The 141,978-nt window shown below is 41.2% G+C and overlaps 10 protein-coding genes and 1 long non-coding RNA gene across 19 annotated transcripts in view; 5 read left to right on the top strand and 6 right to left on the bottom strand.

Moving 5' to 3' along the window:
* Positions 1-7,784, bottom strand: part of mrpl23 (mitochondrial ribosomal protein L23) — a 33,855-nt gene extending 26,071 nt beyond the window's left edge. For both annotated transcript variants that reach the window (XM_056388303.1, XM_056388304.1), the window contains exons 1-2: positions 7,646-7,784; positions 6,208-6,330 (exon numbers count right to left, since the gene is read on the bottom strand). In XM_056388303.1, the coding sequence (XP_056244278.1) occupies positions 6,208-6,330; positions 7,646-7,665 (143 nt within the window). In that variant the 5' untranslated portion in view covers positions 7,666-7,784. The remainder of the gene's footprint in view (positions 1-6,207; positions 6,331-7,645) is intronic.
* Positions 7,785-15,347: 7,563 nt separating this feature from the next.
* si:ch211-236l14.4 (SITS-binding protein) lies at positions 15,348-39,305 on the top strand. Of its 2 annotated transcripts, XM_056388145.1 has the most exons (11): positions 15,348-15,726; positions 16,020-16,470; positions 18,061-18,232; positions 28,416-28,623; positions 28,851-29,001; positions 31,717-31,914; positions 32,708-32,976; positions 33,117-33,253; positions 34,196-34,317; positions 36,227-36,406; positions 36,610-39,305. In XM_056388145.1, exons 1-11 carry the CDS (start codon positions 15,722-15,724, stop codon positions 36,781-36,783), a joined length of 2,067 nt encoding a protein of 688 aa, XP_056244120.1. In that variant the 5' UTR covers positions 15,348-15,721; the 3' UTR covers positions 36,784-39,305. The 2 variants fall into 2 exon arrangements, with proteins under 2 accessions (XP_056244120.1, XP_056244119.1); XM_056388144.1 differs by having other exon boundaries at positions 15,348-16,470.
* Positions 39,306-42,691: 3,386 nt separating this feature from the next.
* cpt1ab (carnitine palmitoyltransferase 1Ab (liver)) lies at positions 42,692-65,175 on the bottom strand. 4 transcript variants are annotated; one of them, XM_056387417.1, is made up of 19 exons: positions 65,090-65,175; positions 57,493-57,657; positions 56,788-56,930; positions 55,320-55,491; positions 54,745-54,846; positions 53,924-54,061; positions 53,684-53,761; positions 52,236-52,343; positions 51,456-51,543; positions 49,024-49,219; positions 48,088-48,276; positions 47,876-47,981; positions 47,035-47,151; positions 46,535-46,699; positions 45,878-46,009; positions 45,630-45,782; positions 45,106-45,219; positions 44,763-44,855; positions 42,692-44,663 (listed from the first exon to the last, which is right to left on the bottom strand). In XM_056387417.1, exons 2-19 carry the CDS (start codon positions 57,631-57,633, stop codon positions 44,580-44,582), a joined length of 2,319 nt encoding a protein of 772 aa, XP_056243392.1. In that variant the 5' UTR covers positions 57,634-57,657; positions 65,090-65,175; the 3' UTR covers positions 42,692-44,579. The 4 variants fall into 4 exon arrangements, with proteins under 4 accessions (XP_056243392.1, XP_056243391.1, XP_056243390.1 ...); XM_056387416.1 differs by lacking the exon at positions 65,090-65,175 and adding an exon at positions 61,317-61,451; XM_056387415.1 differs by lacking the exon at positions 65,090-65,175 and adding an exon at positions 59,910-60,063.
* An 85-nt stretch (positions 65,176-65,260) lies between these two features.
* si:dkeyp-19e1.3 (USP6 N-terminal-like protein) lies at positions 65,261-87,194 on the top strand. The gene is made up of 14 exons (XM_056387413.1): positions 65,261-65,435; positions 76,787-76,860; positions 77,469-77,554; positions 77,744-77,783; positions 77,897-77,977; positions 78,355-78,462; positions 78,553-78,662; positions 80,421-80,469; positions 82,159-82,279; positions 82,485-82,579; positions 82,835-82,900; positions 83,137-83,236; positions 83,696-83,848; positions 83,976-87,194. Exons 2-14 carry the CDS (start codon positions 76,795-76,797, stop codon positions 85,367-85,369), a joined length of 2,469 nt encoding a protein of 822 aa, XP_056243388.1. The 5' UTR covers positions 65,261-65,435; positions 76,787-76,794; the 3' UTR covers positions 85,370-87,194.
* Positions 87,195-87,235: 41 nt separating this feature from the next.
* uevld (UEV and lactate/malate dehyrogenase domains) lies at positions 87,236-91,750 on the bottom strand. 2 transcript variants are annotated; one of them, XM_056387421.1, is made up of 12 exons: positions 91,539-91,750; positions 90,868-90,981; positions 90,695-90,760; positions 90,427-90,590; positions 90,183-90,324; positions 90,000-90,094; positions 89,769-89,874; positions 89,313-89,483; positions 89,052-89,216; positions 88,726-88,813; positions 88,330-88,453; positions 87,236-88,226 (listed from the first exon to the last, which is right to left on the bottom strand). In XM_056387421.1, the coding sequence occupies exons 2-12, from the start codon at positions 90,890-90,892 to the stop codon at positions 88,062-88,064; spliced, it is 1,311 nt and encodes a 436-aa protein (XP_056243396.1). In that variant the 5' UTR covers positions 90,893-90,981; positions 91,539-91,750; the 3' UTR covers positions 87,236-88,061. The 2 variants fall into 2 exon arrangements, with proteins under 2 accessions (XP_056243396.1, XP_056243395.1); XM_056387420.1 differs by having other exon boundaries at positions 90,868-90,952.
* Positions 91,751-92,241: 491 nt separating this feature from the next.
* spty2d1 (SPT2 chromatin protein domain containing 1) lies at positions 92,242-96,802 on the bottom strand. The gene is made up of 6 exons (XM_056387419.1): positions 96,265-96,802; positions 95,798-95,912; positions 94,064-95,689; positions 93,069-93,228; positions 92,889-92,966; positions 92,242-92,767 (listed from the first exon to the last, which is right to left on the bottom strand). Exons 1-6 carry the CDS (start codon positions 96,325-96,327, stop codon positions 92,677-92,679), a joined length of 2,133 nt encoding a protein of 710 aa, XP_056243394.1. The 5' UTR covers positions 96,328-96,802; the 3' UTR covers positions 92,242-92,676.
* A 2,170-nt stretch (positions 96,803-98,972) lies between these two features.
* On the bottom strand, positions 98,973-102,368 carry LOC130176213 (golgin subfamily A member 6-like protein 22). Its single transcript, XM_056387163.1, has 3 exons — positions 102,339-102,368; positions 100,841-101,851; positions 98,973-99,318 (listed from the first exon to the last, which is right to left on the bottom strand). The coding sequence occupies exons 1-3, from the start codon at positions 102,366-102,368 to the stop codon at positions 99,187-99,189; spliced, it is 1,173 nt and encodes a 390-aa protein (XP_056243138.1). The 3' UTR covers positions 98,973-99,186.
* A 2,026-nt stretch (positions 102,369-104,394) lies between these two features.
* tmem86a (transmembrane protein 86A) lies at positions 104,395-116,592 on the top strand. Its single transcript, XM_056387992.1, has 3 exons — positions 104,395-104,535; positions 110,448-110,712; positions 111,391-116,592. The coding sequence occupies exons 1-3, from the start codon at positions 104,515-104,517 to the stop codon at positions 111,816-111,818; spliced, it is 714 nt and encodes a 237-aa protein (XP_056243967.1). The 5' UTR covers positions 104,395-104,514; the 3' UTR covers positions 111,819-116,592.
* Positions 116,593-118,643: 2,051 nt separating this feature from the next.
* Positions 118,644-131,465, bottom strand: LOC130176462 (immunoglobulin superfamily member 22-like). The gene is made up of 26 exons (XM_056387576.1): positions 131,019-131,465; positions 129,517-129,745; positions 129,013-129,147; positions 128,237-128,373; positions 127,090-127,189; positions 126,933-126,969; positions 126,437-126,608; positions 126,040-126,153; positions 125,755-125,917; positions 125,114-125,226; positions 124,685-124,847; positions 123,624-123,908; positions 123,399-123,523; positions 123,027-123,168; positions 122,483-122,690; positions 122,315-122,403; positions 121,929-122,231; positions 121,500-121,673; positions 121,189-121,317; positions 120,787-121,083; positions 120,614-120,702; positions 120,304-120,496; positions 119,788-120,090; positions 119,526-119,674; positions 119,225-119,405; positions 118,644-119,119 (listed from the first exon to the last, which is right to left on the bottom strand). The coding sequence occupies exons 2-26, from the start codon at positions 129,698-129,700 to the stop codon at positions 119,052-119,054; spliced, it is 4,053 nt and encodes a 1,350-aa protein (XP_056243551.1). The 5' UTR covers positions 129,701-129,745; positions 131,019-131,465; the 3' UTR covers positions 118,644-119,051.
* A 323-nt stretch (positions 131,466-131,788) lies between these two features.
* Positions 131,789-136,975, top strand: LOC130176481 (uncharacterized). 2 transcript variants are annotated; one of them, XR_008828875.1, is made up of 4 exons: positions 131,789-132,406; positions 132,520-132,580; positions 132,977-133,152; positions 134,253-136,975. It is a non-coding gene; the product is annotated as an uncharacterized LOC130176481 (long non-coding RNA). The 2 variants fall into 2 exon arrangements; XR_008828874.1 differs by having other exon boundaries at positions 131,789-132,580.
* Positions 136,976-138,432: 1,457 nt separating this feature from the next.
* The window catches only part of b4galnt4a (beta-1,4-N-acetyl-galactosaminyl transferase 4a), a 127,950-nt gene continuing 124,404 nt past the window's right edge, over positions 138,433-141,978 (top strand). The window contains exon 1 of one of the 2 annotated variants that reach the window (XM_056387066.1): positions 138,433-140,095. In XM_056387066.1, coding sequence (XP_056243041.1) covers positions 139,954-140,095 — 142 coding nt within the window. In that variant the 5' untranslated portion in view covers positions 138,433-139,953. The remainder of the gene's footprint in view (positions 140,096-141,978) is intronic. The other variant, XM_056387067.1, reaches the window with a different exon arrangement.

Genomic DNA, 141,978 nt, shown 5'->3' with positions numbered 1-141,978 from the left:
AGCAAATTCGTCAATCAGTGGATTTAACCGCACAACTCTGTCAGTTGTTTTCAAATGCAAGACCTCCTCTGCAATGGACCTACATGCTCCTGAATATGCACTATTCTCAAATGTGGGCTAACACGCACTGAGCCAAGAAGATTGTGAGTATCAGTTCCAGTAGTTTAAGGCGGTCCATTTACACCTGTGCTCCAAAAGGATATGAGAGAAGTAGGTGAAAGGGCACAGTTGGAAAAGTGAAAGACAGGACAGAGGCAGCTTTGACAGTGTTTGATAATAAGGACAGTGAATGAATTCTGAGAGCTCAGACACTACTGCAAGCCACTATTAATGTGCTGGTGCTAAAAGAACCTCTGCCAGGGGAATGGGTAGTGCTGCTGCTGTATATAAAGGATGCCATTGCCACCCACTCAATGATTTTCAGAGACAAATAATACACAACAAATATTGACTGAGACACTAAGCGGATATGGATTTTTTGCAGAATAATGTTTGCAGATGCCAAAAACTCTCTTTATAACTAATGCTGATGAAAAAAATAAATTGACATCCTAGTTGTCTAAGACACGTACTACAGCTGAGGACCTTTTTTGCATTTCATCACCCTCTTTCTCCATGTTTCCTGTCCATCTCAAAAAACAAAAAAAATATACTTAAGAAAAAAAAAGCAATCAGGACTCTTGCAGTATTAGAAAGCCGTCAACAGAATTTGCACCATAAAATGCCGGATTCATTAACTATCACATGCACTGGGAAGTCAATGGAGAGTTGTGAATACCGCTCTTATAAAAAGGACACTTTTTATTTATTTTTTATACATATAATAGTCATATAAAATATTCATTCTTATTTATTCATTTTACATTTCTAGATGTATTTATGTATTAATTTCTACATTTATTTACTTATACATTTAATTATATTTCTACATTCATTTATTCATTTCTGTGGCTGTATGTAAATTAGGTAGGTGGTCCTACCTCAGTCTAAAAACTGTATTGGGTATAGCGATAGTGATCGATTGGATAGATCTATTACTACTGCCTTGACTTGACTGGTACACCGACAGGAGCTTAGCCTTTCCAGTGTTGCCAACCTAGACACTTTGAAACCAGATTTAGTGACCTTTCAGACCTCTTTAGCAACCTGTTTTATTTCCCAAAAAGCACCTGGCAACAAATCTAACTTTTGGGACAAACCTTAGCTACTTTCCTTAGACGTATATCACCATCCTATATTGCATATCACACCGATATAACTGATCCAGCTTTAGACGAAGTGACAGATAAGATTGTCTCTGGTCCCATGCAGGACATCTAATAATGAGATGTACCCCACACAGGTATCTCTGATATGAAATATGGAGTACCCCAGGGTTCAGTTTTTGGCCCTCTGCTTCTCTCTCAGTCTCTGTCCCTCTCAGATTAGCGGTCATCACGGTGAGTCATGTTGAAATAATAGCGTTTGTGCTCCTTTGTGCTCCTTTGTATAAACTGAATGCTGTGCCACAGTCGTAAATTTGTAATCGCTACAACAAGATTTGATCCAAAGAACAAGGGTGCTCCTGCTGCCATATCCCTCTTTTATTTTTATTTTTTTTAAATGAACATTACTTTGTATGTGAAAGATTCAGACCCTAATGCTTCTTGTGGCTACCATGAATCCTCTTTGGAAAGGTTGCTTGTTTTAGCAACTTGACTTGGCAAACCACTGGAAGGCTTTTAATGTTGCTCCCTGTTTGATAGAAACTGGGCTGCATGTACATTTGGGCTTTTTATGGTGCCTTTTTGGTTGGCAGATCAACTTTAAGTATTACAAGACAGGAGAGGAAGAGGATGCAGTCAAACAGAGGGGTGGTGCAGAGTTGCAGACGACAGGCACTTACTGCACTTTGGAGGAACATCATCAAAAAATATCTGGACTCTTTTTCATGGATGAATGTTGCTTTATGTTGCCCTGAAAACTCATTAAAAAATTGTTGACTGCCAAAACCCTATTAAAGCTGACACAGATGTTAATTTGTTTTTTTATTACAGAATTCGCTGTCTGAATTGCATCAGCTAATACTGCCAAATTATATAATGGTACAAGTAGACATACACGCCAAACACAGGAAAAATGAATTAGAGGAACAGGGTACTTTTTTGATTAGTGACTGAAAGACAGGACAAATTTACTTGGACTCAAAGAGAGCAATCCACAGTAACAGGCAGCTGAATTGTCCCTCTAAAATGTAATACTGTGTGTTCGAATAAGCCTCTCAGACTTCATCTTATGTGCAACCTTTATTAACACACTGTAGGGTAAACATCCAAGGTACACCAAAAAGTCCATACACACACACATGCATACACACAACATCAAAGTACATTGTGTCAGAGCGGCTTAGTGGTGAGAACGAAACAGGAGAGTTGTTTTCTGCGCAGATGAAAGGCAAAAGAAAGCCGCTCCTCATTGTCAGGCTGCCCCATTGTCAGGTTTGGGTTGAGATACGTACACTCACTTCTTTAACCCTCCCATCTACACAGACAATACATGCACAGAAGTTGCTCAACACTAAGTATCAAGATCATAATAGCAGACTTTGTTTAGAGGCAAAGCCATTGAGGAACCTGAGACTTCAGGAGAGAAGAGACAGTTGAGAAGTTGAGAGTATAAGAGCAGCGTGTGAAGGATTAGATTTATTGTCCGGGTTTGGGTCTGACAATAGAACAGAAATAGATCAAAGACCAGGTCACCAGGAGTCACCAAACTCCTTACAGAGAGACAGGTCAGTAAAGACTCGACAGTTCGTTATACTCCTCTACTGGCTCACTAAATTACTTCCTATGACATAAACTGAAGTTAATTAGCGTGAAAAATTACCCGCTTTCCAACTTGAGCCATCTGTTTATGAAGTGGAACAGAAACAGAGTGACTGCCCTGGCACTCATGGCATTGTTTGATCCAACAGGTAATGTACAGTTGTAAAAGTGAACACAATGTGAGCTTACAGTGAAAAACCACAGCATGGTCTGGTTTCATAGTTATTAGACAGGAGAGTCGCATGAGATGTGACAGAGTAGTAAAGTGAACACAACGTTCAGTGTTGTGTTCTTTTCTTTGTGTGTATATGTGTGTGTCAGTGCTGGCCTTTAGCCATGCCAGGTGGGGTACAGGAGGCGTGTGTGTGTGTGTGTGTGTGTGTGTGTGTGTGTGTGTGTGTGTGTAAACCAAGAAATTTGATGATGTTCCTTCTAGAGCAGAGAGGAAATACTAACATAGTACAAAAGGTTTGAGAACAATCAAAAAGACAAACAAATACTTCCTTCCAGCAGGTAGAAAGAGAATTATGAGAGAAAACAGCACAGGTGTGTCAAACAGCAAGTGCCAAAAAGGGATTGGTTTTGGATGCATTGAAAAGTGTTTACAAAAAGCACAAGAAACAGTGGAACCCAGGGTGGAACAAAGGGAGAGGACAGAGAAAAACGTGTGCAGGTGATAGCAAATGACTGATAAAGCAAACGAGCAACAAAACTAGACAAAAGCAAAAGAGAACCAGACAACCATGGATATCTACTCCCAGGTGTCACTGAGATAAAGGCCACGTTGTGTTATTGCCCTGAAAACGCCAACATTACCACTTCTTATTAACAGCTGCTCGAAACTACAACTTACCCACGCTAACACCGCCTACCCTCGAGAGTCATAACTACAACAGCTTTCACTGCCGTAATGACTCAGACTCATCAATAAGCTGGGAGTGGGAGTGATATTTAGTGTGTGTCACTGTCTCTCCACGTGTGTCCATTTACTAAATTGTGTGTATGAAAAGTAAAACATAACAGTGTTTCAAGCGCACACTGAGGCCCCAGCAGTATATCAGTCAGCCATGCACCTCTCCCAGGCATCAAAGACTGCAAGAAAAAAAAAACCTTACACACCCTTATAAACACACACGCACCCTGCACTTACCCACTTTTGTGCATATATACACAAAGACACACACCATTCTCACAAACTGACTCACACACACACACACACACACACACACACACACACACACACACACACACCACACACACACACACACACACACACACCACACACACACACACACACACACACACACACACACACACACACACACACACACACACACACACACACACACACACACACACACACACACACACACACACACACACACACACACACACACACACACACACACACACACACACACACACACACACACACACACACACACACACACACACACACACACACACAATTACATAAGCACCCTAGGAGTTTGGCAGAGAAGAGGCAAGAATCAGAGTGGGAGGCCAGGCACCTGGATGAACCGATTATGGTCTAAACCCCACCAGAGACACACAGATGATCTGCCTCAAACTTCAATTTTTCTACCCAGTGTGGGCTCTGGGCCTCTCATCGCCTGAGGAACACTGCTAACCTCAGTGACCTTGGCTTGTGGAGGTAGTCAAAGTCAGCTCATCACTAGTAAGTGCTGACTGGATAGGACCTCCTGTTGAGTTTTATGACAGAATACATACCATCCAAATTAATTAGTCATATATGTATGTTTATACATATATATGTATGAGTGTTCATGTACAAAATTAGGAGTCAGTAAAGTGGTATTATATATAACCTACTCCATTGAACATGAGTTTTGCAGAATGATCAAAAACATTTTGCGTCTAGATGTTAATACTGGCCCCTCTAGGTGAATAATGTTTGATGTCTCTCTGTCTACAACAGAGCCCGAACCTCCACTGCAGCGCCACACAAAAGCACTTTGATCTTACCTCCCACCCCGCTGCCCATGTCGGCCATTTACAAGTCATCATTACAAATGAACTAATTAAAGACAGCCATTAGATGGTAAGAACAGACTATATTATTGAGGACTGACAGCCTCATATTTCTGTTCTTGAGGCTGTAACACCATCTGGTGGCCATGATGCTCAGCTCCAGCTGCTCATTACTGATCCAGCAAGACTGCTTCATTGCCAATAAAAACTAATTATTGCACCCTAAAACATGAAACATATGTTCACTGTATAATAGATCTGATTGATACTAAACGACTATGGTAGTCTCACAAAAATAACCGACTGTAAATTTGATGCCAGATATAGTAACCGATTTCGTAGTCTCATAATAGTCAAATTTACACCCTATACAGGGCATGAGCTTGCTATATTTTCATTCTTAAAAAAAACAATATAAGTTCTACTGAAAGAATTGGTATAGTCACCAGGATGCTATTCTTCATTCACAAGGTCTGGTTTCAGGCCTGTGTGAAAATTAACATACAACCTGCTGAAACTACAAGTGTTTACAAACTTGAGACTGGAGAGCGATATTGTGACAAACGGTAAATACAATCGTCCATCAACAGAAAATTTCTTAAGAGCATATGCATCAGATCAGATTTCACATTAGTAATGGGTAATAATTAACAGCGTAGTATGTTGGTATGTCAGAACTCTGAAAATTAATGGCAGAGGTTATTAGAAGCCGATAGTAGGCTTTGCAAGTATATTTCTATGGCAAAGTAAGAAGACATTTAAATAAAGCGGAATTAGGCATTAATCAAATGATGAGATGACATTATTTACTTGCTCTTCTGTACATGTACATCAACACATAAATCTTATGTGTGCCATGTATTTCCATTTCATTAAACTTGTAGTGGGGTAATAAAATATGTAACAAACAAGCAACACACTAGTGAATGACTAATATGATCTAAAAAATTATTTGATTAACGTTTGTGAAAGAAGTTGTTGAACAGTACAGAGGTGTCAAAAGTAGGCATTAGTGTCCACTTTTTCACCTTTTACTTAAAAAAAAGAAAACTTGCGGATATTTAGGTGACAGTTCGATTCAGCAGACACTCATTAACCGCCTTCACATAGTACAGTGGTAGGTCTTTGGTGGCATCACAACATGTAGTACAATGCACCTACCTGAAGATGGTGTAATAATCTAAGGAAATGGATGTTTGAACATACATATTGTCTACATCACATAGAATTTGACTTCCAAAAGCTATTATACATCAAATAGGGTTGGAATGACTGTGAGCCTGAAATATATGATGAACAGTATAACAGAAATTAACTACCCAATAACCAATAACTTAATTGACTGAGTAGTCGATCAACTGAAAATTAAGATGTGTAAGAAAAAACTTACTCCATTGGGATGCGAAACTGGGCAGTGTCGGGAGGCTGCTCTTTTCCCGGCCTCACCAGGGTCAGGAACCAGTTGGGTCTGAAGATCCTCAGCTGGGGGTTGCCAAGCTGGTAGAGCGGGTATCTGATAGGACAAGCACACTCTTATTATCTACTGTTTCATTCCCAGATATCCTGTAGTAAATCCTACAAAGACACTAACAACTGGTAAGACTTGAGAGCTATAATCACATAGAATTGTAAGTAATTGTGTAGAACTGTGTAGTGCAATTTTAGTTTGCCAACGACGATTGTTGTCAAGAGTTTATAAAAGCAGAGATTTAAAAAAAGATCTGTGTGATGAAAACCCACAGGATGTGGTCACACAAACTACACTCTGTGTCTTGATGTAACCTCTGCTGTTCCAGCTGTATGGAAATATCTAACTCTTTTGCTACATGTTCACCAGCTTGCAGACAAACTGTGCCTGTCTGTGTTTGGTGCTGGGCAGGAAGTGTACAGTGAGTTTATCTGCGCTTTTTCACTGAAAGCTGCTGGATAAACCTGCCTGCACAAACCTGCCTGCACATTAGCAACATTACAGCTGCACCTACTTTCAATTTTACCTCCAAATAAAGTGATTGAACTGCTTTTGGTTTTTTTTCTTCACTGTAGAGATGCTGCAATGTTCCCAGATACAAGGAATTCATTTGTTGAGTATAATATTATCACAGCCAAAAGAAATCATGGCCATAACCACAAAAAGTCACAAGACATTGGAATTACCCTTCACCCCGGTGTTGCCCCTGACAACCAGTAAAAGAGAATTAGCCCTTGACATAGAGGAAATATTGACATACATACGTAGACACATGATCAAACCAGACATTTATTTTCAACATATGAAACATGTAAATCCCAATATCAAGCATTGCTGAATTTTCTGTGGACTCAGGCAATCAGATGAAATGTATTTATACAAATTAGCCTGATAATGGCTTCATTGCAACATGCGAGTAACTAATGAGTACAACTAGACACAGGTGAGACAGACTTCATTACGAACTGAGTGTAATGGAAATTAATCTAGTTACTGTAAACCGATTCGAGCAATATATCACTGTATATCAACGGCAGGTTGTTTTTAGCATAGCCTGCCAACGTTGGCTAGATTCCTGCCGCGTAACGTCGGTTATGTTTCACACTAAGCACATAAGTCACTGCTCAACACGCACCGACCGTGTGTGATATAACTGAAAACAACATGTGCTACAATAACTGCTACAGTCAGACACATAGGAGAGATGGAAGGACTGAGACTGGGAGATGCTAACGCTAGCTGAGTTTTGCTAGCTAACCAAACTACCAGAAAAGGTGACCAGCAAAGACTTAATCTGTAGCTGACGTGTTCTTATGCGTATTCAAAACTACACATGAGGAGACAAAACAGTGGTACTTACAGCAGTCTTGTTACTGGCATCGCGGGAACGGTCTGTTGTCAGACATAAGCTAACAGCTAAATATCTGTTTTGTAGTCTTTTCAAGGTTGTCAAATGCTACACGTGTATGGATGTACTTCCGGGACAATCTCTGGTGCGCATGCGCTCTAGTTTTTACTCCGTGCCCTTGAAGTAAAGTTCATAGTAGTCTGTAGCTCAGAACTGAAGTCTCCAGGTGCTCTCTAGGTACTTATAAGAGACTATCTCTTATAAATACTCTCTATCTCTTCAAAAAAATTTGATGAGATTTATCTATTGCAAGATGGCAAAGGTGTTTTTAAAATCGGACAACATTTAACTATAAAGGCTTATAGGTTACTAGTTATAAATGGAGTAATATTGAGCATTAAATCAAAACATGGTGGATTTGTGGTCTTTTCTCATTACTTATTCACATGATCGATTCAAACCCACCACTATACACACAAAAAGCAGTTAGTGGTAATAATACCCCAATGAGAAGGTGTTTTGTTATTAATTGAAAATGTTTACAATGCTGTGCTGATGAGTTCATCCAATACCAATCAACTAAATCTGCTGAATGTTCTCCAAAACTATTAATTCCTCCACTATTCATTTTTCAAAATTGGTCAAGGTAGTTTGTGTTGCATGTTTGGTGGACCCCTAGATGAATTCTCACATGTTATGGGTTAGGGTTAGATATTTTATGAATACTGTATTAATCTGCAATTTGACATGAGCACAAGTGCAAAATGTGTTTTATGCATATGTTTATACACAATATATTAAAACAACATCTAAATTTGCACATGCATGCTTACTGCATTTATTACATGTGGACAGATGGAGAGGAAGATATCCATAAATAGACATTTAGATAGGCTAGTGATAATGAAATTATATCAGTGCTTCATTATGCAACTGACACTTGTAAGTTATGGATCAGAAAATCATTAAAATCCCTTCTAATTTTTCTATAAATAAATGTTTTGAAGCAGCTGCTTTAATATTATTCTTGGATAACAGCAGAGCTCGTATTCGTTTTAAGAATGGGTTTCCATTTTGGAAATGTCATTGCTGTGAGTATTTTCTCAGGGCATACATGATGAGGCAGCAGCAGAGGGAGACCTCGTTCCATCGCTCTCTCAGACCCTGTGCCCCAGCGTCTGACCTCACACCCAGCTGGGGGGGGGGCAAGAATGATTGAAGGCCCCTAGAGTGGAACATAAGTCCCTGGCTCAGCTGGTTCAGACCTGGCAGGAAATGGACCACACTGACAGCCTACACTATGCCTGGGAGGGAAGTTTCCATCAGTTAAGATGCCATGGAGAGCGTGCGCGCGCGTGCGTGCGTGTGTGTGTGTGTGTGTGTGTGTGTGTGTGTGTGTGTGTGTGTGTGTGTGGAGGGTGCTGGAGGGCAGTTAGGCATTTGATTATTATGCAGTTGTTGTAATGTTCGCCAGTTGGCACAGGTATTTGTCACACTATATCAGAATGTCCTGCCATCTCTGCAGTTTTCCAATTGAGTTTTTTGCCTTAAGAAAAAGAAATGTTTGCTGCTGTGAGTTCATTGGTTGTTTACTTGTTTATTGCTTTGGAACTGCTTGATCTGACAGCTGATATGAGAGAGTACTGGAGATTCATAAAGGTGGTGAGGCAGGGGTTGGAAGGTTACTTTCAAAACATATACTGTACTGGCTGCTGCATATTACAAATTAAAACATTAGACTTGTCAATAAATTAATTATTAAGTTAAATTGAATTCCCTGCTCTAAATTCTATGAGTTAATATATATAGAGTGCTTATTAGAGTACAGACCATGTTGTGCAAGTTGTCCACGCTGCAGCTGCTGCACATTTGTGCATTTGTACCCAAGATGGTGTGATGGTGTGAATTTGCGACATAGCTGGATTATCAACCGGATAAATCATGGTGCTGACTAAGCACCAATAAGTATATGGTAATTTGAATTATATAAATAATATGTAATGAAAATGGCTTTGATGCACTCCAACAAGCAATAAGCCTGACTGGGTTTTGATCAGTGATGTTGTGGTTCATTGTGGATGTTTTAAACCCCTAGGCTACTGGTGCATGCCAACTCCTGCATTTTTACCTACTCCTTAGATCCTGGCTAGTAGAAGTGCCCTTTGTGTAAATGTAGTTTCATTAACTTTAATATTCTAGTTGATATTATGCTCACGTGGTGAACAATCTTAAATAAATTAGCATTTGATAAACTTTAATGCTGCAATGATTAATCGATTAAGCGATCAGTCAATCAACAGGAACATAATTGGCAACTATTTTGATAAGTGATTAATTGTTTGGCATTTTTCAAACTTAAATGCCAACACATTGCTGTTATCAACCTCTCAAATATAAAGATTTCCTGCTTGTCTCTGTTTCATATGGTTGTTGTTGAGATAGAATCTCGGCCTCCGTCATCACATCATGCCATAGCCGTCCCTTCACCCGCCCCTAATTTTGAAATAAGGTTGCACTGTGCAAAGAAAGAGGAACTTCACAGATGTTCCTCTCTCTAATCTCAAACAGATTTGAAAAAAATGGTACATCACACACCACAGGGTATTATTAAAATCACTGGAGGTGAGATCAGTTTTACTCTCTGTAACAGACATAATAATAATCGTAATCCTCTCAATTGTAAGTCTTAAATATGAAATATGTTGTAAACTGGATCTGTGAACCCCTCACATCACCAGATAATCTGGACCGAACATTGGTACCAACCAAGCCCCAACACTCTTTTAGTCCGTTCGTGGCTTTAGGCTCTGAGAAACTGGGAAGGACATTTGTCACAATTTTTTGGTATTTTATAGACTAACTGATTAATTGATTAATTGAGAAAATCACCAGATTAATCGAATTAAAATAATTGTTAGTTGCAGTCCTAATTAACTTAAAAACAGACTAAGCTGGGGGAATTAGGGGACTCAATAGGGGCCCACAGCTCACATTTTTGCCCTGGGGCCCGCTCACTTGTTCATCCGGCTCTGACTTTGTACATGTCTGTAAATGTGTAATGTGTAATGCGTAAGGTTGATTTCCGCATTCTTATGGCCCTTCTTTCTCCCTTGGCCTAGCACCTGGAGTTAGCCGTGGGTGCAGCAGCAGTAGCTGCACTCATTACCTCAGTCAGGGTGCCAATGTTTAGCAATGCTCCAGCCAGTGCAGACCAAGCCAGGTCTAGGGGGAGCGGAGGGGGCCAGCAACATGAACCGATGCAACCTTCAGCCAAAGGTCCGGTCTCACACTGTTGTCCAACTCTGCCATTTATAGATGTGATTCAAGCCTGTTTTTTAATGCACACAGTTGGGCTCTTTGATGGAAAATAAAAGTCAACTATATTGTCTAATTTCACTGGTTGCCATAAGAATATAAACTTGATTAATGAGGTTTTGTTGCTTTTCAAACTTTTTAAATTTGCTCTTTGTGGAAATGAAAGTTTCAGTTCTGCAGAAGTCATATTCTGGTTAATGGCTCAGCCACTTAGCTGCTTAGTCTTTATTGCTGCAGTACTTAGCGTGTGACATACACTCCATCAGTAATCAGTTATTATTAATCATTTTAATTCAGACAATCAGTAATGCCCACAGTATATTTACAACTTAATGAGATTGAACTTGCACCGCTTTTGTGTGTGTGTGTGTGTGTGTGTGTGTGAGAGAGAGAAAGAGAGAGCGAGAGAGAGTTAGAGAGAACTGGAATGAAGGTTCAGGTCTGGGGCAGTGGAAAGTGGCTGTTTGTGTGACAGTACAAAAAGGAAGAAAGTATGGGAGGAGGAGGGAATGCTCTAACAGCAGAGGTGCATAGACGGAAACAGTTCAGTCTACAGCGGGATTGTCCCGCCAAGAGCGAGTACTGGGGCTGCATGGAAACTTTCCCCCTCTGACTCTCAGGCAGTCGGAGGAGAAGTTGTCGGTATTGAATATCCTGGAGAATAAAAAAAAGGAAACAGTAAATTGAAGATCCAGACATGAAGATGGAAAAGTTTGTCAGTTGAAGTGAATAGTTTTGCATATAAAGGGACCCGCTGTTTCAGTGCTTCTCTCTGAAGCCACTTCAGTCTTCCATGAAGAATGGCCCATCTTGATGCCTTGAATCATCTCCCCAAAGACTTGCTTCCCTAAAATATGTAATAATGACTTGAGTTATATACAATTATACAATATGTGCAAAACACCTAATCTAGAAACTGTATGACCAGCAGCACTAGCACCTTACCTTATTGCACACACTAGTGGATGGAAAGCAGGTACAAGGATATGATGGAAGACAGAGAGAGCAATAAATGAGAAACCTTTATATCCAGATTGGATTCAGCGGTGGCTTGTTAACTTCTGCTGCCACAGGCGAGGCTTCTACAGTAGGACAGTAGGATAGGACTACAGCATGTTATGTGTGTACTGTACCACAGTCAGGGATGAGGAAGAACTGTGTCCGGGGAGCCAATTATCATTTTTGGCAGCAGTTTTTAAAAAATTCTCATCCCCCGCTGACAATCTGTAGCAGATGGTTGATAGATACATGACTGTGGGCTTCAGTTGCTTATAATCTATCAGAGTTGATCTATACTCACGTTTTTAGCCTCAATGGTGGCATGGCTCTGTGCAATGTCGCTCGGTCTGTTTGTTGGTCGGTCCAGATTGAAATATGTCAGCAACTATTGGTTTAATTGCTATGAGATTTGCTACAGACAGAGTTTACAGGTCCCAGAGGCCTTGTTGACAGCCTGACTTTTCATCTAGAGCCACCAACTGTGACGTTTTCACTTTTCTGGTGTAATACAGTACCTCAACATCTACTAGATGGATTGATACAAAATGACATTCTTGGTTCCCAGGCGAGGAATCTTACTGTCTTTGGTGATGCCTGACTCCTGAAAATTTTACCGTTTTACCATTTACTAAATGTTAGCATGCTAATACGCTAAACTAAGATGGCTGTCACGGTAAAGCATCAGCATGTTAAGCATCGTCATTACAAGAATGTTAGCATGGTGACTTTAGTATCCAGCCTAAAACTCCACTGTGCTCAAGTACAGCATCGCAGAGCTGCTAGCATGACTGCAGACTCTTAGCCTTGTCAGAAAATTTGACAGGTGGTGCCAAATTAATTATGAGAAGTTTTCAATAATTGCAACTGTGATTCTTCTCCAGCTTGAATGCAGTAGTAAGTCCACTTGACACACAAAACATAAACCATTAGCCCCTCCTCCCCACACCTAATTAAACCTCTGCCACTTTGCCATCAACACTAAATGAGTGGTCAGAGCTAGTGGCCAGTTCAGGTCAGATTCCTCTGTTTTTTCATGTCCCATGTTCACACTCTCGGAGGGAGCGGGTGCATGCCACCCAGCACTCCTCTGGATATTAATAGCTGCAAGGGATGCAGTCAGGGGCAATCTGGATGGTGTGTAAATTTAGACCCTCCCCCCTAGATGTTCCGTTGATGTCATAAGCGTGACCTCTGACCCAGGAACCCGGCTGCCACAAGGCCCATGTTGAACTTGAATTTCAGGGTTCCAAATGCAAGCGTGCACACACAAACATGCATACACTTATCCATGCACACACATGCTCTTACAAAATGCAGGATTTGAAACCTTTTGAGGCGAAAGGCTGTGTAAATATGTCACCACAGATTCTGAGAACCCATGCACATTTCTTACTGTGCAAAGCCTAGACCAACACATGACAACAACTGACACACTGACTGCGGAGCTTCATTGTCTTTCACACTCAGCCTAGCTGGTGTGTGAATAGAAGCTCATGTTGTTTGCTGCTAGAAACAAAGTAAGAACATCTCTCTCATTCTAATGCGCTGATTTACAGAGATTTTGAAATCGACTGCAGTTGGAGTGGGGTGATTAGGTAGAGTGCTCACACAGGTTCCCACAGCCTTATCCAGTGTCTCTGCCCCTGCCAGAGCTATGTGATGGATCGGGGGAGGGCTGACATGCATAAACAGGGACGGGGGGCAACTGATCTTCAAGGTATGTCAGCCGAAAGTCTTGGGATATCTTGTGCACAGCACAGCGGAAGACCTTAACCTACAAACATAACAACATTGTTCATGCTATGATTCCTCTTGTCTTATTTTTGGGTCCGATAAAGTTGTTGTTGGATACCAATAGAGCCATGACCATGTTACAGTAAGAACTGTGTTGAAATGAATGGATAGTGACACTAAATAAAAATGAGTCAAGACGATCAGTGCACAGTTTAGGTTTCAGAAAGTTATGACAAAGGATATGCTTCTGTGAGAGCAAGGAGTTGAGCACTGGTTTTGCATTGTACAGCCATGTGCATGTATATTGACTCAGCATGCACATTCACTGTCAAAGAGTGCGAGTCAAACAGTAGCCCAGCTATAATATGTTGACATTACGACTCAGACAATGGTTGTTGACAGTCCAAATGCCAACGAATGCCACCTTCAACCAATCACAACACCACCCGCTAGCCTTGAAGCACTCATAAACAACATTCCTGCCCTCAAATGTCTTCTGCACACCACATGAGCCACACAGCACATTCGATTTCACGCAACCTATAGTACAAGGTATTTTGATATATCACGACACATACTAAATTCATCGCACATTATTTTATAGCTTCACATTTAGTTTTTTGTTGTATGTGATTCTCCTCAAGCACAAGCAATTACATGCCCAAAATGTGTCAATAAAACTAATAATAAACTGTACAAGCATCACACAAGCCAAGGAAAAATCTCTGTCAGTCATAAATATTTGGACACTGTATGCAGGTTAGCCATTTGGCTAAACTAGTGCTGCATATCAAGGCCAGTCTGTCTCTTATGCAGTGTTTTATTCAAGCCTAAAAACAAACCATAGTTTCACTGCATAATGGAAGCTCCTAAAATTGTGATTACACTGCAATAAATATTTATCCTGACAACAAAGACAGAACCATCGTTGCTGCTATATTAGTAAAAGGTGGATAACAAAACAGGCTGCAAGAAAGTGACACGGATAGAGGTCCAAGGAAAGGACACAGAAGAAAACATGAATAAGAAACTATTTTTGGAGCGTACTGACTGATCAAGTTTTGTGTTATGTGTCATTCACTCCATTCACATGCTGTTGTCTTATAACTTGTAAAACCTCTTTAACGAACTAAGATTTGGTTTGGTTTGACATGTAGATTTAATGTTCTAATCAAGGATTCTCAACAGAACTTAAAATGAGTTTGCAAGATAGAATACATTGTCAATTTGAGGTGTTAATGGACAAAAAGTAATTTAGTAATTAATCAATTAAAAGGTGATTAATTTAATGACAAAAAAGTTTTTTTTTGCTGAAGGACAGAATGATCGACTCATTTTGTAAGCTGAGCAAGACTCTCAAAACAAACCGTTTTAACCTTTATGTAATACAAAGTCCCTAAATCCAGACTAAATCTTCAAACCCAACTAATTTATTCTCATTCAAAGGACAAATAGAATAATTATGACTTACTGAAAATGTATTGTTAACCTCTTGGTCAGTTTGATTAATGAGCCTATCAGTCAACTAAACTAAGTCTGAGACACTCCACTGCTAACGCCTTCGGATTTGTTGTTTTGAGATCAGTTTAAGACATCACTCGTTGCTCTCTATTAAGACGTTGAGCACCAGAAGATCACATGTGGATGAGGCATGGCAAGTCTCCCGACCCTGCCATGCTCAATTGACGCCCCTCGCCGTCTACCAAACCACCGGATGACAAGTCTCCACACTCTTTACGCACGGAGAGCGCACGGAGAGTTTGCTAGCACGCATGGGGGGGTCCCTCCCTTTCAGGCTGTCCGTGGCCTCCTCGCCCCGGCGGGCAGCTCCAAGACTCTGCCAAACCTTCCTGATCCCCCATTTCCCTCTCTCTACCTTTCCTCTGAAGAAACAGCGTTACGTCAGAAAGTGCAGGGCAAGCAAGACAGCGTCTTAGGAGCTATTCGTAGGCATTGCTGCCAAACCCGGCTTGGGGCTGCTCACGAGCTCACTGCAATCAATGCAATTTACAATTCCAACTCTTTTAAAACAGCAGCAGTATGTGGTAAGTCAATTATTCATTCATACTGTTTTATTTTCCCGCTGGGATTTTTTTTTTCCTCAAAGCTTTCTTCACATGACAGGTCTCTGTTGCTGGCACAGTTGCGCAAAAAAAAACCCAGCAGTGTAAACGGTGTAAAGATAAAAAACAGTAGGCTGGTTTACCCTGTAGCCTCACTGAAAACACCATGACATGATGAAGCAACAGAGATTTTTGACGCACAGAGATTTCTGCAGCAGTTTTTGTGTTTGATTCTTTGCTGATCTCAAAAACAACATGCCCCACGCTCGAAATAGGAACCCTAGCCCCATCCCAGAGGTAACATGGGACACGGGATTGAAGGAGATGAACGAGACCTGGAAAGGAGCTATCGCCTGTCTCGGGGTGGCCGTCTTCTTCGTAATGACCATCGGGATCATATACTGGCAAGTGGTGGACCAGCCCAACAAGAACTGGATCCTCAGGGGGACTTTTAGCGGACTGATATGGGAGAGAAGAACCCACTCGCTGGTGATACAGACCCTGACGGAGGACAAGACCTATGTGGAGATAGATGTCGGGAACGTGGGGAACCCCGACATCGAGGTTCCCTTCGTGAGGAACCTGTGCTGGCTGAATAAGACAGAGTTCTGCTATACGTGGGACTCGGTGGCCGAGGTGAAGATCTCGCTGGAGGTGAATGAGGAGACGGAGACGGAGTGCTACAGTATGACTTGGGCGCCGGTGCACTGTCATGTGGAGCTGAAGGTAGGTTCTCTCCCAGTGTGCACTCAAGAGCCAGTCCGCACCTCACTAGAACACAGCCAGGATCATTTTTACGCAAAATGCAACGTGCAAACACAAAACACCATTTCACATATTTCCATATTCAGTTTACTGGGAGTTTATATGCGTGTGATTGTGCATATTGCTGCATAATATTAAACATATATTTTGACAAAAGGTTTCATTCTGCAGACCCCTGTTCACTTTTTAAAATTGCAAACACAATATCTCATCTCATAGATCAAACGTTTGTTTTATTTTGGTGATATACCTCAATTTACTGGATTTCAACGACCACCCGTTTATGAAAATGTTAAGGCACAAGATACTGCATTAAAAACGTCTCAATTGGAAATTAAATATGTGATTCTGATTTTTTTTTTTTTTTTTTTAAATATACAGATTTTTATATTTTATTTTGGTGATTGTATTTTGTTGGATTTGTTGTTTTGAAATTCAGTTTCTTCAACTATAGCCACCCATTAAATTGTATGAAACAATACACAATAATAACGTCTAAATGACTCGTGCACTGAATTAACTTTGCCTTTTTAGTCCTTGATTTTACTGCACTAGGCGGAATACATTTAGTGTTAAATCTGCTTCGTCACAGTTGTTGTGCATTTTTACATGCACAGTACTTACTGTACCCCCCCCCCCCCCCCCTCCAGCTTAATTATCAAAGGCATTTAACTATTGGGACGTTTGGGGAGGTTAATCTGTCCCCACTGGAACATTCCTCGCCATAACTCCCTGTCATGTGGCGCGACTTCTCACAGAAAATCTTTCCAAACTGAAGTCGCCTTTATTTTTTTTTTCTGATTTCCAAAACCCTGCCTCTCAGGTGACCCATTGGCACCTGTTTTGAAACTCTTTAACAGAGGCTGATTTGCTGACATGCATTTAATGAGCCCTCCCGTTTGTGCCTAAAGACGCTATGAGGACAAGCTTTCTCTTAGAAAACACTCTTGTCACTCAATCCCCTCTGCGTGCGATGCTGTCAGAGAGTCTCATGTACCAGCCATCACACAGCTTAACAACCCTGTGCCCTGGATTTCTGCACTAAAGCAACAGCAACTCAGTCTGAATGTCAAAGATTAGACTCATCCATACTCCAGGACATCAACTGCATGATGTGGCAGCATTGGAAGCATTTAAATTAAAGTCAAATACACCTTATACCCACTCACAAATAAAGTTTACATTTCTTATAAACTGTTTCAAATATTCACTCAAACGTTGGCGGTGGTTTAGATGTGTGTTTGAGGGTGTCGAAAATGAACATACAAACCAAATGAAACTTGCATTCTCTGCTGTCTAATGTGGCTCTATTAATTCTCAATTCTACCACTCTTTTTTTTCATTTACTATTTTTTGTATATTTCCTTTTTCCAGTGACGTCTCCTCAGCATCATTCATTTGCTGTTCCAGTCTTCTTCATGAATGTCAACCTTTTTCTACCTCTGTCCTTTCCTTATGTGTATTTCTCATGCATGCTGTTTATGTTTTTGTGTGTGATTGCACATGTATGTGATTGCACATGTATGTGTGTGTGTGTGTGTGTGTGTGTAGGACTGCTTCTCCATGACCAATGTGTCCTGGTACGGCGGAGCCAGTGTCCAGGGTCAGACATGGCCGATCAACGATCAAAATGCCACCATGCAGCCCTTCATCGTCAGTGATCTGAAGGACAATCCCTCCGGCTTCGGCTCTGCCCTGGAACGCTACTTCCTGGGCTCGTCAGGTCAGAGGTCATGGCTGGGGTTAATCATTTGTATCAGCTGAGGGTTTACTTTTAGTAAAGGAAAGAAGTGGAGCCACAGCTCTCCCTCACATGTAGGTCTGCTACAATGAGAGAGACCTTTTCAAGTCTTTGAGATGACACAGGGTCAAGAGTTTTTCCACACTTGCCACCGGTTCGGGGGTTAGCACAAGGGCTTTGCGAAATCTGACCCCACATCAGCGGGTATACGATGTGTGGCGTGAATCCCAGAGCATGAGGGAACCCCTGTGGATGTTGTTGTGTTTTCTTACCCCCCACTCCCCTTCCACATGCCCACGCTACCCATCACTCATTGAAATGTTTGTTTGTGTTTGAGCTGAGAAAAATGGTCCGACCACCTCCAGAACTGGCATCTCCAAAACACAAACCACGGACTGGATGGGACGGCTGGCCCACAAATAGAGTGTAACACAATACTGTCTGCGGCATCTCAGTTTATTAATTCAGAGATTAGACTACAAAGGGCCGCAAACCACCTTTAGCATCTTAAATTAACTCTTAGGGATACCGGGGTAATTGCCTTTTGTTTCTATTAAAAGGGCAGGTTGGATCAGGGCCCTGCTGACTCTTATAACGCACCGGGTTATTTTGGGGGTGTTAGATTTTATCCTGGGGGCAAAGGGGGGAGGCAGGGACCACTGGCGGATGTGAATGGTTAATGTGACTGATGAGGAACGTTTGTGGTGTGTGTGTGTGTGTTTGTGTGGTAGCTGGTATAGCATTAACCTCAGGGACTCTGGCCTCTCGAGCCGGCTTTGTGCGGAGCTTGCTCAGTGAGCTGCTGCTCAAACTAACCAATCTGTTCTTGAAAGATTTTGATGTGAATATAATGTTGTTGTTATAATCAGACAAACAACACAAGCAGAACTGCAAGAAGTTGCAAAATAGACATATACTGAAGGTGTTTGTCAGTGAGTTGAGGAATCATGTGTGTGTGAGTATTTATGTGTGAGTAGCTGCAACATTAAAGTGCTAACAGGTCGCAGTGGAGGACATGACATCAACCAATGAGGTGACACAAACAATCATCTAATTTGACCTCAGTGATTGTTAGCAGTAGCCTAACACACATTCATACACACACTGACAGAAACAAACACACGCATGCATGCCCACACACACACACACACACACACACACACACACACACACACACACACACACACACACACACACACACACACACACACACACACACACACACACACACACACACACACACACACACACATTCACATACACATTTTGTGATCTTATGTAACACAGTGGCAGACTTAACAAGAGTCACATGACTGAAATCCCTTTTCCACCTTGTGAGAGGACAATTATCAGGACCCTGTAACCCTTTGTTTCTTTGTTAAGCTTTGCACAGAGAAATACACACACATATACACACACACACACACACACACACACACACACACACACACACACACACACACACACACACACACACACACACTCTCTCTCACAGACTCACAGATGAGATGAGATCCCAATGAGAACAACTGTTTGAATGTTGCCAAGTAACCACTCGCAGACACATACTGTACATAGCCCCAAACATAGCAAACTGATGCTCAGCAATGACAATGATGCCTATTGGAGCATTAAAGGTATATTTAACATGATATCTTGCTTTAAAGTTCAAGGATGTTTTTGTTTGGCTCTAACGTTTGCCCTCGGAGAGAATCATTTTCCACAACTGAAGATTAGTTGAAAATTGTACTAGGCTTCTTTCCTATTGAGGGTGAGGGTTAGGATCAGGAGGATCAGTGGAAATTATTATTGAAAAATGATTTAGATGGAGTTGGACAGGGTAGATCTGCATTGCCCCCCCCTTCCCTTCCTTCATGCAAATGGCTTGTGACTTAAGATGCAGATCTGAGAACAATGCTAACTAACAATGCTCAAGCAGCCAGTCCAATAAAATTTGAGAAACATGTCAGGAGTACTATGTTTATCATATCATCAGATCACTATGTGCTCAAGTCTTCTGTCCCACAGAGCACAACCAGAAGCAAATGCTCGCGCGTTTGACCATTCTCTCTGTGTCTGTGTAGCGAGACTCCCCATACTAACATATATATCACCTGCTATGCTTAAGTAGGTCTTGACATGTCAGACCACTGACAGAGAGCTTAGCAAACACATCTGGACTTGAATACAGTTGGAACCTAATTATAGCAATAATGCCAGTATGGCAGTGTAACAATTTCTCTTTGGTTCTTACTGGCATGGACAACATTTTGCTGTATGAGGACCTTCCCCTCAGTTGACTGATCCCATCAGAGCAGGAGTAGGTCTACGTTCCATCTGCAGTCTCTTCTTTGCATAATGCACATTGCAATTACGCTCATCAGGTCCACTGAATAAATCATTGAGGAAATCTTGTACAAGCAGCACCAGGCTCCTGCAAAATAACAAAACAAGCATCTGTGTTCATGTTGCACATCAGACTGGTCGGTTATAGTTTATTATTATGCTTATGCCGCTGCGTTTGCCATCTTCTTCTTTCCAACGGCTCTGACAAAAGTGGTACCTGAAAAATCATATTTAAATTGATATGACTGCATCTGAGATGAACAGTGTGATGTGGTTGACGTATAATTGTGTTACCGTTGTGGTTGATAATGTTGGGACAGGAAACAATTACGGCAGCTTTTATGAAGAAAAAAAAACTCTACAGTTATGTGTGGATAGTAAACAAGACCATTATGGGAAATTGTGAGTTTATGCAGCCATGTGAAGGCTTAATCAGATTATTGATTTGTTCCTAGTTTTGGCAGCGAAGTGTTATTATTTTTGAATGGAAACCGAGCAAATCTAATTGAATGCAGCTCCGAAAAATCACATACAGAATGTAAAATAAAGGCAACATACGATACATTAGTTTTACTAATGTAGACTCAGTATACTTTAGACCACATTTTTGTATTAATTGTTATGTTCTAAGTAAAATTACCCAGAAAAGATATCAACTGGGTGTTCAATATATCAACTAAAGTCAATTCTACCTATACAATATGGGACATGTATTGTATGGGACCTTGTATACAATATGGGACTTTTAAAGGTGCCATATTCTATAAAATGAGACTTCCATGTCTTTTTTTTATTATAAAGCATGTCTAAGTTCTATATCAATACTGTGAAAGTATCAAAGTGCTCAGTCCACAGGGAAATGCACACAGCCTGTATTCTGAAACTTTGCCTTACAATGAGCTGTCTGGACTTCTGTAAATTTGTGATGTCACAACAAAGCAGTCACCACAACAGGACCCACCCGTCCAGCCTTGCAGGATTTGGTTTCTCTGAATGTTTGCCTGAAATCTGCTATAACCTGTTGTTACTAGAGCTCCAGGGAGAAGCCTGAGAGAGGAGATGTAAAACTACACTGAGATGGTTTTTGGTACTTAAAACCACAAATATATCCTCTTATGAATAACAAAACTTTAAATAAAACAACGGACAAAAAAAAAAGTATAAAATATCGGACCTTTAAGATATTCACTGTAAATTAGCATGTGCCGCTCTATACCGCTCAGTCAATATCAGTTTCCTGTTAAGAAAAGCTGCTTGAGCACATTGCAGTGACTGTGCTTTGCACTAATGGGGACATTTTTGCGACACTCCCAGTAAACTCACAGTTTTACTCTCATGAGTCATGAGTTCATAAGAGAAAGCTGATGCACTTCTCTTGGGTGAAAAAAGAACTACGACATTATTTGTTTTCCCCAAAACAGATTGAGGGAAAGCACCACTTCAGTGGTAATAAAAAAGTAAAAGAGTCACCACATGTCTTGATCATTTTGGTGAATTTTAGTTATAATTAATGGACTGACAAATCTGCTATCTGACATAAAGTCTTCACCAGAGCCCTTTTCCCTGAATCTGCTTATGGGGAAACAAACATATTTCAGTTTTAATGTAATATTAGGTTTCACAGCTTTGCAAACCCCATGATCGTCAGTGATATTTTCTCTTATACATGTGAGGCGTGGTGTGTGCATGGGACCTGTCTTCACTGACTCTAGTTAGTCATAGGGGCATATTATAAATGTGGTGGGGAATATGGAGCTGTGACTGATGTTACTAACCTAAGAGGACTCCTGGGGACGGTCAAAGAGCAAGACAGACGGACTGAAACATAAAGCAACAGAGCAAACAAAAGATTACATACTATACAGTAACAGCTGATATTAAACATAATCAAGAAAGAAATCACAAAGAGTGGCAAAGTGAAGGAGAGGTGGAGAAGTAAAGCAGAGAGACAGGAGAGAGGATATATGTAACCATGCAGTAGAGTGACATTTGAGAGTGTTGCCAACTGGAGGAACTTGTCATAGCCCCACCTGTCTTTATCCATACAAAAACAACTGGGCTACTCAGGACAGATTATATATCACTGAAGCCACATCCTGCATTAAGAATATAAGAAGGGACTCTGTCCCAAAGCTTTAAGGGCTTATTCCTACATTTACTGAACCTCAGATCCCGAGGATAGAATTTTACATGGTGTTGTATTCAGCAAATGTGAGCAGAAATAGTGTTGGATAAACTGTCGACATGTAGATACCTATAATTTGGAAAAGAATTACTACATGTGGTGAAATCACATGACAGGAATCATGTGCTGTCTTGAGAAAATACTGCAGGGACATAGTGTAACTGACAGGGATTGTCTCTGTACCCTGTCCTAAAACCATAAATGAAATGAACTAACAATGGACCAATGGTTAACTTGGTTAATTCACATAAATGCCATCATTATTGCTCTAAGGTTTCTACTTTTCTACTGTTACTACTCATTACACTGTTTGCAAATCACAGCTGCAAAGGATTTTATTTATTTATTATTCATCCATTTAGATTCACAATTTATGAGACTAAACTACAAAAAAGAAAAAGAAGACCTTGTTTTTTAGTAGCCTTATAATGACATTTTTTTATCAAGCTTTAGGCATTGATTTTTATAGCTATAGTACCAAAGCTTAAATCCTTGAATGGATACAATTTGGCTCAGGCAAAGTATTTTATTTTTCACTAAAGTATTTGTAATACAGCTGTGCTAAAGTTTATGTGCTATTTCAAAGTTATTTTTCACATTCAAAACCTTCATTAATTGATGGTTAATGAAATGTCATACCACGCCATACTAATATTTAGCTATATCTTTGTCGTCATGACAGCACGTGGAAAATAATATGTAATAATGATAATAATGGATAATAATAACAAATTGTCAGTATGGGAATCAGAACATTGTTGCCTTTACTGAATAGAAATGTGAGCAGGCACATGAGATTTGTCAATGAAAAAAAAATTTTTTTTTTTTCAATTAGATAAAACTAGATAATCAAAATGATTAATTAAATAATACAATGAGTTTACTGAGAAGAACATAGAATTTGATTGTATACATTTAATTTATCCACCCAACTTAATGAGGGGCATATTTACCAGCTTTTTTTTTTTTTGTTACCCTTAAATATCGTTTTCTCCATTCGCTTTTTCATTGTACTATTTTTTTTAATATGCACATTAGTCATGTTCCATCTGTCATCGTCTACGTGCAGATACTGTGCGCCTACATCAGACAGATAACTCTCACCAAAGCTTCCCCAACTCGTCACATTACAAATAAGGGTTTGGAGAGATCCTGTTTGTTTTCAGTGAGTGTGATAGCAATAACTTTGACATCACCTCACTCTCTTGCAGTCTGGATCCAATAAAAGAAATTTATCTACTGTCTCTTCATATCTGCCCCCCCCCCCCCCCCCCCCCGCTGGCCCTTGGAAAGTGAGTATGAAAGATTAGAATCAGATATAATTCTCTGCAAGACTCACAGGATCTTAAGTTATTAGACCACCTCCTATACACACATGCACAGATAATCTATATATGTGTCCATATGTGTTTATTGCTTCATTTTCTCTCTCTTCAGTTCCATTGTCTCTCCACTGTTCATTTGAGCATAATTTTTTCTCTCCTTCCCCTCCCTATCATCCACTCCTTTTTCTTTATTTCTATCTCTGACTCAATCTTTCCGTGTGGGATCCAAAGAAATGATACTTCACTGCTCCTGCCCATTTGTTGTTGGTCTCTTGGAGCGAACTGGCCAAGCACAACACACAGATAGGGATAAAAGTTATGTAACTGTCATGACTTTGGATTTTTTTTTTTTTTTTCTGACAGATAACGATACTTAATCAGCTTTATTTGACACAACAGAGCTTTATGATGACAAGAATGAGAATATTCTAAAAACACATTTTCTTCGTTGCATACATTGCTTCATCGTGATCAACAGAGGAAAAGCAAGATAAACACAAAAGAAAAAAATAATAGTCAAAATTAGATTGTTACACAACAATCTGTGTGGAAAACATTCACAGAAAAGAAGCTGTTTTAGCTTTTACTTACAGTAACAGACAATAGCTAGTTGTTCTTTTAATGTTGTAGCTTCTGGTTGTTCATTTCTTACACATTCTATTTCTTAACTCATACATACAGAGAAATAAATACTCCAAATATTCAGCTTGTGTTTAGAAAGAAAACAAGCTGCCCCCCCAAAAAAAAAAACACTCTTATGCATTACCCAGTGGGTGACCAGGAGGTCCTTGGGCACCTGCCCCGAAACCTCGACTCTCCCGGACAACTAAGAGGTAAAACACTTTCAGAATGACTCACTTAGCCAGCTGAAGCTTTGTTAAAAGCAGGCTGTCATCTCCTGTATGACAGGGCTACTGTATGTAACATCATCTGACAAAATTTTCTGCAGTCAATCTCCTACCTAATACTTTCCACTGAGGACATCAAGCACGAGACAGTAGAGAGAGTCTATTTAAATGAAGGACTCATACAACAGCTTCTGTCCACTAATGTAATTACAGTATGTACAGTATCAGCGTGTTCACAACCTTGTCTGTAAACACAAGACGTAATCAGTCTGTGCTTGTTAGGTCGTGTTTTTTCTTTTTCTTTCTTGAATACTGAACTACCTTTTGAAATTAACATGAATTAAACATAAATCAGCGCTGAACTACTTTAACAGTTAACAGCTAACAGCTAACTTCACCAGCTGAGACAGAAAAATCAAGAGAAAAGGATCAAGCAAAAGACAAAATAAATATTTCTCCTCTGATCTGATAGTCAGAAAGACACATTTTTACTTGTGATATTTGTAAAGAACGCAGCGTCTCACACTTGAAACAATAAAACTGACTGATGATAGGAGCACAGCAGAGAAAGTCTCTTTAGTGTTTCATTATTTTTTCAATAAGTGGGATTGGAAATTTACTACCATGGCAAGATCCCAGTTTTGTGGCCATCAATTTCTTGAGGTTGGGCACAGAAACTAAGTTTCCATTGTTAAGGAAATACATGCCTGAACACATACACACACACACACACACACACACACACGCACAATTGCACGAACACATGCACACACACAGTTAACGTTTCATTGCACATTTTTATAACCCCCATCAGGTCTGTAAGCGTGTGCAGGTGTCATAAAAAACAGTATAAATATGACAGGTAAAAGAGTGCAGCCCGTCTGGTCCGCAGCAGCAGGGAGTCAGGCGGCAGCGTTTTCCTCCAGACCAGCTGCTATCTGAGGGCTGAGACGCCACGTAAAAACCCTCCTGACCCTTCAGAAAGGTGCACGGGGGTCACCTCCGCTATACCACCTCCAAACATTCAGCTCAGACTGAGCAAGAGGAAGTGCCCGAGCTTTATGGTCCTATAAGTCCAGCTCTGTTTTTCTTGGAAGTCCACAGTTTCCCATTAAAGAAAAAGAGTGTGTGAACATGTGTGAGAACATGTGTGTGAAGAGGCGATCCGATGGTTGGCTGATTTGTGTGTTCCTGCAACAGCTGTAAAACTGAAGCATGTGTGTGTCTAATCATTCAAATCTGCCCAGTAAACTTTCATTCATTTTTTTTTTTACCTTTGCATATCTGCTGCTTTTTGAAGGTGAGCGGATGCGGTCGGTCAGGCATATAATTTCACTTTTGAGAGCTAGTGGAAAATATTTCGGGGGAAGCTTGGAGTGTTTAAGGAATTGTTCTAAAAATAGGGTCCCCCCTCACTTCCCCTTTAACTCCTGGGCTCCCCACCTTGGCTGTAACTCAAACCTGCCTCACTTTCTTTAAATAACACTTATTGATTCCTGCTCCTGTCTGGTATACAGTATGCATCCAGAGATACTTTTCAGTCAAAGATACGTGTCTCTGTCGTAAAAGCAATGCACTTATATAACCAGGGTTAGAAGTTCAGTTTTGATCAGGAGTTCCCTCGTTCTGAAACCTACAGTGGTACATGCAAAGTACACTTTGAGTAGAGCTGCAAATTACAAACACCTAAGACAGGATTTAGTATATTTAACTTTCACATCTACATGTTTAGTCAAAGATGGAATAAAAGATATACAGCTGTTTTTGACCAGACTGTCCCATTTCCTCGGGGCCCTGCAGTGTCATTTCCCATAAAGATTAAATATCACTCAAGAAGGCACGCTCGCAAACTTAAACTCCACTTTCCACCCTGCGTGTACACTTTCATGAAACACACTGTTTGCAGGCTGCTGTATCTGCACATCATTCTACAAGGCTGCTCGGTGTCTGGTGTACTCTGGTCGCCTCTATTTCCACTGCCTGCATTCCACTTCCATCCTTCCATAAAGCTATAACATTTTCTCCACTGCTCCACTTTGTACTCCGCTGTATATGCACAGTATCGACATGCACAGTTTCATAATGCCTTTTGCTTATTAAAAATTATTTTGAACCACTTGCAGTTGAAACATACGACAGCGTTTTCTAGCAAATTACGAGACATTTATGAACCTGTAACAAGCAGTTGGATGTGACCTAATACCATGTGAGAGGCAGCTGAGGTGTTACCAGTATCTCTTTGACATTATCCGTTGCAAACACGTGAGAAATACCCTGAGGTTGAAGGCTCTTCACTAGGCTTTATGCAGTACTTGAATACTGATCTCTGAAACTATTAATCTGATTATAAACTGGTACATGAGTATCCTGCCTGCTCCTAGTCCCTGCCTGCATGAGAACAGTAAACCCATTGAAACTAGAGATGGTGACTGGAGTGAGCCAAGCTCTCAGCTCAGGGTTCTCAGACTGTCTGCTTGCTTTGGAAGCAGGTCTTGAACCCTACTCTGTTCATTGATCAGCTCCAAATCCCAAATCCCAGTTTGGCTGCTTTGAGCAGATTGTGCAAAAAACTCAAGCGAGGGGCCTCGGTTAGAGACAGGGCTGCAGGCTCAGATTGATCACTGGCTGGGTTCTGCTGATCTGAGATGGGACAAAGATGGGACCCACAACAGAGAGGAGAGGAGAGAAGAGGAGAGGTAGATAAAGTTGGGAGGGAGAAGACGGGAGTCAGGACGGGTGAGAAGCGGTGAGGGTAGGGGGGTTGGGGTAACATGAGAGGTAAGAGGCATTCCTTGCAGGGCAGCTACATCTGCGGACGCAATTATCTGCTTCCCATAATCTTATCATTTCACAGGGCCACTGAAAAGCGGTCAGTTTGCTGGAGGTTTCTCTAAAGTTATCTAGTGAAACTTAATTAATCACAAGTGTCTTCTTCTTGGTTTTGTTCCCTTGCCGGCCTGATCACAGAGTGAGAGGGAGACAGAATAGGACGGGCACATCAGAGGCGGGCTTTCTTTAATCTTCTGGAGCAAATCCAGAAAAAGAAAAAAATGAATGGACCAAATATTCATCTTCATAATCAAATGTAACTTCCACTGTATGTCCCAACTACTCAACCCTTCTCTCCTTGGTGTACAGTGTAAGCATACCTACTTGGAAATTGCCAACAGTCTCAGGGTAAACCCATCCAGCCGCATACTGCTATATCTCATTCTGAGTAGTGTTTTTCTCACATCCGAGTGGAGCGATATCAGCTGACACAGCCTTCGCTCTACCTCCCACAACACTCCATCTGTCACACTCATGCCAGTCTCAGTATCACTTGCGCACTGTCATATAAGAGGAATCTGCGATGGACCATCTCGCACTAGTTTCTCCTGCTTTACACCAAGGCCCAGCTTATATCTGTTTGCGCTGAACTCATCTGACGCGTCCTTTCCTGTCTTCTTCCTACCACGCAGGTGTTGCAGTTCTTGTATCTCCTGATATCCCCCTGCAGCTCGGCTTGGACAGCAGACAGCAGTTCTGCCTGCAGTCACTGCCCAGCATGGAGCGTGTCCCTCTACAGTACACTGTGTGTGTGGCCCACAACGTGAAAGCCGCTCACCAGGAAGCCATGCGACAACTCTCCCAGCCCAGCAGGCGGCTGCCCAACATGAAAGCGCTGTGGTTAGTTCAGTTTAGGTTAAGATAAGAGGGGATGTGAGTTATCTTGGCCACATTTCTTTGCCAGAAAAGGGGGATTCTGGGGTTGTCATAATACCAGCAAAGTCAAGTAGTGATACATCTGTGAGCACTGACTGAAAGTTTGTGGGTGTTTGGGGAGTCATAAACTAGAACCCATCCAGGTTCCTCAGTGCAGCCCGTCCTGTATGATTCCTCTGTGCGTTTTACAGGCTGCCGTTCTGGAAGCTGCTTACCAACGTGGATTCGGGCCCGAAGGTGGAGAGGGAGCTGAGGACCTTCTCTAATCGTCTGAGGAGACACCAGCTGGGGGAGGGAGTCATCAGCCTCAACGAACATTCCACCACCCTCCTCTCTGATATGGTACGTTTTCCTTTTTAAAGTCGAACCTACTCTTGGAAAATTTCAACCTGAACAAGCAGAGCTGAAGAGTCATAGTTTCAGTGACGAACATTAGAGTGAAGACCAGTGAAGACATTCAAGTAACTGAAAAAACTTCACTCCAGTTATAAGATTGTAGCTGTATCTGTTGATCTACCAAGATTAAAAAGAAAATAAAGAATGAAGGGACCCCACCACAGATTTTAGAACAATGTGTTTCCAGCTATCCAATCAAAACCAACTGTTGCGATACACTTTTCTTTGTTTTCCTCTTTAGGTTATACCCAACTCCAACTGCCTGTTTCAGTACCAGGAATTATTCTTTCTATATATTCAAAGTTCATAGTGCATAAAAATAATCAATTGTTGTCAAATTTTGATTCAAACGTTGCTGAACATTGCTGATCGCTGCACAGAGATTTACGACATCACCTGTTTTTCCAACTGAGCCCCACCGACTTCAAACCAACGAGAAAAGAAAGGACAAAAACTTAAATGCATACCTTTCTCATGCAAAATAACCAAAACGGTTCTTGCCTCTATAGGACTCCATTGCTCACAGTTAAAGGGTCATTGAGACGATAGGAAATTAAGACCAACGTTTTGTGTCTGCAGTTTGAATATTTGTTCTCTTGCACAGTGGTTCTGACTCATGTAGCCCATTGACGTTGTCTGTCCCCAAGAAATGCTTGCATAAGTTCACACTCTGCAAACTTACCACTGTTTCACTTTCTACCTCTGCATCCTAGTTGGTGCTGCTGATTGAACATTCACTTGCGGCACAGTAACCGTCTGTTACGTATGTTTGATTCGTTCACCCTCCCTACCTTTGGCCAGTTCTTGCACTGTGTCGCTGTAGACTCTTATAATCCTCCTTTTCAGCCCAGCTGGGATGTGAGGCTGGCGAGGGTTCATTCATAATTCACTGGTCAGGGAATGAGATGAAAGAGTTTTCTTAAGTGGATCTCCAGAGCGCTGGAGACAGGTGGGGAACGAAGGAGGGAAGACAGGTTCACTGAAATGTCACAAATGTAGAAAATGAAACATGGTTTAGGGTCTGTTAAGTGTAGACCACACTACCTGCAGGGACATTTTGAATGGTCTCTTGAAGCCTCTAAATGTGATATATCATGCTCATCTAATATGTTTTCAGGTATATTCTAAACCTGAGCCTATGATTTGGTCCACGCCTGGTGTGTTTAGTTTTCTGCAGGTGAGATTCTTCGATTCTCTGCCAGGCTGGATAGCTTTCTACCATTGCGTCACATTGGCCCAGTCACTTCCCTCTAATGTTATTGAAGACTGCCCGCAAAAACAAAATCAAAAGGACTGCAGTCAAGTGGATCTCAGTCAATACCTGGTGATATTCCATTACAAAACAAATATAGCTGAGAGAAGACAAACAGGGCCTCTCCTAACAGATCTCAGGTTTCTCTGAGTGTGGTAACTGTTGGATGGCGAAGAATTGAGTGTGTTGAGATTGAAAGGGATCTGAGCCAAGACTAACTCGAGCAGGTGATGCTGACACCGGCGTGATGCTGTGATCCGACCTGAACAAGAAGAGGAGGCAGAGGGGTTTCCCATGATCAGTCCATCGGAGAGGTCAAGCTCGGGCATCTCACTGTATACATTCACAGTGCTTACAGTATGTTCCCATTACCAGTTCAGTCGGTGTGAAAAGGACGGATGGACGGGGGGGCATTTGGTGAACAAGAGTTTCCCCTACTCACAATCTCAAGTTGTGTGGTGCATCAAAGACATTAAACAACAGTGTTGTTGGCTCTGTGTCGCCCAGCTCCCCTCAGTAACTTGCCATGAATAATCAGCCAAGTGTACAGTGCTGCGTGGAAACTTATGGAAGTTCAAGTTGTCCATTAAGTGTAAGGCTCTGCAGAAGTGTGACTGGCAACAATGATCCTCTATAAAAAAAAATTAAAAAAAACTCCACTCCACTCCAGTTTTTACAAGTATTCATAAATTATCAGTCACACTATGACCTTTCTTTCCAGTTTCCATATTAGTTTGGAATGACTTGCTTGCATTGGAAAATTTGGGGTTATTAATGAGTTTGCCATGTTTCTGAAGTTATGACTGAGACATGATAATGTAGGTAAAAAAAAGAAACACAAGACGCTGGGCCAAGTTTTTGTTTTCTTTGTGTCAGTTTATAGTTTTTTGACAATTATTTGGATGTCACATTCAAATTCAAGAAAAAAAAAACAGAACAAAATGAACAGTGAGAAGAAAAAAAACATGTTCTAAGAAATTACATAATATGTGTTAATCTACCCTTTCTTCCCACCGCAGCTTCAGGGGTCAACTTCTGTATTCTTAAGAGGTTTTGTTCCACAGTTATGTAATCTGAAATCTGTGTTTGACTTACACATGTAAATACCAAAGGATTATAATGGTTCTGACAGAGGTCATATTGTCAGAGCTACAATGTGCCCACATGAAGAAATCAACACAGTCGATATGGAGCTGCTGTACACCATTTTATAAACATTTGAATTCTTCCATTAGTGCATCATATTGTTAAATGTGAATTATTTAGATAATAATGTAGGCAGTTATTGATTTGATTATTGCTAAATGATGCTTCTATTAGGCTTCATCAGGCTGTACAGTGTTGACATTACCAGAGTATATAGCACATTAAGAGGTTTTATCAGAGTGTATCTCTGTGTCTTTCTGCAGGACCATGATTACCTCAACATCAGGAAAAGGGGGATGTCCAAGAGACTGACCAGGGACCTCCCACTTGTCAAGCTTCTTAACATTTCCATCACCCTATCCCCTTTCCTGGGCGTGGACACCACGCAGTTCCACACCTCCCTCATGGACGGCACCGAGGCCTACTGGCTCAGTCTCCCCTCAGCCCCCCAGGGACAGCTGGTGAGACTTGACTAGAGTGTATTCATCATCCTGTAAAACACTAAAGCTGCGTTCACCCCACTCAACATTTTTACTTTTCCCGAGGTTTCTTTGATTTCATTCTGGTTGTTGTTGTTGTTGTTGTTGTTGTTGTTGTTGTTGTTGTTGTTGTTGTTGTTGTTGTTGTTGTTGTTGTTGTTGTTGTGGTAAAGAGTCACCTTCCTGTAAAGTAAGAAACTCCACTTCCCTTACATTTGGATCGGTCCATTCACAGGAAACATATTCGATGTCTGAAACATTTTAACTTTCCAAAACCTATGAGAACACTGTATTATATAATATTTGTCTCTGTATAGATATGAAACCAGACACAGAGGGGACACTCTCTATCCTGCTTGTAGTTTTATAAAGGCAGAGCAGTGTGAAAGTGGCCTAATCCAGATGATCTATCACTGAACCGGAGAGGTGATGTCGTAAAGGACCATTTAACTTTGTTTTGTTTTACTGCAGTATTTGTTCTGCTGCTGCTGCTATGGCTGTTATAGATTTGATTTGTTTTGTTTTCTCTGTCAGTGCTGCATTAACAGAGTGCAGCCGAAGGTCAAGCCTATTAACAGTACCTTTGGCTGATATTGTTTGAGGGTTAGGGTTAGGATTGGTTTAATATTAGTATCATGTAACTTTTGTTTTGTCTGTTTGTATTTTGTGAGTTTATAAAATGACAAAAAAAAAAGAATCATTTAACTACCAACAAAGAAAATGATAGTAAGGTAAAACAAACTCCTATTAAAATCTAGTTACTTCCCTCCCTCAGGTCCCTGTGATGAGTCAGTGGCGAGGAAAGTTCTGTGTAAAGCTGAACATCACCAACCCAGGAGCAGTGAGCTGGTTCCTGGACAGAGTGGGATCCCTGCAGGCCCATTTGGGGATGGAGTACATCTTGCTGGAGGGGGGCGAGGGAAATGTGTTTGAGGAGCAGGCCCTGCGGCCACCACAGGCTCTGGGTGGAGACAAGTACATCAGCCTGCTGGCTGACCTGGCCACGAGGATAGGAGACTCTACCATCATGACAGCAGGGACGCGGTAATGCTCTCATGCATCTTTATCAACTGGCATTTCTCCCCAGTGGTAATCTGTGGAGACTGATTTTTTTTTTTTTTTACACCTTCAATCTGCTTTTCATTTTAAGGCTTATCCTTATTCTGGTTCTATTTGCATCTCAGGTCGAGCCACAAGCCACTGTTTGTGAGGATGACCCCCTTGCAGTCCGACTGGAGCCTGATGGGCCTGAAGGGCATCATTCCCTCCCTGCTGCACCATAGCCTGCTGGGATACAACTTCCTCATTCCTGATGCAGTAGGTAATACCACAGCTTATGGGTCACTTCTCTTATTTTAATATTTTTCTCTTATGTGAAAACTAAAACAAAAACAGACAAAGAACACATCTGATCTTCTATTTCTTGGCAAAAACATTGAAGTGTTTTCCTGTAATATTCCAAATTCCTGTGAAGGCGGACCTCAGCCAGACAGACAGCTGATGTCTGTGAGAGAACTATTTACTTTGAAGTGGGGAAAAGAGGGAGCTGTCAGTTTTATACACAGAATAGATGGCCTGGTATAATTGCACTCAGACTGACTTGAGACTGACTATTAGTTCTGTCCTCATATATCCATCACTGTTGGTAGGTGTGAGAATTGTACCAGGAGCATTCGCATTTTCTTAAATCACAATTTTCTTGAATCAGCGTATAAATGAATGGATTTATTGCATTTTTATTATTGCATCATGTAATTTCAGCCCACAAAAGATAACAACACACTATTAATTAATCAAAGCCAGATCCAGAATGCATTTACATTTTTTTAATACAACAAAGAAAAGAACAATAAAGAAAACCTGTTAGATAAAAACATCTACAAATCACTGACAAAATAAAGTATGTACTGTGCATTTTTAATGAAGGAATCAGAATGTATACTAATAATCTAGTTTGTCCTCTTTCCTAGGCCTTTGAGGCAAAGTTAAACACATTTTAAATAATATTTAAAGTTATTAAAGTGAAATAATATTTCTCTATTTTAATTAGCCATTTCATGTAAAATTATCACTCTAAAAACATCGTAGTAAGTACAGAGCAAAAGAAAATGGGACTCACTTTCCATCTCCCCGACTTCTCTCACAGCTCACACAACCTGTTTTCCTCCTGGACATTTTTTTTTTTTTTTTTTTTTACTAGCTAGAGCAAAAGCAACAGTCCAATGTATCATAATATTTTCTGCCCATCTGTCTCTCCCTACAGGTGGCTCTCTGTCTGGAGACCTGGTCACAGATGAGGAGTTGTTCATCCGTTGGTTGGAAATCGTAGCCTTTCTCCCTGTTATCAGCTTCCACACACCGCCCTGGGTCTGCGGAGAGGACCGGGTATACAACCTAAAACTAAAAACACATCACAAACCAGTCAGACAAGCTCATACAGCTACAAAAACAAACTTTAACCCCCCTTTTTTTTTAAACTCTTTTTTTAATCCACTTTAACACGCTTGAACCTGCACCACCAGGCTGAGGTGTTTGTCACGACATCTGCGCCATCCACATTAGATGTAATTACAATAGCGATAACATAGCAGGTTCACATTCTTCTCCAGACTTGATAATAAGATTTTCACTTGTGAAGCTTTACAGTGGAGAGATCAAGTGAAGTGATGTGTGAATGCTGCCAATTAGATGTTCTAAAAGGGAGCGGGAGATTATCCTTCCCTCTCGCACAGCAGTTAAGATTACTTATGAAAAAAGGCAGGAGAGAAAGAGTTTATTGACCCAGCGGCCTCTCCTCGGCTCTGCGGGTCAGTGCCGAGAAGTTCCCACCATGTCAGTGAGCCGAAGGAGCGTGAGGTCTGCAGAAACCTGGCCTGTCAAAACTCAGGCCCGGCTCTGCCCCCCAGCAGGAGAGGCAGGACTAAACCCTGTCCCTCACCGCTGGGGATCAGGAATGTATCGCTCATCGTGCGTGGCAGGAAAACAATGCCTACGGTCTCAGAGAGTCAGGTGACAGATACCGATACGTTTGACAGTGTGCTACCACAGCTCGGGTTCCTGCACAGCAAAGCACTTGATGCTTCTCGAGCCAGCGAGGGCTATTTTTCCCCTCCGCTGCCCTTCCCTTCCTCCCTCAATAGGAGCGATTGTTTGGCCCCCTCCCAACATCACCTGTGGTTAAGCGTCCATCTGTTCTGAATTACAATCCCTCCTCTAGATTTACGGCTCGCTCTCGAGAGCCACTTCAGCAGGAATGATAATGAATTTGAGGACAAGTCTTGGAAAAATACTTTATTGTGGCAATTAAGATTTCCATGAGTAATTGACAAGTGTGACAGAGTGGGAGTGATCAAATGCTTTTTTTTCCACTAGGAGAGGACTGAGGCAGCAAAATATATTGGTTGTGACTTGTGCTGCTGTGAGACAAAGATAAAAATAGGTCTTTTGGACAGCTAAACGTTTGACAGCAGCAATATTTTCCACTTTGGTCTCTTGCATGGCCTTCAACTTATAAACTCAGATGAAGTGAGACTGAGAGGACATTTTGGAGGAGAGTTGACGGCATGCGATAAATGACTATTGTTTTATGGGCGTTTCGCTTTAGTTTAAATGTACCACACCTCTATTTCCAGAATATGAGGCTTCAGTCAGTCATAGATAGGTCACGGCAGTGCGACTGCACTGGAATCAAACAGCAATAAAAACCTCAAACCCACACGCATGCCTGGCTTCTCAATTAGAGAATGATCCACTCAAAGCCAGCCTGTGACTTCAAGCTCATTCCTACAAATGTTCTCAATCCCAACCCATAAAAATACATTTTTTATAGATGCGGTCAAGTTTTGTTTTTGTCATGGGACACTGAAGAGGATGTGACCCTTCCAGGAATGCTGAAGTAGCGTGGCCAGAGGGAGACAGGACAAAGACTTGGACAGTGTTAAATTCACTTCAAGTCAACAATGAACTGCTCAGAAGCTCTGTCTGTGCGTCTGGGTGCAGAGATGGCACAAATGTCTTTTGCAGACCTCATTGTCAATATTTTTCTTGTCCTGAAATCCTTGTGGCAGCTGATTTAGTTAGGAAAGGGCTTTTTTTTCTCATTGGTTTCAGTTTCTATGTTGCTCTAAAATATACATGTCTGGATTTTAGTAAAAGCTCCAGCAGCTACAGCTCCTCAACAAAGCAGGGAATTAGCCTCCATAGACATGAACCAACCTTTGTTATACAAATGGATTAGTACCCTCCTAATTATTTCTTCTGTAATCCTCATTATGTTTATGTCTTATCTCTATAGGTGCTGAACCTAACTCAGACCTACATTGCAAAGCACCAGAGGGATGTGGTCCCGCTGATAGAGAAGTATGCGGAAGAGTGGCTGATGACGGGAAACCCCATCTACAGGCCGATGTGGTGGCTCAGTCCCAGTGACCCCATGACCTTCACCATCGATGACCAGTTCCTCATCGGAGACAAGGTGACTTAATGACGTCCTGGCGGGAGGGGATTGAGTTCCTTCTGTCAGCGTCCGATGTACTTGGCATATGACGGCGTATGATCCACCCCCCTCTTCCTGGCTGTAACCTGATGTCTTGCTAATTAAGTGTACAATCTCTCTGACATCTGAGTTTGTTTTACCAAACTGATATGTGTGTTGTTGTTGTTGTTGCCTGTTTCCAGGTCCTGGTGGCACCGGTGGTGGAGAAGGGGGCAGTGCAAAGGGATATTTATTTGCCTGACGGGGGCTTCCAGTGGCAGGACAGCCAGAACGCTCAGGTGTTCGATGGGGGGACGTTCCTACAGGACTACCCTGTGCCCTTGGAGGAGGTGGCCGTTTTCTTACAGAGAAGCTGAGTCATGTCGATGATCCACTGAGTCACCTGACTTATCTTGTTACTGTTCTGAATCAAATTCTTTTTTTTTCTTTTTTTTAAATACTTGTGCTGTTCTCAACTTGCACTTTTCCACTAAAGACCATTGACCCTGTCTCAAGACTCTGTCCTGAGATGATACGTAGAAAGATTTTTTTTTATACTTGCACTTTACAGTTCAAAATTATTTGTATTTTTTTTTCCTTTGTGACAATTTTTTCTTCCTTTTTTAAAGATGTTAATTGGTTTTACCTCTCGGCTGATTTGTTTCTGGACTTTTTTCTGCCTTTTTTTTGTGTGTGTGTGTGTTTGTATGTAACTTCCAGAGAAATCTGTGTGTTTACATACTGCATTTCTACAGTCTTTAAGTTTTTAGTTGCTGCTGGCTCTCTTGATAAGGAGGAACAAAGCAAGCGCCTTGTTTGCTTAAAAAGAATCTGAATCTCTCAAGAAGACCAAATGAAGATAAAGAAAGAAAAAGGACGATGTTTGAAAGGGCTTTTTCAAGGGGAAACGCTTATTGGGATGAAAGTAGCTCACAGAGACCTTGGTACAAAAACCGATGCACCGTGGTACCGTATGTCTTGCTCTCTCATCGGAAAGGCCTTTACTTGAACTTATCAGGCCGAAGGGCCGATGTTTTATGAATGTACCTCAAGTTACGGTTTTTCACTGCTTTGCAGAGTCATCGGACACAACAACCTTATCACCCCTTAGCACTTATACTTAGAATAGTTTAACTTCAATTAACAATCAACATACCACTCTGTCGGACACATCTGAATGTCCTTTAGTACTGTAGGCCGCATGAACTTGAGGCCAAGCCACTGTCATTGTAACTCTGACTATATTTGAATTTAGATCAGATTTAACCTACTTACTAACCTGCTGTAGGGCTTTTAAGTGAGCTGCTCATTTTTTTTTTTTTTAACTAACTCTGTCTGATGTTGTGTTGATATGCTCTTTAATGAGTGCCAAATGAAGTGCTAAAGAAAGCCTTGGTGACAACACCACAGAAGTGGAAAGGATATTGTAAATAAATAGTTCGACACTTTGGAAAATAGATTTATTCGCTGTCTTGCAGAGAGTAAGATGAGAAGAACGATAACACCTCCGTGTCTGTACAGTGAATACGAAGCTAGCTTAGCTTAATGTAAAGACTGGAAAAAGGGGAAACAGTCGGCCTGGTCCAAATCTAACAAAGTCAGACTAACAGCACCTCCGAGGCCCACTAACCTTATATCTGCTTTATTTAATCTGTACAAAAACCAAAGTTAAAAAAAAAAAAAAAAAAAATGGTGGTTTTATGTGCTAATTTATGCTAAGCTAAGACAGCTGTCGCCTGTCTGTAGACGTACTACTTAACAGGCATATATGACAGTGGTATCAAACTTCTCATCGAACTCTCTGCAAAAAAAGCGAATCAGCGTATTTCCAAAATGCTGAACTCTCCCTCTAGTAGGACAACATGGGGGAAAGACCCCAAAATACATCAATATGTAATGCTCTCATATGTAAGAAATGTCTATTGCAGCCATCTTTGATTTACCGTGAATTGTTGAAACCATTACCTGATGTTTAATGTCCCAGAGGTGCAGTGGCCACTTGACATAAACCTTCATGAGTACGGTAATTACATTGCTGCCCTCATATGAACCTTCATACTCTTTGTACTGTCCTTGCAATCACGTTCACTTCTATGGCTTGTTTTAGTTCAGTCGCATTATTTATGTAAGAGAACGTTTCACTTGGTGTGAACCCTAACTAAATGATCTAAGCAAGATGAAGAAGATGTAAATGAGATAACTGATTTTCTTTTGTGATTATATTCAGAATCGGCCCATGGAGAAATTGAACAACCTTTGCACCATGATACATTGCTCTGTGTACAGTTAGTTGACAGTGCTCTTTGGCAGTGCTTTTCTGTATTGATTTGTTCTTCACAAGACGATCTTAACTGGCCAGCAGTGATGATTCAGACTCTGGAACCTTATCATTTAGTGAATGCTTTATCACTAAACTGACTGTGTAACTTTGATCTAACAAGTTTACTGTATCAACTCCAACACTCAGGTCTACTGAAGCTTATCAAAATCACCAAATGTCTTAGTACAACGCAGTATGTTGTGAACACATCAACGTCTTAATCTCTCCTAGAGCTGAATGTACAATGGACAAACTGTGATTTCCCAACCGAGCCCTTTCATGTGAGGAGCTTTTCTAGTTCCCGTTCTAATGCTTTTATGGAATGCTGTGGTATGTTCTTGTATAAGTTGCAGGAAAAGCTTTGATGTGTTATTCCTTCCCTCTACAGACTGAGCGAACATGCTGCCATGTGCCTTAATTAATATGCCACTCTTAAATCTGGACAGCGCAAGTGTCTGGATTATTGCAGTATCAGCAATGTACATATTACGATGACTGTGCCATTACATTTTTTCTCTTCTGTAAATCAGAGAACTTAGAATGACAAAGTTGCAATAAAGTTTACATTTTCTTACTTCACTTCCTCAAGTCATTGAGTTCATGCTTATTTCATGAGGATTTTATTTTATATATTAGCAGCAGGAAGGCAGCAGGAAGGCAGCAGGGCGGAGACCACCCTTGTAGCGGAGAAGACAAGGTTTGAACCCTTCATGTCAAAAAACACCTGGACAGCTCTTTATGAGATATGCAAATATAGAAAATTATTAAATGAAGGAAGTCATTGGTAAATCAAATATTTAACTTCTGATATCTATTGCATCCATGTTCGTATCCACTTGCATATGCGTGCTCCTGTGTGTGTGTGGGGGGGGGCTCTTATCATTAACACTTCTCACTCTTCCTTCTCCTCATGTCAGAAAGTCTATGTCTATATATCTGTGGGCACATCTCCACTAATTCCACTTAAACCTAATAAAAGTTATTTATAGCTTTGGAGAGCACGCGGTGGAAGAGATTCTCAGGGGAATCACATTCAACCCCAACCGGCGCTGAGCTTCTCTTCTTTACCTTCCTCCCCTGCTGCCCCTTGGCTGAGCTCCACCTTGGGGCCCCCCACGCTGGCCCCCTACTCCTTTAGCGCAGTTAGACAGGTGCAGCTGGCCGCAGACATGCACGGTCCCTCCAGGCCAACCACCAAGCTCACCATCTCCGTTTACACCCTCGCCTTAATCACTTAGATTCATATGGCACTTTTTTTTTTCTTTTCTTTTTTTTAAGAATCTGGGCGCAGTTCTCAGTCAGATAATATTCACAACACATACTAGTGTGGCTCCATGGTTTGTGAGGTGATGAAGTTACAGTGCTGAAGAGGACAGCCGAGGTTAGAGAGCTAGAGTTGGAGAATTGTGTATGCAAAACCTTAAGTGACCTTCAACATTCGAAATGTTTCATTTTTTCAGTTAATAGAGGTTCACATAGTTTAATTCTACATGTAATATATATTTTCCCTAATCTGTGCACATAAATGAGCTTTATATATGTTTGATATTGATCCTTTATTCTGAACAGTGGATCTCCCCCTTTGAGGTCCACTTTAATGTGAAATCAAGGCATAATAACACAGTTCCTTCCAGAAAGCCTGCGGTTAAAAACATCAACCCTTAAATTAACATTTAGCAGCAGGACACAGCGGTCCAATTATTTTTTTCCTCATTCACTGAATCAACATATAACATTCAACCCAATTAGTTTGGGGCATAACAGAGCCTTACGTAAGTTGTCCAGCAGTGCAGGAAAAACAACCTGTCCTGCCAAAACCCAAATCAAGAATGACACGAATGATCTACATACAGTAGCTGCAATGAGAGCAATGTTATTCTCCACTGTTCACAGCTACCGGCGATTACCAGCGGACAAAATGGGAACATCCCTACTCCTAGCTGCGTGAATGAATAGCTTATAAAACAGGATAGGCAACATTGGCTCCCCTCTTTTCTTTGAGGGTGTTGTGGAGCAAGTGGCACATGAATTAAACTGGTGACAAGCGCAGGCCGCAGATCTCTCCCAAAGTCTACTTTTAGAAAGTGCAAGTCAAGGTTTTAGGTTTCAGCGTCTGCTCTTGAGTGAATGGGTTTTCCAGCTTGCCAATTAGGTGTACAATTTAAAGGCTTGTTGTCCAGAAGCCAGCCGGTTGAAGACTGTTGATTACGCTGTATGGATTTGTTATAGTATGCCTATCTTGCGTTTCGAAGAGAGAAGACACTGGCTTTCTCCTTTGTGTAAATACGAATGAAAATTTTCCTAATGCACAAGGCAAGACACACTTCATGCTTTTGATAAAGACATCAAAAGCAAATATATACAAAGGGCTGGCCATGAAAGTGATCCTTTTTCTGAAGCAGCCAAACTGCAGGTTCCCAGAGTAGATGTGGAGTAAGCAGACCTCAGGAATGCAGTCTGGAAATGTTAGCCTGCTATCGGAAGCCCAGGGCAGGGTGACATCGTGGGGCGGGTGTACCATTGTGGATGTGTGTGTATGTGTATGTGTGTGTGAGTGAGAGAGAGAGAAAATGGGATGGACAGGCGCTAGAGGGAAACTGTCACATGTAATCACTTCCTGCCTATGTCTTCCTTGGAAACCTGTCACCTTTCAGTGCCTTTAAACATCTTCTGTTTAATTTAAGTTAATAGCTGAATACGCCACGAGCAGAGGGACTTATTAATACCCTCAGAGACTGAGCTGGCTTCTCGGTGACGTCCACTTGAGCCCGACCACCTGGCGAGAGGGCCGGCTCCAGCTTCCCTTTGATTAAGTAAACACTGAGCTAAGTAAGGAAAGATCTAATTTTCACATCAGACCGGTTTCAGGAGGTTTACATATTGTCAGAACTAAAATAAAACCTGATAAACATAACTCTGCCAATAAGTCAGCCTTCAGATATGGATGAGGGTTGAACACCCAAATTAAATGCCAATAAGACACAGCATGATCTTTGTGCTTCACTGATGCCATTTCAAGTTTCTTATTCCTCATTGGTTTTCAGGGCATTAGATGGTGAGATTATCTGAGCTAACAGTAAAAGAACGTGTCACCAAGGTAAACACCTAAGAGTTTGGGCAGCAACTGACGCAGGTCTTGGGATGGCAATGTTTGTTAGTTGTTGGTCTACGACTTTGATATAGACTGAAATATCTCAACAATTATTAGATGGATTGGATGGAATTAGATGGAATTTACAAGACAGTCATGGACCAGAGTGCAATGTCACGTTGGTGATCACCTAACTTTTCCTCTAGCACCACGAAATTGACATTTTTGGTATTAAGTGAAATGCCTCATTAACTATAGGATGGATCAATGTGACATTTGTTAAGTCCCCCTCAGGATGAATTGTAATAATCTTGGTGATTTCTTAGCATTTCCTCTAGTGTAATTATCAGGTCATAATTTCAATTTGTCCAAAATTTTGGATAATAACCAGATACTTGAACTTTGTATTTAGTGCTAAGTAATGATAGATGGTGAACATGGTAACAATTATACCTGACGCTTTACGCTGACATTAGCATTTAGCTCAAAACACCGCAGTGCCTTATAAAGCACAGCTTCAGTCACTAGCATGGCTGTAGACCTTTGCATGTTTTCATTGTTGATTAATCCAGCAATTATTTTCTTTACCAATCACAATTTCCTAAATCTTCAGATTACTTATACTGTTCAACCAACACACTAAAAAGCTATTCTGAAAACCATCAAATCACATTTGAGGAGCTGAAACTGCAAAAATTGATCAATCAATTATCAAAACAGTTTTTTTTATTTAAATCATTAGTTCTGTAAGAAAACTAGTTTTTGTTATCTTGGTGTTTGTAGTCATCACTGTGTTTGGCATTGAGGGTGAATACAGGGATTTTAAATAACAAAAAAAAGATAAAGAGATGAAATACTCAGGAGAAGATACCGGTGTCTTGACATTCACTTTATTGTTAAAACTCGTTTTGGTATATCAGCTGCTTGTCTTTTGACATGTCTTTAAATTAAAGGCAAACATATACAGCTTCATCTTCAAAAACCATGCAGCAGTGTAAACATGAGGTCTACCAAGATAAAAAGTCATACAACTACATCATACTGGCAAAGTCTGTGATAACAAATTTGTCATGTCAAAAATAAGGAAGCATTCTGTCTGTTTCACTTCTTAATATCAGCAAAGCTTTAACTTAGTGCTTATCATTAGCCGCATTCAGCTGGTAAATACGCAAGTCTCAAACAGTTTTTTGCGTGAATAAAGAGGTTAAAACATGGGGGAAAAAAATAAATAATATGTTGAACTAACAACTTATACATAATAACAAAAATGCATTCCTACACACAACAGCCCCTTTGCCCTTCATAAGCATTAGTCCAAGAGAAACAAAGATTTCCTACTGTACTGGAGAGACACAATAACCCACTGAGCGAATCTGCACCACATCGCAACAAGGCAACAACAGCTGCAACACCACAACAACTTGACAGTTTGCTGATAAAAGTTTATAATTTGTCTTGATCTGACAAAAGGCTACCAAGGTTATTAGGAATTGGTTAGTTTGAACTAAAGGGCCAGTCATGGAGTGCACCACAGGGTTGAAGTACAGTTAACCCACTCTTTCAAAACACAGGAAACTGGAAAAAAAAATGTCACCCATCGGCTACACACTGGGTCACACTCACCCCAGACACACACCCTGTCCTGCCAATCGCTCACTTCAACAGCAAACTTAATGTTCTAGTACCCACCGACTCAGCAGTGTCACATGACATTGTACTGCATCTCAACTTCTACTGTTGCACATATACACGCACACATAAGCACTTGCAATGCTGCAGCCAGCAGCACAGAATACTAGGCCAAGTTAGTAAAACCTGAGTAAGAAAACAACAAACACGCACGCATAAACATGTTCTGCCTTTGTCGCTATGTCATAAAATCATAGCAGCTAAAAAGAACAAACACACTGGCTGTGCACTTGACTGAAAGGCAATGGAGATCCATTGGTTGGACAGCAGCAACAGTTCTCTGTTTTTGTATTGGTATCCAGAATCACAGATCCAGATCAACGGTGAATATTTATAATTCTTTTAATCATAGCTCAACAGATTTACTCCTACAAACTTCAGCAGGTATAATATTACTGGATACAAACTGTCCACCCTAAAGAATCAAGATTCAGTATTTAAACTAAGCCATATGAAATTAATGGACACAACACAACACACAATTTCTTATGATATTTTACATGAAGTGTGCTGATTGGACCGGTTACACCTGACTCAGGTGCTGCAACTGAGGAGACACTTGAAACAACAAAAACATATTATAGGATTTTTTCCTAAAATTGGGACGAAGGCTTGTAAAAAAAATATTACACCATCTGTTAACTTAAAATGTGATTCAAATATGCGATGATGCTACTGAACAATCCTTTAGCTGAAATGTCTCTTACTGTGGTAATACAGACTTGATCTTAGACTAGAGCGGCACTAATTTTCTCCTCCCTTTCTGCCCTTTTTACATTAGTGGGTCACTAAGGCACAGGTGTGTACAGTCCTGTAAATAAAAACTTTGATCTGCGCACTACCTGAACCCATTACCTCCACAACCTCACCCTGCCTATACATACAGTACACATAAATGCCTCACAAACATTGACAGTAATGTTTCCAAATACCTCTCAATCATCCTTACATCTGTAACATCAATTAACTTAAAACAACCCAAAATCCAACATTTGATTCTGTACAAGCTTCAGGAAGAATATATGCTTTGCTAAAAACAGCATCTTGTGTTTTTCCATCCACGCAGAGGGCAATCACTTGGCTTTCTTGTCAAGCTGGAAGAGATCCAGAATATCCAGCATGGCCTGTTTGATGTTGGCACCAAAACGGTGCGAGTCCTGATGGAGCAAAAAGAAGGAAACAAGATTTCAAAAACTGTCTTCGTGAAATAATGGACATAAAATAATGGAAATTTTGTGAAAAACTGGTGAACTTACAGTTTCTGGGCTTGAGTGTTTGCTGGAAATGTGGAAGTTGATGAGGTTCTCACCAACAATGATGTAAGAGACACCATAACCATCATCAGCCACCTTAGGACACAAGAGGACAATAAAAGAGCGATGAGTTGTTTGACAAGAACACATAACATGTACATTTGGATGTTTTATTTACTAAATCAAGATGTACATAAAACAGGTGGATGGATACATACTTATTGTAACATGCTAACCCTTAGTGACACATATTTATGATAGATGGACTGATCCATATGGGACATGACTGCACAAGTTTATGTTTTTCAGTCTTCACTCTGTGTTTAAAAGTTGATGGATAACTCACCGGACCAAATCCACCCCCAGAGGACACATACTCTGGGTATCTGACCAGGTCAAACAGCTCAACCTGCTGCAGAGGAGTCTGACTGGTGGACAGCCTCCATGGCTCGGACAGCACCTAAACGTAAAGGGAACATACATTTCATTCACTAGTCCAAGAAAGCCCATGTAAAATTTATTTTCTATCAATAAGACTCTTTAAAAATTTGCAGTAGTTATTTCTTCAATTATTGAGTCGTGCACAAGATTTATTTTAACCAGCTACCACTTCTTAACTCAGCCTGACTTGTTTTTAAAAAAAAGGGCCCCTTAAGTCTAGACCAAGGTTAGACACAAACCTTGAAACCATCCTTTGTACTGCAAACCTCTCAAATTTTCCTCACTGTATGAGGTAATGAGCTGATGCACTCGGACATAAGGCACTTATTGTAAAGAAATAAAAAGAAAGGCCCTGGATTCATATGGACAATATGACAAGCGTCAACTTGACGACTTTATTAGCAGAAATCTCCCAACAACAATTCATACCTCTTTGAGAAAAGCTGAGTCTTCTCCTAAATATTTGGAAACCACATAGAGACAGAAAAGGTGGCGATCAATGCCGTCTCCCGTCATAGCCAGGCGGTACATGTTTTGATGCTTCTCTGCTGCTAGTTTGAGCAACTTGAGGCGCTCTTCTCTCTGAGTGGACAGGAAAGAGACAAAAATGAAACATGGCAAACAATTGATAGGTACTAGTTGCATGATTAACAACAACTGCAACTGTTTAGCCTTACTGTCTCATCTCTGATCATGGAACGAACAAAGGTACATGTTTCCATCGTGCAGGAGCGCACAGTTTCTGTTCGGCCCTCACGGAACAAACGCGTCATGGAGGCTTCGTATGTCAGGCAGAACTTCCCTTTGTCCTGTTGACAGAGAGTTTGGGTCGGCAAGAAAAAAGAGACACCACAGGAAGTAAGTAAGTTTACATTAGATTATTGACTTTGATGATTGATAATTACAAAAAAAGTCAGTGACTTTTAGGAGGCTTACATTTACACTTACAATGGATTGACTAAATAACACAAGCACAATGAAATGCAGTATCTAATCTACAAATCCATAACCTAAACAGGACCAGGAAAATACAGCATCAAACCACTGCTTTCATTAAATCATTTATTGACAGTGTCTGACAGTCTTCTGGGGTATGTTATTCAGTCAAGTTGTGACTGCCCTCTGCTGGGATTTATGAGCAGTGTGCTTTATCGGTTTTCTCCATTTCTGCTCTCCCCAAAGCTTTGGCATAACATTTTATCCTCAATAATAATATTAATATTAATAATAAATATCTGCATAACAAACAAAAATAGTTAATGAAAACAGTAATCTTCTGCAATATAAGATGCTTAAATTTATAAATCACAAACAAGTGAGATGAGTGTACTAACCCTGTAATGGGCCAGCTGTAGAGCGATCTGGATGAAGGCATCGGGACTGGTGCGGCACTTCTTAATCAGACCCTTGCCAAAGTTAGTGAAGGGGAAAATGTGACAGTCCACATCATCTGCCAGATTCCTGGCTAATGTCAGAGAGCTCTGGATGGTTTCCTGGCACTAGAGAAAGGAACAGAGAGGTATGTTAGATAAAATGGATGTAGTATCGATGAAAACATATTCATTACTCTGCATCGGTGTTAAGAAAGCTATTAACTTATTATTTACTAACTACTACTAAGCTATAATTACTTAAACTGACATAACTTAATTCCACACGTTTCAAGTATACACTACCCTGCAGGCTTATTTTTCTATACATCTTAAAATTTAAGTAATAAAATATTAACACTGGTGCACATAGTTCAAGCTACCAGCAGAGGGAAGACAAGACTTGTGAATATCAAAATCTCAGGTGCAATCCTGTAGTATGAGAGATGTTGTAGCAGTCTGACCTCAGCAGTAAGATCCCACTGCAGCCTCTGAGGACCTGGCAGGTTGGGGTGGGGCTCCCCACAGCAGTGACCTTCCTCAGTATATCCCAGCTTAATAGGGTCCATGGAGAGCACATGCTGCAAAACAGTCAAGTTTTAACATGATGAGCTCAATTAAATGGTAGACAAGAAATTGATTGATTGCTCTTTAACTTTTCTTTCAAAAAGGTTTAAGTGCTTTAAGTATAAATATTGTGCCAATCAGAAAATAAAAGCTCTAGACAGCTCTAGATAGACAGGGTCTTTCCTGCAAAGAGAATTACGAGGCAGCTGCCTCCATCTCTCAACAAACTCTGATGGGTTATTTTATAAGTGTTGCACTCAGTGAGTGTCTGTAATTTGTAACTGCAATTGCGGCATTACACAAACCTGGTGGCGCTGTATCACAATCAGGTGATTTTAATGCTTAATACTTTTTATTCATCTTCCCCAAAGACATTTGGGGATAAAATTTTTCAATTGTTTAAATAAGTCTTTAAAATATCAACCAAATTGTAAAAAATGCACAAGGTGACAGTTTATTATTGTCCTTATGGAAAATACTCAGGATTCACTAAACTCTTCACTCTTGCTTGTAAAACGTGCTTGCTTGAGCCAGTTGAAATCCACGTGCCTGTGTGCACATGATCAGGATGGTACCACCTCGGCCTCATTTTGAGCCAGGAAAAAACCCCAATTTAGCTTGTGGAAGTAAAAGAAGGAAACCTGACTTTATGATAATGCCAAAAGAGAGGTCATTTATTCTAAAATAATTATGTGACAATGTGATAATTAGAAGCATGTTTAAACTAAACTGACGTACCTCCCACAAATGACCAATGATTGGAGCATCTGCCCAGGAATGCTCTGCGTTCAGCCCCATGGTGCCGTTCTTGAACACTATCAGGTTAAAGGATTTGTCAAACCACCTGAATAAAAACAAATAATTAACACCCTTAGTTTATTTATAAATTAACATGTGCCAGACACTCTTTGCTGATCAGCAACAAATTACATCAAGTTTATCTGTCCCACCTGTCATAGCACTTTCCATGGAGCAGGGACTTGGCATAACTGTCCAGAGACTTGACTGGATTGTCTTCCTCGTAGCGCTGCTCGGTGTCATCAAGGGTTACAAAGAAGGCCGCTTTCTCAATGGCGTCCAGAGATTGCTTGTTCTTACCACGGCCGAAGAAGGTTTCACGTGCCTTTGCCCATGGGGTCCTGCAGAATGTTAAAGAATAGGTAACAGGAAGCGTGTGAACCTTTTCTGCTACTTTACAGTCATTTCAGGCACACCTGAATCAGTGTATTACAAAAGTCAAACCTGTGTGTAAGTATCTCATCATCTGTATGAGAAAAGTGTGATGTGTGGGAGGGAGGTACAGTACTTTCATTGCATTTCTGTGGTCACTGCCACACCCTTTGCTAGTTTCAAAAACTAAAATCCCACATATCTGGACTGATATTATGGGAACTATATGAATTTAGCTTATTGCAGATGTCAGCATTATTGATACTGTATGTCTGAGGTCATTTAAAAACTGTATCATATAGTCTGTCCACTGTGTTTATTTTTTTAAATGAGCCGTACATATCTTGGGTACAATATATTATAATATAATAACATTTTAAAAACTGATTTCTGATCTGATCTTTAAAACATTGAAAAATACTGATGGATAACTCACCAGGTCAAATATTGATATCTGCCTAAAATTGCTGTTTTGTTTTAGTCTGTTCTAACTCTGCCATATTAATCTATTACTGTGTTATCTTGGGTAAATTAACACTGTAGAACTGCTTTCCAGAAAGCAAATCACTACCTAACTGAATAAACCTTGAAAGATCATTGCAATAAATTTCCATCTATGTATGTACAGTATTTCTTCACTGTCTGTTGTGTTACTATGCATTACACATGTAAATTCTGTCAATACCAGCTGCAGATTGCTCTGTTATACCACCTACCTGTCCCCTGCAGTAAGTGCAGCTAGTTTTTCCTCTGCTGGCAAGGGCTCCGACTTGTCTGACAAGATCCTCTCCATCTGCTGCTCTATCTCCCGTGGCAACAGCAGGCGCCCGTCATAAAACATCCACACCTTGTAGAAACGGCCCTTGTGGTACACAGCTATGTGTTTGCTCTCATTCATGTGCTGAAGTGTGTCTGGGAGAGAGGGGCCAATGGAAAGGAGGGATGAATGAGGAAAACAAAGAAACAAAGACAATTGGAGTTGTGTTGTTGGTGGTGTCAGGGAGAGTAGATTTAAGTGTTTGTACATGTGTCTCTGTGCATCTTATACTTTAAAATCTTATTGCTGCCAAGATCTGTGTGTAAAGGAAGACAGCAGTTCAAATAGAGTATGAATGTCACAGCATTTCATTTCTGGGAGTAATAAAAGTGTTAGTGACCAGTTCTTGGTCCCAGTGGTGAAATGATGGGTTATCCAAAATACCAGATTTGTGTTGTGAGAAAAATACTTATTTTAGGGTTTATTTTGAAGTTATATTCATTTGAAGGGCACAAAACAACTCAGTTCACAGTGATATTATATGATGGGGTGGGGGGGGGCTATCCAGATCAAAAACTAAAGCAGCTTGAAATGGGAAGTGCAGGAAGTGAGATGAAAAAGAAAAGTAATTTGGGAACAGGGCAGTGGTTTTGAATACAATGAATTGAGGCAATGTCTGTTTGAACAGCACTGTGCACAACCAAGAGGAGCCAATTCAAAAACATTGTCTGCATCTCGGATACAAATGTATAACATTGTTTTGTTGACGCTCATAATGTTCAAACAGGCAGTGCCCTTGTTACAGAAAGGACATAGTGGGGGATACTTACACTAGGAACAACCCCAAGAACAACCACCACCTCACATCCAGGTAATACTGAGTCTATTGTGCTTCCTCTAGCACATGAATACACCTCCAGCAATGTGAATATGAAAAGAAAAACTGCCACTTTTCCACTGGTGCTCTGTGTCTATATTACTAGGATCAGTAACTCCAATCTTTTTGTCTGCCAAAACCTACAAATACAAACTATTGAAACCAGTCAGATAACTTCAAACTCATATCACACCATTTGAATTATATTAAATTCTGTATCACTGTAACAACACAATTTAAAGTGATACTTGATTTTTCAAAGACACTATTCCTCACTACTTTTCTCATGCAATTCAATTTATTTAAAGTTAGAATTCACCTCTGTGCTCTACTGGTAGTATGTCAGTCTTAAAAACAGTCTGTCAGAGCCCAAGAGCCTAAAGTCTTAGTAATGTACACATTGTGTCAAACATTTATATGACATCACAGCCCCACGTCTTAGTCCTGAGGCATTTGGGCTTTCATCTCAAACAGGTCCTTGTCTTGGTTATAGGATATAATTTATGTTGTCACAAAATAGAAATTCTATCCACAGTTGTTCTTTGACTGAACAAGAGCTCCTAATTTCAACTTTCAACAAAGTTCTTTTTTGAGTCACTTTATATCATGAAATTTCTTCAGCAGTATAGCTGCCTGCCCTCTCAGAGTTGATTTATTATGAGCATCCCCCAGAAGTAAAAGTTATTATTGTATGTCAGTATCTAACTCCATGGAACACACATCAAACTATCAGGAAAGCCCAGCACTGTTGGACATTTCCAGGTCTTACCTTAACACCACTGCTGTCGCCTTCTCAAACTCAAATACTAGATTTCAGTCACATGCAAATTAGTCTTTGACATGTGCATTGACCATCACACATGCATTATTAAGTTTATATCATTTCCAATTACAAAACAGAAAGAAAAAATGTATCAAGGAGAAGTACAATAGGAGTAGTGTGAGGAGGAAGCACTGCTAAAGACTCTACCTGTGTCTACACCTGGGACACGACTGGTGTTGAACATACGTTCGTATTGGGATGAGCACATGGGAATAGTGTGTAGGAGCATGAGCTGAAAAGCAAAAGGGGAGAGTCAAACACAAAGATGACAAACTAATTCACTAAAATCCCAAGAGAGCAGCATCAGACACACACATACAGGGACAGGAGCATGGATGAAGTGGAGAGGGAGCGATGAGGATTGGTCTGATAAGCAGTCTTAAGGAGCAAGAGAGACCCCAGAAGGTTGCCAGAGAAGGAGACATGAGCAGGGTCCAGAAACCAGTGGTCTGCTAGCTCAATGCCACCAGCAAAACCCTGATGTAACAGTGGGATTTGAACTAAAATCTAACTATTTTCAGGATATTTCACTAAATTCACTATGAAAGCCAATGAAAGGTAGAATTCTTCAGGGTTGTGCTGTTGAGAATGAGTCTAGTAGTCAGGGTTTCCAATGGCTATTGCCAAAGAAGTGGCTAGGGTCACAAGGTAGGGGGTCAGAGGGCACGGCGGAGATGTGCCCTCCTCTTACCTGTCTCCAAACCAGGGATGCGGGTGGTGTTAAACATCCGCTCCCACTGAGCCGAACACAGAGGAACCTTGTTCGCCAGCAAGTAAAGCTAACGCAGCATCCGACATAGCGAAGGAACAAAACAGTAACAGAGACAACCGAATGTAAGTGTGCAATAGAGGGAGCTCATGCATTGGTGTTTGTATATATGTATACAGTCAGAGGTCAGTGTGTGTTTACACAACATGTTGTAGGGTGTGTACCAGTACTGTGCAAAGGTAAAAAAGTTTTAGATAATTTACACTTAAGCATCATGCAGACTGGTAAAGGAAAAGGACTGACAAGAGCTGCGGGGAAATCACGAGTATTCATTAAGCCTTATTCACTAAGCTTCACTCAGAAAATGCTTGTGAGCTCGTGATCACAGCTGTACTTTGATCAAAACAAGCAAGAAGCACAGTGCAGGGCTCATTCAAAAGTCAGAGTTAGACACATTGAGCTGTGGGCAACAACAATTGTCTGCCTCATCACAGCTGAGATTGTGGATGACAAACTTACTTTAAGCACACAAGAACAGGTTGTGAAAGATAAGCAGCTGTTAAAGTAAACTTAAAAGACAAACACACTGTGATAATAGCTAAAAATCAATAAATGATTAACGAGTTAAACATTTACATAGGATTGATATGATCAAACATGCACTAATGTATTTTTGTATCACAGTTTGAACAAAGATTATAGATTAACCTGGGTTTAACAAAACTATTTAACAGGTGAGGAAAAGAAGAGCTCTGTACTCACTGGTTTGATCTGGGCTCTGTCAAGTTTTCTCCTGTAGAGCATGATGGCATGGATGGCATTACCTGCCCTGGCAGCCTGGATGGAGGTGGGGAACACGTACAGGAAATCCTGGAGAAAAGGAGCTTATTATTAATAAATCATCAGTCACATTTCATCCCACATCTTACACTGTCCTTAAAAACACATCAGCATAAGTAATGACTTGTAAATGACAACAGAAGAACAGTGAGTACTGAGTGATCCATCCATAGAGTCTTTGTTATTTAGGTCAAGTGCTGTATGCAATTATACAGAAGCTACCATGACCTGCTATTTCAAACTTGCTGAGTGCTTTTCCACTGACCCCCATACCAAGTCTGCCTTCTTTGACAGATGTGTGACTGTGATATGAGATGTAGTTTTAATATGCTGCAAAACAGACATTTTGATAGTGGTGATTGCTCGATAAGCAATGATTCATATCTGCACTGCTGCAGTAACAGTCCAGTTTACAGTCTTTTGCCATTCAGGCAGAAACCTGTAGAGGGAGCTGTGGGTTTTCCTGTTACATGTACTGTTAAGTTCACTGGGTCCATAGATTTGGAGAAAGCTGTCTACTCAGTAAAGACACATTGTAATGCAGCTTTGTCAGCCAAGATGCTGAAAACTCTAAGACTATGGTTGTAAAGCTGCATAATGTCCCCTGAGACACTAGCATAGTGTATATTTCTACACACAGACACACAAGGTTTATGCCACTAAGAGTGCATCCTTACCTTACATAGAAAAACATTTACTATCCATGTGCGCACAGTTATCACATATGAGATAGTGGTACTCCATAAAACTTAAAATCCAAGGGCTTTTTCAACAAATTCTCTATATTACTAAATGAATGCAAGACAATGTATTCAGTCACATCAAAGATTACATTTTTCAGGTTTCAAGTTCAGGTAAAGGAAGAAGCTACAACTGTACTTCCAAGATACAGATACAGTTATTTTTCAATATTTACTCATACAATTTGTTGCTCTGTCTAAGTTTGGCGTTTGGTACAGCTGTCATTTAACTTAAAGCTGTACTTTAAGTGCTCATGTTACTCCACATCACCAACAGTGTGGTATGTCAAACAGATGCCAGTTTAAACATGGTGGTGCGTGGAGGTGACAGGTCACTCAGTTGTTCTAGTGAAAAATTAGTCCAAAATTAAAGATAAGCAGTTAATAATTAAAGGGGAAAATAGCCATTGTATATAACTCTCAATTAAAAGTTTTATATCACAGTGCTGAAAAAGGGTCACACTCACATAACTATATCAAAAGCATTTGGAACTTACTCTGGAAAAGAAAACACAAACACACACCTTCAGAGAATCGATCACAACCTACATGAAGAAGCTTATTGCTTCATCTTCAAACAAAAGGCTGTGCCATTGCCTGCAAACAGACACTCAGGTACGGATATCTTACCATGGCATAATAGTTGCTGTTGACCATGATGGGCCCACGGCCTCTGAGGTAAATATACTCTTCCCACCAGTCACTGACCTGTGCAATACAAAGAGAGGGAGGGGAGGAAGAAACAGAGGGTGACATTATTAGACACACTGCTTTTACTGACAGTTTGATGCATAATCAAGAGCAAGGACAGTGAAACTGTAACAAAAGAGTGGAGAAGAGGGAAAGGGAGTGGAATTCTTTTTGACTCACATAGTTTGAGGCCCACCACGACTTGAGTTTGAGGTACCACTGCAACCTGGGTCCCAGGTTCTTCTCAAAGTCTTTAGTCAAGCCCTTCATCCTTTCATACTGCTCATCATCCATCAGTGGGCGCACAGAATCCAGGTACTGTTAACACGGAGAGAAGAAAAGTAACAAAGAGTGAAGCCAAGGGTGATGAGTTTTAAACAAGGAGAGGCGAGATAGGCCAGAAAAACTAGTCATCTACTCTTTCTCCCCTGACAGATAATGACAGGCAGCCAGAGGTTTGTTTAGTGGTTCTGCCTTGGGGGACACAGTCAAAGGAAAACAAAAATGACCCAAAGAAAAGTGAACTGACACAAATCAAAACCTACACTGATTTTTGTTTGAACTGGTTATTCACATTGCCAGATTTGAAAATCTTCCAGGAGTCTTAGGAATCTACAGAGATGTGACTAGATATTTCATTGTTTCAAGTAAGTACTTCCTCACTGCTCAAAGAGAGCCCTTTGTTGCATGACAGAGATAAGCATTTACAAGCAGTTCAATAGTAAATGAAATGGACTGCACTTATACAGCGCTTTTCTAGTCTTAGCGACCACTCACAGCACTTTACAATACTTGCCACATTCACCCATACAATAATTGAACAGCCATCAGAGGCAATTTGGTATTAAATGGCTTTTTATTTCAATTGGTTATTAGAAAAAAAGAATAGAGAATGATAAGTCTTCTCAATTTTTTTTCAAAATGGAAAGTTTTGTTGTAGTTTGACAGCTAGGACCATTATGAACAATCAGACAGGAAGTGACATGACAGATGGAAATTACCCTTCTGCAGGTGTCCTTGACAGTGGGAACAGGAAGCCGCGGCAGGGAGTTCTGGAAACTGTAGAGCATTGGCTTCCTGCCAGAGAACACCTTCACTAATAACTGGACAAGAAGAACAGATAAGGGAGAGGAGAGAGGGCAAAGGAAGGTAAAGAAAGGTGTGTGTCTCTCTTGGAAACCTGCAGGGTATGAGCCAAAGGTCAAATACGTCGTAACCAGTGGGTTAAACTATAAGGACCAAAGTAGCAATCATGGCATGTCATACACCTTACATAAGAATTGCATTGTAACTGGGTATTGTTAACCTACATCAAGAGGAAATTAATATCTTGAAGCAATGCATGGTGGACATCACTCCAAATCATTTCACAAGTGAAACAAATGCACAAGTGTATAATAATATACAGAGTTTATACAAATGTAGTATAAATATTGTAGCCATGAGCTTAATAAATGTTCATCGTACATCTGGGTCTAACAAGTCATGACAATGTCTTCCATACGCAGGGACAGAGACAAAATTTAGTTAAATTTAATAAAGTAATTTGAACAGAGGAACGCATTCATTGGCTCACCATCCACAGACGAGTAGACCAGGACACAGAGCCATGGCGTGCATACATCCAGCCATGCCACGACAACAGGCACTTTAGGACATTCCTCATTATCATGATTATGGTGACCCACAGGCCCGTGCCCACCAACACTCCTCCAACTATCCTCTGGCTGTCTGTGGACATATATCGGCTGTGGACAGAGAAGGGGAAACAAAGAGGGTGAGACAATCTGTAGCAAATCAAGCGTTTCTTATTTAACTGCACAGTGGAACCATATAAAGTATGAGAGATTATTCTTTCCTGCTTAAGAATCACGCTGTTATAATGAGCGAGACTTAAAAGTGGGTCTGTAAAGAATTAATTACTATTGTAGCAAATTCATTTTCTATCTTAGATGGAAAGAACAATTAGATGATATGGTGGCTATATTAAAGGTAATAACACCGGCTATTTAACTTTCAAGTCTGACCTATTGAGCAATCCAAAAGACTGTGCGCTACAACAAAACAACAGCAACACTGGACAATAAATCTCATGTAGCAGTTGCCAGACATAGCTCAGTCCAAAGTCAACAAAGTCACATTAAACCATGACTGATAAACAATGCATATCATTTATCTTGATAGGACTAAAATACACACACACACACACACACACACACACACACACACACACACACACACACACACACACACAGACACACAATAATAATAATAATAATATAATAATAAATATATAATACTACACGTGTATTACTCAGTGTAGCCAGTGTCATTGATGATACATTTGAGAAAATGAAAAAAATAAGCTTTAATCTGTTATTTTAGTGTTTGAAACAATGTAACACCAACAGGTGCTCTCACTAAACACATGTACTTGTGAAAAATTTTAGATATTTCTGAGAATACCAACCTTAACAACACTGTTATAAATAACGTCCTTCATTTGAGGGTAAATCCCCAGCATTATTGATAAGAGAGGCATTAAAGTTTTATATGGACAGGAAATGTTTGCACAATAACTAAACAAGATCAATATTGTTAGCAAACATGAAGATGAGGTGTGGTGGACAGAACGAAGAACAAATTGTGATTTTGGAATGAGATCAACACTTTCACTTCACAGTCTATAACTAAACCAAGAGCTGCTACTGATGGAGGTGCTGGAGAAACACGCCTACACGTTTTCTCGTAAATACCTGAGGCATGTGCTTAATTGCATAGATGTAGTAAAAAGAAATTCCAGTGTCATTGCTTCTGAATATGTGGCACTTTCACGTTGGATCTTTTATCACAGTTTCTTCCATATCTATTATCTTTTCTAGCTAAATTCATACTACAGAACCTAGCAAATCAATATTTCATATTACTCCATATTGTAGCTCCAATATAGTTATTATATGCTCCATATTGCCAGTAATGGAAAAACACCTCAAAACAAACACCGTGTCATGCTAGGAAACACGTCAAGATACCGGTGGCCTTACCTAATAGGTATGTGTTGGCCCAGCTTGGCAATCAACCCCAGAGAAGGATCCAGTTGATTATATTTATTGTAGGACATGTAGGACACAACCACTACCATGAACCCACCAGGGCTGCCCGGGTACACACCAGTCATTACCCCATTCTGTGGAGAGTCAACCAAACGGAGGGTTACAAAGGTCATCAAGGTCAGAAAGAGCAAAGAATATATTTGCCTGTAATTTATAAAAATCACCCACTTCATAACATTTCATACTATAGTGTTCTCCTGTTAATAAATGTGATCTATCATTAATTACCGACATCTAAACAAAGAATGGAAGATGAATGTGTGAAAATGCTAGAAGGCTTTGGATTTGAATGACTCAATATGACTGTGTGTAAAGAGACATCTAGGCCAAAGGTTAGGACACAAAGAACAGACAGGAAGGTTACCGTCACTGCTGGCTGTTTGTGTGAGAGTGGGTGACCTTCTAGTGTGATTGAGTTAATGTAACCCAGCAAACAGACTTACAGCAGGATAGCAATCAGTAAATAAAAACATAGTGCTGCTGGGGCCCCTTATGATGCTGCTTATTAACTGAATATTTACTGAGAAGAGAAATAAACAGAAGCAGAGTCACAGCAACTCAGTCAAAGATAAACAAAATTTCCCCTTTACATAAACCCTCTGAACTTTGTTCTCCCATACTTCAAACACCTCTCACCTTGAAGCGAATGAACCTTTTCTTCCAGGAGTGGAGGCCAGAGAGGTAGATCTGGCGTAGAGCCTCATGGCACAGCTGTAGGTCGATGCCATCAGGGGTGACGGTGAACTGAAAGGCCACCGCCTGGTGAGCTTCTGCCATGGTGGCTACTACTGCACAGGGTCACTGAGTGAGAGGAAAGTGCAAGATAGTTAAGTTACTTAAATGTAAGATTGAAAAGAGTTTATATCAAAGATAAAAGGTGTATGTGAAAAACACATTTTAATAACTGTTCCTACAATCTTTTCTCACTTTATGTTCATGCCCATCATTTCCCTCTCGTACATTCATCACAAAGTTGTGGTCACATTGGTACTGACCTCAAGAATGATGAGCGCACCAGAAAAACAATGTACAATCAACACGTCCTGATACATGGATGAAGATGTAAATAATTGTTGTAAGGAAATGATCAGAACAATCTTTCACGCTGACCAGTTCCTGTCAGAGTTCCTTGTAATCAGTACTCCTTATTCCTCGACAACACTGCAGGTTACCTGATTTCCAAGATTTAATCAGTTTAAGCTCTTTGTAGGGTAACAGCCACTGAGTGGGAAAATTATTCTTACTTGGTTTGAAAGCAATACTGGGATAGAGTTAAAGCTGAGGATGGATAAGAACATGCTTACTCAAAAGCACAGTATATGAGTTCAGAGACACAATTACTACAGAACTAAAACTTGGAAAAATGATCTTTTGCTCTTTTGAGTTACTATGATCAACATTTCCCTTTTTAGAAGAGTCTCCTTTATTGGTTATTGTGGCTCAAAACAGGCCTAAACACTACATGTTTGATTTTCTGTATCATTGGACACATTTTCTGCTATTGGTCTTGTTTGCCACTTAACTCGGTGTTGATTCTGTGTAACACCTCAATTGTGTCGTCAGTGAAGAACAGTCAAGCGCATAACTGTAGCACAATGATTTCACTATGTCTCAGACAACTATCTGCTGTGTGTCCTTCTTAAAAAGCTATCATGTGAGATAGCATTGAAACTTATTTATAAAAAATAAGATCAGATACCTTAAGTACAAAAAATAACCAAAGCACCAAACTGACTACATTTCTGCTGTTTTCCTGTGTCAAGCAAGCTTAGTAATAGTGATAATTAACAGCCAACATTTAACGTTCACAAAAAGCTGCATGTCTTTTTTTTTTGGAAGGGGGGGGGGGGTAATATTGTGAATAAAGGCATATCCTGCATAATCCAGCTTTATGTGCATGTTTTGTATTCAGCTACTATATCAACTAAGCTGGTTCCTGCAAGCTGACACCAAAGGAGATGCACTGGGAGGTGACTGTTGTGCCACTGTTACCCATCTCTGAACTGGTTAGGCAGGTGTGGCATCTTATCTTTTACTACAAGGGAACTAACATTATGCAAACTATAACTAGAGGCTCTTTTTATCTTGAATTTGTAAACCTTAAGTGAGCTATTACATGTTTAAACAATGTCATGGTGACATTTTTTTAATTAATAATTTTCAATTTGATATTGGAAGGGACTTAAAAGAAAACAAGAGTGTGGAGATAAAGGAAAGCCCAGTGGGAACTGAGTTTAACCAAGCAGGGACAGCATGACCATGCTTATTCTTTATACTGATATCTTTCCCCCTCCTTCAGTAGTGGAACACTTCTTAATAAAAAGACTTCTCAATGGAGGGTGCTCAAAAGGGACTTAAGGATTTCGGTAAGTGGGTCTTGTCAGTGCTTACCTTAACCAGCATCTAAGACTGCAGATTTCTTGTCTGTCATATATTCAGTACGCAATAAATACGGTTAGTTAATATCAAGATATGATTGGTATTTCTTTTGTATTAACAGGTTGTGCAGAAGGGGCTCAGTAAAATTGCTTAGGTCTTGGCTATACATGTAAGACACTTAAGATTTAATTAGGCTATTTCTTATGCACCTATAAATTAAATCCATTAAATATACTGTGCCACTTTAGATGATATTATGGCAGATTGCAAACAACAATAATATTTCTATGCTGATCCTTTTTGATTTATTACAAACTGAAAGCTGTATGATGAAACTGTGGATGTGGCGTTGAGAGACAATACCGTTTTCCAGTTGCCTTCAATTGCTGTCGGAAATATAAATGCATATACAACATATTTTTTTTATAACATAAGAATAAACTGTCTAAAACGACAGGTAAAGTCTTACACTGACCGCTGATTATATGCGTTCTCAGGGTTACGTTAATGTATGGTACTTCATGCTAAGGCTTGGTGGTATTAGGTTTTCCTGGCTACAACGTTTACCTAATTTCTCCTGCAAACCTCTGCTACGTTTCTAGGAGGCAATGCTTTCTTTTCAGGGTTATTTCATTCATTTAAAACACTCTGAAAGCAGGACACGTCGTTTCTACCTTTTCAGTCCTCAGAAGGAGCAGCATCCACAGATCGGTGTTTCAGCAGCCAGTCCCTTCCCCCAGCTACTTTCCAACATCACATGATCTACCCTGTGCTGCAGAAACTAGGGGAAAGGTCGCAGCGCTCCGCCGCTTAGATACCGTGTAAAACTGGCAACGTAGTGTACTCACAAATCCTCCTATGCCAGAAACTATAACACATTGTGGTTACAACAAAGCCACGCAAAACACAGCTTTTGTCTTGGACATTGTATAATCGGCGTTTGTCCAATTTCTATATTTCAAAGCAGATGCAAAACGCTGTCTAGCGTTAATTAATAATCACGGCAACCCCCCTGTTGTGTATCTGCACTGACTCAGACCGTAAAGGCCATATCATCCATCTCATTAAACTTTCTAACAGTTGTCATTACTAAACACCTCAACATAATGCACAACATCACTACCAACAAATACCCCCGGCAAAAAGTAGGTTACATTTGTCTGCTACTATATCAAGTATCCCGCCCACGTGGTCTGTGTGAAATTATGTCAGTAGTGTGCACCCCCCACTGTTGTCAATAAACTATATTCTATTTATTTATCAAAATAACCAGGGTTCTCAGCCACATGTAATTAAACAGCGTGTTAATTCTACCTCTATAAAACCTCTTACAAAAAGGACACCATGACAGACCAGCTTTTACTGACCTTCACTGGCAGGTGACATTTGCAGACATATATACCTTTACTAAATTCCTCTTTTGCTACTATTACACATCACAGGCCACTGCCGGGCACAGACACACTATACTGTATTATTACTTACTAATAGAAGTGCCTGTGTATTACCAGGTGATTGTCAATGAATGACCTTTACTTGGACTTTTGCCTACATTCGTCTTATGAACATGAAGACCACCTGGGTCGTACAACATGCTATCTAAATACAAAACTGTTAAGTCATAATGAAATGTTTCACGCAGATATTCAGGGGGCCTCTTCAACATATATTTTCACAATTTGCTTTTAAAAATTAGGAGAACAGCTGTGAGTGCAATGGGCTAAGATTTAGGTCTCATTTTCACAAGTCAAAGATTTGTCTGTAAACTTGATTTCTGACTGTTACGAGCCAAATAAGCTCACAATCCGCCCAGTTGAGTCAAAGCGGAGCTAAGAAAATCTCCTGTACGTCATGTAAACACCCCACAGCTCTACGCACTGCGCCGACAAGGAAATGCAACATACTGACATTTACGTCAACTGCATAGAAATAACAAAAGCTTTCACAGGGCTCTGTTTAACTTGTCGATGTCTTTTTTTCCCCCAAAAGCCCTGCAGCCATATTTGCACGGCTACTTCGAAAACTGCAGAGAGCGTCAACACCGACTGGCACACAGTGAAAAGGGAGATTTTTTTACTCACCGGCCCTTTCTATTAGTCTGAGAGAGCAGAGCTTCGTGTTTTGACGTGGAAGTAGCACAGTTTAGCTGTGGGCGAGGACTGCTATATACTCTGCATGAATGGGAGCACAGACTTGTATACACCGCCACACCGCCCGCCCCTTTTGGTACGTCACAATTCTTTCCTCTCACTGACCTACAAAACACGTCATGGTAGAAACAGTGCCCCCCTGAGGTCTCTTATGCTACAGTGCATTCAGAGGTATATCACATGTTCTTAAATTGCAGCCTTATGCTAAATTAAAAATTACTTCCCTCATCGATCGACACTCAATGGCCCATATTGACAAAGTGAAAACAGAATTTTAGATTTTATCTTTTTTTTCTCAAATTTATTAAAAAGTAAAAACTGTAATATCACATTGATATAAGTATTCAGACACTATGCTATAACACTTGAAATTTAGCTCAGGTGCCTCCCACTCCTCTATTATCTTTGAGATGTTTCTACACCTTGATTGGAGCACACCTGTGGTAAATTCAGTTGATTGAAAATGATTGAGAAAGGCACACACCTGTTTATATATGGTCTCACAATGCATATCAGAGCAAAAACCAAGCCATGAAGTGGAAGGAGCTGCCTGCAGAGCTCAGAGAAAGGGTTGAGTTGAGGCAGAGATCTGGGAAAGGCTACAAAAAATCCTGCTGCATTGAATGTTCCCAAGAGCACAGTGGCCTCCATTATTCTTAAATGGAACAAGTTTGGAACAACCAGGACTCTTCTGGCTGCCTGGCCAAACTGAGTAATCAGGGGAGAAGGGCCTTGGTAAGAGAGGTGACCAAGAACCCCATGGTGACTCTGGCTGAGCTCCAGAGATCCTGTGTAGAAACTTCCTCAAGGAAGTTTTCAAGTGTCATCGTAAAGGATTTGAATACTTCTGTCAATGTGATATTACGGTTTTTACTTTATTTAAATCTGCAAAAACTTCTATAATTCAGCTTTCACTTTGTCATTATGAGGTACTGAGTGTAAATTGATCAGGCAAATTTTTTTTTATGTCAGCATACGATTGCAACATAACAAAATGTAAAAGAAATTAAGGGGTGTGAATATATTCCAACTGTATGTATAGTAAAGGTTATATGAGGACAGCAGATGAACCAATAGGAGGACATGATGCAGTAAATAGCATCATAGCATTTTTCAGGGACCAGTACACCATGTACTTAAGTTGTTCAGCTATACAGTGCATGTACACAATATTATGAACACCTGTACAATCAAATACAAACAAATAATTATGCAGTGAATGAAAACATCACAGCAGATTCAGTTGTGCAAAAGGTGAAATTCAGTTCCCACAGTCAGATACAGGTTGTGGATGCAATAAAAGCACATGCAATGCAATATAAAGGCCCTGGGACAAAACCACTTTTCTGGAGCTTAAATGTTAAACACTTTTAAAACACAGCAACAACATGTTTCACAAATTTGATATTTTTGCAGGATGTGTACTGTACTATAATATTATTGTACAGGTGTTCATATGTGTGGACACATTTAGCAACTGCCATAACAAACTGTCAATGTAAGAGCTTGGTCTAATTAGCCACAAGTGAAACTGGTGACCTTTTTATTTATCTCGTTTTTCTTTAATGTCCAATGGAGACCTGCAGTCTAAACTGCAGGTGTTGTGGCTTGTCATAAGCAGGAAAACCACAGGTGTTACTAATCAGATGAATGATTCTGTTCCTCTGATTCCATCAAGCCACGCAGCATGTACATTACCATGACAATTACTGTACCCCTTCCCCTGTAGGTGTGCCAAGTCCTACTAAGTCCTGACAGCAACGACCTTCACTGAGAGGGTTCTTGCTACCTCTAGGATCCCTCCTCTCTTTGGACAGGCCACTTAGAAGTTACTCATAGCAAGTCACTAGTACCAGTACTGCCAAAAAAGACATAGCAATGCACAGCCAAACTTCAGGTACTGCTAATGGGAACTGAACTGGGGTTCCTGCAGTAGTCAGCAAGAACTGTGGTTCCATGGGAATGACCTTGGCCTGTACTTCATAGACCTCTTTTTGATGTTTTTTTTGTCGTGCCTTTAAGATTGGGACAGCCAACACCCTAATGGAGTATAACGAGTTTTGTGACCTCAGCAATCCCCCAGACCTGCTCCACTCAACATCAACCTCCAATCAACACCAACAACTGGAAATACCTGTGTGGTTGAGCTCTGTCAGCTACTAGTCCCCAGTATTTTGAAATGGTGATGATGTTGACAAGTGATAGCAGGGATACCACAGGTGTAGTAATCAACATTAATATAGGCTGCATTCCTCTTAGGTGACCCAGTTTCTAGGTTTTGGTATTGCTCCTGCTCACTAGGTGGTCTGGCTACAAGAACACCCGAATGGAACGAAGCCATTGTTACTGTTGCTAGTTTCAACTAAGTTTTCCGCAATGATAAGTCAAATTATCTTTTGTGATAAAGGTCTATCTTTTTCACAGTAAACATTTGATTTGTCATGGACTTGTCATGGTAGGTAAAGCACAGATGTTACTAACACAATACTAAAAGTACATTCAGACGCAGGGGGCACTGCTGCACAATGCTGCAGATCATGGGTCATTCCCCAGTTTCACACAGGCAATGTTCCACTGACAAATTTGGATTCTGTATTAAAGTAAACTGTATTTTGTTGTGTGTGTTTTTTTAACAGCAATGGTACTTAACAGTATGGCAATAAACCAGGTGTGGATGTTCCTGCTTTATAATAAACAGATTCTGTCACTCTACTTATTGCATACTTTTTGTGTTACATTTTACAATAACTGCATGACTTGGGTTCAATGGGACTTAAGAGTGGAAACCACTATATCTTTAGTAGAAGACATCCACTGTTAAACTGCGCTGTGTGGGTTAAAGGATTATACTCTTTATTAAGAGTGACAGATAGCAGCAATGTGAGGTGTTGTCAACACACAACATTTGTGTGGTTTAACAGTACATTATTAAATACACCAAGCGGTCAGGAGTGCAACAATACATTTCTCCAGTTAGGATAAATTTTTCAACTGCCAATTGGCAAAAAAGCTGCGTTTCATTTTAAAAAAATTTGAAGTAGTCATTTGCAGTTAAGGGTAGATTTTCAAGTTGTACTTAAGATATCACAAAATTGTTTCCTATGATAATTGTTTAGAAATTCTGGATACTTTCAACTCTATGGTGGCTCCATATAGGACTAGAATAGCAGCTAAAGAGTTCGATGGTGCTAGTGTAGCGCTAGTGTTTTCGTGCCCCAAAAATCTTAACAATCTGAAAAGGAAAAATAAGACTCTGGGTTATGTGCTAATTGAGGCCATCGCCTGTGATGAAGGTCATAAGGAAACCTTGCTTTATTTTAAGAGCAATCCAAGCCAAACATTAGATATACAGCCTTTATACAGCCCAGTATCACATGTATGTCTAGAGTTTATCCAACAGGTGGCGCAAGATGACAATTTTTTTTGTCAAGGAGTTTATTAATTAATTAATTAATTTGTTTGAAACCATTTAAAGTTTAACACTCGTAAATACCCAAGTAACATGAATGTGTCAAGCTAACATTACATTAACCGCTGTTGCCAACCACAATTCAACTCAGGTTGAGTTGGGGAGATTTCTGTTATCAACTAGCTAAACCTCGTCTTAAATATCTGTACAAAATAAGGGGGTATAAGTTAAGCTCCTTCAGTATTTGAATATATGCTGCGTAACTGTAAACACACAGTTAATTATGATGGCTTACCGTCCTTTAGGTCGATTCTTCCCCATCAAATACGGAACCCCGCGTTCTGACTGTCTGTCTGCGAGGAGAGGCGTGCCTCCCACCGCTGCTCGTGCGCGTGCGTCGTACTGTCACTGGTGTTGCGCCTGTCAGACAGCTGCGACCAGCTCGCGGCATGTGGAGGTGGGCAGGGGGGGTGAGTCCGTTTGACCAGCATCGATTTCAACGGAGCTAGTCGACAGTCAGGGACAAGCCTTCAGCACAGTGACACCGGCTCCCCTGGACAGCGAGGGGGAGAATGAAAATAGTGGATTTTGTTTATACTTGTCGGTACAGCGCAGCAGTAGAAGGGAAGTCACTCCAAACGGTAAGCAGCGACGACGGTTTGCTATTGAACTGTTAGCGTCTGTACTTCGGAATACTGTTTAGTCTTCACTCTCTTCACAGTTATTAGCGCTGGAAACGGTAGTATGTGGGTGGCCACAAAAGACTTGTCGCCTGGGTCTTTATTATCTGGTCCTTTTATGTTTTTACAACTTGCCTAATTCTCTACAAACCACTAAAGGAAACAATCCCCACTCATTCTAACGGCTACTCGCTCGCGTGCAGCTGTGGGGTGCGTTAAATTTTGCTCCCATACACATGTGATTTGTAGAGATGAACATTTAGGCTGGTTCGTTTTCTGGGAACCGATACAATTTAGTGTAAAGAGTAAATGGCTTGCCTAACAACCCCTTTACGGTAAGAGCAGCGAATGACCGCTTCTCTTGGGGAATTTCTGATTTTGCATCACTCTTCACGGGCTTTCCAGCAGTTAAATGGCTTGTAAACCCATGGCAAGGATGGTTGAGAAATCTATCTATCTATCTATCTATGTCGCCTTAATTTTCTAGCTATCAATTCCAGCATACATAGTATTTGTTTACTGTTTGGTTTCTGTGTCTGCGTATGAAGCCAGATCTCAATTTGCTTCAGTCTAAGGTTCAGTTCAGGAACCATACTTTTGTACAAGATATATAATGATATCTCGTTTAAGAAGTAGACATAGTTCCTGTTATTGGAGAAAGCAGGATTTCACCCTACATAACTCACTACACAGACCACAGATGCTCCAGCATCCAGAAGTAGGCCAGTAACTGGCCTGTATGTCATGTCATGCCATGCGTGGTCCCCTTTGGTGGGTTAACTGGGCGTCTCACTGGTTCATCTTTGGAGTGGGGGAGGTTGCAGACAGTCTGAGTCAAAGATCTCCAGCAGGATCTAGCTCTCATCCTCTGCCAGATGTCTGGTACTCATTGTTTTACTGTCATTTACCCCCTCATTGTGTTTTTGTTTTCAGTCTAATGTTGCAGATGTGCATGCTGCTAATGGCGAGTCCATTACTCCACAATTTAAATATGCATGATGACCAACATTGTCTGTGAAGGAAGTGGAAGGAGAAAGATGTTTTTGTAAATGAGTTTGTGTGAGTTTTTTGTCCAGTTGTATAAAATCTTATCTGCTCAGTCCACAAACATATATAACATCGTTCATTTTGCTTAGCTGTACATGCACATGTTTGAGTGTCAAACCTGCTTGTGGTTTGAGGAGGAAGACCCACATCGGAAAGGTGACAGCTTTGTTCCTGTACTTTCCTGTGCCCCCCCCATCGTATCACACAGCATTTCTGTCTCTTTAATTGTGTCCATCTTTCTGCTATGTGTTCTTGTTGGTGTTAATTGGTTTAATTGCTGATATCTGTTCAAACCATGATATTTGTTCAGAGATCAAGGCAACCAATTGTAATTTTTAATGTCTGATATACAGGATTCGCCTCCCTTATGTGGATCAACGTATATATAATTGCACCTCTCTTAATGTAATTTTTTGTAAACACCAAGGAATTCTTAACTTTGTGCTTTGTAGGAGAAGTTTGATGTTTGAAAAGCTGAATCCAGCTGTGCAGTTCGAATTTAAGAAATACATGTGAACTGAGCTTTTATTTGCAGAAAGCTTTGAGGCTCTTCAATGTGCTCTTGAACAATGATCTGACTGCCCTCTCTGATGCCAACAGGATGTGAGCCACGTGTGAGACAGAGCATGTGAGCCCTTATTTTGTTTTTGTGCCTGTGAATGGGCCTCAGTCAGCAGCATCAGCCATTTTTAGTACAATCAGTGTTGGTGATTAAGTCTTTTTCATTTTTCTTTTGTAAGTCATCACTACCTCACTTTGAGGTATCAAAGGGCATTGATAAATTCCTTTCCTGGATGAAAGCATTGCACCAGAAATGCAAACAATAAGTTAAACTATACTTTGGTTAAGAAAACTCAACAGCATCTTTTTCAAATTCAATTAACAAAGTGTAGTTTTTTTATTACTAAATCCTAATGTTTTATACTGAGACCAAATTTAATGTCCATCTGTAGACCCGTCATAACACTCTTCAATCAGCAGCATTCATTGTATTCTGTTGTGATAATATTATTTCAGTGGAGAGGCATCAATAGCCTTTCTTGTCTTTCTGAATGGTAGCTTTATAATGGACGTCAAAGGCCTACAAACGCACCAGTGTCACAAAACACACCAGATAGTGAAGCTTTTTGCCAACCATAAAAAAGACAGAAAGGCTGTAGCCTTGCTGTGTGACTCGAGATATCTTAGAGTTTTTACACCCTGTGTCACCAAACACAGGCTGGGAGGTAAGGGTAACCCTGAACAGGTTGTCAGTCTATTACAAGACTTAAGTATAGAGACAACCACAGTGACTCTCACATTTTCAGCTATGTGCTACTATCAGTTTCACATTGACCAACACTGCATGCCTGAAATCTTTGTAGACCCAGAGAGAACAACCAAACTCATAGAAAAGGCCAATGCCGGCCAGTGGTTTCAATCCCAGGATTATAACAAACACCTAGACCTTGGAAATGACACGGTGATGATCATGACTTTTACGACCTTTTATAGGATATTCATATACTAAAGAATAATAAATGGGTTTGGACTGTTGGTCAGACAAAACAAGTATTTTTAAGATGCATGGAATCTGGAATTGTTTGTGTAGTCTATGTTTGTGTGTTTATGCCACTTTTTCCTACATCTCATTGACTAAATGATAAATTAATTAGTTGTAAAAAAGAAAAAAAGTTGGTCCACTACATTTTGGCTGTATGAGCCTCTGTCAGAAACCAGCGAGACATTTGCATGAGCCAGTTTGTCTAAATTACTCCAATCTATTCCCCACACTCTGTCCCCTTGGTTAAATTGAGGTCACATTACTGTTGAGATGGAAGATTGTCACTCAGGCTGAAAACCACCACACCACAGAGGAGATGAGTGATGGCTCCTTGGGATAATAACCCCAAATAGTTGTTTGTCTTTTGGCATGTATGGCTAAACCAGGCTATCTTGGAATTTCCCTTCTGTGATTGTCTCCAGTTTGTGTCTTTTTTTACATGCCACTTCAAGTTTGTTTTTGCTCCAAATTCTTTACCTCCTTTTGTTGTTAAATTATGGTGAAATTACACTTTCCCTCCAGCGTAAGACTGCTCCTCTCCCATGTACCTTAATCCTCTGTTTCTATGCTTGTAAACATGATTTCAACATGAAAACTATGATAACCAAATCACCAGTGGAGTGTGCATCAGTGAACCTAGCATAATTTCTGCTTAGCTTCTGACTCGAGACCAGCTAACTTTTCACCTGCTTGGGCCTTATTCATTGGGTAACATGCTCTGTATGTGTTCACCTTCTTGAATTATTTAATCTCTTTGGCGTTTTGTTGCGCTGTGCTGTGGTGTGGTGAGGGGATTGTAGTGGTATACAAACAGTGGAAGCGGTATTGGATCTCATGTGTTTGTGAGCTTATTGATGACCTGACTATGTGCATTTTGTTGCAGTCAAAGCAATTTGTGGGGCAAAATCTTTATAATCTTTATAATGTAATAGCACTAGTTACTCAAATTCTGGGTGAGAGCTTTCCCCTGGTTTCGCTGTTTGTATTATGACTCCATTTTTTGCTAGGAAGAGGATCCATTTATGAGAATGTGGCTTTCTCAGCAGGGTCCTGTGGTTTTGTGTTTATGAATACTGTTCCCTTGACATTCCTGTCCTCCTCATACCACCCCTTGAAAAAAAAGTGCTGCCACTCTGGGAAACAAGGCCTCTCTGGCTGGCCCGCTACTCCTGCATCTAAAACTTTGTGTGGTCATTTTTATATTTAGACACCCCCCTCCCCCCAGGTAACAGGGGAGGCAGCAGCAAGGAAGCAGAGACAGTTCTCAGGCTGGGTCAGATTCAGGGTGAGGTGATAGAGAGTCCCCCTTCCTTAGGCTCGAGCTTGTTATTTCCTTTATTAAGATGTGGAATAGATAGTTTGGGATGGTGTAGGTTAATCTATGTTCTGTGTGCTTAGCTTTGGAAAAACAATAAGGCAGAGCGACAGTGGTAATATTGAGTGGAGCAGGACAAAAAAACCCCTTGGGGACAACAATCTATTCTGAGCCTTGTGCTTTTCCCCAGTCCCTGTATTCTGGATGTTTCGCCCCTGGGTCACACAGTCTCTGTATCGCTGCTATTTTCTATGCATAAACACAAACACTACAGCTGTACAAAAGAAACAGAGGGAGATGGTAGAATGAGAGCCTAAGACAGCAAGATAGACAAGGAATCTCTTGTTGAGACTTTGTGGCTCGCTATTAAGGCTCCCAACTGTTAGATTTTCTGTCATTGGTCTAATTCAGTATCATTTTTGTTTCTGTTCTTAAGTTGATCCCCAGGTTTATATGTCATAGTGGTTGCTTCAACCCAGTCAAGAGTAGATGAAGTTACCGCACTGTTTGCCATGCTTTATTGTGAGTCAATAGCCATTTTGAACAACTCCTTAGAGGAACCACTCGGACTAGGGGTAAACAATTGTCCATTGTCCATGCACCATCACACCTGCAAAACACATGTTTCGTAGCACCGGGCATTTGCATCCTTGTTATGTCTACAGAAGGTACCGATTATTTACATACACATTATCATTGTAGCATATATGTAATGACTGGTCATTACTTGCAACATGCTTGAAGATGGTACAAGATAAAACCTAGACTATCGAGCCTACAGTTATTCAGTTTAAGCAGCATTTCTGTGTCTCTGAAGTTCCATCTGGAGTCCATACCTTCCTTTAAAGAAAGGGCCAGCATTGAACATCTTGTACTAGCCTGCTTAAATTTCCTGTGGGGTGAGTTACTGATTCCTAGTCTCTGAGGGACTTCCTTTTTATAACATGCATGTTTTATAATCGCCAGATCAACGTAATGTTGAGAAGAACTGAGCAAAAGATCTTAAGTTTTGGTGAGGGTGAACTTGATTGCCATCTGTGGCAACTTAAACATTTCTGATCTATTTTCACAGCTATCTTGCCCCTGCTAAAAACAGAACCTGTCGGTGATCCTAATCTTTCTCTCTGTCCAGCTCTCTCTTCTTTCCCCCCTTTCATTTTCTGCTTCTTCTATACACATGCATGCTTACATGCACACACTGTGTGTCTGACACCCATTAAAAACTAGAACTCTGAAGCCATCTGGGACTTAAGACTTCTTCATGTGGAAATTGGAGCCATGTGGTTGCTTGTTAGCCTCCTTCCTTTTCTGAACTAGAATGATGCTTGTTCTCCACAATCACCAAGAGCCTACAGCATTAGGCTAATGTAATGACAGAGATAATAACATACACTGCATTGCAGAACATTCTTTGAAATTTATTGTTGCAATTTGCATCCATAATGACTCTAGAAATTACTGCAATCATTAAGTCCTGAAGTCAAAAGCTGTGTAAATAGCAAAAGTTGTGACTTTAATGTGTGTTGCAATATCTTAAGGTATCACACAAACATGAATGTCATGGGATTAAGGAATACCAGAGACATACAGTGTAGGACTCTATCTAGGACTGTCTTGGCTGCCTGTTATATTTTATGTATCTCCTTGATGTAGGTGTCAGTTAATTAACATTTTTCATTTTAGACCTTTTCAAATGAAATGCAGAGGCAAAAGTTAAAAGTCCCTTCATTTAGGAATCATTAGAATACGCTGGTATTTTCTACTTGGCTGTGGTAATTGGTGTGTAGTACTTTCAGACCCCAAGGCAACATAATGCAGCACATGCAGGACAGTTGAGGGTTTATGATGCGGATTGATAATAAATCACATGTATATATGGCAGACTCAGCGCAGAATGCGAGTATGCTTTGTGAGGTTAACATGGTTGAATGAGTGCCTGGCCAAAGCTTGTCTTATCTCGGAGCCAGAGCATCTTTTGGCAGACCACACAGCATTGACTAATCATCCAGTGGTAAAGAACTAAACATCTGTCATCTGTCGCTTCATTTTGCCATCAGCAAATTGGGGCTAGGATTTTAAGTGCCAGCCACATAGCAGACATTCAGTGAAAATGAAAATGTGATCTGTAATCTGTCCCTTGGGATTTCAATGCAAAATCTGTGTAATGCTTCTAATGTAGTGTTTTCAGTGAGCAACCATTATGAACACAATTAGTTAAGATGAAACAAGCCCAGTGACTTCAGATGAAGCAACCTTCTGCTGTTCGTTCTGCTTGTATAAACATCCCACACCCTGATGTAGTTTCACTTGAGGGTTTCAGATGTCAGAGCACTGATAAACAAATACACACACACACCTTACGTAACCTAAACTATCAGTCCAGGGTATATCACAGCACTTTTCCAGGATCCCACAGTAAAATGACTACTACCAGACTCCTTCTAATCTCAGCCTTTCATTCTGACTGTGTACTTGTATAATCATCTGTTTTAAATCGGACTGCTACTCAGATTAAGATTGATTATAAACCAAAGGAGAGATGATCATGGATCAAGGAGAAATATATAAAAAGAGGACTTGTGCTTTATCATCCCATGTGAAACATGGGAAAGATTAAAAAATAAATAAACACATCAGAAAGTGTGTTAAATTTCAGTGCACTCATCTCTCTCTTTTAAATTTAATGTAATTGATTTATGTTTTTTTAAGAACAACTGCTAAATGTTGATCTAAGTCAAAAAATGTTTTTCTTATTTTTCAAATTTTGTAGCATTCTCAACTCATGCACTAGACTTTAAGACAGGAATAAATGGCCTTTTGGGATCCCATGCAGAGCCCGGCTTATACCTCTACTTTCTTGTCTGAAAAATGAACCCCTCACAAGTGTAGTAAAATTACTTATCCTAATAATTCTGCCTCATGAAAGCCAATTTATTTATGGCTTAAGAAATGACACCCTAGATCATGTAAGTCATGCCCAGGCTGAACGCAGCACAAAGAAGCAATACATTCAGAGATAAGAAATTTTGACTGCTGCATCGCTGTTTAAAACTATACAATTTGCTGGATGTGATTCAGAATGCTTTGCAAGCTGTTTGTGGTTACAACAGTGCATTGAGAGCTTATATACGCAAGCTAGATTTAGAGCTCTATGTCATAACAGGAAATGATGTCACCTAGGCCCCAGGCTCAAAGTCTTATATCCTGTAAGCAACCAGATCATCAAAATTTAGCCATACAGGAAAGTGGTTTTTCACTACATGTGCAGTGTCATTAGCTCTTTGCATTTCTGGCCCACTGGTCAACCCACCACTTTCTCACCACCGCTACATTCTGAGAGATATGTGACAAGATCTATATTTTAATTTTTTCTGTAAAAGGTGTCAATGCCTATTGTCACGCACTTAATTCCCAGCTTACATTTTCTGCTTGAAACCTACAGCCGTTTCTCTGTCTTAAAATCTATAAACAATTGAAACCTTAATTAATCTCTCTCTCTTTCTCTCATATACTCCTTTCTACAACACACTCCTACAAAAATGTACACTCCCCCATGTATGATGTTTAACTGCATGATCTGTCTCCCACTTAGTGACCTTCTCTGCTGCTTACTCACCTTTTCCTAAAGCTTCCATCCATCAGACACCTTGAGTTCCACCACAACTACCCACCTTTCTAATCACCACTTGAAAAGAGCTGTTCAAAGTAAATTTCTTTGAACCAACCACTGAGTGCCCATGAGGAGGGGCTCAGCTGTGTTGGTGTGTTAATGTGAACTGACCTCCGTGTGGTATCACTCACATCTTTTTTGCTGACTATTAAATGTCAGGTCCAGATAATTTGAGGGTTTTCTCAGTAAAAGCTTTTCTTGCTTAGGAGAAGACCCATTTTGTTGTCACTCTCTTTTTGTAGTTCTCATTGAACCTGTTGTTGAAGGAGTGGCGGCCACTGGTTTCCTTTTCTTCCTGAACCCAACACAATGCTATCAGCAGTTTGGAGACTCAACACAGGAAGTAAGCAGCTGGAACCTAAAGATGAAGCATAACAGACCTTTTACACAAATTTACTCAGTAGACAGTGATGTAGAAAAAAAGAAGCTCACAGTCACCGTGAGGAGCTGGAGTGAAAAACATCTCTGTTTTACTCCAGGATGGGCCTTGAAGTTTATCATGTTTTGCTTAAAATCATTCTCATTTGTCTGGTATCCATTTATAAACAAATGTATTTTTAATACTGTGTATTGCAGATGCCATTGCCAGCAATAACTCAGCAGGTGCAATGGGAAGTGTTGTTTGTATTTTTACACTTTGAATTCCATAATATACTGTAAGCCCACTTAGCTAGTTGGCATATTTTTCAAGTTTTGCTGATCCAAAGAAACAACATACACAAACAGGCTTCAACACAACTTTTCACATCAACTCTGATGTGAAATACCTGATGTAATTTTAATTGCTTCCATCTCTGGAGAGAATAACAATATAGAGAAAGCTATACATTAATTTCTTGTTCAAACCATATCACCCTAGATGTGTAAATGTAGCCTGCATATAGTAGGCAGACAGTATTCCCTGATTATATGATATAGACAAGGTCAGAGTCATGTCAATGGTATCCCCTCACAAACAGCTTACAACTGTTCAGAAAAATATGCTGATGCCTCGAAAAAAGCTAAAATACCCTGACCTGAGGTGGACAAGAAAAGGGAAATTGTAAAAAAGAAAAGCATAGAACAGCAGAGTGTTCACTGGTCTGGTTTCACTGACCACCTGTTAGACAAGAGACTCAGCTGTTGTTTTAATGGAGAAGACTGGATGCTGTGTTGTTAGACATGAGGTATATGGCTGATGGATCTGGCACCTGATGAAAAGGAAATGACACATCAATACTAACGTTTTTAATGATTCATTCTGATTGTAGGGGAGGCAGAAGCAAAATTCCTGTCCTGTGCCTGTGTGTAAAGATATGAAGACATATCACATCTGAGCCAAAAATATACATGACTTTTTAATAAATGTATACTCACAAACAAATTGCATCTTGAAATTCAATGGCTTGCAACCTATCTCCTTAATTTATCTTGTCATTGTGCCCACTGTTTTGGCATTGAGATGTAAGATGTTGGGGAAATTGTTCTAGACGAAGTCTCCTAGTTAGCACTAGCCATAAGGGTTTGTTGGAAAAAGCTATAGAGTATTTGTGAGAGGAGGCAGGTGCTCTCACACCTGTTGCTGAAAGGCATGCCAGACATACATACCACCTGAGGCCTCAGCTGGCTACACATGCCATCAGGCGTCAGTGAAAGTATTCCTCGGTGCACAGCATTTGTTGCAATGGGGTTGCCTCTGGAGTTTTCCTCTACAGTGTCACAGAAAGTCTCTGAGTGATCCCAAAGAAGTTTGGTTTTAAACCAACACAATTATGAAAGGTTAATTTTATATTTATATGCCTTAGTTTGACCTACGGAGCAATTTGAAAATGAAATTATTTTAGATTCATATTAAAGTAACACCAAAATAGCCTCCCCTGTCTATTGGAAGACTTTTACTTTGATTTAAATTTTTTCGTCTTGGTTATTTGTCTCATGACTGCATTTAAATGTGGAGCATAACAAAGGCTTACTTTTTTAACCTGTTTCTTAAAAGAAACTAGTGACTGCCTCTTAACACTGATGCTTCAACACCTACAGTACATTCAAAGGCTGCAAAGTTTTCTTATATCTATTTTCATCCACTATGCCTGCAGGGTGCACCTGACACATTCTTTGTATTCAAACATCACTATGAGATGCTGACCTGGCAAACAAGCGGTGAGGCTGTTCTCTCTGGGGTGTTTATTCAGCCCTGACAACTGCTAAACAGCCGAGCTGTGCTGGCCGGGCACATCAGCCCAGGGAAGGCTAGAGACAGGCTTAAAGGGACAGACTGGGGTCAGGTGGGGGTTATACTGTGAGAAAAAGGGAGGGGGAGAGGCAACAAGAGCATCTGAGTTCCGGTTTTACTACAGGCACTGGTTTCAGTTGGCCACATCTTTGTTTCTTTCCTCATGGGCTCAGGCAGTCTGTCGCTGTCATGCTTCTTGAGTACTGTGAGTTGGCATCAGCGAGGCTGTATGTGCACACAGGCATGAATAACTGTACACACATACAATAAAAAGAAAAGTGCCATGACTGTCGCTTTGTCATACTACACATTGTTATGCCTCATGACCCACTGGCCTTCTGTGAATGCAAAATACCCTGAAATGATGCATAGTTCAACATATAGTACGCCATGCTTTCTTTCTGTCTTTATGTACTTTTTCCAGCGGCTGTTTTACACAGTGTTTGCGCATCCAAAAATCACAGAAGGAAAATGGGGAAAAGCCTGCTTGAAAGCATTTCACTAGACAGATTATTTGGCATTGTGAGAGGTTCAGAGATTCAATCTAAACCATCTTGATCCACTCTCAGCCTGTCCTGCGCTGCCCTTATCATTCAAATTAATCGGATCTAAAACCTGAAATTTGGGCAAATTTGGAAGAATGTGAGAAACACTGTTTTTCATATCACACAAGTATTTAGTCATTTGAGGCTCTGGGCACATTAACTGGAAGTTGGTGATGGCCTTGTGGCTTGCCTCTTCACTCCCTGGCTCCTAATAGACTCCAGCTTTCAACAATATTTATTTTAAAGGAACAGTGTGATGTAGGCCTTGTGACCCCACACTATGGTACAGAGAATTAGTATAATCTGTGTGAAATGTGTATGAGTTGTCATATGTTGCTATTCCTTTTCTGTTTTGGTGATGAATAAGTAAGCAAGTCAGTAATGTTAAGTTGATTTGATGGTGAGATGTATGGAGAGAAGCTGTAGCATCACCACCTCAAATAGTGTCTTTTCTGTGACCTACAAATACTTCCTGCATTTTTGTTGTTGTTGATTTTTAGAAGGGCTTTTTTGTAGACGTAATGCACACTTCCCAAATAAATGTAGCCCATCAATAGGATGAAGCAGGCACACAACCATCCGTAGGTCCAAGCCCCTGAGTCAGAAGTTCTTCACCCTGCTCAAGTGTCCATGGGCAGCACACTGAAATACTTCCAGATTAGCACTATTCTGTAGTCGACCTAAACTCTGACCTAAACTTAAATAGATAATTCCTTGTCCTTATGTTACTAAACTCGTTAAGCAAACTTCAGAAAATACATCCAGACCATCCCTGTAAAGGCAATCAAGGCAGTCTAGTTAAAGTATGTGATGATCTCTCCATACCCTCTCCATATTGTAGACATCCACACCAAAAACCGTAGAGAGCAGTAAACCACCAAGCTACAATACCATATTTATATAAATATTCAGTTACATTGATGATTGGTTTATGTCAATTCTGATGATTATTAATGAGATTTTTTTCTGCTTCCTTTCAGATTTTGACATGAAGAAGGACATAGACACATTGATAGCAGAGGAACGTGCTGAAATCATTTCTAGATATGACAAGGTAAGAGTGTACAAAGGGAGAAATTGGAGCCACAGTTTGTGAAAGTCTTGATTTGTAACAATGATCAATCCTAAAAAAAATTAAAATCGTGATCATCTGGTATATAATTTGCCTTTTAAAGAGGGAAGCCAAGGTGTTTTACACCAAAACAGAGGAGTCGACAGTCTTTCTGGTAAAGAGAGGTCCTGAATGGTGCCTGCAATGTGTGAACTCAGAATTGATTTGTTACCAACAGGCAGTGGAAATGGGATTACTTGGAATGATCAATTGATGACACAGTGACCGTGAATGTTTGAATTTGTGTGGCACAAATTGGGGTAAAACCCTTTTGAGTGTTCATGTTTGGAAGAGGAAAACAAGAGAACTACATGTGAAAGAGAAGGCACAAATCATAGGAAGGTTTAGTCTGTTTAGTGTTGTTTTGATGGCTGTTGGAACAAACAAGTAAAGCTGGTGTACTATTGCTGGCACGGACAATTTATTCTACTTTATTTATCTGTATCACAGTTTGTTTGCAGCTACACAAGCATCAGCTGAAGTAACTTTTAACAGTTTATTTTGCATACAGTATTTTCTAATAAGGAGGTAATGGTATGTGAATGTTTCAGGGCAGGCAGGAGGGAGTCAAAATTGACCCATGGGAGGATGCTGACTACAGCATCTTTAAGGTCACTGACCGCTTCGGCTTCCTGCAGTAAGTTACCCGACTTAAAGTTCTGACAGTTTGTGGTTGTGGAGAACACCTTAATTTGTATCTCTGTCAAACTTTCTCTCTCATCTTTCTCACGTCACGATGCTGTCTTATATTAATGTTAAACTTTGATTATCATCTCAGTGCTCCTGTTTCTAACACATGTTGTGTATTTCTGCTTTTCTGCTCCAGTGAGGAAGAACTGCCAACACCCAGTGCACTTGAAGAGAAGGTATGAACTTCTATAGTCCAGATCTAGTCCAGATTTTGACCTTGCATGTGAAATATTTACACCCTTTCACATATGCAGTCGACCACATGTATATATGTCTTTCCTCTTCATAGCAAAAGCATCAGGAGGTTGAGAGAGTGGAGAAATGGCTGAAGATGGTGAAGAACTGGGACAAGTACAGGAACAGTGAAAAGGTGTGTAACTCAGTAGTGACGCACATCAAACACCAGTGAACTCAGGGATTCGCACACACAAACATACTGTCTCAATTTCCTTTTTTCAGCTAAAATATGTGATGTATTATTTCCATGTCTGTTAATAATCTGTTTTCCATTCCCCTTTTAACCAGAGCTTATTCCCTTATCCCTCCCTTCGCTCCAGTCTAGACAACTTAAGCAAGTGTATAAGTGCATGTGATGAGTCCTTGTCATTCAAGAGAGCTGACACGGGTACACCCCACAGAGCAGCATCCATATGTGACCCTCTTGCCTCTTGTGGTGAAGACCGTCTCTCTATGTTTAGAGAGTCCTCATTCACGTCTGCCCATATGTCTCTGTCACATGTGTTTCAGTTGGTGAAGCGAGTATATAAAGGCATCCCCCTGCAGCTGAGAGGCCAGGCGTGGGCCTTGCTTTTGGACATAGAGAAAGTCAAAGAAGATAACCAAGGGAAATATGAGGTATGAATCTTAAAACTGATTACAGTTCCTCTAAAATGTGGATACCTTAAAAGAGTAAATTCTAACAGTCCTCCTTATTCTGTCCTCCAGAAAATGAAGCAGCAGGCTCGCAACTTCTCCACAGAGATCAAGCAGATCGACTTGGACGTCAACAGAACCTTCAGGAACCACATTATGTTCATGGATCGCTTTGGAGTCAAGTGAGTTCTTAGCTTCACTCAGCAGAAAGCTGCGTGGAACTTTCAATTCATTTACAAACATTACTGATTTGGCATGAAAATTTCTTAATTTCCTCTTTTAAACTATTACATCACTGCCACCCAAAAGAGTCACATTGGAAACCTTGAGTAATTTTTACCTATCTTGAGCAAACACACTGCTTATATTGTTGTGGGTCATGTGAATTCTACTCTGACACAGTTTAGTTAGCTTTCATAACAAATATCCTCAACCTCTTTTGTCTCACATGGTGTCTCCAAAGTTCTTGTTTACGTTTTCTCTGTCACCTCACATGTTCCGGTTTGCCCTCTTGCAGGGTGTGACCTCTAGTTTAAACCTTGGAGCAGCCCCCTTCCCCCAACGTACACACACACACACACACACACACACACACACAAACTAACATACTCACATACTCACACACACACACACGCTCACATACTCACACAAAACCTAAGCGGTTGTTTCCTCTTCTCAGTGTTTTATTAGCCTTCCTGTCAGTGCACGAAGCCCCACAGGAAATGGCATTCATACAGAAATGTGCACTGATGAAAATGAAGTGTGCATGTGTGGAATAACACTGCCCACATTGTTATCTGGAGACAACACATACATGTAATGATAATAAAGAGAAAAATGTTTAAACACACATTAAAAAACTTTCAGAACACAAACACTCTGTTTTATAGCATTTGCTCTGTGGTTGTGGGACAGGTGTGAAAGCTACTGGTTTGTCTTTGTCAGTTTAACAGAGTATGTGACTGATTGCTCCATTCTCGCTCTTTGTAACGTCCTTCCCCTCCAATTCAAAGCTACTAAGTCCAAGCAGACCAAAACACCACTCCATCCTGTTTGGCTGCCTACTCCTTCCCTGCAAGTCAACAGCTGTCTTACTCACACCGAGACACTGACAGCTATTTAAAGCTCCTTTCCTGTCTCTGTCACTGTATTAAAGACATGTATTTACTATAAAGGCCTGGAGAGGAGACATCCTCTCTGTCTACATTATATTTCTTAATGCCCCCTCCCTGATCCACTCACATACACTTACACAATGACTGCCTTGTGTTCACCGTCTGAAACAGTTGAAACTCCAGATGTAATCAGCTACGCAGCACACAACCCTGCGGTCAGCAAAACTGGAGAGAAGCTCCATGCTGTGGAAGAAGTTATATGATGAAAACATGATATCTGCTGACATACGAGAAATCATGTTAAACAAAACCCACTAAGTGATCCCTAAAAACAGAAGCCATAAAAATGGGATCTTTTTTTTTTGTGATCGGTCTTTATTAAATTCTGAGTGTCAACACAGCACTAATAGATCACAGAAGTACTTTCGCACATACCCTTCAATAAAATAAAATGTTGGAATGGGGAATGCTGGGTAGCTCAGGCTTAAGACCATTGGATAGAAGGCACACAAACACATTCACTCACACACACACACACACACACACCCGCACACAGTTTTACACAAACACTACCAGGATGATATGCTGCAGCCTGGGTTTGTCAACCTCCCCAGAAATATTTGCAACTGTTTTGAATCTGTTTGTGCTGATTGATGGTGCTAATTTAGGCATGAGGATGTTAAGAGATTATTAGTCATGTGGCCTTGGGGAATTTTAATGTAATAAACTCTGCTATACTCCAATACAGTGTTTTCAGCTTGTTCAGTTTTTGCTAAGGAATCACATCCTTCTTTTTAACTGGTGGTTTCTGTGTTCCCTGTCTAGGCAGCAAGCGCTGTTTCATGTACTAGCAGCTTACTCTGTCTACAACACGGTAAGTGTGTTTGCATGTGTGTATATATGTGCCTACTTAAGTGTGTGTTACATAATATGGAGGAGTCTTGTATACACTGGCTGAACAGCAAAAGCTGCAAACCAGTGGCGCAACAGCTGCAAGTCCACCGAGTGCGTTAGTTTCCATACAACAAAGAACAGGCCAAGCAATCTAAACCCATCTGTTCTCGTTGTTCAGAGCCTTTGGTGAGATCTTTTATTTATGCGTCTGGCTCGGCCTTTAACATACAGGAACACAATCTAACAGCCAGACCACCAGTAAACCCACATCTATACTCAGCGCTCACATCGTTAGACCAAGTTCCCATTTGACTCTACATGTACTTGACTTGGCAAGGCAAAATACAAGAGATGAAACAAAATCAATTAATCATGGATTTGTCATTTTTCAAGCAGAAATGCAGAACCAATTCCAGTTTCTCTCAGTTGTGAGGATTTTTTCCTTGTCTTATGTGATTATAATCTGCATATCTTGAGGTTTTGGACTTTTCTGACAAAACAAGGAATTTGAGGCTTTGGGAAATTGTAATCTGTATTTTTCACAATCTCTTGGCATTTATTAGTTGATTAATTGAGAAAATAATCAGCAGAATAATTGATTAGGGGAAATAATTTTACATTGTAGCCCTACAAAATATGATATACAGTACTGTGATATACAGTAGCTAAACAAATTTCTCATGACACCCTAATCCCGTTTCATACATTTTATTGTTCATTTGTAATCTTAACAGTGTTTCCTGTACAGTAATGTCTTAGCAATGCATTTGCGGATGCTGAAGTCAGACATAACAAATCTGCCCTGAAGTCCCAATGTCCTTTCTCTATCATAAACCAGAGTATGTCTCAGTGGAGTGAAGTCTGGATTTTACAACTGCGCAGGAGTGATCTGTTCAGGACAGTACATCTCCCCCGTGCGCAAACACAGTCCATGTCTGTTTTTCTGATTTGGTTTTGTAGTCGGTTCCTGTGTGGTAGAGGTGTTTTATCCAGAGGAAATGGAAATGTGCTGTCCCCTTTTTCCCTTTTCCTCTCTTCTGACACGCTGCTCAGAAGAAACTGGGTCAGTAGGAGAGCGCGAGAGAGAAAGGAGGAGGGAGGGATAAGGGAGAAAAGTGTGTTTGTCCTTTTCGCCTATGTGATGGTAGAGAAGAATGTGGAGAATGTGTAGTTTAACCTCTGTGCAAACATCAATTATATCTACTGTATTTCCTTGAAAGGATACTTTGGAGTGTCCATCTCTAGCTGTGCAATAAATCGGCTTAATATGGACAAATACCAAGTGTGTGTCTGGTTTTGTGTATCTGCACTTGCCAAGGGCGATGTGTTTAGTGTAAATCATCGAATCATGGTGGAGTCAAATTGGCGGTAATTCAAGTTGAAGACATGACAATACTGAGAATGTATTGGACTGCAGTAAATATTTTTACAACCTTTGGTAAAAGTGTTTATAATATTGTAGCTGCATCTACAGTTGGTCTGAAGCTCCTGCTGTGCAATAAAACCACACACATCCACAGTCTGCCTTCAGACCACATCAGACATTCAGGTGCTCTCCTCCCTTGGTCTTTAGGCCTGTGTGTGGCTGTGCTCTATTAAATTATGAATAATTCCTCTCATTTGCTCACTCTGTTTAATTGAACCTGTCTCCTCTCTTGCGTTCCCTCAGGAGGTGAGCTACTGCCAGGGGATGAGTCAGATCGCTGCCATCTTGCTCATGTACCTGAATGAGGAAGATGCCTTCTGGGCTCTTTCCCAGCTCCTCACCAACAACAAGCATGCGATGCATGGTGAGACAGAGGAAGAAATGAAGATAGAAAGATAAAAAAAATTATACAGAAAAATGTTTGGACATATAAAAAACTGTTGAATGAGGCCACTACTAATTTGGTCTTTTAAGAGGGAAAATACTTTTTTCATCTCTAAATATTATGTCTCTGTGTCCCTCACCACACACCATTTATGGCCTGCTGATTTATTTTTTCTCTGTGCTAGGGTTCTTCATCCCGGGATTTCCCAAGCTGCACCGTTTCCAGGCCCACCATGAGTTGATCCTCTCCAAAATGCTGCCTAAGCTAAAGAAACACCTGGTAAGTTACAGTACATCTGTATGGCTCATGCTTTCTGGCCATGCAACAGACATGGAGCTACAATAATGGACTGCTTACAGGTCATGGGATGCAGTTGATTTAATCAGGACATTTCTCATTATGTGATTAATTTATGTTGCAAAAGGCCACATGTTCAGAGTCAGGACTGTTTGGATAGTAAGATTTATAACTGAGAACAGATTATAAGGAGTTACTTCCCAAAGAGACTATTTCTCAGTAACTCCTGCCCCACAGGACAAGGAGCAGATGACAACAGGGATTTACACCACCAAATGGTTTCTACAGTGCTTCATTGACAGAGTGAGTATTCTCTAACATTTGAATGAACAAAGAATATGAACTGCATGAATGTTCCATCTCCAAAGCTTCTCAGTTACTATCTAGTCCCAAATGTATTCTGCTCTTAAACATAGCCATAAATCATTATCTCACAGTGCATTCTCTTGCAGTCCTGTTGAACATTGCGCCACATTTGAGGTTGTTTTATTATTTTTTAATCAGAATGACTCTCTACCGCTCTGTGTCTTACATAACAGACCCCTTTCACCCTCACCCTGCGTTTGTGGGACATTTACATATTGGAGGGAGAGAAGATGCTAACTGCCATGGCATATACAACCCTGAAGTTACATAAGAGTGAGTATGAGACTGGTTATGTTATCTTCCCTGCCGTTCAAAATGAGTCAAAGCAGCTTCATGCCCTGACAGAGCCATGGCTGCTGTTGCTATACCAGTGGATGTTACTCTGTGGATTACATGGCACGCTGCCTCACGCTTGGCTGCCTCCTAACTGGATGGCTTACATAATGTAAGTGGTGAGTTGCTGTGGAGAAGAACTGAAAGCTGACTTTTCATTGGATGCTTTGCTGGAGCATTGCCACAGCACATTGGTCAATTTTTTGCAAAAGCACTTTCTTGACAGGACACTTCCTTAATTACCTTAAAGATAGGCCTGTGTTAGTGTAGTACTGTCTTTAATATTAAAATGTATATTTATATCAGAGGTTACCTGACATTTAACCTCATTGACAAGAGTCTCCCTTTCTGTAAGTTAATTGTCACTCTTTTGTGTCTGTGTTGTGTGTGTCTGATCAGAGCGTCTCCAGAAGTTTCAGTTAGAGGACCTGAGGGAATTTCTCCAAGAGCAGCTGGCTGTTTCTTTCTTCCTGCCTGATGATATGGTGGTTGAGCACTTACAGGCTGGTATGTCTGAGCTACGCGGTAAAAAGCTGGACCAATGTCCTCCAGGTACAGTTGTGTTCTTCGTATTTCTGTTATAGTATAAAGCTACAGTCACTTCTTCGTCTCATTTATCCCAAAGTATCATTTTTTTCTCCTTGTTGATGGCTTCCTTATCTTCCATTTCCTTATTTAGCCAAGTCAGAGGAGCTACCAAAGAAACCTCTAGGTCAAGAGAGACCAGTTCTCCTACTGCCGCTGCAGCCTGACACTCCTCTGGAGGTCAAAATAAATCTGCAGCCCAACAGCCAGCCTGATACAAAGACCCAGCAATCAGACAGCATCACCCTACATCAGACCCCTTCTCCTGCAGAGCCCCAGGACTCAAGCAACCTCTCCAGGGCAAACACACCCTCTTTGCCCTCACCAGATCCAGTTGTAGTCCACACACAAAGAACACCTTCTCCTCTAAGGCCTTGTAGAGCACCTCCATTACCTCCAAATGCAGACAAACCCTTTGCTGAGGGTGGGTTGGACATAAATGTGAAGGAGTCACTCCCAGAGTGTAGCCAGAATGAAGACAGGGTGGAACCAGAGAGCCAACGTGGAGACCCAGAGACCCAGGAAGAGCCTTTGGATTGGCCTCCACCCTACGTACCCCTTGCTTTGGACACTCTTGTCATGCAGACTGAGGAAGAGATTATGGATCTTCCAGATCTGCCACCTCCACCTTTCTTTTACCCCGCGCACAATGACCAAAGGCCTCACCGTGAATCACATTGTCTAGGGACTGGGACTGGTCCAGAGACCCAGCGCCGCTCTCCTTCTCCTCGCTCCACCCTGGTTCCTCAGATGAAGTTGTCTCCAAAACCATGCCCAAAACCACCCACTCCCCCCACAAAGCCTTCTCCTGCCCATGCTTTCTACTCCTCCCCTTCCTCCTCTCCCAAACTTCCTCCCCCCAAGCCAACCAAGTTCCCAGTATCTCTCTATGTCCCGGCGTCTGCGGGAGACAGGCGGCCCTCCAACACCTCCCAGTATGACAACCTGTCTGAGGTTGATGAGGATGATCGCTGCCTGGACAGGCTGCTGGCCTCCACTCCTGAGGAAATTCCCAGCATGCACAGCAATCCTCCACATGCCATTAAAAGAGACTATGACCCTGCTCTCTACCCTCTGCCTCCACCTCCTCTCTTCATCCCTCCTTCCCCTTCTCCTATACCTCCCTCGTTGTGTGCCCTCCCCAGTTTGCCACAGGAGCCTGAATATGAAGGAGGTAGCTGGGTGGAGGACTCCATCATCCCCCCTCCTCCAGCTAGTTTTGCTGACAGACTCACTCCCTTTCAGTGCAACACTGCCAGCAGTTCAGACACACACAGAGCCACCTCACCCAGTTACTCTAAGCCTTTCTCTAGGGGCCCCAGGGACCATTCTGCCTTCCCAGCACCACTGTTGTACACCGGGTCTCCCCCAGGCCACTCCAGGCCCTCAGGACAGTCAGCAGTAGGCGTGCCCTTGGTGCGATCCAGCCCAGACTTTTGCAGGATGCCTCCAGGTGGACAGCAGTTGCCCAAATCAGTGACCTTCTGATTTTTCAAGTATCATTCAAATGTTACTGATTATGCCAGTATGATTCGGACTCTCTTTTAATGCTTGATTTGTTTTCAAAGCCATATAAGAGGTGAAAGGCCAGTAGCTACCCAGTGTGTCAGAGGTTTATGTATTTGCATGTGTGCGTGCACGTGTGTGAAAGGACTTTTTTCATTGATATGTACAGATTTCTGGGACACTTGCACCTTTTTTGTAAGGGCAGTGTATTTAAAATTGCCATCTGTGTTAACCTTTTCTGCACAAAAAGTGAGTGTATTTTTCTTTTAGACCAGATTTGATTTCCAATTTTGATGGACGGTAATGAGAGATTTACACAGTATTAAGGTGATCTAATACCAGCTGCGTGTTTCGCCATTGCTTCTTCTTCAGATAGTTTCCTTTTCTTCCAACAAAGTGTCTTAACCTGATCACAGTGTACTGGGTAGCAACTCTAACGCAAGGGCTTTTGAGGCTGAAGCGTCTTTGCTAAAGCACCCAAAGCCTATACATTTATACTGCATTTATGGTCAACTGTGAGCAGGCTCACACATCTTAAATGTATGTTAAACTATAATGAGAAACTATTAATATAACACAGTTTCTTTACTGTATCTCTAGGTCAATACTTGATGACAAAGCACCACTTAACCAGGTTGCACCATAGCAGTTCGCATGCAGACCTTTTAAAGGTTGCAAAGTTGCGACCACCAGCAGCAGGGAAGACATGGTGCAATTTGTTACTGGTGTAAATACAGGCAGGAGGCAGTGGGTACCCTGTGGGTATTTTGCTGCTTTTTTTAACCTTTAAATTTTGTCAATTTCAAAGAAATAGTTTCATTGTTATATCTGTCTGACACTTGATTACACAGCAATAATGTAGTGATTCATGTATATATGCATGCACATATCAAGGTTAAATAAGATGGAAATATAAGACTAACATGAGGATTCCAGACTGATTTACAGTAATGAGACATATTCATGAAGAGTAGCTCCCTCTAGTGGTTGGAAGTGTTACATATTGGCAGTAACTCCAAAATGAAGTCTTCACATTTTAGAACACATCCAGAGACACGATGCCTTTCGGGAAACTAGTCCTAGCCAAGAAATAAATGCTACCTATAATGTTCGTTTATGAATGTGCACATAGTAAGCTAAATTTAAGAAAACAAGGACATACTCCTCATCATACTGTTCCAGATTGTCAGACCAGGGAGAGAAGTGAATGAATCAAAGCTAAATGTCTTTGGATGCACAGCCATAATTTAGAGCCAATGCAGTGAGTTTACTGTCAGTTTATTGTAATTGTACAGAGCAAAAGTTCTTGAGAAATGGAAGTTGAGCCATAATCTACTGTACAAGGACCTAATAGTAAAACATGTTTATATTGTTGTTTCATTCAGCTATTCTGTATATTACATTATATAGTGTCTCAACATCAGTTGTTTTTTGTTTTGTTTTTTTTTTTGCACTGGTTTTGTTATTACCGACAGGTTTTGCAATTCTCTGGAAGTATTCAGTTATTTTCTAATGGAGTTCAAGGTTACTGCTAAAGAAACCTTTTTCCTTTTAGCCAGATGTTAACAGATGTTTAATGGCTTGTTCATGAACTTTGGTCTGGCTGTTGTGATTCATACCAAAGAACTTGGATCCTGGCCTGCACTTGGCTTGCTGGAGTATTTTTAGTCATGTGACCTGACCACCAGTTGCACATCACTGCTCCTTTTATGGGTCTGGTTGACATCAGTGATGCTGAGGCTCAGACCAAAGCTTGTGTACATTTATGCATCTACTTATTTGAGTTTTTATAAAGAGATAAACCTTAGTATGTCTGTCTTCTTCTTTCCCACAAAGATGATGCAAATATGGTGTCAGATATTTATTGCACACCCACAAAATCATGTAGTTTTACTGTACCTGTACATATCTTAGGTTCTAGTAGTGCAATGTCTTTAAACAAAGTAAACAAAAGTAAGAGGAAAGGCTGTTTAAATATTAAGGCATTTTAAAAGCTTTGTCATTAAATATGGAAACAGCACTAAGGCTGAAAATAAGGCTATGAAAATATACAAGCTGTACTTCATCAGTGACATAATCTATTGTTTCACTCCCAGCACCATGTTCTGCATAAAATAGACATGCTTCATACTTTATCCACCTACACCCTGATTTTCTCCAAAGGCATTAGTAACCACTTAGTAGAAAAAAATAACGATAGTTACATTATCACGTACAACTTGAGCTGTTATTGACAAAAATATGGTTGTTGAAAACTACAGGCATTGTTATTCTTAAAATGCTTTGCATAGAATTTTATGGCTTTTAAAAAACTATAACCGGACATTCATGCAACATGTTCTAAAGTGCAAATTTTGTATGGGACAAAATGAGTAACTTCTCATTGTCCTGATGAATTTAAATACAAAAAATGCAATTTGTACATTCATATTTCAGATTTTTTTCACCCACATTTAATACACAGGACCATGGAGGAACAAATGTTATGATTAAATTGCACATATTTAAGGCAGAAATCCTGTCCATAACTTCAAAATCCCAGTGAAAAAGCATTCAACTTCATTGTAGGCACTGTCCGTGTGCTGAGGGTGTGCTGAGCAGAGACCTGACCTGTCAGGCGGCCGCAGCTACTCCCCGACCGAGCAGTAAAGCCACATGGTGCAATCGTATCCTTTTATACCCTGAGTTGACTGATGAGGTTGGAAAGCGACGTGACGCTGTCCCTCAGTTTGGAGTCTTCTTCCTGTGCCAGTGACACTCCGGCCAGGCGTGTGGAACCGTTCGATCCCAGAATGCACGGCAGGCTGAGGAACACCTCTGCACCTATACCACCCCAGCCCTTAAGCAAACAGAGAACACAGATGAACCTGTGACATCTTGTATAATTAAATATCTATGAAAATACATAGTATAATGAAAATAATTACACTTGGTTATGATACCTGAGCCAATGTAGAGACAGAGTGGGTCTTCATTTTATTTGTCAGGATACTGTTTGTGATGTCAGCAATGGACAGACCCACAGACCACGACCGCTGGCCTCGATTCTTCATAATCTCAAACGCTCTACAAATACAGAGTGTGCGTCAGAAAAAAAAAATTACTTTTAAACTTTAAATTTGAATGCAAAAGCCATCCTAAACTAAGCATCATCATGAAGAGGTACATCTTTTGATACATTTTCAAATCCCATCTAATTCACTAAACTCCTAAAACCTCCTTCAGCAGCACCTGGGTCTGCAGATTCACATCCAGTTGATTTAGCCACAATGTCTTAAATATATCAAATTACATCATCTAAATCCTTCACTCAAGGTTAAACTCATTCATACCAGTACCTGTCTAACAATGGTTTAGCGCTGCTGGATCCTGGGGTGATATCTGGCTGCACATCGGAGCTCAGCCCGGTGTTACTCATCACGGGAACTGCAAGACAAAAACAACGATGAGCTCATTCATGTGCGTCATTTACACGTCGCCTTTACAAGTCAGACGGAAGGAAAGAACATACACGCTGAACTGGTAGTGCAGCATTACTGGTTAGGCAAATACAATTCAACATTCAACATTGGTCTAGTGAATGTAAATATAAAGTTGGGTATTCACCATGACAATTGGCGCAACGATTGTCATGTAAATATTTAATTGATCCTTTGTGGCTCACCTTTGTTGTCTGAAAGTTCTCCTATGACCCAGGCTAGTTTGTGGGTGTTCAGGTTTATATCCAGAACGCGACTGAGTCGCTCTGAGTCCAGGTTACAACCGGCTCCAATCACCCGTGTCGGAGGTAAACAACTCTGCCTCCAAGCGACATGGGTCATGATGTCAACTGTAATTGGTGCAAAGAGGGAAATGAGTTGACGGTATAAAAGGTTAACAGAGTGGTCTGCTCTTCAATGGGAGGGTCTTTGGTGTTGTTACCGACCTGGTTGTGAGGCGATGAGCATCACAGCGTTAGGGCTGAGTCGTGCCAGATTTGGGATGATTCCCCTGTACAAGTCCACGTTAGTCTGAACCACACTGACATACGATTGTTCACTGCTCCATGCATTTGCAGTCACCACAACAACTCTGGAGCCTGCAGAGGCTGACAAATCTAACAGAGAAGAGTCATCAGTAATTAACTCCCCCACACGTGCAAGAGCAAATTACATTGATCGATTGTTTTTTCTTCTCAGTCTGAAAGGTCAAAGTTCAGAGTCAGCTACAGAAGAGCAGCTGTGTGGGACTCAGTTAAAGCTTGCTGTCACTGAGGTGATTCATCAAAGGTCTTCCTGAGCACGGTGCCATTCGGCTACCAGTGTCTGACATCTGACATCAGTGATGACTCAGCCAACAGGCACCTGTGGATGACTGTGTGACAGTGCAGAGAGTGACGTACCTCTGGACACCTCAACCTTCGGCAGACTGAAAATCTCCAGATCAGTACTGCCACCTTTGGTGGAACTCTCGGCAACATCAATGAAAACCAGTTTATCCACTTGACACTATATGAAAGATAGGAAAATGAACTGTCAGCGAGAGAATGCAAGAGTTTGAAGTTTTAATTCAAGCGGGGAAAATGGATAATATCAGTTCGAATACCTGAAAGATTATCTAAAAAGGTGTTTACCTTAGCCAAAATGCTCATCACAGAAGCCATTCCTAAATCCCCTCCCCCAATAACTGAGACTTTGTTGATAGTTTGATCATGGTGTCTGACTCCACCTGAAATAGACATGAGTTAAGCTAACAATAGCAAGAATTTATCTGATTATTGATCATCAAATACAAAGCTGCATATCAAGTGAAGCACCATCATTGATCTGGAGATTAGAGACAAATGCCAGAAGCGAGTGGGGATCTTTGTTTTCTCCTGTGGTCTTTGAGGACAGAGGGGGATCCTCCTCAAACTTGGCAATCATCTCAGTCAGAAGAACCACCACGGACGACTTGGGCTGTTACAGAGCAAAAGAAGCAGCACCAAAAACTGATGAGAACAACACACAACCATATGTGCACACAATTTAAAAATTCATCCAGAGGGTGTAAAACCTTACATAATCCCAGTTGTGTAGACCTGGCAGATAGATCCGCCCCCTGGGGTCAACATGCTTGCCCTCTCTGATGACCATGTTAGGGGTCGGCCTCAAGAGGCATATGGGGGGAGTGAAGGGGAATGAGTCCATCAGCCACAGCTGAATGGGGAAGTTGTAGGAGCGGCCTAAGGGATAAATAAGCACCATCAGTCCATATTGTTGACCTAACAGTGGCATATTCACAGTTTGATTTCTCTCAGATTCAGTCTCTACATTCAGATGTTCTTACCTTCATACTGGACAGGGATGTTGCCAACTAATTTCAGGAGATCTTTCTGTGTGCTGTCACTGAATGCTGAAAGTTACATGAGTAGTAAGCCCAAATATTAATGTGATGTACTATATACGAGACACGTGTTGAGGCCTGCAAAAGATGAAGTGTGTTTTCAAAGAGAAACTCACTGTATGTGCCTGTGGAAGGTTTCATCCCAGGGTAGATTCTGTGGATTTTCTGCAACTCCTCAACAGCAACATCATGGAATTTGTACTAATATCACGGACAGGAAAGACAAACATCTGTAGCTGCCATATGTAAGCTGCTATTTTCTGGTTTTATTTTGCACCAAAATCAAGATCCATCAGTCAATAAAGCCTCAGTAATATTACACAGGCATTTTCTTGAAGGTTTCATCAGATCATTCAGGATTTTATAGATCATAGATAAAAAAGATTGTGTGGACCCAACAGCTGCAATGGTAATACATGGTTTTTGAGCACAGCAGTAACTGAAGGATAAGACGACAGAGAGGCTATAAATAAGCTCGCAGTGAATACCTTGTAAATTGCTTTGGCGGCAGAGGTGGAAAACAGCTCAATGCAGTGATTTAGTTCTATCACTTCATTAAGTTTAAACGAATTTGTTTTGACTGAGAATCTGAAAACCGACTACTTATCACTTCGTTTTCATCTAGTGTCGATATATTTATATATTTCCGAATGATCCACATTTATCTGGGACAGTGTAGTGACAGAGCTGGTTCAGCCACTTAAAGAGAAGTTAGCTAACAGGCTGCTGTGCTGAAACCTTAACAGTTTTCATTTCAAACAGACTTGACATCTGATACATGACTAACCTTGGAGAGGATCCGCTGTACTTTCTCTGAACTGAGGTCCATCTATTTAAGTAAAGCGAAAAAACCACGGTTCTTTCAGGGTTTCTCCTTCTGATAGTTGGCTTCAACTTCAGCTGTAAAAACTTCCGCAAACTTTCAGTGTAGTCATGAGCGAAGCGGCAGAGCCCTCCCACTTGGTACGTCACGTACGGCAGGCCGAGAGGGACAAAAATGCAAGCAAATACAAGATACTTGATGCTAACGTTACTGCTGTTACATGGCGACGCAGTCTGCGTTGGCAACAAATATCACCAGTCATCAAGCTTCTTCCAATAAAATGAATAACTATAAAACAAACAAAAAACTGAACAATAATACACACAATTTATGGCAAGAAAATATTTCATTGCTTTCACTGAGAACTAAAAAAAACTAAAAACAATTTTCTAGTGACATTTGTTGTAGAATCCAACATCTTTATATATTACTAAGATTGTCATTTTCTGAGAAAACATTGACATAAAATGATGATATGATTAAATAAAACCCTTTATGCAACCATCTCTGTCAGATCCCTTTAAAGAGAAACACACAACACATCAAGTGGCAATGTTTTCTGCATATTCAGCTGACTTTATAATCAAAGTTTGTTTGGAAAAATATGCAACATCTTCTGCTCAAAAATAGCAAGTTATCAGCACATTGTATGTCTTTGTTAGTCTTAAAAAAAAAAAAAAAAAGAAAATCACACTTCGAGATTTATATTTTGTTTTGCAGGTCAGTTCCTGTTCGAACTTAAGACTGCTGTCAGTGTAAACCCTGCACTCAGTGGGGGAAATAAATAACAGGGAAATGTAAGAACTTTTCATGACATTGTATCGTCCTAATGCCTGAATGATTTGTGCATATTTTATGTTTGACCTTGTCTCTGACTACAATTCTTCCTCCCTTTCCCTCGAGTCAATGTCACGTGTCAATCCACTCAGTTTTTTTTCTGAACAGCGAGAAAATTGGAAAAAAAGCAACCATGCCAGGGTGTACAGTCACTGGGCTTTGTGTGTTGAAATGGCAGAACTATTGCTCCATATTTCTGGAGACACGGAGGGAGGGCTGTTCTTTCATTTATTCATTCATTCATTAATACATTCATTCAGGGGTTTCAGTTATTTTTTCTCCTCTTGCAATTCTTTTTCACCTCCTCTTCCTCTCTTCTCTCCTCCTCCAGGTCTTCTTGTACAGCCATTCTCAAGCTAAAGTAACAGAGCACAAGAATACAGTGAAAATAACATTATATAAAATGACCTAAATAGTGCAGCCTTCAGGACAAAAAGTACATGTGTAGAGTTAAAGACTGGGAGGTTTAAATCTTACCTCCTGGCCTCTTCTTTCTGCATATCTCTCCAGCTGCTCTCCATGAATTTAAGTGCATAGTCACTCTCATCCCTGTATCTGAGGAAGTTAAAAGCAAATACAGTTTTTTGATGTAGGATTTTAATTAGGCCAAAACTGGGTTATATATAATAAATTAGAATATGTCAGGACAACACTTACCTGTTTCGATCATAGCCAAAGATTTCCTTAATGTGCCTGGAAATTTCCTCTGGCTCATCACCTTCGTCATCAATAAAATCGTCCATTTCCGAGTCATAGTCATCTTCCTCATCTTCATATTTCCTCTTGTAGGCAGAAGTGATTGGGGGTAACATTGTACCTGGATAATAAATACAGGTATTCACTTTTAATATGCAGGATACTGGCTTTTGCTAGACATGAATATAAACATACTGTATGGTCTTGCTTGGGGAGTTAAGGAATGTCAAAACTACCAAGATAGTGATCCTTTGAGAATGACTGAGTTTACAAGAGTCGATTTCTTGCTAGAATAGTGACATTGAAATTATGTTTTGTTTATCTGTGCTAGAAAGGTTGCTGCTCTGTGACCCAGGAGTAATGGCAGAGGCTGCTGACACGCTTCATTCAGTTTGACAAACAAACTCTTTGCCCTGTAGTACTGACTTTTGTTTCAGACTGTTTGCAAAATGTCAGCAGCTGTTTGTTATATTATATTATTATCCAAATAATATCACCATAATAATTTTTTTTTTTTTTTTTTTTTTTTTTTAAAAACATGCATTGCATGTTTTATGATGTTCTTTGTATTGTGTTGGGTTATGGGCTATGTGTGTTAAGATCCAGAATTAAGTGCCTAATGTCCTCTTTGTGGTTTGTAGAATGCTATACTATGAAGTGATATGTTTGGTACATTGTACTATTTATGAGTTATGATAACATATGGAAATACTTCATACTGAAATTCTACTGAATTTCTACATCTTCAATACCTTGCCCTTGTTTTGTTTTGTGTAAACATTCATTAATTGCATCAATATGACACAATATTAATGCAGTCATAGAGTTCAAATTATTTTATTTCACATTAATACGAAGTGAACTTGGTAATGCTGTGTTGGAAAGTGCTGTAGAACTAAAGGTTACTACTCACGCAAGGTCCACAGTTGTCAAATCTTTTTGTCTCTGGTTCTTACCTGGTGGTCTGTTCATCAGAGGTCTGGGTGGCATTCCCGGTCTGGGTGGCATTCCCGGTCTCTGCGGCATGCCCGGTCTGGGTGGCATGCCCGGTCTCTGCGGCATGCCTGGTCTGGGTGGCATGCCCGGTCTCTGCGGCATGCCCGGTCTCTGCGGCATGCCTGGACGAGGAGGGACTCCAGGTCTGGGTCCACCAACATTCTTGGATGAGATAGTTTCTGACACCACAGTGCATTTGGGTCTTCCAGGTCCTGATCCAATGCCGCCAGTCGATCGTCCAGGTACTGGACCCCCACTACCAGGCCGACCAGGTCCCATCCCCGGAGGTCGGGATGCACTACTTCCAGGATGACCCTGTAGACCACTCCCACCAGGCCTGGCCTGTGCGACACCAGCAGCTTTTCCCTGGAGTGTGCTTCCCGGCCTTTGCAGAGGTTGGCTCCCTGCCTTAGGAGGGCCGCCTAATGAATTTCTCATCATTAAATTACCACTTGACTTTACTGCAGAGTTACTTCCAGGCCTTAGTGGTTCTCCTTTTCCAGACTTGTGACCTCCAACTGTAGGGCCCTGTTTCAAAGAGGTACCCTGACTGGGCTTGGTCTGTTGGGAGTTCCCATGTTGAGATTTTTGGCCTGTTACAGCTGTACTAGGAGGCCTGGTCCCAGGAATACCTGAAGCTCTTCCTTGAAGTGATGACGAGCTTTCTTTTTTGTAACTAAGGTCACTTGAGGTGCTGGATTTGTGGCTAGATGAGGGCTTGGCCCCCTGTTTGGCTGAAACCTGAGATGTGGCTTTCGAAGCAACTTTACTGCTTATGGCACCAGATGAAGTAGACAAACCACTTTTGGATCTGTCTCTATCACTTTGAGACATCTTGGGTCTCTCTCTTTCTCTGTCACTAACAGAGGGCTTGGAAGAAGGGTGGCCTCTATCGCTATGCGACTTCTTCCCTGACCCACTAGCCAGACTTTGTTTTTCTGAGGAGTTCTTTTGTGGCTTGCAGTTTTTCTGCTCCTTCTCTAAAGTGCTTTTTCTTATGGAACTAGTGTTAGATTGAGACTTGCCTTCTTTTTCTCTCTCTGCCTTTGAGTCTCTGTTTTTGTCCTGTCTCTTAGCCTTGCGCTCCATCTCTAGTTCTTTTATCTCGTCAGCTGTGCGGAGCCTTTCTTCCTTTCTTACTTGCTTGGGTTTTAGATCAACTGGCTCAAACTGCTTCTTCTCTGCCAATTTAAGTAAATCTGCAAAGTTCATGGGAGGTGGGGCAGGCTTGGGTGGCCCACTGGATTTTTTAGAGGAGGACTTGCTGCTACTACTACTACTTCCACTCACACCTGAGGTTTTCACTGGTCTCAGCGGCTCTGGCTCCTGCTCTGTCTCTGAATCAGTCTGTTCATACTCATAGTTATCTTCATCATCCTCTGGGTCATTTGAGTTATTACTAAATCCTTGTATATCATCCTGATCTTGAGTTGATCTCCTCTTCTTAGGAGCCTCTACCAGTGGGACGCCATTGTAACCTTTGAAATTGTCCTTAGTCCTGGAAGCCATGGCTCGTGCTTTACGATCAGACTTCAACTCAACCCTCTTGGCGTTAAGTTCCTCCTTCTTTTTTTTCATTTGCATCTCTGAAAAAAGTAAATGCATATCAAACAATCAATTAAGAATGATTTCTGCATAGTATGTACACGACTATCAAATTCCAATTATTTACATTAACTTAATTTTATGGTTACCTTTCTTTTTGGTCTCACAGTGTTGCTTCTTCAGAAGCGCCTGCACAGCAGCAGGATTTACGCCTTTCGACCTGGGGTCCTTTTTGGGTGGTCCAGCTTGTAAACTGTATCTTTTCTGCTCAAAAGGGGACAGATATGGTTTACTGAACATGAAGCAAGGAGACACATTTCTCTTTGCTATTCACAGTTGTCAATGCCTTAATTATAGAGGGATAAAACATTATTTATCAGGTATATTGATGTAAGGAACACCCCAAACATGGGTAAACTAAACGAGAAAGGTATACATTATAAACCAATTCATAGCCTAGCATGCAGGGTCAGGAGCGTGGAAGTTAGCAGCTAGCCACATTATCAGATCCTCACTGACAGATGAGCTGGCATTTGTGCTAACAAGGCTGTCCACAAATCTCCATTTTATTGTTTGGCCTGATTAACTTCTGTGCGAGATTTAGTCTCCAACATACCTGTACATTGCTGAGGCCCTGGTTTTGCGAGGCGATGTCCAATATGTTATCGAAGTCCATCATTTTGTCAGAAGATGATGATTGCTAGCTGTCTGAAGCAAATCAAGCGAAACTCAACCAGAAGTAGCAGGGCTTACAGTTAGCGTTTAGCCGACAAACTAGATAGGTTAGCGCACGGTTTAGCTTTATCGAACAGCACTTAGACTACTATAACAAAGCCACTTTATCAAACACAGCCCATGGAAAGATAAACTGCATACGGAACAGTTCACGCTACTTTACTTGACCAGCTTATGTTAGCACATGCTAGCGAAGTTAGCTAGCCTTACGTTTAGTAACGTTAGCCAACCAAGAAACCTTGCCCTTTGTACTGACACAACACACCGTACTAAGTCCAGGTCCATCAGAATAGCTGTATGATTAAAGCCTACTGAAAGAAAAATACTACAAACTCAGCCATAACAAGTGCCGGGTGTTGGTAGAGACTAACGGCAAGAAAGACCGAAAAATTAAAGGGTTCAGAGAGTACTGTAAGGAAGTGAGAAGACTCCCAGTCGCGAACTTCCGTCTTTGTGAGAGCTCAAACAGTCAGCAAATACAATTTTATTATTCTATAAGTAATAAACCACGTTATTAGAAATTTAATCAGGGGGAATATATTTTGTTTTAAAATTCTACTCGTTTAATGTCTGATAATTGAGGGGATGATGAGGTCAACGTTGAAACGAGGATTTTGGCATAAACGATACGATACTTAACCGGCTACAGTTTTTAAATGCTTTTAAAAGTTTACATATTTCTGTACATGTGCAAAATAACGACGGATTCACATAGCTGTGCTGTTATTATACTACAATGATGACACCTTTTATCCCATGTCAATTCATGCCTAGAGGCGGGTGGGGGGTGGTCTATCTTGATAGATAAATAAAGAATGAAGGGGTTGGAACGGTTCAACGAAATGGAATTTGACTGTAAAATTAATTTGATCTGCTTCGATATAAATGTTTAGCATGTGAAATATGACGTTGCATGTAACACGGCAAAAAAAAACAAAAGGGGCAATATTTAGAAAATTCAGATAAATATTTAACAATAGGTTGAAAATAATAAACCAGATTAGTGTTCGTCAGTGAATGTACATGTATGACACAGACGAGGACTAAAGCTAAGGTCTTTTTGTGACTTCATAATTATTCAGAGTCTAGTTTCACGTGAAACTATTCCGTTACTCGTAATGTATTCCAGGTTATATGGGTGACTAGAACTTCCGCTTTTCGCCCCATGGTTTCCTTACGCAATATCCGTCCAAAATAATTCTGACATTTGTAGACCACATGATGTCGCTGTCATTGTGGATATTGCATGTTGCACTTGTCTAGAATACTCTAGAAATGCGATGTATGGTGTCACCAAAGCTTTTTACTAGTGTAACTCTCGTCACGCCTTCCTCATTAAATCAATGTCTTTAAATGTTATTTCTTTTTGATAACACTGTATTTGAAACATTTCAACAGGTTATTGGTTGAGATTCAATAATTCAACTGTTTCTTGGTCATTAAATAGTTTATTAATTCTTGGCTAAGTATATATACAATGTTTAACATTAATTGAACATTAGAATGTTCAACAAAGATTTGTGAAATGTTACACATACTCTATAAACTCTCTGTAGACTACCCAAATAAAGTGTAAACTTTTTTCTTTATTTTTATTTTTATTTTTATATTTATTTCACTGAATATCTAAATTATAAGTCTGAATCAACTAACAACAGAGCTATACCAGAATTGTTATTGTATGGCAGTATTTACTGAACTTTTAACAGAAATAAAACTAGCTATACCATAAACAGTACTCCATTACAAGTAAAGATCCAGCATGGAAATTTTCACTTGAGTAACAGTTAAGAAGTATTATCAGCAAAATGAAGGCCTGCTTGTGCTCATTGTGCAGTATGTTCCTTTCATTGTCTATTATTATATGCATTACTATAGCACCCGTGCAATACAGCATTTTAATGCTGTTTGTTGAGGTGATACTAATTTTAAATACTCTATGTCTTGTTTCAGTACAACTGTTGTATCAAGACAATAAAATACATTTTGATAATTTTCTCTTTATAAATTCCTATTTAAAGTTACATCTGTGGTTTTATGGGTCAAATTTGACCCGATGGTAATTATGGGTTATTTTTGCAGATAAATACATATTTAATGTTGCCAAACCATCATGGAAGCAGGGAGAGAGGAGACGGGTAGAGAGAGAAGAGATGGGTAGAGAGAACAGAAAGGGGGGAGAGAGAAGACGGGTAGAAAGAAGAGAAAGGGGTAATAGAAGAGACGGTTAGAGAGGAGAGAAAGAGGGGAGAGAGGAGACGGGTAGAGAGAAGAGAAAGAGGGAGATAGGAGACGGGTAGAGAGGAGAGAAAGGGGGAGAGAGGAGACGGGTAGAGAGGAGAGAAAGAGGGGAGAGAGGAGACGGCTAGAGAGAAGAGAAAGAGGGAGCGAGGAGACGGGTGGAGAGAAGAGAAAGGGGGAAAGAGGAGATGGTAGAGAGAAGAGAAAGGGGGGAGAGAGGAGACTGGTAGAGAGAAGAAAAAGAGGGGAGAGAGGAGACTGGTAGAGAGAGAAGACACAAGTAGAGAGAAGAGAAAAGGGGGAGGTACAAGACGAGTAGAAAGAAGAAAAAGGGGGAGAGGCGAGACAGGTAGACGGGTAGAGGGGAGAGAAAGAGGGGAGAGATGAGACATGAGAGAGAAGAGAATGGGGGGAGAGAGGAGATGGTTTCAGTGGGAGATGTATATATATGATGCCATGATTGTTTATAATTTTAATTTTTGCTTGCCAAGCTGTGAATACTTCTTTTTCCATTTGGGTGCCCATCTTCCTTGACCGGTTGGGTTGAGAGAGGAGAGCTATTTTACTTCTCCTGGGACTGAGGTAGTAAAGGTGTCTGATCTGGCATACCCCGTGTGCGCCAATGTGTCCTTCTTCTTAACTTGAAGTGTCTCTTCCACCATGGCTTTCGTTTCTTCTTTTTACCTGTAAGCCCCTGAAAACACAAAAAGATATATAGGCTATTGGTTTTCTTCTCTTCTTCTTTAAAGATGAGACTGTTGTCCCCAGAAAAACAACAGAATTGGTCATTTGTTCAAATGCCTAAAACAACCTGTACTTACACCTGACAGGGACCTCTAGCAGTTGTGTAAATAATGGCTGTTGTCTGTCAGGGGCAAAGACAGATGTGACACTGTTGTGCCAGACATATGGACGAAGTTGGGGTGGATGTTTTGGTCAACAAAGAATGTGAGTTTGACATTAGTGTGTACTCTTTGTATCGTCTTGCCTGCTAAAGGTTTACCTAACTTTCTTTGAACCATGACTACACTTGTTCCTTAACCTTGACCAAGTAAACCTATCCAACCCTTAATCCATAGAAGTCATCAGAACAGTCATTTTCATGGAAAATACTGAAAATGTCCTCCTGCTGAGAGGCGCTTCATGTACGAAAAATGTTCATATGACTGGTGCATTCAGTCCAAAGATTGGTCAAAAAAGATGTGAAGTCTTGGTTGGTACAGATAGTGAAAGCAGGGTGAAACTGTTATCTATGTCAAAAGAAAAGGAATCTTATTCACGACAGTGACAGCCAAGGCGGTAGGCATTGTTTTTGGGTTGTCCATTCATCCCATTCTTGTGAACAGGACGTCTGAGTAAGGCCTGCAGGGATTTTATTCAAGTTTGGCACAAACATTCACTCAGACTCAAGGAAGTGATTAGAGTTTGGTGGTGAAAGGTCAAGGGTCAAGGTCACAGAGACCTCACATTCTTGTGAATATGATATATCAGGAATACACAGAGGGAATTTCATTACATCTGGCATAAACATTCCACTTGGACTCAATGATGAACTGATTAAAAGTTGGTGGTCAAAGGTCAAGATCACTGTGATTTCAAAATGTTCTGCAAAAACATGTATTATTATCCAATGCTGTAATAACAGGAGGGGGAAACTGTGACCATATTTCCTGAAACGTGAATCAAATGAAGAAACAGAATTGTGGGATAACATACTTTTTTTAAAGGAATAGTTTCACATTTTTGGAAGTACACTTTCTTTTTTGCCAATAGTTAGATGAGAAAATTGATACCAATCTCGTGTCTGTACATCAACTACAGAGCTAGTTACAACTTTAGAGGTGTTTGTAGTTGTATTTTTGAAGAGAGCCAAGCTAGTTGTTTTCCTTGTTTCTAGTTTTTGTGCTAAACTAGGCTAATCACCTCATGGCTCTATGTAGGTGAAAATGAAAATGAATAAACATATTTCCCAAAATGTTCAAAATGTTAGTAAGTAATAAGTTAGTCAAAGGCTACATAGCCTACTGTTTCCCCCGTATTCATTTTTTGGGGGGGCTTAGCTAGTTGTAGCGGTACAGAGATACATATCTGCACCTAATACAAAGATTTAAACAAAATCAATCCTCCTAGTTAAGACGGCAATCAAATAGTATATATAACATAATGTTTCACTGTTGATCTCATCCAAAGCGAAAAAGTCAGTAGAGACAGTTTACCTGAAGTTGGGTGTTCTCTTTAATCAGCCGTTTGATCTCCTCCTCCAGGGCGCTGGTCTTCTGCCTCCACTCTTCTTCTTTTTGGAGCCACATCTTCTCCAGCTTGATCTTTTTCTCCATCTCTTGCATTCTTGTCTGCCAGCTCTCTTCCTTTTCAGCCAGCACCTTCCTGTAACTCTCCTCCAAAGCGTTAGATCTTCTTTCCCATTTCCTCTCGCTCTGGCAAAGCTCTGACTGTTTCTTGTTCAACATGGTCAATGTGTTTTGCTGCTCCCCAATGAGACCAATCACTTTGTCGATTGAACTGGAGACAAAGTTGTTATGCTGTATCCCGTCTACCAGCTGGCTCACTCTCCTCTGCCACTTTTCCTCTGATTCTTTCAGTTTGGTGGCAGAATCCTCCTTTTCCCTGATCACCTCTCTCCAGTGATCTTTAATCGCAGCGTTCTCCTCTCTCTGGATGAACAGACTTTCTCTAAGATAGGCGAGTTCTCTCTCTGCTTGCATCTGTCCTTCCTGGATTTCTCTCTTGGATTCTCTCACCTCTTCTTCCATCTGGTGATTGTGTGACTGAGCCACCAATAGCTTCATCCTAAAACTTTTCATCTCTTCCAGCTGTTTTCTTCTCTCCTCTTGCCAGGCTTTTTTCTCATCTCGGAAGGCCTCCTCCATTGTATTTCTCCAGGCCTCCATTTCTTCCTTGTATGTCTTGACCTGGGTGTAAAGGCTAGTCAACTTTTCCAGAGCTTCATGAGTGCCCAGCTCCTTCTCTGTCAGCCTGGCATTCTCCCTCCTCAGGGAGTCATCCTCATAGGTCAGCTTCTTGATCTTCTCCTGAGCTGATAGAAGAGCTTTATGAAGAGGGTGCACAAGTGATTTGGGAGCCTTTGTAAAGTGTTCTTCCTCGTCATGAGCCTGCGACACTTCAGAGCCACCTTGGCTGGCTGCAGCTGGAAATACTGGCGCACGCCACAAACCAAAAACTGGTCCAGCACAGTGGGTCTGGAAAGGCTGCAGATTGGCAGGATAAAAAATTATGAGTATGATCTGCTACTGTAAAAGAAATTATATTATCAGATAACTCACCAAATGAATCAGTAAATTAATGATTATACATGTAGTATTTAGCTAAAACATGGACCCAACAATGTAATACATGTTTGAAAGTGCAGTGTGATGCAGAACCTCAGTACCTCTGCATTTGAGGTTTTCATTGTACAGTGGATGTCTAAAACAGTGGCTCCAAAAGTGGGTGCCATGAGAATGGGTAAAGGGTACTGCAAATATATCTGGTCACTGTACTTAGTTATAAAAGGTTTTTATTTATAATAAAATAGTTTCATCACAGAAAAATTAGGTGCCGTTACATTTACTATGATTTCACATTTATCAATAGAAAGGAATAAACACCTGAATCACAGTTTTAAATATGCACAGGTATGCAAAGCAGTAAAAAAAAAAAAAAAAGGTTTCTTCTGTTCAAATTCAAAACCCTTACCTCTTGTTCTCTACTGTTACTTGTTTCCATGTCTGAACAAAAATACTGGTAGTCAGATATGTTAAGTGTTTACATCTCAGATTTTGTCTCTGAACTAGAGGCTATGTTTGACACTGTGGTAGACTTGGTGAAATTCTGCTTTATGATGAAACATTGTCTTCTAGAATCCTGGGCCCGGAATTATGCAAATGAGGGAACCTGTGCGTTCCACAATACAACTGACTGTGATCAGCACAAACACATCAATGACTGTTATCTCTCAAAATGTTACAGCCAGCATCACATTTGTTCATTCATAGCAGTCTCCTTTGAAAACGCAACTGCACCCAAAAAAAAGACTACATGTAATTGGCAACAAAGACATACAGCTACAACTACAATTAGGACCCTTCACAAAATTGTGTCGATGCAATCTCAAACCTTTGATTCAAAGCATTTCCCAGGCAATAAACATGATTTAAAAGTTAACAGATTTTTACAGAAATTGGAGGGCTTTGTTAAGGCATTGCACCCTACTCCTTTTCAGAAAAACGTTGTACTTTTTTTCCACTGTATTATTTGTAAGCTTTTAGTTACTTGTTTTTCAAAGATTAAGATTATTCATAAGAAACATCATAGCTCAAACCAAGAGCATATAAAACAGAACATTAACATTAGATTTAACTTTAAATCCACCTCAACTACAGTAGCCAGCTGAAAAAATATATCTGTTATTGGTCAATGTGTATGTCTGTTTCAGTCATCCAGTGACTAGTAAAGTATTGGCCTAGTGTAGACAACATTTTTACATAGCAACTTAAAAGCCCAGGAAAATCCTGTTTTTGTCGATGCCTACCATTTAATTTTTTTGCTGCAGTGATGCAGCTATGTATTCAAGGGTGTGTCAGTACACTGGACATCACTTTTGGATGTGGTTGTAGATACAACAACAGGTGACCACAAAATATTTAAAGCTTTCAACCAAAGAGGGCAGTGAAACACAGCTTTTCAACCTAGTGGTAAGTTACTCTTGGTTTACGAACAACAGTCAAAATGACTACAGTCACGTCAGTACATACTCGACACATAATGCACAATGCACCTTTTTTTTGTCATTTTTCAATGATACCACAACCACCTGAGAGAGATCAATGAAAGGTCAGTCAACTCAAAGCCTCCTTGACGCTGTTTTCTCTCTGTATATATCTGTATGACTCATAGTGAGCTACTTACTATGTTTAATTAACTGATAGTGTCAGTTTGAGAAAAATATTCTTTAAAAAAGACATCTTAAACCTACAACTACAACAAAAATGTCATTGTGAAAAATGTCCCTACTGGTTTAATCATATAAAATACAGGAGCAAAGACAGAAAGAGAAAGACAATAGAAAGAATCCACTGATGAATGCAAATTTCAAAACCAAAATGTAGGTTAATACTGTGCCACATGATTATATTTACACTATATTAGGCTACAAAAGTACATTTGGTTCAGTGTAAACATATCTTTTAAATACCACTATTGGTTTTGAGAAGCATTATCATTTGCCTATCATTAGGGTTTTTGAGGTATCTGTGGCCTTATTGGAGGCTCTTAATGTAAAAACATGTGGTCAGGCCTGATCTGAGACAAGCAGAGTGGAGAGCTCTAATATCCATAACACTGATGTAGATGAGTAACTCAAACTGAAGGCAAATCAGACTAAACTAAACTAGAGCCCAATAATTAGAGCAACATTTAGGCTATAAAGATATGAATACATAGAGGGATGTTTGTGAGGCTTTGTGGTTGATTTCTAACGCATGATTTGAGCCACTAACACATGACTGTCGTCGCACAATCAAAATATAAGCTCGGCACAAATGTTGCCAACAAGCTCCATTTCTGTAAAATGTAAATAAAGGCCATCTGCTCCGATATGTAAACAGCAGGCTGACTCCTCCTATCCGGGCGTCCCCGATGTTTTGGCACGCCCCCCACCACGACCACTCTCTGCTCCTATTGGTCAAAAGCGGAAGTGCTGCCCACGATACGTTTGTCTTCTCACCTCCTGCTGGACGTCGGCCCGCCCACCAGAGCAAAGACAAAAACAATCGGCATCTCTCACTCAGTAGATTGTACACAGAGGGACCTAAACCGAATTTAGTTAATATCTATATCTCGCATCACCGACACCTACAGCACCGAGGGAGATATGGTTTCTCCGGTAACAGTGGTGAGTATCAGCTTCAAACGAGCGTTGATATTTTTCACATTAAAACATTGGTTGCTAGTTTAGCTACATGATAACAATACTTCCGAAGAGAACAATATCTATCCTTGCTAAAGTTTCTGTCATTATATGTTCAGAACCGACTGCCTTGAGTTGCTAATTCAGCGTTTAATGTTTTATTTTCGTCATTATTTATAGCATATAGCATTCATACTTTGTCTCCGAAGGCCAGCGCATGCTCCTTAGCTGATAATGTTATTATCAGTAACTAAGACTGTCTGTTCAACTGATAATGTCCAGCCAGGTGCCCTTGGACACCCACGCCGCTGTCAGTGTCTCGTTTGCCTCATTATTTCATACTGTGCATTTTGAAGTCTATGTGTTGTGGCGAGGGGGTGGGGGGCAGCTAGCAGGAACTTTTATGTTCAGTGTAGCTGTTTCCTTGACCTGTCGGCTCCTTTTAACGGCGACAGTTCACGCTCTTCCATCTCGACATTCCACGTACAGAGAGATGTTTCCACAGATTTCCAAAGAAGCCCATGACAAAAAGAAAAACCTGTCATGTGACGGCCTTTTTTTTGTGTGTGTTTTTTTTCTTTCCTGTACCCTCTAGACACGCATGCGCCGAGCAGTGCTCTGCTGTGGCTGGCTTGCTTTTCATCTCCTGTGCTGTAACTGTGTTTTACATAGACAGTATTGTTTAGCCTATACATGAGCTCTATAATTGACTTAAAAGCCATTGGAGGAAATTGACCATCTTGACGAAAAAATATCACAGCTATACATGAATAATTTAACCAGCCCTGGCATCCTTTTACTTTGACAGAGTTGCTATGAAATTTTACCCCATTTGCAGGGGCCATGACGGATGGTGTGGTATAACCTGGCCTGTAGTAAATCCTCATGTGTAACCTGTGTGACTGCTGTGAGAGGAGGCAGTGTGGAGAAATGCTTGCCACGCAAACTGGTTGCCTTAGCGATGAAGATGCTGTGCAGGTCCTGGGGTTGCCTAACTATAAAGTCCTCTATAAATTAAGGTGTAAGGGAATGTATAAGCAACAGTGCAGAACATGGTATACCTTGTTTTTATTATTTCTCTCTCTAAAGGTTTTGATAAATGGTGCCACATTCCATGCCATCTGGTGGACAGACTATTGTGCTTTTAAGGGAATTTAACAACTTTTCTCCTATACAGATGTTATAGAATTAGCCCCTCAATGCACATACAGTGTCAGACCATTACATACTGTCTGTATTCATACAGTTGTAGAGGCATCTGGCAATTAGCCATTGTCCCATGGCCATGTTTTTACTGAACTCTGTATTATTACTTACTTACTTCAAAACCTAAGCATTTATATAAAACAGAGCATAGATCATGTTACAAAGGTTTTATTGTGTAAAAAAAAACTGCATTTATTGTACTGCGCTGTAACATATTGCTTGTCTGCCACTGACCTCAAGTTATCCTTGCAGAGAAAGCAGCTGTAAGATGGAAGGAAAACAGAGTTGTGTGTGATGCTACATAGAAATAACATTGTCATCTGACTCACATGCCAGCTGTCCCTGCCAGGACCATACTTATGTTACAGTTCCCCTCTGCCAAATTAAGGACACAAGAGTTTACAGGTCTTTAATATGTTTCCCTTTATCATTTTTCTGACACTCAGCTCTAGGATGACCCAGAATGGTTGAATAGATTTCATCCTGGCTGGATGTTATTCAATGCTTCATTGCAGTGATTTGTTGTTGGTTTATAGTTGCTGTAGAAGCAGTAGTGGCTAACAGCTGCTTGTTCCTCCATGGACTGCAGCTACAAGAGTAGTTCTGGCTCAAATAAGTTGCTGACAGTTTAACCAGTTAAGAAAGGTTGGAAATCAGTAACCATCTAATGTTATTCCTCACTCATTTAGCAGTTTTTTCCCCAAATACTGAAAGATAGCTAACATTTTTGAAGTAATTAAGCATGATTTACGAAGATTTGTAGTTTAACACAGCTAAAGGAACACTGCATTTCTGCGTTTCAAAATAACTGACTTGCAAAAGTTGTTTGTTTGATACCATTGTGTTTGATACTCTTTGGAAAAGGAGGTCATTTGATCACATTAATTCCACCAAAACAACCTATTACTTGTTAGTAACCATGCGAATACAGTCAATCATTAACTATATTATTCTTTAACTGGGGAAAGAGGCAGGTGTTTACAGCCAGTCAGCTGTATGTGCTACAGCACCTTTGCAAACAGCCTGTATTTAGATTATGATCATTCAGACAGCGAAATGATAACACAATGATTCATTTCGTTTGCCTCCCAAATGAGGCAATATGTTGTGGACTTTATTGCTGGCGACAGCTGACTGTCACACGGGGCTCAGAGCTGTTGCTAACGTCCTCCTCAGTGTCTCCGCAGACAAACTGATGAGTAGGTTACAGCTGAGACAGTACTGTCCCACAAGACCATGGCAATCTCATTTAGATACAAGACATTGAATGGGAGAGCTGGACTGAGCCTCAGAGAAATAAAACCATTATATCCACTGTAGAGCTGTTCATGAATTTCAGCAGGCAATTACACCTTCTTGATGGAAACATTTGATGCAATCACTTTTTAATTTAATGGGATAGGGAACCATGTATTAGAGAAGAACAATTACACCAGATATTACATCAGTAAGGGTAGGCATTATGACAAAAACTATAATAATTAATTTTACCACTGATGGATATTTCAGTCCAGGTGATGTTACAGTGAGGTAAACATTTCTAGGAAGATTTGAAAGGGTAGCTTTTCTAGGCTTTGTTGTGTAAGTGTTTCCTCGTGCAGTTTTAGTCTCTCTGCCTCCCTCCTAGTAGCCCCGACCTTATTGTGTAGATGCAATAAGTTTACATGAAAAACAATGGAAAGGGAAACTGCAAAGTATGGCTCAAACGCCACATGAATAGAACAAAAGGTTATGGGAATCTCTGACTTCCTACCACCTACCTCTCTGGAATCCATGTATTCACCGTTTTAACCTCTCACTAAACTCTGATGATCCACATATCCTTTGAGTGTTTTTTCCCCACATATAATAATCAAACTGTTTGTGATCATGGATCATTGAGTCTAAATTTCATCAGGCCTCAGCCTGCAAATCTCAGGCAAAGTGTTCTTTTGCTGCACTTTATTAAAGGATAGATAGGCCCTGTCTCTGTAATGATGCCAGGAGCCATGCTTGAATCCCAATGGCACAACAGAAATGTGTTGTATTATGTTTTCTTGTGTCCTGTGCTTAAGTAGCCACTAGTGGCCTGACAGAGAACGTTATGATATTGGCTCATCTGGGAGTGTTGCCAGGGTTTTCTCTTGTGCTTGGCCCCCATTTGGCCTTAATGGGATAGATAGACTCACTCACCACACACACATTTTTGTCATAACAGTTGCTTTAATCTTTATATATGTCACAATTTGTCCTATGAAGGCCAGGTAAAGTACATCACGTAGAGAACTTGAGTGCATTAATTCACACTATACAAAGTGTAGTGGAAGTTTTTTTCTTTAGTGGAAAAAATTCCTCTTGTGCTACTTGGATCTGTAAGAGACAAAAGATATTTTGAGTATAAGTAAGAATAGCAACATCATACCAGCTTATTTTGCTACTTATCTCAATCTTGGCAGCCCAGACACTGGGCTCAAGTGATGGCAGCAAACCTGTTGATTGATCTGCAACTTTGGTTGGAAAATGAAAGTTAAGAGGAAAAAGACTGAGACTGCTCTTAGTTGTATAAGATACAGAAAATGAGAAAATGAAAATTCACAGATATGTACAAATGGAGTGTGTTAGAAATAAGCCATTGTCACAGCTTGTGTTGTGTAGCACCTTTTATGTAAAGAATCCATCTAAAAATGCTTTACAATATAGAGAAGCAAAGTAACATTAGTAGTTTTAGGATAATATTTTAGTTAAGACACCGAAAAGCTGCCAAAACTGTTTAAAAACCCTTCAACAAAATCCCTGATATATTTGGGGATGACATTCCTCGGTTTGGGAGTGTAGTTGAAAATAAAATGTCATCTTTTTGGTTCTGAACATGTACCAAACCCACAGTGGAAGATCTGACTGAACGTGAAGGCACATAAACCAACAGGATGTCTGCATTCTTAGCCAGTCCTGAGTCATTTTAGAGCATCATATACTCATATGCCGTCAGATCTTAATGACTCAAAGAGCCAGTATACAGTGGTCGCTCACTTTTTAGTTTGGTCAGGAGTGTAGACAGCAATTTTTGAGTGCACTGTGGCTTCTCAATAGACTTCTTTAGAGAAATGGTGCTTCACACTAGTTGTGAGAGGAACGTACAAATTAACTATTTAGCATCCTGCTGGCTTAGTAATGGCCGCCTCATGGCCACGTTTGTTAGATGAAGATGATGCTTAAATCACAAAGGCTTGTGTGTGTTTTTGTCTGAACACACGTGTGATGTGTGATCTTGCGTGTGAAATCTCTATTGTTTTCCTGCTGTGTGTGTTAGTCATATCACGTAAACCGGGGCAGGTTTGAGATCGTGCAGACACCGTGCCTGATCCTGTACTGTAATTTGGTCTGCTATTTTATTGAGCAGTTGTGCAATCAAGGGCCTCCACCCCCCCCCCCCCCCCCCCCCCCAGGAGCATAAACCATATGAACTAGAGTGACCCCTCACTTTCTTCCACCTCCTCTCTCACCTCTCCCCTCTCTCCCCTACTCACTTGTCCACTCCTAAATCCAGCTGTCATGTGAATGCCCCATTACGCTCACTGCCCCATACCCCCCCACACACACACACACACATACACTAAATCCTCACTTCCCCATGTTTCCTCCTGCTTCCTTTCTTCTGCCCTACTTAATTATCCTTTCGCGAACATTGCAATCAGAGCTTTTGTTGGCATCTTTTTACTATACCATAGAATATTTGTGGAGTGATGCAAAATGGTCACTGAAAAATAGTCATATGGAATATCAAATAGCAGCTCTCGCCCAGTCTTTTCAACCCTTGTCCTGTTGCACTATGACCCCTTCTTCGTCCTCTTCTCCCCGCCCTGCTCGTATCCTCCTCAACCCTCCTCCCGTGATCTCAGCTCTAGTGAACCTTCACTCAGTTTTGTTCCCTTCCAACTCAGCCTCTCCTTTCTTGTCTCTCTTTAATCCCTGAGGACCTCTGCCATAAACCTAGAGATTGATTCTCAGAACCATAGGTGGGTGATCATTCCTGAGGTCTTGTGAAAACCTCCTCCCAGCTTTCTCTTTGTGTTTTTTTGTGACCCTGTTAGGCTTCATCTATTTAGATAGAAAGAAATATGACTTGTAACACAGTAGGGTGGAAGAAATGGAGTCTTGAATATGCTACGCACTCATCAAAAGTAGAGGATCATAAAGAGAAGAATGTGAAGAAGGGGAAGAGAGGAGGAAAAAAAAGGATGGTAGAGAGGGTCAAAAGAGAAGAAAAGGAAAGGTTACTGGAAGTCAAAGAAACTGCGTCAAAGCTTTTTGCATTTCCCTTTCTGCTTGCTGTTTCTGTTTCTGCCACAAAACACATGCATGTCTGACATAGTGATGTAAACTAGTGACCACAGAAAGCAAGCTTGAAGAATGTTCCTGTCCAAACTCAAACCATTACCCCAAATAAGGAGAAGTACTTAAGCTTTACAGCCTATGTTCCCTCTTTTGAATAAAGCGTGAGATAGTGTCCTTCAGAGACAGTGCTGACTCTTATGAGGTTTTTGCTTCCTGTGATCCATGTCATGGCTTCTGCCTTGAGATAAAATCCCTTTTTATAAACCTAGTTTCAGACAATAATATTACATTGTTCTGACTCACTTAATAAAATAACCTCATGCAAATGCAACTCACCATGACTCAGCTTATGATGTAAATATTTAATCTGCTTTCAGGTCAAGAGTGAAGGCCCTAAACTGGTGCCATTCTTCAAGGCAACATGTGTATACTTTGTCCTGTGGCTGCCCACCTCCAGCCCATCCTGGTTCAGCGCCCTGATCAAGTGTCTGCCCATCTTCTGCCTGTGGGTTTTTTTACTGGCACACGGATTCAGCTTCCTAGGTGCTCACTCCAATGCCCGCAAGATCTTGGCTGGACTCATCTTCTCTGCTCTCGGTGATGCCTTTCTCATCTGGCAGGAGCAGGGCTACTTTGTCCACGGTGCGGAGAAACTTTATACACTGAGTCACTTAGTAGTAATTGTTTTTCTCTACAGGACTACCTTCATACCTAATTTTAAGGGCTAATCCTGGTTTATTTCAACTTGGGACTTATTTTAGCAGTTTTGGCCATCATTGCTATTAGTAACAAGTTCAACAGGACAGTTCTGTAATACAGGTTTTAAACAAACCTCCATGTTTGGGAAAAGAAAGTGAAGGCAAACAGTAGACTTATCACCCATACTGTCCGTTTTGAATATCCATCATGATTTATATAATTCCTGCTTTAACTTTGTATTCCCATATTTCCTGCAGTAAAAACAAGTTTTCCAGCGAAATTAGTTTTTAGGAATCCAAATTATCTAAAATACCTTGTGCCCAATTCAACGAAACCCTTGGCTTGTTTAAAAATTGTTTGATCATGCGACTGCTAATGTTTTTTTCCCTGTTGGACATGTTGCAACATGTTGTTGTAATATCACTGTGTTCCCAGGTCTGAGACAATTTGTCATAACCAATAAAAAAAAAACGAATGAATGAATTAGATGAACTACTTATCATTACATCAGGGGTAATGCTTCAAGCTTTAGTTCATGATTTTTGCACAAGATAGGATACCACTTTGTATGACTGTATTTAGATTTAAATCATTTATATATACATATGTAATGTGTTACAGGCCTTCTGATGTTTGCCATCACCCACATCCTCTACTCATCTGCCTTTGGGATGAAACCCATTAACATGCGTGCTGGCCTTGTGATCACTGCTGTGTCCTGTCTGAGCTACATCCTGCTGTATCCCTACCTGTCTGGCCCCTTTACCTACCTGGTGGCCGTCTACATCGCTCTGATTGGCTTCATGGGCTGGAGGGCCATCGCAGGCCTGCAGCTGGCCAATGACCTGTGGACCTGGACCAAGCTGTCCGCCTGCCTGGGCGCCGTACTCTTCATGGTCTCCGACCTCACCATCGCCGTCAACAAGTTCTGCTTCCCTGTGCCCCATTCGCGCGCCATCATCATGGCCACCTACTATGCTGCCCAGATGTTGATAGCGCTATCGGCTGTCGAGTGCCAGGATGTGGAGGTGGCCAGGAAGAGAACATGAGGTACCGCGGCCCCCGCAGCGACTGGCCACGAGGCTGGAAAGGTGGCAGCCAATCCCCCTCCAGCCCTGAGTGATTATGGACACATCTCACTGCCAGATCCCCAACCCTCAGCCCTCATCTCAGTGTGGCGCTCCCACACTGTTGTTACCATGGCGACTGGTCCACTACAGCCATCACATGGCTATCACCCACTAGTATGGTAGTCTCACACCTGTCTTCTTACCACGAAGATACGGTAGTATTATCTTCAGCCTCTCCCGACAACAGTCCTACCTGCTTCCTCTGATCCTAGAATGGCTGTCTCTCAACCTAGTAACCATGGAGACAAGAGTAGTAATATTAACCTGCTATATATAGAGAATATTACTTTACTTTTAACTGTTACGTTTTGATTTAAGGGGAGCATGTCACTGGGGACCTTCAAGGAGTGTGTGTGTGTGTGTGTGTGTGTGTGTGTGTGTGTGTGTGTGTGTGTGAGAGCGATTTTATGTGTGTAAGTGTGTGTGTGTGTGTGTGTGTGTGTGTGTGTGTGTGCGTGCGTGCGTGCGTGTGTGTGCGCATTTATGTGTGTTTGATTAACATTCTTACCTCGCTTTCCACACAGTCCCATCACACACAGTCACCACACTGACAACACACAACACACACATCTATTTTATATGGTCCAATAACACATTTTAACATCTTGTTTTTGTCGTTTGTTTTGTTGCCTGAGACCTTGTTAAAAAGGGAGTTTTTTTTTCTCTTACTGACTTGCCCATGTTTGGTCTCTGTTGTTGTGTGTTTCCCTAAATTAAGGGTGCTATTCCTACAGTTTGGAGCATATCCACACCTGTTTTGTTATCTGCAGTCCCTTCCATTTCATTAACAACAACCATACTGCCTTTGTTCACGCCGCTATTTAACATTTGTAGCAAATCAACAACCAGTCTCTCTGGATGATTTATTTTGCTATTAGGATGTCCTTGAATTACTAGATGTGCAGGAGAAGAATGACAGAGACAAAAATAAGGCAATGGGGTGGAAAGGCAAGGGGGTGGGTGGGGGGGTTGGGGTGCGTGAAAGCAGCAGCAATTGCGTATTGTAGCTTCAATGGGAGTTGGAGGAGGTGGAGTTTGGTTTGTGGAAGCTCAATTCTTCCTGCTGAGATTTTATTGACACTGTCCCGCTGTCACAAAGAGAACACAGCAAACATTGCAGCCATAGCTAACCACTGAACACATTATAACATGCTGTATAGTGCAGCTGCTTCTCCTTTCAGTGTGAACTACCGGCAGTGTTTTGCCTGCCTGCAGTTTTTTAAGAAATGCTGGTGCAAATGTCGACATGTTCACACACACCTGACACCTACAGCTCCCGCTGGTTTCGTTATTAGGAAAAGTTCATGGGGTTCTCGCTGCTGGACTACATCAGCCGACCCATGTTGTCATTGGCCTGGAACCATGTTATGGAGACTGAAACGAAAGGGCTATGTAACGGGTTGGAATCTTTTTGTTTATCAACTCAGTGTGCATGTGTGTGTGTGTGGGTGTCTTATCCTCAGAGGGCATTCACTCACTCATGCTGACGCACACACAAACACACCAACATGCAGCCTGACTGAAAGAAAAAAGGGACATGAGGGGAACTGGCTTCTCATGTGAGGGAATAGTTGTCCCATTATTCCCAATAATTCCTTCTAACAGGACACTTCATCAGCTTTAATCCTGCAAAATCCACCTCAGGTAATCCCAGACGGGCTGTCTGATATTTTGTCTTTCATCTATCACACATTCACACCCGTCACATCTTTCATTTGTTTTGGTCTATTCAGACATTTTAAGTTAGAATGAAGTGTCTTACTGAATATTTAAGAGGTATTCTATAACTCTTTCATGTTGTATATGCATGTTTTCAGTGTGCCTGTGAGAGAGCGTGTGTATCTCCTTTGTCTTAGATGTTGAGTGAACGTCTGTGTATATTTATGACCAGTCAAAACCAACTCAAGGCCAGGAATGCTGTGAACCATCATAGTTTATATGGAGTAGATACACTAGTGGATATCTTTAATGTATTCTCACAAGGCTCTTAAACCTGTCCTCATACCCATCACCTTTTCATGTGTTTTATAACGTCCCCTGAATACTCACGTGTTATAGTCATCAAAGGATGACTTTAAGTTTTGATCGGGTAGATTCAAATTGCGGGATGTCCACAGCTGAACATGCCTCCTCTTGACTGTATTACATGTTGTATGTGTCACTTTCGGATTAATACCACTAATTAAAACCATCAGTTTATATATATTGGAAAGAAAATCAATTTAATAGAAACTGAAAGTATTACCCACTAACAATAATTAACAAAGGGACGGGTTCTGTTGTTTAATAGTTCAGTCCACACACACCTATACATGTCCCATATACCGTGCTGTATATAAAACATACAGGCATGAAAAAGAAACAGACCCATGTTATGGGTTCCTTCTGCTGGCTCGATGACCCCTGGAGCTGTCGGAAGCGCACCCACATACGCACAAAAAAAACACACACAAATCAAAATGTATTTATGCATCACATCAGCCACCTTGACAGATCTGCAGGCAGACAATGGTGTTGACACTCATCAAGGTTTTTTTTTTTTTTCAAACAGCAACACAGTCTTAGCTTAGCTTGACCAGGAAAGACTGTCAGACCAAGCGGTTGCTGCTTTGCCAGATAGTTCCTCAATCTCCTTTCGGCCTGTCAGCATGCGTGTCAGGTCAATCTTTCTGCTTTGTCAGTCAGAAGTGGTTCATCAATCCATCTGTGTGACGAATCATTTTCTGTCCCATGTTTTAATTCGTCTTCCCAGCATTGCAAGGCAAAGTCCTGCTCGTCAGTGTTCACCGTCTTCTCATCTCCTCAACCTCACCGGCAGAAACATGTTAACAGTTAATATAAGCCTTTGTGCAGATAGACATCCACCGAGGCTCGCTAGCAGACACACATTTGTCTGTTTGCTCTGTCTTAAATCAGGGTTTAGTACAAGGAGTTCAAGGAGAGACGCTGGTTAACATGAGCCTAAAGTAAAACCGCGAGGGGATGACGAGATTGAGTCAAGCAGTCTTACTCATCCTAACTATGTGGGCAATTTATGTAAGCACTACTTTCTTTGTCCTCTGCCACATAAAGCCGCCTGATTTTTGTTCCTGTGGTCCAGTGGCTACATGCCAAAAGACAGGCTTTACTTTGAAGTATTTCAGAGATTATTTTTGCTGGCCAGCCCACACTTTGGGAAATGTCCATGACTTTGTAAAGTGAAGTTGCTTTTCTGAGAACGAGAGATCAGTGATACCCCGTAAAGCAGTTATTAAGCCTGTGTGGTGGATTTTGTTTTAAATATTCACAGTTTCTCCTCTATTGTTTCTATTCTTATTTGACTTAGGCACAGATAACCTGAGATCAAAGTATAACAGAAAACTGAACTAATTTCACTGAGTGGAACTTGTAGCATTCAAGTCGTCTCCTGTATCAAACAACCTTTTGTTTTGCAGGGGACAGGTGCAGGAGGGTTTTTTGGCCTTCCACTTAGGAAGGAGGTTATTGTTGAGTGATACTGTAGATGGAATTAGGTGAGGAGGTGAAATGTGACACACGAGGGAAGACTCCCCTTCCGTTTGCTGCCATCCTGTCCCCCTACAGATGGCGAGCCAGCAGGCGCATCACTTTACCTCCGCCTGTCAACAGCCCTGTTGTTCTGAGCTTTGTGCACGCAGACAAAGGGGACCTGAGAGAGCTGTGGGAGGCCGACATGGTTCGAGTAATGAGCTGGAAGGCAGTAGCTGTTGAAGTATAGAGAGGGCCCGTGGTTCGGTCCCTCTGAGTAAGTTGGCACTTTTCTTTGAGTTGAAGTTTTCTATCTTTTTTTTTTTTTGCTGTAGTTCCTTGTGATCTTTGATTTGAAACCTTTGCTGTTAATGTGCTGTACCCATTATCATACAGCTGGTGACCTCCAAAACATAGAGCTGTAAAGTCTGTATATCTTTACTCATGCATGATAAGTAGGCTGAAATGAATCCTCCACATCGACACTTATCTACAGTGATGGAAAAGTGCACACTACACACCCAGGTGTTTTTATTACTACGGCTGACAGTTCTCCAACATCAGTATGATGTTATTAACCTGAACCTACTGTGTGCTGCACTTTTCTGAACCGAGAGTAAGGCCAGTCAATGTCTACTTAAAACTAGCAGCTATAGTGTTTAAAACTAAAGGATTGTTATGTACTGTATTCTTTCAAGTATATGCTCACATTTCTTTTATTTTTTTCTTTCTTTAAGAGATAAAACAGAAGAAAACAGAACATTTTGATGTTGATTGATTGAGCACAAGAAAGTGGCACATGAAGGCGTGACGGAGAATCAGCATTTTTCTTTAAAAGGCATTAATTGCTCTTGAAGTGTTACAAACCTCTTAAAAAGTGTTATCATTTTATTTTCAGAAAAGCAGCCCAAGACGTGTTTTTTTTTGTTTGCCTGTCACTACGGGAAAAGCTGGGTTTGTTTTCCATAAATCACTTTTGATTTTCTTTATTGAAGGCCCATTACAATGCATCATTTGACTTCATTTTTTGAACAATTTTTTAAAATTCTCTGATATACTTTTACTTTGTTGTCCTTGATTTTCACTTTGTGATTTCTTTCTTTCATGACTGTAGAGACAAAATAGTTTCTTTGCTGTAGTGAAACTGCTATGAATGTGAATATCTATTGGAGAAATAAATGCAATTGCAATGCAACTTCAACATAAAGTCCTTTGTGTCCTTTTGTTTTTGTTGTTTCCTAGAATCAAAAGATACTGCGTTTAAAATGTCACCTGATATTTATAACTGTTTGGTGTTTTGTGTTTCTACAGAAGCTGTTGGCCCTCAGCAGATAAAGTGCCATTAAGGCAGAAAGAGCTGGAGGACAACAGAGAGCTCTGTTCTAGTAACTGCTGCACTCTTTTGTCTGGCTGAGGTGGAAAATGCGCTTTCAACAGCCTTTAACCCTGTGGAAACTCATTTAGACTGTCGCTATTCCTTTTTCTGCCTTCCTCTTGCCTTCTCTGGTTGTCTGCTTTTTTTTTTTGTATCTCCCATTCTTTTACATACACACACACACACACACACACACACACACACACACACACTCACATCTCATAGTTTATTCCTATAGGAATGGCGCCAGCTCTCTCCCAATGCATTTCATTCACTCGCAGCCAGGGTCTTGTAATCAAAGAACTCCAGTCTTCTATGAAAATGAGGCGTCTCTGTAATGGCCTAAAAGCAGGCTTAGTAAAATCGCATAAAATGACACTGAATCTCCAAACAAATGTGAAAGAAGTAAGAGCAAAGAAAAACACTTCTATGAACTCACTGAATATATTTATATATTCAAGTTACGTATTGGAAACCCCTTCAATAAAATTTCATCGAATATATCTTAGACTTCGTCATTTAAATCCATTAAAACGTCAAGGAAACTGATCTGAAATCCTGCAGTCCCACAGTATTTAGTTTGTCAAATACCTAGATTGACTATTTAGGCTTTCACGTCAAACTACTTCCACCTTTTTGTTCCTTAGCTGAGCAGTGAAGAGGTGGAAGGTACCAGTGACGTAGGTTTAGTGCCTGTTCGTGCCACAGACTGTATGGTTGATGCTTAATTGATTTGAACCTGGCAACCCAACACTGCCAGTCCCTTGGTGGCTCTATAGAAATGGAGTTTGTGGGAGCCAGCATAGTGACGTCAGGATGGAGAGGGGTTGTCACCCCTCTCTGTCTGTTTGGCAGCTCCTCACCAGACCACACTCACTCTCTCAAGAAGCAACAGAGCACTCAGAGACAAAGCCTATACAGATGCTGTCACACTGGGTCACACAAAGTACTAGGTCACTTTTTGTTTTGTCTCTACAGATTGGATTTGAAATGAACAGTCACAGTGAACTTAAAATGGACTTTCAGGTTCAAAGGTTCAAATACAATCTGTATTCAAACCATATTGGATGAACAGTGTTGGACTCATGGGCCTTTTTAGACATATATTTGTCCAAGTTTATGAAAACGCAGAAGTACGATGGTCTTAAAAAAACTCAATGCAACTGACCAAGAAATGGAAATGGCTGCAGTTCAGGCCTGGCAAAGTGTCAGCAAGAGAAATAATAAGTGTCTTGTGACATCTATGAGCTGCAAAATCATAGACTTCAAATTATTTGCAACCAAATATTAAAGGTGGCTTTTAGTTTGTTTTAACTTGTCCAATTCACTGACCTAAAATTGAGAGAAGGATTACAGCACCTACACAACTCCTCTGATGTGGATGATAATGCCCTTAAAGCTGACAGTCAGCCCCTTAACCCCATTGTTTCAGTTCAAATCCAATAATGTTATGGATTACAGAGCAAATGCGGAAAAATGTGTCACACTAATACTCTCTGACAGCATTCTCGTATAGAAGCTGGAAATAATTTCTACTTTTGTTTGAGACACAGTTTGAGTTTTTTTTTTATCATCCACAGTGGAAAACACAAAACAGGGCAAATGAGAAGAGCATGTCATCTGATAAACGTTGACCTTGTAATCACATGGTGTGCAGATTCACAAAGTAAACTACAGGGACACTCCCAAGAGGAGTGACATTTAGATTTTGACCACTTGCATAACTGGCAGCAAACCACCCTCAGACTATGTGACTGTGTGGATGTGGTGCACTGTGGAGACACATAGACTATCCATTCAGCGTGACTGACATGGCATGTGACCCTGCTCAGCAAGTTCTGTGAAACAAGTGTAGTTGGGAAGTGGAGAAAGGATGAAAGTCAAATTCTTTTATTCAGAGAAAAACAGCTGTGACTCCAGAGGGAAAGGACAATCTCACTGGTTGACCAAGCTGACCAATGAGTAACCCACCCACCCCCACCCCCACCACCAAAACACACCAAACCTCTGCTCCTGTCAGCAGAAGGCCTACACAAGGATGGGAGCAGGTCTGACCTCTAGTGGTCACTTGATGCATTACCAGAGCCGGGGGAATTAGTAAAGGTGACAGAAAGCTTTAAAAAAAAAAAAAAAACATAATTTTAACAATTAAAAATCTGGAATTCAAGTCAATCATCATTTATGTGTTGTTCCAAAACTGTCAAACGATAGTGAGTGGCAACAATACATGCAGCATAAAGTCGGTGGCCAATCAAGGTGCGTCTGTCCTGGCAACAGTTCGAGCAGACTTCTTACAAAATAAGCTTCTCTTTGTTTGCCTGGTTGGTCAGGCTCTCCAACAGGCTCTTGTCATCCTTATCTAGAAGACACAGTGACATTCAGCTAAAGCATGAGATCCTTTTTTTTTTTTTTGTATAAATCCATAATTCCTCTCCCTTCTCTCCCTCCTTCTCTGAAAACTTACCAAAGATCACCAGCTTGCAGGAGCACCTGGACATCCCCAGAGGGTTTTCCAGCACCAGTGTGTATTCTCCACCATCTTTGGCTTCACAGGTGGGGATGACCAGGGTGCACACTCCGTTGGCTGTGCTGTGCCAGAACCGAGGGGAGTCAGAGATCTTTGATCCTCCTTTATACCAGCAGGCCTATGCAGCGGAATCACCACCATTATTATTATTACTTGTGGGGGACAGGAGATGAAATCAAAGGCGAAGACATTTCAGACAAATGTGTCAGGTACTAATGCTGAGATGAGTCTGTCGTACCTGTGGAGGTGGCATGCCCTGATAGGCACAGCTCATGGTGCAGTCATGTCCTCTGCGAACAGCGTGGTCCTTCAGTGGCAGCAGGAAAGTAGGCTTCACCTGACGTGGTGGTGTGGCGTACTCTTTCAAACGAAGGCTGCTGATGCACTCTTGTTAAAAATATATAAATACAGACATACATTTGTATTTGTAATAAGGAGAAGTACTCGTTTGACGTGGCTATGAGTGATATAACGCGGAAATCAAATGTCTGCTCACTCACCTTTCTCCTTGGCGATGATGAGAGGTTCCTTCGAGTCCAGGGGATCGCTGTCCCCAATAGAGTTTTGCGCAATGACCCTGAAGTAGTATTTCCTCCCAGGAAGCAGTCCAGTGACAGTGTACTTGCTGCTGAACACCCGCTCGGCCACAGTGAACCAGGAGGCAGTGCTGGTGTCTCGTTTGAGGATGACATAATGTGCTCCCTCATCGTTGTCAGCTAGGTCTGGAGAGTGATCCCACTGCAGGGTCACTGTGCCCGGGACCTCCTCTTCCAGGCGTAGGTTCTTTGGGGGTCGAGGAAAGTCTGATGAAAAGAGGTGAGCACAGATGGGGGACGAAAAGGAGAATGAATGGCGATCACCATCAAGTTTCTCCATATCTGATCTGAGATCTGGAAGTTTCCACAAAGCCATCAAAGCAGCTACAGAAATGTTTGGCAAAATACAGTAAATAACCATAGGAGAAAGCACAGAATAAAGGAATGGAGGAATAAATGATCAATCCTTCCATCGCTTACCTGTAACCCTCACATTAACATCATAGTGAGCCTCTCCATAGTCGTTCTTCAGGTGGGCACGGTAGATACCAGAGTCAGATCGCTGAGAGGAGGAAATTAGGAACTGGGAGCTGTAATTGTTCTTGGTGATGACTTCCTTTCCTGTGGTGAGGATGCCATCCTTCAACCAGGTTACCACTGGGGGGGGTGAGGCCTTTGAGGTTTGAGGGAGACACTAAGAATTTGTTTGATAGGACTAATTTGGAGCGCATGTTAGTCTTGTGGCTCAAAGTGATATTACTAAATACTACGTAAATGATCAGAGTCTTACAGTGAAGCTGAGGTGAAGGCAAAGTGACGTTCCAGCTCGGACCACCTTCTGGTTCTTCAACTTTCCCTGGAGATCGAACCTGGGTGCCACTGAATGGGAAGAAATAAAAACAATAGAAAAGTAAAGAAAGAAAAGGGGGTAAAGGGTACTACAGGAGAATGCAGTCATATTACCAGGTGGAGGCATGGCCAATACACCCTCCGACAGCTCAATGGTCTCCCCCACCCCTCCTTCATTGACGGCCCGGATTCGGAAGTGGTACTTCATCCGCTCCTGAAGTCCTCCCATGGTGAAGGCGGTACCAGCAATGGGGATCTTAGTGGCTTTCATCCACTCTTTAGCATCTTCTGAGCGCACCTCTAGGACGTACCCAGAGGGATCATCTCCCTGCTCTGGAGGCGTCCACCTCAGAGAAATAGAGGAGTTTGTGGAATCAGACACACACAGGTTCCTCACCAGGCCAGGAGCACCTACAGGGGGAAAGACAGGCTTTTTAATTGCATTGGATAGTCCAAATAATATGAATGAAAAAAGGAAGGAGGAAAAGAAAGTGAAGGAAGCGGTGAAGGACTCACGTATTGGGTCTTTGGCCAGCACCGCGTTAGAAACGGTGCTGGGACTGCCTGCTCCGGCCCTGTTTACACTGGTCACTCTGAATTCATACTCCACATCATCAACCAGCCCATCCACAGTGAATTTTGAATCTGAAAACAATAATATAGATACATATAAGTATATTGACACAAACAGAAGAGTATGTGTGGTCAATACGGAAATGAAAACCATACAGGTTTAATGATTTCACTGAACACGTATTCCACACAAGGTATAGCAGCTGGTTATGACAACAAAACATGAAAGCTTGATAAACTGCCCCGAGTCTGACCTGTGAGCAGCTCCTTATTGACCTGCAACCACATATTGCTGCTTTTCTTCCTCCGCTCCAGAATGTAGCCCAGAACTGCGGCTCCTCCATCATGGGCTGGAGGTGTCCAACTCACTGTCATGGTGTTCTTAGTTACATTAGACACTTGGGGCTGGGATGCTGTGCCCGGAGGCTCTGGGTGGGTAGATTTAAATCAGGATAAGTGTTCATAAATGCCAGAATTGAAGAACAGAATATGTGTTTGATCATTTTAACGGCTGATGATAATTACACGGAGGTGAACGGTGAAAACAGTGATGGTGATTACTCAAATCTCACCTGCGAACCCCTTCTCTCTCTCTCTTTTACACTTGCCCCTGGGTGATCTGAGGCGGGTGATTTTGACAATGACATTGATGATGATAATTTATAGTTTAAATTAGCCCTCACCTATGGGTTCTCCAGCACGCACCTCCTCTGTCTCAAGAGGTTCACTCATTCCCTCGGCGTTGGCAGCTCTGATGCGATACTGGTACGCCTGGCCCTCCTCCACTTTGTCATCGCTGAAGACGGTGGCACTGCTTTCCACCTCGCCAGCCCTGTTCCAGGTCTTCTTACCTGCCACGCGTCGCTCGATCACAAAGCTAGTGACCTGCTTGCCCCCGTTGTCCCGGGGAGCCTTCCACTTCATCTTGATACACTTTCCTGATAGCTCGAGGAACTCTACTTTGCCTTGGGGAGGCTTTGGATGGTCTAGAGAATGTGGTACACAATGGGTTAACTACCTCAAATAAAACTGCTTTAACTTTTCTTTCCAAATATTTGTCATCACCCACCGATCACGTTCAGATGCAGGTTGGCGACAGCAGTGCCACAGTCACTCTTCAGACGGACCATAATCGCACCGCTGTCTTCTCGCACACATCTGGGGGTGAAGTGAGAAGAGGTTTTTTAGAATTGTGTATCTGTATTTTCATTTGTTTGATATGAACCTGCTCACCCACCTGCTGAGCACCAGGGAGGTGCTGTCAGCCGTCCTCTCCACCTTGGTTCTCTCATCCTCCGTGACCTCCACACCATCTTTGTACCAGGTGACCTTGGGAAGTGGTTTGCCTTTGAAGGGGATCTTTATGGTGGCTGTCTGACCTGCCTTCACAGTCACAGGTTGGGCCCCCACCAAGTCCAACACAGAGGAATCAATCTCTGGAGGGTCTAGGAGACAGAGTTCACATACACTTGAGTCTGTTCTATTGATTTTCTAGTGTGGTTTTAATTCATTTTGGATACAGGTTTGGTAGCTGGCTCTGGTGACTCCTAGTGCTAGTATCAAAAAAGACTCTGTGGCAAACAGGACAACCAGCTGATCTTCAGCATAATGAAACTGACTGGATTTAAATATTTACATGGTGTTTGATAGTGACAGGAAGCTTGTTCCAGTAAGTATCTGCCCCCACCTGTGAATACACATACACACATACACACACACACACACATACACACACACACACACACACACACACACACACACACACACACACACACACTGACCTGCAATAGTGAGCACAGCCTCACTCTCAGCTCCCTTGGCTCTGAAGGTGTACTTGCCCTCATGGGCGTCAGTCACACCAGAGAAGATGAGCTTGTGGACGGCTCCCTGTTTGAGCACCTGAATCCTACCCAGCTCTGAAATCTGTCAAAACACAACATTGGTTTTTATTATGCGCCAACAATCAATCAATCATTGGTGGTAATGAAGTAGATCATTATGCCCTTCAGGTTGTTTATTATTCATAAAACCCACTTACACTTTGGCATTAAGGTATAAAAAAGGGAGGACCAAACTCATACTACTGTGACTGACAGAAGGATGCAGCATTTAAAGACTTTGACACTTTCATCCCCTCTAATATCATCTCTTACCTCCACCCCATCCTTCAGCCACACTCCATCCACCTTCTCATCATCGAGAACAACACACAGCTCTGCAGGGGAGCCTGTAGGACACTGTGCGTCTGACATACCACTCTTCACTGAGGCAAAGCGCTCTGGTAACACAAAAAGAGCAGAGCTTCATCAGTCAGTAATGCTCCAATGTTACAAGTTGACTGACACTAAGAATAACTCCACAGAGACAGATATCATTACCTTCCACGGTTAGATTGGCAGACGTGACATATTCGTGTGTGTCGTTGTCCTGAGTGCAGACGGCAGAGTACACTCCCTCGTCTGTCAGCTCACAGTCCTCGATGATAACCTCTGCCCTCCTCCCCTCACGCATGAAGATGTAGCGACGGCTCGCCGTGATATCACACCCATCCTTCAGCCAGCGAACGTGCACGTCCTTTGAGCTCATCTCACACTCCAGACGGGCCTTGCCTCTCTCCTGCACGCGGACGTTTTTCAAGTGGCTGGTAAACTTGATGGGAATCCCTGGATAAAGAGCGAACAACAAGAGGCCAAGGTCACTTGAAGGTTTATTTGGCCTTTGCTAGCATAATGTATTATACGTATACAGATATTATATTATAGCAAATACTATAAACACATGCAAAATTAGCTTAATCACATTTAAAATGGAAAAAACATAATTATAAGGTGGGAATATGAACAGACTGTAATTGTGAGCCCACTTACAGTAGGCCTATTAGGTTTGTTCTTCGTACTCACTCCCTCCGTATATAGTAGACCTTCGTTATAGCATTATACTTAAAGAGCCAAAAAGATAGTCTACTCATAACTAACTGTAATTAACACAACCTCAGTGGCTATGCTTCTGTTCCTGCAACCCCAGAGGACAGCCACATGTCCTCATGAAGATATTTACATGCCCCAGCTTGTACCTTGGGCAAGTAAGCATCTTGTTAGACAGAGCAGTAATAAATGAGCTTGTTGTGAGGAGGGATTTGGTTGGATTACTTTCAAGTCAGCACTAGGAGGGAGGATTTAATATGCTACACATACGTCTTCATTTGGTAGAGGGAAGATGATGTTTTTTAGCACAGCCATGAAGGAACGAAGCCTCTAATCTCAGGGGAGGGGAAAAGAAGGCAGTGTGAAGGGGGGAAGTTTGTTTCCTTAGAAATGCTAGCTCCACTAAAACAGGAAGACAAAAACCTTCTGGGAGAAACAAAACAAAACAAAACAAAAAAAGAACACGAAAAAAGTTTTTTTTTTTAATGATGGTAAAACCCAACGGTTGTCCGTACGTTCAATGAAAAGCGGCACGGTGGCAGTGAGGTCTCCGATGCTGATGGTGTAGTCTCCAGTGTCACTGACTTTCACATCCTTAATCTTCAAGGTATAGGTCAGACCATCCTCAGACAAGGACACATCAAACTTTTCATCTCTTTTAACTTCCTTTCCCTTTACCTGGAAATACACAGAGACTTGTGGGAAAACAATTTCCATATTACTCTTGAATCACATCTTATGCCCTGGTGTTCATATCTCCCAAGAATATTAGTCAATTCTTTTTTGTTCCTTTCATCTAAGTTACCTACTGTAGATGCCATAACTCCTAGAAACTTTCCTAGAAAGGCATTTTTCTTAATATCAGCTTCTAGATGGAATATTATATAATTCTGTAAAAATGTAATTAAGTCCATCAATGTGTTTTTTTTTAGTCTGATACAAACCTTCCAGATGAGGGGTGCGTCCGTCTTCTTGGAGAGACGGACCTCAAACACGGCAGTCTGGCGCTCTGTCACTTTTTTCGGCTTGAAGTCAGACAGGAACGTCAGAGGTTCATCTGAAAGGGAGATAAGAGAGCAAGAGAGAGCAAAAGGCTGTTATTTTAACTTAAAGTATATAGACTAAATCATTTAAACACCTCACTGACAATGATTCGGTGAAAAATAACCGCATTTATATGATGGCTGGCAATCGAGTCTTTGATATGTGGGAGTTCAGAAATATATACTGTATACGACTACTAAGAAAGCTCCCAAAGTCATCATTTTGTCCGTTTGTGCCCTGTAGATTAAATGAGAGATGACAAACAGGATAGGGAAGTGGGACTGAATGGAAGCAATAACAATCACACAGACATGCAGGTTATTATGCTCCTATAAAACTTGTTCCTTTCTGTTAAACAGTCTAAGTCCAAATCACTTCAATGACAGAACACCACATGGCGCAGGTGTTGAGAGATGCAAATGGCAAAAAGAAAAGAGAGAGAATAAAAAGTGACACTGAGAGTGGGTAAATCCTATCAAGGATGACATTGCCTCTCCAAGTTATGAGCAGTGGGAAGGACTTAGTCCCATTCTGCACTTGCCTTTGACGTTAAGCCTGGCTGACAGTCTCTTGTCTCCAACCTGCAGCGTATAGGTGCCCATGTCACTGAGGCTCACGCTAGAGATGCACAGCATGTGCTTGGTTCCCATCTGTTTCACTTCATATTTCCCATGAGAGTACTGGATCCGCAACAGCTCCGCGCCCTGAATCGTAAATAAAACTGCTGGATGAGGGGGAGAACTCACAGGTGGTTTATGTAATGGAAGAAGCCGTATATATGCAAACTTTGACACATTCACACAACACACAGGCAGACAGAGTTTACCAGAAACCATTGCATCCTGATGTTTGGATCCTTCAGTTCCAGGATTGTTTCGAAGACAACGTTGGTGTCAGCTTTGGCAGTGATGTCCTCCAGGGGCTTCAACACACGAACCATCTGGTAAAAAAAAATCAAAATGCACAAACATTAATTCACATATAATCCAACCGCAAAAACTGACAATATGACACTGCAAAACATTTTCCCATCTTCACATGAGCCGACTTGAGTGTTGTTATGCGACATACCTTTGGTGCTGTGGCTGTGTTGTGGGACATTTAACTTTTTTGTTCTCTTTTCCATTCTGCGCTATTTTAAGCTGTTTTTCATATCATATCACCTTTTTCTTCCTTATGTGATCCTGTGGTATATGAACAAGCTCTCTGTGTGACAGGCCCACCTCCACCTCCACTTTCTTCTTCATCTCCTTCAGCTTCTTAAGAATGCCTCTGAAGTCGGTGAAGCCGTACTCGGCACAGATCCTCTCGTAGTCCTTCTTGTCAGCTCCAGCCAGGATCTTTAACATCTCCTCCTCTGTAGGTGGCTTCTTCTCCTCTCTTTTCTCCACACTGCTGCACAGGGAGAAATATATCAGATGGGAAATAGGTGTGTATGAGTGTTTACATGCACATATAAAAGTGTGTGCCAGGCTTGTGTGCATGTATGTCTGACAGTGTATGCATATGTGTGATGACAGCTCAAAAGCTTCTTCCTCTGCCCCTGCGGCAACACTGGTGCATTTTTGAGCTCTTTAAATCTCGTCCTGTAGATATTTCTGGATTCATGCAAAAAAAAAAAAAAAAGGGTCTGGGGGTGGATCAAAGAAAGCTCCATCACACCTTGAAAGGTTTTAGGAGTTTCATAGTTAGTCTTTGACAACAGGCCTGTGTTCCTACCGTTTCTTCAGCATCTTTTTGAAGTCCAACGCTGGATCTAGAAACAAAGATAGAGAAACTTTCACCTGAGCCGCTGGGTGAAAACAGTCCATAAACTAAATAACTATCAAGACTAGAAAAATTCACAAAATGTATCATATGAAATGGCTAAACTCACTCTCTGTAACGATGAGAGATATTGAGTAAGTGGCATCTCCGTGCTTATTGGAAGCAATGCACTTGTAGACGTCAGCATCCTCCAAGGCCAAGTTTTTGATCTGAAGTGGGGGAAATGCATTACAGGCTACACGAGAGGAAATACAATGGCTTGCTTGATGCCTGCTATAAGACGAATCTAAAACTGTCATGCTGTCATTCCACTGTCTGGTCACTTTAAATCCCAGTGCAGTTCTTAATTTAAGCAAAAGGAGGCAGTGTCAAGCTAGAAATACACAGTAAACATGTAGCACTGCAACTTAACAGTCATCCCTCACCAGAGAAACAGATGGCAAGGGGAGATGCATATGTCAGCACCCACAAGTTAATTGCTTTATAATAGCTATTTAAGCTTCACTTAAGCTCTCCGGCTGGTATAGAGAAAGCGCTAAATCCACTCCAGAGTGGTTATAGATAAAAGGATCAGGGAGTTTTTTTTTGTTTTTTTTTTTGCTTTCTACCTACTTTTCCTCATGATGCATGGCATGTTGTCTGAGTAGACAGCACCAAGAAGCCACAGCCCCTCGGCTTAGTGATAGCCTGTGCAGCCGCTCTACTCTGCAAGAGTATCTTATGGTCACATTTCCCTTTTGACAGCTATGCATTTTGATGATATAATGTGTCTTGGGAAATACATTTGGATTTAAATGCAAGTGGATGCATCGAAAGGGATGCTTGCAGATACCGGTGCTCCAAGAATAATGGCATCTGTGCATAGATATGATGGATTTTTCAATAAAGATAAGACAAGTGAAACAACAAGAAAAAAACAGGGTGTACTGATACAGGCAAAGCTACATATATTTATAGTGTTATTTGACTGAAGTAATACAAACACAGAGTTGATTCAATTTCCAAATAATGGAAATAATAATAAAATAGTAGCCTGAGAATTAGCCATTGTGCAGTTATATCAAACAACACAATGAAGGCAAATAAAATGGTTTGACCTTCTGATATATCTCACAGAAAATCAAAGAGACTTGATAACAAAAACCCTAATTTTAGTACCAGGACCATTGTTTTCTTTAATCACAGGCAAAAGCAAAAACTGTCAGTTACTTTGACGAGCGAGGAACACTATGAGCTCTGTAGTTATATGGTCAAACCTTGAGTATATGCTGATTGTTGATGTTGTCATGGAAAGATTTAGTAGCATCAGACATTGGGCACCCGCTGGCTCGTTCCCAGGAAACACTGGGTTGGGGACTCCCCATCACCTTGGCCTTGAACACTGCATTGTCACCTATGGATGACAATAGAGGCAGATCAGGTTAATACACATTATCATCTTCAGAATTATTAGCAGAATTCCAAGTATCTACTAAGAAATAAGATATGGTTTTTAAAGCACAGTGGAGCAATGACAATGAATGTTTAATGTACATCAGACTCTCTGGCTCTCTCGCCTCTTCCTGTTTTCCTTCTGAGGCCAGCCAGCCAAGGTCAGCACATGAATGCTAATGCTATGGCTGCTCTGCAGTGTTCTGCATTTTGTGACAGGCTATCTTATACAAGCCTGTTAATCTATAATTCACAGGTATAGCAGGGTGAATAGGGTTAGGCTTGCATCTTTGTGCTGTGTGTGTCTTTGTTAGGACTTTCATCAGAGTGGATTTACAGTACCTTCACCCAGACAGACAAATTGTTAAAGTTTACACATCGCGGCAAACTTTTACTTCCCAGTGGAGTTCAGTTTCTATCATCTGGAGTTTCTAGGCAAACTATGGTCAGGGATCTAAAATTAGCTTGCACGTAGCTCTCTTTTAGTCTCAAGGGCTCACAGTTGTTTGTAATGCAATGTGAAGAGAGACATTAGGGGACGCAAAGGGGGTTTCTTGAATTTTCAAGGTGCTGTGAGAGGAAAGCAAGCATTTCACCTCACCCTCTTGGGCAGTGATGGGGCGCAGCTTCTCCTCGAAATCTGGGACAGACTCTCCCTTGGGGATCTGGGGGGATTTCTGTACCTGGCTGAAGGACTCCACCACAGCTGAGGTCTTACGCTGAGCCCCAGCATGCTCTGAGGGTGTATAAAGGACAATCACATCATAAGCATGTGCCAACAGGCAATTTACACTACAGCAGCCTTGCATGCAAATCTGATGTTATGGTTTTTGTTGCACTATAGAACTGAATAATGTAGTTAATTAGCTTATTATTGATCTGCAAAAATTTAGTCTACAGTGCTCTCTGAGGTTTAAGGAGAAAAAACACATTTACACAATGTGCCAGGTAAGACATGTCACTTAAAGCTACTCTTTTAATTATGTTCATCAATTATGTTACTCCTGTTCACTGTAATGATAACTCTAATCTTCTCATAATTAAAAATGCTACATTACAAAGCATGGCAGATGGGGAGATGATGATCTTGTTAAATAATTCATACCTTCCGTGGTCCTTGACAAGCCCTGGGATACTTTACGCAGCTTGGTGGAGCTTGTGGAGGAGCTAAAGGTGGAAGAGCTGGAGAAGGAGGATGAGGAGGACATCTGCATCTCTGACATCTGCCTCATCTGCTGTTCCATCTGCTCCATTCTGCCCCCAGTGGCCTGGAGGAGCTCTGATGCCATGATGGTGACGTTGCTGAGGTGAAGGTGGTGCCGATCTGTGTTTGGCTGTTGATAGACACAAATAGAGATGTGAAAGGATCGTTTTACAAGTGGCAGACAATACTTATTTGACTCCTAATTGTGCTGGGTATTGTTGTGATTGACAGGTTTTAGTCCTGACATATTGCCTCCTGTCAATGAGAGGCACCAGAGGGACAGAGGACACCTAGCCATCCTGTCTAAATTCACAGACTAGCTAATATCCTACAGAGTTCTCAATTCAATATATTCAAATATGATGTTCAGACGTCAGCACACTTGGGCTTGTGTTTGTGTCCTTGCACGTGCGTGAGTGTATGCGTACAAGTGCGTGTGTCGCACACACCTTTTCACTCTGTCTCAGTGGTAATTAGGTTTGTGTAGCAAGAGCACGCAGAAAAAATGATTGATAGTCATCTCCCTTCCTCTGCTCGTCCCCTGCCCTCTCCTTGCTCTATCATCCTCCTTTCAAAAGTGACTACAATAGTCCTTTGCCTTTGCCAGTCTCATACAAAGATCCAATTAAAAAGGTAATCCACACACCTGCTGTGTGAGATAAAGCACTGTGTTTGTACCACTGATGAACTGTGCTCTTCCTCTCTTACTTTGAATTTGGATTTGCTCTCTCATGGCCAAGCCCCATTTCTTTTTCTCTGCATGTGTGCAAGCTGTGGATTGGAGTATATCTTCACCTGCACATAACAAATACACATTTCCAGTGGCTGTAGGAAGAAGATTGGACATGTCGTCTTTATTTACAAGCCCGTATAAAACACAGAATTGTTTTTTTTTTGCAATGACAGCCTAGCTTTAGCATGGAAACGTCACTTTATAAGCGAAAGGAACAATTAATTACAAGATTAGACTCTAAAAAAAACATGTAAATCCAATAAGTATTTATGTGAATTTTGCTTCCTGCAGCAAATACAGTACATGTTGGGGTGGGTGAACTAATTAGCTCTGTAAGCTTTGATACTTAGCAAAGGAAGCTGTTTTTAAGCGACCACAGCAAACTCTTTGATGGTATAACTCTACAGTCTAAAGGAGTAGCGAGTGACTTGAAGCTACAAAGTGCTGAACAGGTTGCTGTCTCACTGCAAGTGGAACACAAGAACATGTTCTTTTCTCTCCCTACCTCTCTACCTCTTTGTTCAGTGTCCTTGATCTCTCTCTTTCTCTCTCTCTCTCTCACTCTCACAGCATCCAGCATGGCAAATTGCAAAGGGATTTTTTTTTTTTTTACTCCCCTCTTGGCTCTATTATTTCAGAAAAACGTAGACACACAGCCAACCAAACTTACTTGTTACAGCAAAGCCTTTACTTTCTCACAGATTTAGTCTGCGCCCCAGGTTTCTGGTTCAACTGCTTCCAGCCCAAATGTCTCCTCTTATGATGTTCTTAATCCACACGTTGCCTCCTTCTCTGCAGGACCCTGCCAGCTCAGTCTCCCCTGTTTTCTTGGATCCTTTTTGGTGGATGAGCCAAGGCTGGGGCATTCAGCTTAAACACCTGCTGTGTCTTGTCTCTGGACAAATAAGGCTCTGATATGTTCTGGGGTGGCTGGTCCTGTACTGGGCTGGATGAATACATCATGCTATTTCCCACAGGTCGGTTAAGTTTGAAGGTCCATCGTGGGTCATCTCAGGCAAGTATTTTTGAATGTTAACATTCTCCAAAGAGCATGTGTTGATGGAGAGTTTCTAGCAGGCGCTGCCTCTGAGGCACATCTTGTCTGTATCTCTGTCAGAGGTCTTACTGCATAATTTAAAAAAGAAGATGCAGGTATGCAACACGCCTTATGCATTTTGACAAAAACATTAAACAACAATACATATGTTACACATTATTATTCTGTGCTGGTGTGTGACCTTGTGTGTATGTCTTGCCTCTTCAGTGCCCTTCATGATGCTTTAGGGCTCATACAATCTGTTGTGAGCTTGGCTGGGGTGACCCCAATGATTAAGACTTGGACCCCCTCAAAAGAGGTTAAAAGCAACAGTTCGAGTGGGGTTGGGTGGATTTGAAACATTTATCCTACTTACCTGTAATTATAAATATTATTATATATTTCCCACATTCATATTCGTACCTGGAAGAATCTTGTAATACGTTTTCAGACACCCCTAAAGTGGACCGTACCATTTCTTAAACTTGAACACCTCCCCCAACAATGGCTCCCAACTTCAAGTCTCACGTCTCCGTGCGTCGCGCAGACACTGCACATTAATATAACAATAGCTAACTATCTAGCTTGCTCCGCTTCAGAGTTTCTGAATTATATTGTGTCAAGTATCAACAGATGAACCATAACGTTACCTAGTTTCTAACTTTAGCCTCAAGTTACACTAGCTACAAGTTAACTAGCTAATGCTAGCTAGCTGGTTCGGCGGCCTTTCGTTCCAAATGTTGGCTTGGCATTTTGTTACTAAAATAAAATGTCATATTACCTCATTTGACCAAACCCATTGGTCATTTCACTGGTACTCAGTTATGAGCAGTGAGACAATAGATAATAAGTTGTTATAAACATACGATTTGACATCATTATTAATTAGGCTTTGTTTTCAATTCAGGAGTTTTACCTGGATGGATAATTGAACAATATCCAAATCTGTGTGTTGAAGGCTGAGCAATTGTATTAGTGGTGGAAAGTAATTTCCAAATAAACATTTACAGTACAGTTTTGAGGTTAGGGTTACTTGTACTTTACTTTAGCTTTTCCATTTTATGCTATTACTACCACTCCACTACATTTCAGAGGGAAATATTATACCTTCTACTCCTTTACATTTATTTTACAGCTTCAGTTAAACAAGAAAGATACTGTAAGGACTTCTGTTCGCTGAAGCACAAGCCTACACGGTAAGTTTAAGTATTCTTAGTTTAAAAGAAAAACTACTGGGCAAAGGAAGACTATTAGCTTTCAAGTCCACTCAGTTACACTGTAGCCTATATAATCATAAACAGCCTATGACAAAGCAGCTGCAATGTGATGACAAAGTACTTCTCTGACCTATTTCTCAGACCCTTCCAAGCAGGGTAAATACAGCTAATTTCATATTGTCAGTAAGTTAGGATCCACTATGATGCTGCAACAAAAACCCTCCTGGTGGAGAACATTCTTGACATGCTAGCAAATTAGCTGTTAGTAGTCTTAATGTATAGACTAGTGTTCTGCTTCTCATTTGCTGCCATACTGAAAATGGATTGCTGTGAATTTAAAAGCTAAAACTGCGTCTCCTGATGTCTTCAATGCAGAAAGGGACCATGGCACTGTGTCATTTGTGGCCAAGAGAGAAGATGGCAAGCCTCAAAAGACAGTCTGCAAAATCCTAACAGGGAGAAAAGATTCTTTCTTTGCTCCCCAACAGCTGAGCACAAAACAGTTTGACATGACTGTAAAACACAATGAAGCTTGGACAAGCTACAAACTGGTATGTTTTATTTGTCATTTCATTTATTAAGGCTTATTCTTTTTGATATGGTGTTTTTCTTGGTTATTTTGCTTATACTTGAATTGTATTGATAACCAAGGTCATCTAATATTCAAGTGGTGGTTTAAAAAAGAAAATTAAATGTAGTGCAGATTTTATTTTTACCACCTCTGCACAATGAATGGAGTCGCTGGAGTGGCAACAAATGCTTTGTGTAAGTGTTGAAATGTTTTTTTGTCAGATAAAATTTTCTATCCTTGTATTCTCCAGGCAACTTTGCATTTAACACTTACTCATGTCAGGGGTTGTTTTCCAGAATCCACACACAGGTCACAGTGAATCCTCGCTTGCCAGACATATTGTCAGTTTGTCTTGTTCAAGTTAGACTTTTTCAAGTAATCTCATCAAATTTGTTTTTGCGCTTTATTTTTTTAGTTTGATAACACCTCGGAAAACGGAGAAGTAATGAAAGAACAATTGAAGAGCAAGGAAATAATTGCCAATTAATAAATAAGTCACTCTGACTGGATAACTGTAAATTAGATAAGTTCCCCCAGCTCATATTTGGAAATAAGATTAATTCAACATTATTCTCTGCCTCAAAAACAATGTTCTCTGGGAGGAGCAGTCACAGGGAAAATACTTCAAACACCTGAGTACAGGACCTGTTGACTGATTAGCTGACCCTCACTTTTATGATCTCACACAACATCAGAATTTAAATTTGGGGAATATTTCTTGTTTGATGGGCTTGAAACAAGCTCATTATCAGAGCTGCGTAATACATGAATGTTTTATTACGAGTCCAGACTACCTGTCATGGATATGCTCTTTGAGGTGACAGCAGGAGCACTTAAGTGTGATTGTTTGGTTTGAGAGAGAGGGGGATATGGAGAAAGAAGGGGAGGTAGACATAGAGAGCCCCATTGGCATTAGTTCTCTCTAATCCTCTTTGCGCTACACCTGGCTGGCATACTAATGATGGAGAAATGACCTAGATTTCTCTCTTAGCACATTTATACTCACAGCACAAAACATAATGAATGAGTTGGTTGAATTTTATTTTGACGCAACTGCTGTTTTTTTTTTTTTTCTGTCAGCACTGAATCTGAGAACGAGGCCAAACATGGATATTCACTTGATGACAGACACAAAAGCTACAATAGTCACTTTGGTCTCAGTTCTTTGAGCTTCTTCAGTTGCTTCACGATGAATGCAATCTCAGCTTTAAGAAAGAGGCCAGAGGATTGTCAACAAAAATCATTCATGTGATGTCTTTTGATACTGCACACTTCCTGGTGACAGTATACTCAGAACTTTAAAAGTAAGAAAACTGAAGTTGTTTCACATGGTTACAGCTGATATAACACTAGCAGCAGAGCTATTTTTACTGTTGCTGTGTTTGGGCACTTCACCTGTTCACATGGGAATGTAGCTTACTGTGTAATTCACTACAGCAAAGCACAGCACCAGTGACTCTAGATCTTTGCGGCATGATCATCACCACCATCTCCGGTAACTGCAGATCCACAGGGCAAAGGTTAAGGTGGACTATAAAGTGTGTTTGGTGTCGTAATCAGTGTTCCCACATATTCTTTAACATAAAATTCAAGGACCTTAAAAGCCCAATTCCCTAAAATTTGAGGACAGAACACAGCGTTGTTTGAGACACGGATCAAGGTTAATTAACTTTTATAATGAGAACTCCAACGCTTTACAGAAGCTCACTGACAACAATTACAAAGAGAGAGAGGCTTGAATGTGTGAACACTGCTCTTTTGTGCTGTGCTACAGTGATGGCAGACTATGTGGTCTCTTGCACACATTTCTGTTTCTGCACAGAATATATAAATTCAAGCACTTTCAATGAACCATGTCTATTTGGGTCAAAATCCGTTAAGGTCTTGAGTTTTTTTTCCAAATTCACAAACTTTCAAGGATTTCCAGGACCCGTGGGAACCATACGTTATTCTTAGCTTTGTGTGGACGTAGTCAAAGAAAACCCTGCACAATGCTACTCAATATGGCAGCAGCTGTAGCGATGTGCTGTTAAATGCTCTATCTTAGCTGCACATCTCGGGAGACATCTAATTTTCAAATCTGTCTAACCCTATTCGAAAGAAACAGCTGCAGAAGAGCGGGTGTGTCTGTCCTCAGAGTTTGTGTGTGTATGTGTGTGTGTGAGCGGGGCTGAATGGAGAAATGATTCAAGTCAATTTCTCAAAGTTTTAGCATATGAAACTATAACTATTTAAACATATTTACCATTACTCTGTATTTGTACTCTAAATGTCTATTCGTATGCATTTGTTGCTGAGGAGGATCCAATGTAGAAACTGGAATCATCTCCTCTCCCCTGATTTCTTCATCTCAGCTCGTCTCTTCTCCTCATTCCTCCTCATCCCCTCACGTCACCTCTCCCCATCTCCCGTTTCCCTCCTTACTCATCCGCAGACATGGAGGAATGTTATTTCCCCAGAAGGAAATTCAATAGGGCATAGCAGACCAGAAACTTAGTCGGGGAGGAGGAGGCTCAGGCAAAGAGGGTATAGCCAGAACTGATCCGGCAGGATGGAGGAGGCAAAACCCCTTAATCCCTGTGACATTTTAGCTCAGACCTCTCATCAAAGCCTGCAAGTTGCTATACTGCCCAGGAAAATGGATGGTTGGATGTTTGTGAGAGACTGAAGGAGATGAAGGCTGAGGGACACACAGACGGGCAGAGACAGACAAAGACCGACAAGCAGGTGCTGGAATAGTCAAAGGAGAGAGGTTTTAAGAAGCTGCGGGTCTTGAATCAGGTGAATTGCTGATTAAAGCTGTGGTAGCCCCGATATAGAGGCCAGTCTCTCCTCTCTTACTTGCCTGCATCACATCTTCTCTATTCAAAATGCAAACACCATGACACTCTCTGAGATGCTGCTCTGTGCATACTGAGTCCCTCACCAGCGATGCTTTACCCCTCGGTTGTGCTCAGTGGTATCATAACTTCCGTGCCACACTTTGACACCCCGTCACAGCCAGCTGGGCATTCACTCCTCCCCTGTGGGCATGGTCTGTTATACCCCAGCAGGCAGCAGCTCCTCTACCTCTATCAGCCCCCACCTTGAACAGCCTCTGTCCGTATCATTCCTCTGCACACCGCCTCCTGGATCCAGGCATGAAGATCCCTGGAGGGTGGGACCTAGGTGCCAAATGTTTCTACAGGCATGAAAGAGAGGAGAGACAGAGGGAAAACGGCAAGAGATAAATTTGAAACTGAAAAAGCCGTGCGCCTGAATGCCAACGTGTTGCAGATAATATAAAGCCTTTCTGTTACCCAATTTACACCTTTTCCTTGTGCTACTCACCAATAAATGGAGCCATATGCAGTGTGTGAAGCTTTTTGTCTACCTTTAATGTGAGTTAAAAGTGTGCAGGTCCCTTGCTGTGCTTTGGATGCTTGCCTGCCCTTGGATGAAACACAAACAGGAGCACACAGACAGAACATCAGGTACACTAACTGTGTAGAAAAAGAGAGCTGTATTTGTCTTGAGTTTGACAAAAACAGGTCAGATGATCAAACATAAAGAACAATAGAACCAGGACCTCAAAAGGCCCGATATAACGTCTTCCATCCAAGAGAGAAGGAAAAAAAAAAAAAATAGAAACAGTACATGAAACTGTTTGATTACACACTTTGGATGACTTTCAGACCCAGTGTGTGTGTGATGAAATACCGTCAGTTTTCCCTGCAACAGCCTAAGCAAGGTGAATCCTATGAAGTTTTTGTTTCAGTGTAAATTATGTTTGGCTGAGGTCATTCGCTAAGTACTCATTTCAATACGGCCCAGATGAATACCTAAGCATTTCATTTACGCTCCATGTTTGCGCTGAAGATTACATTATTAATCCACGGACGACAAAGGATTATGGTTTGTGGTCCGACAGATTCTGAAGGCACAGCTGGGACAAACTAAATTGAGGTCATATTCTTATAGGCCAGGTTTTGTGTCTTTTGATCCTTCCTATCTAGATTCATATTGGCATCAACAGCTTACCATGGCTACAGCAAGGATGATTGTATATGTATTAAACTTAGGATAATCCACATGTTGGATGCATTCTGTCACCCTAAAGTCAATGATATATTAAGAGGTAGATTTTTACTTCATTCACACATTTGGTTTCATCTTCTTTTCTTTTCTTTTATCTTAAAGCTCCTGCATATGCATTGCTCACCCCAGAAGTGTTTTCATTTCCCATTCCTGATTAGGCTTCTTCTCAGGACTGAGTGGGTGTCTTGCAAAATATGTGTGGATGTGACCACAAACCTGTGCGCTATGTCCAAAAGTAGTTTTGTGGATGGAGATGTGGAATATAAACACATAAAAACTTGTTATTTCTCTGCATGTGTTTTGTCTCATAGGATTTAAACACGACCAAACCTTGCTTCATGCTCAGGTTTGTAAAGACTCACTCGTCTCACTTGGTGTAGTCATTGCTCTTCCATCTTTGACCAGAGGGTGGCAGTCAAGCGCGTCTCCTGAGTGCCTCTGCTGGGTGTCGCCACACACAGCACACAGGCCACATTATGTGTCATTAACAAACTGCAAGGTAAGTTTAGGGAATGTTTTTGCCTACAAATTAAAATAATTTATAGAATATAGAATCATTTGCCATCTTCTCTTGAATATCAGACTGAAGTTGATTTTCCCCCCCGGACTGTGAGTGAACTTCGTGTGGGAAGGCTGGGAGAGCATTTAGTTTTGCAAAAGGCAAAATTATGTCAAATAACACTGTCAAATCTATCATCTGGTGCTTTCAGGAACATATTTCAACTGAGGAATTTAAAAGTTTGATGTAAAATTAGGTTGAGGATTGAATGTTCCTGGGAGAAATTAGGGAATACAATTTTTTTTTTTATTAATTAAATACAAATGTAACGTGTGTACATGAACGAACCCAACAGTAGTTACACAAAACAATTACTTTTGTGCACTGTTAGTGTTTCAGTTAGTTGAGTTATTTCGTCATTACTTGAAAAACGACTAATCATTGTTTATCAAATTAGCAGGGGGCCTTGGATTCAGGGGAAAGGGCAGAACAGAGAAGCTTAACAAGTTTCAGGCTGTGCGTTCAGCTATTGGATGATGGATCGTACTAGTGCCAAGCGACGGTGAGAGCGAGCGTTGTCATCCCGCCTCCTCTGAGCCCTGTGCGGGGTTGTAATTGGACGCGTGGCCTGTCATTCCCCGGCCACCCAGGTTAGGTTGCTCTGCACCGTTAAGATGCTCAATTGATGGGCGTACTGAGCTGTGCAGTGAAAGCAGATACCCTTACGTGTTTCATTGTAGCAAAACAAAACCATGTTCCCTCCTGGTTTTGCCACAGCTTGTTGCTGGTTTCTCCGCGGCACCTTTCCTGGAGCTCAGCCGGGTTTTTTTTCTCCCTGCGCGCGGTGACCAGCGGGTTGGACGATGGTATTGCGGCGTTTTAATGGGAAAAAAGCTCATGACAGAATAACAACACACGGCAGTGCACCGCTACTAGCTCCACATATCAGTGTTTGTTTGTTTCATCCGGATGTGGGTCTTTGTGTGTGATCTCTCTCCTACGCACGGGGCACTCGGACAACGCAGGTACTTTGGGAGAATTGGGTAAAATGCACCTGCCGTGAGGCGAGGACCAACCGGAGCACATGGACATCTGTTCCCTGGACCTCAAATCGGAAAGTCACAACTGAGTATTTCTGTCAAACCTTTGTTGCAACGCCGCCATGGAGCCTGCACAGTTTTTAATCTACATCGGTTTAATATTTACTCGTCGTAGCGGGGCTTCAAACCCGCCCGAGTATGAGGATGACAGCTGATCGCCCCTCCTCTCCCGGGACTTCAGTAAAAAACGCGCTCCATCTGAATCCGCTGCCCTCGATTGGAAGCCACAGTCTCAGTTTCAGCCGTGTTTAACAATAGATGGAGCGCAGAGGGCTGTGACATTTGTTTGATTACCACCCCTTAACCTTTCCCCTGATCAGGTTACTTGCCACTCACTGCTATATATTTCTCTGAAGGCCCTTTTATTTCGTTTGTACTCATTTTGGAAAGATTGATTCATCCGTCTGTTGTGCAGGAAAACTGTCTTTCTGCAGGAGGTGTTCAGTGTTGCAGCTCTGTGGAGATGTCCGATCACCTTTCCACATGGAAACTACATTTCTCTTCTTGCTCTTTGACACTTTGCGTTAAACCCACGTCGGAGGATGATCCTTGAGTAGCCGATAAAATAATCAGCGTCGGGGTGTGCAAAGGCTTGAGCTACAGGGGATTTATGTAGATTATCGCCGGACTGCTATTTTGTTCCCCCGGTCACACTCTTAACTGAACTTAGCGGCTTTTGATCTGCAGCCTTTTCCCTGCTAACCCCAGCCGCCTGAAGAAAAAAAAAAAACTCCAGCAGGAGAAGCCTGTTTATAAGCCACGCTATTCATAGGGAAAGGGAGAAACCGGCTTGCATTCATAAGCAATGACTGCCAGAGAGGTGTTTGGACCCAGATCTGAGGATACGACGAGTTTGGCACCGCTGTCACCCCGTGGATCCGCGGGAATGAGACGCGCTTCGAGGCTGTAGTTCACACACCCTGTTTACACGCAGGCTGCCAGGCTGAGATGCCGTCGCTGTGACCAGGGTTGAGGGGGGGAGGAGGTAGCCCGTCAGTGTACAGCCGAGGACAGCCAGAAATAAAACACAGCAGCGCCGAACAACCACCTTCCGGACCCGTTTTGACTATCTACCGGGCGGCTACCGGAGGATGTTTGAGCCAGGATGCTGCGCTTCCCCGTGAAGAAGATCCGGAAGCAGTTCAAGCTCCTGCTGCTGCTGGTACTGCTCACCTCCGCCGTGTGGTTCACCTACCTGCACATCAACCAGGGCAAGACCATCAAACTCCACTTCAACTACGGGAAAGGTAGGCAACCCTGAGAGAAACCTTGTCTATCACACTTTCTACTTTTCTGAAAGGAGTCTTGTCTTCTGCCCTGATGGATAAGAACTAACACTCCCTAGACATTTAAAAGGACATTTAACAGCCTCTTTATGAACACTGTAGTGATACCTCGGGAGATAATATCATAAACTAGTGTAACGTCACTATAAAGTCACCACTGAGTACACTGAGCTCCTGCAGGAATATTATAGGAATATTAAAGTGACATCACAGGCGATAATAATGCCATAAAGCATGATAAGGCCATCATAAACTCACCACAGTAGACATAATAACAGATGCAAGTCCTATAGGAAAAATCATAGGTGTCAGATACTATAACTTATTATGAGGTCAGTATAAACACGACAGACACATAAAGTTCTTATACAAGTATTATTAGTTGCATAGATTTATGAGAAATGTGTCTCTGACACAACTGCCCTGCTTACGTTCACCTACTGCTCGTTCTCCCGTGGGTAGTATGACAGGAAGGGTAAGATATGCCAAAAGAAGTAACAGAAAGGCAACGTGTCTCATAAATTAACAATCGTTTCCCTCTCTAGGCTAAGCAAAGAGCACCGCGGTCTTTGGGCCAGGTCGAAAAGCCAGGCCGCCGCCTTCAACATTAATAATCAAAGGGTTGTTCATGAGGGTGGCTTTCAGAGGTCACAGGCATGCCAGTCACACTTGGAAAAATATTAAGGGGTGGGCAGTGCGGGGAAAGGGAGGCAGATCTCCACCTGCTGCTGTGATGCTGCTTCTTTACTAAGACTTGATTGTGTTCATGCACAGTGCACAGCACCAGTGGCTGGAGTATTATACAGAAAGAAAAACAACAAAATACAGATAAAAGGTGTTGAATGCTGAAACGTACAGTCACCTATTAGAGCTTTAACATGGGCTGATGGTGTACTCTGTCTCTTGCAGCTGTCCGTGTAAAGTGATACCCAGTGATTATGATGTCCTTGAAGAGTATACGCTGTGCACAGACACGCGCACGGTGCACGGTGCACTGACACACAGGGATCATTTCATTGTCTCTGATCTTAGCCTGTGGGGGTTTTCCCAGCAACAGACTAGATTTAGTTTTCTGATGATGAGAGACATGAGTCACAGTGAGCGAGCGATGAAGGCTGTCAGTCTGGCTTGTTGCGTTTGGTAACTGCAGCTAAGTGAGTTGGGAGTTTGTGTCAGGATTTAGGGTAAAAAAAAAAAAAATGCAAACCAACGCAGTATACTTGCAGTGAATTCCACATTTGTGAAGTGCATATACATTGTGCCAAGATTAGTTATTCGACATTACAAGCCTCATATAAGCTGAATTTATTGCGGGGCTATTGTGTTGCATTGCACTACATTGTACTACGCTCATACTAAAGTTGGTGTAATGAAACAGGTCACTCCTGTATAAACAGATTGACTGAATAATCATTGCACTGTGCATTCTTTAGCCTTTGTGATTTTTGCTGCCTGCAGAGTCGCTTGATTTCATGTTAACTTTCCCCAGAGCACGACGATCCCGTTCATTCATCACAGAGCCCGCTGCACGCTGAGTCTTTTTTTTTTTTTTTTTTTTTGGTTTTACTGCGTTCCTCGTTTTAAGGATTCAGCTTGTAGTCTGCCTTTGTGACTCGTCTGCTGCAGCCGTGTGGCAAGGAAGGAAGCTGTTATGCTGCACTGTGCTGGTCTGTGTGTCTAATTGACCGTCTTTCATTTAGCAGGCATCTGAGCAGGTCAACTCACTTAACCTCTTATGAATAACATGTCCCCTCTTGCACCAAGCGTTTCTAAGTGAGATGTAGCCATTACTGGATATGGGGCTCTATGAAGTGTGTAAATATTCATATCAGGCTGGTAGTACT

Source organism: Seriola aureovittata, chromosome 10, assembly GCF_021018895.1.
Source record: "Seriola aureovittata isolate HTS-2021-v1 ecotype China chromosome 10, ASM2101889v1, whole genome shotgun sequence".
Classification (NCBI taxonomy): Eukaryota; Metazoa; Chordata; class Actinopteri; order Carangiformes; family Carangidae; genus Seriola; species Seriola aureovittata.
Note: the sequence above shows the minus strand (reverse complement) of the source record. Positions and strands in the feature narration are given on the sequence as shown.

Excerpts from the sequence above, each read along its gene's own strand:
- si:ch211-236l14.4 (XM_056388144.1), top strand. The coding sequence starts at position 16,000 with ATGCCCCACGCTCGAAATAGGAACCCTAGCCCCATCCCAGAGGTAACA. Across the intron at positions 16,471-18,060 it reads ACTGTCATGTGGAGCTGAAG|GACTGCTTCTCCATGACCAA; the intron begins GTAGGTTCTCTC and ends GTGTGTGTGTAG. Across the intron at positions 33,254-34,195 it reads CCTCATTCCTGATGCAGTAG|GTGGCTCTCTGTCTGGAGAC; the intron begins GTAATACCACAG and ends CTCTCCCTACAG.
- cpt1ab (XM_056387417.1), bottom strand. The coding sequence starts at position 57,633 with ATGGCAGAAGCTCACCAGGCGGTGGCCTTTCAGTTCACCGTCACCCCT. Across the intron at positions 54,062-54,744 it reads TCAAGGACACCTGCAGAAGG|TACCTGGATTCTGTGCGCCC; the intron begins GTAATTTCCATC and ends CCGTGTTAACAG. Across the intron at positions 46,010-46,534 it reads TACAGCTGGCCCATTACAGG|GACAAAGGGAAGTTCTGCCT; the intron begins GTTAGTACACTC and ends CTCTGTCAACAG.
- si:dkeyp-19e1.3 (XM_056387413.1), top strand. The coding sequence starts at position 76,795 with ATGAAGAAGGACATAGACACATTGATAGCAGAGGAACGTGCTGAAATC. Across the intron at positions 78,463-78,552 it reads ATAACCAAGGGAAATATGAG|AAAATGAAGCAGCAGGCTCG; the intron begins GTATGAATCTTA and ends TCTGTCCTCCAG. Across the intron at positions 82,580-82,834 it reads CTAAGCTAAAGAAACACCTG|GACAAGGAGCAGATGACAAC; the intron begins GTAAGTTACAGT and ends CCTGCCCCACAG.
- uevld (XM_056387420.1), bottom strand. The coding sequence starts at position 91,580 with ATGGACCTCAGTTCAGAGAAAGTACAGCGGATCCTCTCCAAG. Across the intron at positions 89,875-89,999 it reads TGATGAGCATTTTGGCTAAG|TGTCAAGTGGATAAACTGGT; the intron begins GTAAACACCTTT and ends TCTTTCATATAG. Across the intron at positions 89,217-89,312 it reads GCTCATCGCCTCACAACCAG|TTGACATCATGACCCATGTC; the intron begins GTCGGTAACAAC and ends CACCAATTACAG.
- spty2d1 (XM_056387419.1), bottom strand. The coding sequence starts at position 96,327 with ATGATGGACTTCGATAACATATTGGACATCGCCTCGCAAAACCAGGGC. Across the intron at positions 92,967-93,068 it reads TTTGGCTATGATCGAAACAG|ATACAGGGATGAGAGTGACT; the intron begins GTAAGTGTTGTC and ends TAACTTCCTCAG. Across the intron at positions 92,768-92,888 it reads CAGAAAGAAGAGGCCAGGAG|CTTGAGAATGGCTGTACAAG; the intron begins GTAAGATTTAAA and ends CTGTTACTTTAG.
- LOC130176213 (XM_056387163.1), bottom strand. The coding sequence starts at position 102,368 with ATGGAAACAAGTAACAGTAGAGAACAAGAG. Across the intron at positions 101,852-102,338 it reads GTAACAGTAGAGAACAAGAG|CCTTTCCAGACCCACTGTGC; the intron begins GTAAGGGTTTTG and ends GCCAATCTGCAG. Across the intron at positions 99,319-100,840 it reads AAGAGAACACCCAACTTCAG|GGGCTTACAGGTAAAAAGAA; the intron begins GTAAACTGTCTC and ends TTGTGTTTTCAG.
- tmem86a (XM_056387992.1), top strand. The coding sequence starts at position 104,515 with ATGGTTTCTCCGGTAACAGTG. Across the intron at positions 104,536-110,447 it reads TGGTTTCTCCGGTAACAGTG|GTCAAGAGTGAAGGCCCTAA; the intron begins GTGAGTATCAGC and ends ATCTGCTTTCAG. Across the intron at positions 110,713-111,390 it reads GCAGGGCTACTTTGTCCACG|GCCTTCTGATGTTTGCCATC; the intron begins GTGCGGAGAAAC and ends AATGTGTTACAG.
- LOC130176462 (XM_056387576.1), bottom strand. The coding sequence starts at position 129,700 with ATGGCATCAGAGCTCCTCCAGGCCACTGGGGGCAGAATGGAGCAGATG. Across the intron at positions 126,609-126,932 it reads AAAAAGATGCTGAAGAAACG|CAGTGTGGAGAAAAGAGAGG; the intron begins GTAGGAACACAG and ends CTCCCTGTGCAG. Across the intron at positions 121,318-121,499 it reads CAATAAGGAGCTGCTCACAG|ATTCAAAATTCACTGTGGAT; the intron begins GTCAGACTCGGG and ends TATTGTTTTCAG.